Source organism: Neofelis nebulosa, chromosome 16, assembly GCF_028018385.1.
Source record: "Neofelis nebulosa isolate mNeoNeb1 chromosome 16, mNeoNeb1.pri, whole genome shotgun sequence".
Classification (NCBI taxonomy): domain Eukaryota; kingdom Metazoa; phylum Chordata; class Mammalia; order Carnivora; family Felidae; genus Neofelis; species Neofelis nebulosa.
This window is the reverse complement of record NC_080797.1, coordinates 18,155,279-18,277,174: the sequence shown is the minus strand read 5'-3', so window position 1 is coordinate 18,277,174 and position 121,896 is coordinate 18,155,279. Positions and strand designations below refer to the sequence as shown.

Sequence of the window (121,896 nt, the reverse complement as noted above, 5' to 3'; positions counted from 1 at the left end):
TTCTTGACAAGGCCCCCTCCTCCGGACAGCAGCCACCCCACCCCCACCCCACCCCCCCACCCCGGCGGGTCCCCTGTCCCCTCCCCCCGCCCCCCGACGGCGCGCCTGACTGCCGTGGGCTCGGTGGCTGCGCGACCGGGCTGCCGCGCCGGGAAGCCAAAAATAATCCTCCGGGGGAGAACGGGCGCGGCAGCAGAGACGCCCCGGCACAGAGGAGGGGTACCCGGTGGGGTCTGGGCCTCGAATTCCGGGGGGCTGCGGTGGGGCGCACGAAGGGGGAAGATCCCGGGGCGGGAGGTCGCAGCGTCCAGGGGCAGCCGAGGGTCCGCCCGGAGCGCTGAGCCGCGCGCGCCTGGAGCCCCACAGGGGCGGCTCGGACTTCGGGCGGCGCGGCGAGTTCGCGCGGGGCCCGCGCTGCGCGTTCACCCTTGCGCGTCCGGGACTCTGAGCTCGCGGCCGCCGCTCGTGGCCGGACCCCGGGCTCTGCGCCTCGCCGACTCCAGCCGGGCCGCGGCGCCGCCTTCTCGCCGGTCGCCCAGTCTGAGCAGCGGGCGCGCGCGCGCGCGCGGCCGGGCCCCGAGATCCGGCCAAGCGTCAGCGCGGGGCCGAGCCGCGGGCGCCGACAGTGCGGGAGGCCGGGGGCGGGCAGGCCCTGGCCGCGCCAGGCGCCGGTCCCACCCCCGGGAGCGCGGGGGAGCGCGGGGTGTGGCCAGGCCGGGCGCAGAGGCACAGCGCCCTCCCAGCGCGGCGGCGCCTGGCGGCGAAGTTGAGCTAAAAGTTTGAGGCCAGAGGCGGCGGGGCCGTGGAGTCAGCGTTAGTCCGGCGCTCCGGTCGTCGCTCAGACGTGAGGCTGAGCCCGGGACGAGCTGAGTTCCGCCCTCGGCCACTGTAGGGAACGGAGGTGGCTCCTCCCCAGCAAACCGGACCGACTGGGTAGGGCCGCCCGCCCTGCCTTCTCGCCGCTCGTGGCTCCTGGGCGCCCACTCGGCGCTCGGCTGAGGGAGGCGACGGCCGGCCGCGGGGCTCGGGCTCGGCCCTCGCGCGACCCCGGCGCGGCTCCCACGAGCAAGGCGCGCGTCCGGGCAGCGTCGCGGGGCCTCGGGAGGCGCGCGCGGCGACCCCCCGCCGCTCTGGAGCTCGCGGTTGTGGCCCCGGCCCGCCGGGGGTGGCTCGGGGCGGCGATCGCTCGCGCCCAACTTCGCGCCCCGCGATGCCCGCTCACGTTCTGGGATTTTTACGCAACCGGACTCCCCTCCCTCTGGCAGTCCCCGGGGGGTGAGGAGCTGGTGCGACCGACAGAGCCACGGGGCTGTGCCTCATCGTCGGACCGGAACCCGAGGCCCCCAGGGAGGAGAGTCCCCAGGAAGAGAGACCCTTCGCCTCTGAGAGTGGAGGGGCGGGGGGGGGGGGGGACCTCAGTTCTAGGACGGGGGCGCCCTTGGTGGCGCCAGACCTCGGCTCTTTGGACCTCTCGGAGGACTAGGCGATGCCAGAGAGCGCGGCTCCCCGCGCGCGGCCCGAGGATCTAGCTGGGCGCTGCCCATCTCTGGGGGCTGCCAGGGACTCCGCCAGCGCTGTCTCCTCTCCCTCAGATCCCGCAGCCGCAGGGGATGACGCCGGTACCTCCGCGGCCCCGACTCCGGGCGGGAAGGGCGAGCCCCTCAGCCCGCACCGCGTCGCCCGCCTGGGCGGCACCGATAAGGAGCTGAAGGCAGGAGCCGCCGCCGCGGGCAGCCCCCCAACGGCGCTGGGAGCGCCCTGGCAGCTGGAGCCGCGGGACGAGGTTATGGATCCAGGTTTGTGGGGTCCCGGGGGGGGGGGGGGAGGGGCTGAGGGTGGGTGGCCCTTCCGCCCTTGCCAGGAAGAATGGCCAGAGTCAGCTGGGCAAAAAAAGAAGGGGCTGGCTGGGGGACAGTCGAAACACTTTTCCCGACGAGGCCAGAAGCTGGCCGGGTGTGAGCCAAGAGCCGGGGTGGCAAGGGCACGGTGCTCCCTCCCGCTCCTGGAGCTCCCCCCTGGAAGGCCGCTGCCTCTGGCGGGGATCTGTTGGATCAGTTACCGGGGGAGTTCATCAGGCCCCACGTTTCCACCCCAAGTACCCCTTTTGTGATCCGCGGCCCCCTAGTGGCCGGTTGGGGACGCGGCCTTTTGGGGTTTGTTTTTACAGCGGGCGGCGGCGGGAGCCTGCTGCCCGAGCGGTGCCGCGTGCTGGTCCTGTTAAACCCGCGCGGAGGCAAGGGCAAGGCGCTGCAGCTCTTCTGGAGCCACGTGCAGCCCCTGCTGGCCCAGGCCGGCATCTCCTTCACGCTGATGCTCACTGGTGAGTGCCTCCCCGAGGGGTGGCAGGGAGCAATCCCGGCCACTGTCCCCCATACATACCCTCGGGGCCACCCGGTCTCTCCACAGAGCGTCGGAACCACGCTCGGGAGCTGGTGCAGGGGTTGGAGCTGGGGCGCTGGGACGCGCTGGTGGTCATGTCTGGAGACGGGCTGATGTACGAGGTGAGGCCCGCCCCAAGAGACTGGGTGTGGGTGGTGGGGGGCGGGGTGCTCCCCAGGCTGAGGCCACCCGTGCTCCAACAGGTGGTGAACGGGCTCATGGAGCGGCCCGACTGGGAGACTGCCATCCGGAAGCCCCTGTGTAGCCTCCCAGCCGGCTCCGGCAACGCACTGGCAGCTTCTTTGAACCATTATGCCGGGTGAGAGCCCAGGGTCCGAGGGGGCCTCAGTTTCTCCTCCATGCCACCCTCCTGCCAGGTTTTCTTTTCTAAGTCCCCGTATCCCAGGGTAACTTCTGTTCCCTCTTCTCGGGAGCCTCCACGCTGTGTTCTGGGGCCCTCTCTCGGTCACTCCAGCTGGCTGCCTCCACCTACTCCCTCTGTCATTCCTACCGACTAACTCCCTAGGGACCCGGTGTTGCTTTGCCTGCGGCGGAAGGGGAGGATGCGCGAGGGCTCCGGCCTCACTCCCTCCGACCTCTCGCCCCCCCCCGCAGCTACGAGCAGGTGACTAACGAGGACCTCTTGACCAACTGCACCCTGCTGCTGTGCCGCCGGCTGCTGGAGCCCATGAACCTCCTGTCACTGCAGACCGCCTCGGGGCTGCGCGTCTTCTCCGTGCTTAGCCTGTCCTGGGGCTTCATCGCTGATGTGGATCTGGAGAGCGAGAAGTTTCGGCGCCTCGGGGAGCTCCGCTTCACTCTGGGCACCTTCCTGCGCCTGGCGGCGCTGCGCGTGTACCGGGGCCGACTGGCCTACCTCCCCGCAGGAAGGGGGGTCCCCGGGGTGCCCGCCTCCCCTGCAGTGGACCGGCAGGAGCAGCAGGGCCCCACGGACGCGCACCTCGTACCCCTGGAGGAGCCGGTGCCCGCGCACTGGACGGTGGTGCCGGAGCAGGACTTCGTGCTGGTGCTGGCGTTGCTGCACTCGCACCTGGGCAGCGAGATGTTCGCTGCCCCGATGGGCCGCTCTGCCGCCGGCACCATGCACCTGTTCTACGTGCGGGCGGGCGTGTCTCGGGCCACGCTGCTGCGCCTCTTCCTGGCCATGGAGAAGGGGAGGCACTTGGAGCAGGCCTGTCCCTACTTGGTGTACGCGCCCGTGGTCGCCTTCCGCCTGGAGCCCAAGGATGGAAAGGGTGTGTTTGCCGCCGACGGGGAGTTGTTGGTCAGCGAGGCTGTGCAGGGCCAGGTGCACGAGAACTGCATCTGGATGGTCAGTGGCTGCGCGGAGCCCCCACCCGGCCAGAAGCCTCGGCGGGGATCCCCTCCAGAAAAGCCCTTATGACTCCACGGGCCTTGTCGTGCCTTAGCCTGCTTGGTCTACTCCGAGCTCAGGATCCTCTCCCCTTCCCCCAGGACCGGAGGGCCTGTCCCCAGCTCGTGTGGTGGTGGGGAGGAGGAGCAAGCGGACCCCTGGAGAAGGTGGGAAGGCGGAGGACTTGCTTTGGAAGGCCGGGCTCTGCCTCCCAAAGGCCAGAATGAGGCTCTGGACCAGGAGCCCAGCCGGTTGCCCCCCCCCCCCCCCCCCGCCCCTGCCTATGGGAGCCAGTCCCGTTTTGTCCTGGGAGCCCCACCCCATGAATCAAAACACAAATAAAGTGACCCTCCCAGCCTACTGGTATTATTCCAGGTGTTGGGGAGGGAGTGGGGTCTAGAACTTAACGTTAGCGATGCCCAGTGGTGCCTCCTGGATTGGACACGGCAGGATACTGACCCCTGCTAATAGTCATTTTGGTGGTGGGCACGGGACCAGGGCTAGTCCGGGTTTTCCTTTTTTTCTTTTTTTGCGGAGGTTAGGGCCCTGCCCCAATGATCATCCCATCCCGCCTTTGGCCTGGGAGAAGCCAGGGAGCTCAGCCAACCGCCTAACCCCATATGGAAGACAGACACTCAGATCTAGTGTCTTACCCAGGGCCACACAGCCAGTTAGTCTCCGCAAAAAAGGGAAAATGTCTCCGATTTCGGGGGCATTAGGGAAATTGGCAACAAAGTCAAAATGGGAGGTAGTTACTCCCTTTGGAAAGGAGTCTTATCCCTCCAGTGAGGGCTCTAGGGCTCCCCCAGCCTCCTCCACCTCCTCTACCCTACCCTGCCCCTATCCCCCCATGGGCAGGAGTTAAAAGGAAACAGCAGGAGGGGCACAAACCAGGCCCCCAAGCTGGTCACCGTTTTGGCGTAAAGCCCAGGCCAGGTGCTCGGATGTCCGCTCCCCCAGCATCTGGAAGGAGTTGACCCGGCCGGGCCGGTCAATTACAGGCCCCCGGGACCCCAGCCGCTGCTGGCAGACATTGCCCAACACTGGCCCTTGAAGAATGGGACGCGAGCCCTGCCCACGAACGACAGCACTGACCCGCTGAACTAGGTCCCGGGCTCCCGGCCCCCCCGGCCGCCAGTGAGTCCTAGGACTGGACGCGCAGAAGGCTCAGAAGCAGACCGGGTGGGTGCAAGGTGCCGCTGCCGTGAACCTTCCTGGCAACCGGTCTTGCCTTCCCCTGGGGAGGTGTGCGTGAGGTGCCCCAGAGGGGAAGAAAGGCGACAGAGCCCAGATGAATGGCAGAGGCAGGTTTAATGGTGCCACCTTGTCTTTTTTGTACATTGTAATGAGCCAAACGAAAAAAATGCAAGTAAAAAAAAAGTTTAATCACACAGCACTTTATACAGATATCGTAAGCAGTAGGCATTCACATCTCCACATGAACAGCGCACCGGGAAGCACAGCCCCACCACTCTAGATGTTTGTCACACAAGATACCGACTCAGGGCTCCAAATGCCGCGGCCCGGCTCCGTCCTTCCCTGCGGCCGCTGCCCGCCGGGTGGTTACGGCACAGCACAGGTGTGGAGCCAGCGGAAGGCGGACAAGACGCATCATGCTTTGGCTTCTTTTTTTTTTTTTGTCTTTTTTTTTCTAATAAGAGTTAATATCTTTGCTTTTGAGATTTATTTTCTTTCAACCTTAAATATTACATACATACACCAAAAATTACATAGCTGCAATGTGCTCAACAGCATCCTCTTAACCTGGAGCTTCACATTATCAAAAGCTTAGAAAACTTGTAAACCTCTGGGCCTGTCTCTGCGAGGGAGGAGAACCCCTGTCGGCCACCTCTCTCTCCCCAGATTGAGCCTGCAGGGTTTGTAAGCAACAGGAGGCCTCATCCTCAACCGAGAAAGAGAGAGAGAGAGAGAGAGAGAGAGAGAGAGAGAGAGAGAGAAAGAAAGAGCCGGTTCCTTCTATGTCACCTCCCAGGGTTAGCATGTGATGGTGGGAGGGGCAGAGTCTGCGGGAGGGGCCCCAGCACCTGCCCCGGCCTTGTCTGTGCCGCTGCCCTGCCTCCTAGGGCCCCCGGGGCGGGACGGGGCAGGGAGCAGACCGGCTTCGGCCCAAGCGGTGAGGCCGGCATGCCAGCACTGCGGAGCCCCCAGCCACCTGGGACGCAAGAGCAAGGCACCTACAGCTGTCTTCTTTTCCAGCAGCAACCTGGTCCTCATTCCATGTTATGCGCAAGGGCCACCACCACCTCTCCCGGGTGTCACCCTGAACCCAGCCTGGTCCCAACCTCTCTGAGAGAGCAAGTTCAACAGCCTGAGGGTTATCCTGTGAAAGGTCCAGAGCAGAGCCAGGAGTCGGCGAAGGCAGCCACAACTCCCCAGCTGGGGGTGGAGGGGGGTGGGGTGGGGGGGGAGACAAGGGAGGATCTGGTGGCGGTGGCAGCGGGAGGACCCAGGAACGGGGGGAACGCTGTGGGGCACCGAAGAGGTTGAAAGGGACGAGGGGGGAAACGCTGGAGCAACCCACACTTCATGCAAGGCACACCCACTCATCCTGCGGCTGAGCTGCACGGCTCGTGGGGCAGAGCGAGCCCCCGAGCCAGGCCCTAGGAAGACCCCACCTCCGCCTTGAGATGGGGACAGCGAGGGAGCAAGTGCCGGGACGCCCTGCCTGGGTGACAAGTGGAAAATCAGCAACAGGTTTCAGATTCTCTTTGCCACAGGGCACCGGCCTGTTGGAAGATTGCTTCGGAAAAGAAACGGCAGCATCTCATGAAACTTCTTGCACTTCAGCATCAAACTCACCTCGGGGAGAGGGCAGCGAGGGGCTTTCGCGTTGGGGACAGAGGAGAAAACGGGAAGATGGAAGGTTCCGGGGGAGGGAGCGAGCGGGCAGCGGCTGGCCTCTCCCCGCGCGACGCTTCTTCCTCGAGGGCCGGCGGCTACTGGTCCCCCGCGCTCTCAGGCATGCCCGCCTCTAGCAGAGCGGCCCGGAACTGCGTCAGGACACCCCGGATGCTCTTGATGAAACCCTTAGAGAGTGGGAAGAGAGGGAAGCCGATGTCAGGGTAGCCGCTCTTCTCGGGCAAGAAGCTCCGGTAGCTCTTCCTCCGCTTCTTTGGTCTGACACTGGGGGGCACCGGGGCGTCGGGCGCTGCCTCCGAAGTCTGGTCTGTGCGGTCCCTGCTGGCCGAGGCCAGGCCCTGGGCGCCGCCCTCCGAGTCTGAGCCCTGGGAGGCCTCTCCGGGGAACAGCCCTCCGTCCTCGGCTTCCTCTCGGCCGTGGTCTGAGAGCTCGGCCACGGCGGGCGGCTCCGGGGAGCCGCTGTCCTCGGGGATCCCGTTGGGCAGCGCCTGGGCCCTCTCCGGCAGGGCGTGCGTTTCCAGCCAGGACTCGATGCGGTTCACCAGCCGCCAGCCACCGGTGCTGAAGTGTTGCCGGATCTCCTGCTCGAAGACCTCGGGCGGCCGCCGCACCAACTGGGTCATGGACTGCACCACGCGGATGAGCGCCATCTCGTTGTAGCAGCGACTGTTCTCATACCCCTCCTGCAGGCCCCGGTCGCTGTCGAAGCCCGCCTCGTTGTAGTACGGTTCATTCACCAGGATTAGACCTGGGGGTGGGGGTGGGGGGAGGTGAGAAGCCCGTCAGGGCCGGCCCGAGAACTCCAGGGCCGGCCAGAGCTACAGGCGGGACGGGACGGGGAGGACACGGAGGCCAGCAGCACCGCACCCTCCAGCGGCTCTCCCCACCGGTGCCCCGCACCCTGCCCGCCGTACCTTGGATGGAGATGAGCACCTGGAGGAGGCTGGATTTGCTCGTCCACCTCTCTGTGCCCTGGAATGCACACGCGCACAGCCTCGTCAGCTCCGGCCCCGACACCCCGCCCTCCCCCCCCGCCCCCCCCCCCCCCCCCCCCCCCGCCGCCCTCCCCCGTTCCCACCCGGCTCCTGGCACCGTAGTCACCTTTCCGATCCAGGTGCCCAGGAGGCTGACGCACACCTTCCCGTTGTCATACAGGTTGGGATTCAGGCGGCCACTGCACTGGGAGAGGTAGCAGAAGTGGGGGGGCACGGCTGGGTAGATGTTGGGGAGCTGGATGTCAAACAAGTAGAGGCCGTCCTCGTAGGGGGTGCGAGTGGGGCCCTTGATCAGGGCTGAGAAGAGGTCCTAGAGGGAGGGAGGGAGGGCTGAGGTCGGGGGGGTGGGCTGCAGCGCACGTGTCCGCGTGGCTCCAGACACTACCAGCTATGGAGAAGCTAAACGTAAATATCTCTGTGCAGAGCCACGCGGCGTCTTTTAACTCAAGGCGTAAATAGAATTATCCAAAGTTGTGTTTATTTTACCAGGCTTTTTTTTCCCGTTAAGTCATTACTTTTATTTTAAAAAATTTTTTTATTAAAACAAATTTTTTTAATGTTTATTTTTGAGAGAGAGAGAGAGAGAGAGAGAGAGAGAGAGAGAGAGAGAGATGGTGCCTGAGCAGGGGCGGGGGCAGAGAGAGAGGGGGAGACACAGAATCCGAAGCAGGCTCCACGCTCTGAGCTGTCAGCACAGAACCTGATGCGGGGCTCAAACTCATGAACCGCGAGATCATGACCTGAGCCGAAGTCGGCCGCTTAACCAACTGAGCCACCCAGGTGCCCCTTATTTTTAAAAATTGTTTTAAATGGATGCTTTTCTTTCTGCCTTTTAAAAAGTTTTTTTTATTTATCTATTTTGAGAGAGAGCATGAACGAAAGAGGAGCAGAGGGGGAGGGATGGAGGGATGGGGAGAGGGAGAGGGAGAGGGAGAAGGGGAGAGAGAGAGAGAGAGAGAGAGAGAGGAGAGAGAGAGAGAGAGAGAGAGAGAGAGAGAGAGAGAGAGAGAGAGAAAGAGGGAATCCCAAGCAGGCTCTGTGTTGTCAGCGAAGAGCCTGATGGGGCTGGCTCGATCTCACCACTGTGAGATCACGCCCCGAGTCAAAACCAAGAGTCAGACACTTGACCGACTGAGTCACCCAGGAGTCCTTCATTACTTTTATTTTTACTCTTTAAAACACCTGCCCTGACCTCCACCCCCATGAAGACCAACAATAATCACAACCAGTTAGAAAATGAAAGGACATCCTAGGGCGGCAAGGCTCTACCTGCTTTTGGGAACCGGAGGGATAGGGGATCTGGAATTCCAGCAGAAACGGTGGCAGAGTGCCAGAGACTCAGGTCACTAAGTCACCGGGCAGATGCCCCACAGATGCTCAAGATCTGTGTGCGTGCCGGCGGAGTCGCAGCATTGGCAGCCAGACCCGTGCTCGGAACACGGGGTGACAGAATGGCGAGGGCGGAGTGCCGACTGGACCGACAGCACCCTCTCCCGCGCTTTCCCATGCGGCCGCCCTGTGGGCCTCAAGAGAAGGCACTGCTTCCCCGTCCCTCCGAGTGAGACTTGGAAAACATGCTAGTCCCTTCTGTCAGCACAGCTGAGACCAGCCGGGAATTTCACAAGTTTTACTAAAATCCAAGAACAAGCCAAAGTGTCGTTAAGAACCCGGAGCAGCACCGACCCTGTGGAGACCCCAGCCCTGCTCTGTGGTTTCCGGCCTGCGGCAAGAAGGTCTGAACAGCGCCTGTCTTCTGTCCTAGGGCCCCTTTCACCAGGGCTGGGCTGGGGCCCAGGTCAGAGTAGGTTCAGGGTCTCGCACGAGGCCCAGCACACAGCAGGCGCCTGGTAAGCGTGCTGGATAAATGAGGGGCCAGGCGGACCGGGCTGGCCTGCACCTGGAACGAGGAGGTGCTCACACGGCCTCTGGTGGCAGGACTCAACCCTGGGCCTGAGCCATGAAGACAGGAGTGGAAAACGCAATGCGGCATGGCCGCGTGACGGGACGCTATTCTGTAGCTAAAAAAGAACGAACTGGATCGACATCCATCAACATGGGGGGTGGGTCTAAAAAATTCCCCGATTGAGTGAAACAAGCAACCCGCAGGTGACATGTACGAGGACGGGCTGTTCACGTAAAACAAATCACACGAAGTGTCTATGGGGACACATGAGAAGGTAAAGACATGAAAAGAGGGTCTCCTATAAGGAGACCCACAAAACCCAGTCGTGACTCCCGGGGGCGGGGTGAGGATTGCTCAAAGGCAACTTTCGCCTTTTCCACAACGTTGTAATATTTCAAGAGAACAGGACTCAGGTAAAGCTCTGTGCTTCAAAACTGACTTTTAACAGGAGGGAGAAAGGGAGGAGCCATGCGATCCGGACACACGTGCGGGGGTCCTGCCCCGTGAGGGGTGCGGACGGCCTCCCAGGTGCTGCCGGGTCCCGCGGCCCCCTGGGTACCAAGCACCCACACGAGCACGTCTGCAGCTGCCAGGCCCACGCCGGGCTACTTGCCATTCTGTCCTCGAAGGTCTTGACCATGATGCCGTCAGGCAGCGAGGTAGCCAGCAACGCCATCTCCTTCCGTACCGTGCTGAAGAACTTCTTGGCTTCCGGAGGCTGGAACTCAATTTTCTTAAAAGAGTGATTTGCTACAAGGCAAGAAAGAGCGGTCAATCGCTAACGGCAAGCCCCTGAGAGCTCTATCTGGAAACACAGCTGCCGCCCTTGGGAAGCCCGGCCCCGAGGGAGCGGCCGGCTGCTGGGTGTGCGCCCCGGACGGGGGGATAACCCCACGTGCTTCGCACCCGCCAGCCTGGCATCAGCACCAGTGACCACACCGGGGACGTGGCCTCCTCCCCTCAGGCGGCAGCTGGCCACCCGGCCTCCAGATCTGGCAACAAAAACAAGGTGAACTCACAGGGCGCGAACTCCAGCACTGAGAAGACCTCGCCCTTAGCGCTGGTGAAGGTGACTCCGGGCTTGCCGCCGCACTGCTGACAGAGCACCGGGGTCTCGCTGGGCCACTCGGCCTTCACGGGTGACTGCCCTTCCGGCTTCTCCTCCTTGCGCTCCGTGTCTGGCATCGCCTCCATCTTCTCCTCCTCTGCGATGGCCACGTTGTCCAGGGTCTTCTTGAGATTTTCCTGCAGTTTCTTGATGTCATCCAGAAACTTCTTCTCCCGAGTCGGTTTCTCCGGCTCCACTGTGGGGGAGGTGGGGCGAGCCTGTCAGAAGCTGCTCCACAGTCATGTTCTTGAGGCTCTCCAGGATCTTGATGGCCTCTTTCAGCTCCCGGAAGCTCTTCGGGGGCCCCGTCTTTGCCAGCCTTCTCCATCAGCCCAGCCACGGGGGCAGCCATGGCCACGGCCCCCTGAATGGCGGCCGTGGCAGCCTCTTCGCTGATCACTACCCCCTTGTCCTCCTCGGGGGCCGCCGGCTGCTCAGTGGGCGGGATGGGGGGGCTCCTCTATCTTGGGGTGCTCATCCTCCACCAGCCCGTTGTCTGTCTCCCAGCTGTCACTGTCGTCCTCCCACTCATCCGAGGACGCCCCGCTGGTGCTGCCTTCCACCGAGTCATAGTCCGACTCCTCAATCTCAGACTCAATGTTGTACAAGTGCTGGGGGGGGGGGGGGGGGGGGGGCGACGACAGGCAATTCAGAGAGGCTCTGCTGGGCGCTCCGGGGCCCTCACTCTGGGGGCCCGTCCCGACCCTCAGAGCGGATGGTGACTGGGTGCGTCGAGGCCTCGGCAGGCCCCTTCCACCCGTTCCCCCTCTCCTGTTCTCAACTCTGTAGTTGGGTCTCTCTGCACTAGCTGGTCCCCGGGTCTCTAGAAGGCGCCTCTGCCTGTCCCACACCCACTGCGGGGGGGAGGGGGGGCGGAGCTCAAAACCCCAACCAACGGCCAAAGGCTGTTCCAGCCTCCCCTGCCCCTGTGTGCACCCCTTGGCCACCATTTGACCTTGATGGCAAATCCGGCCCCTCCCCTAGAGGATTCAGGTCAGCCACCTCCGCGGGGCTGCATGGGTAGCTGAGAACGTGCGATGGCGGGGGGGAGGTTCAGCAGAGCTGGCCTGTGTCACATCCTGTTCCCGTACCCTGGAATGGCCGCCCGGACGAGGGGGTGAGTGAGTCACTCCCTCCCCTACCCCGTGAAGGTGCCAGGAGAGGGGAGCTGGGGCATGCAGATCAGCTCACACAAGGGGGGAGGGAAACGGTACTGAGAATAGCTTTGCTGCTCAGAGCCCACCAGCAGGGGCTGGGACTAGGGGCCAGCTCTTCTCCTTTCTCTTGCTGACGTGTGAAGAGTTTTCCTAGGACTGTTGGTGGGAAAGGCTCTATCTCCTATAGGAAGTAACCTGTGTTTCTCAGCACAGTGAGATGGGGACACAGGCAGATCTGGAAAGCTTGTGAAAATCTGCACACACCTGGCAACCTGGGGAACCTTCCAGGTGGGACAAGACTACGGGCCAGCTGTGGGCTGCCCCTCTGTTCTCCGGACTGCCCACACCACAGTTTTGCATGGGATAGCTCCTTCCTCTCAGGCGCTCTCTGAGACCCAGACGCCCCAAAGAAGAGACCCTCACCGGGAAGACCCGAGAGCCTGTCTCCCTGCTCCGTGAGCGACAGGAGACGAGCCACGGCTCCCAGCCCAGCTGCCACGGTGACGGTCTGGGCCTCAGCAGGGGCTTACCTGGGGCAGGAATGATGGTCTTTGAGTTGTCAGCCCACACCACCTCCACCTTGCTGCTGATGTCCACACGGGCCACCTGGCCAACTGATGGCTGCAGGGCAACGGGACAGGGTCAAGGGAGCATCTCTCTGAAGGGTGAGGGCCAGATCACCTCCAAAAGGGAGCTCCGGCAATGGGTGACAAGGGCGAGGCCGTGAGAAGGGACACGGGTGCCAGCCCGAGGCCGCATACGGTGAGCAGCTCAAGCGTGGGGCCCTCTGGCTCCGGCACCGGCAGCCAGACACCAAGCCCCTGTTAACTCCCTTCCCGCTCAGCATTCTGCCCTCCCTGGGCTTCCCGACCTTCTCGGGACGGGGTTCCTGCTCTTCCTCGGCTTGACCCCACCTGATGCTCCCACCTGCTCGCCAAGGCACTGCTTGGACGCCCCCTCCCCCAGCCTCTCCAGTGCCCCCACGGCACTCAGGACCAGGAGTCGGACTTCCCCACTAAACAGAACCACTGGGGCTCAGGGAGCAGCTACGTGCAGTCTGATCCTGACAGGCAGGCAAATCCTTGTGGAGGCGCACGCGAGGGCACGCGGAGCCCAGAGGAGACCTGCAGGTCTGGTCTCCTGGAGCCACCCGGTGGCAACTCCGGGGATCGCAGATGCTGCCTGGGGCGGGGAGCCGGCATGGAGGCCATGAACTGGGTGGGGGGGGGGGGGGGCAGGCAGACCTCATCCTCCCTGTGAGGAGCTCCATCCTCAGTATTGCCGATGCGGATGACAATGTCCGTGGTGCGGAACCGGAAGTCAGGGTGGTCAGCAATGTCGTAGACGCTCACGTCCTCCTCTTCTCCAATCAGCTGGAGCACGGGATGGGTTGTCATGAGCCCACGGGCCTTACAGCCAGCCCACCAGAGCCCACCCTGACGGAAGACGCGGGGGCTGCGCATACCTCCACGTCATCACCACTGGGCCGCAGCTTGAACCACTTCACCATGCAGGTGCGGCCCACGTGGTCCCCAGACTGCACCACGCCGTAGACGGCGGGATCTGGACAGGTCTGGACTGGGAAACCGGAGGAGGGAACGTGACTGAGGGCTAAGGAGCCCTGCCGCGCACCCCCCCCCCCGCCCCCACTACATCGCAGGGCACAGGGCACAGGACCCGTGTCCTCTGCCAGGCTGGCAGAGGCCAGAGAAGGCTGCCCCAGTCCTTGAAGAAGTTCTTCAAAGGGGGCGTCTCCTCCCTGAGCCCGAAACCTCCGGCCCCTCCCTCCCAAGCGCTGCCCGGGCCCTCGGCTGGGCGGCCTTCTGGGGCCGGCACTACCTCGCTTGTCCACCACAAAGTCTCCGGGGCAGAATTCGTTGTTGTCCAGGTGGTGCACGGGAAAGAGGTCGTTGGAGCGGATGTTGCACTCCACGGAGCCGTCTTGCCACATCACGTCTGCCGAGGTCATGGTGGTCACCACCTCCACCGCCACCCTGCAGGCGCGGGGCATCCGGTCGGCCGGGCCGCACGCAACAGGCAAGGAAAGAAGGAGGAAAGACAGGTCCGTGAATGCTCCCCCGCACGTCCCGTGCCCCGGGACCTCCTCTGAGGCCTCGTTGGGGAGAGCCCGGTGAACGCGGTCCCGGAGGCCAGGCTCGGGGCCCACACGGTGCCTCCATGCCACCTGCCGGCCCCACTCCCAGAGCTCTCCTCTCCACGCAGGCCAAGGCCAGGCACCTACGCGGCCTCAGCTGGGCCCCCCCCCCCCCCCGAGCCTGCGTGGGGGTCGCAGACCGTGCTTGCGTGTGCGGGAGCCACACGGACAGCCTCAGGCCGGACACTCAGCCAGGAGGGGGAGGGCGCCTCTGGGTTTACCTGTCCCCCGGCTTAAAGTCACGAGTGATTTTATTCTTCTTCCGCTTGTGTTTCCGCTTCAAGTTCTTGATGGACAAGGGGATGCTCTTTTTTCTACTTGTGCCGCTGCCACTCTGGGAGGAGGTGGTGGAGCTGGCGGAGGAGGTCACCGAGCTGGTGTCATCCGTGTCATCGGCGGCCTCGTCGTCCGCGTCCTGCTCTGCCGAGTGCAGCCTGTCGTCGCCACCTTCCTTCAGCAGGAAGGGGGGCAGCTGCTCCCCCGCGTCCTGGGCCTCCTCTGGGCCCTCATCCTGCATCTCCACCGGGCTGGCGGCCCCATCGGGCGTCTCCTCGGGGCTGACGGACCCCGTTTCGCTCTTGGCCTTGGCCCCTCCTTTCTTTCCCGGGTCCTCCATGGAATGGTCTCGGGAGCACTGCGTGTCCGGGGAGCAGGACATGATCCTCACCACCTGCTTCTTCAACAGGCGCTTCACCTGTGAGGGCGGAGCAGGAGGCACGGGGGCTGTGGAGCAGCAGGGCGCCCCTGGCCCCACCCTGGGCGTGTGGGACACCCAGGCAGCTTGGGGGGGAGGGGGGCAGCGATACACATCGAGGTGGCCTGCAAGGTGATCGGGGCTGCCCCCCAAGGCCTAAAGCACAGACCGTCCTTCCCGGCCGTGGAAATAGCTCACGGCCAGTTCCTCAAACGCCCACCTATCCCAACCCCAAGGACGTACCTTCTTGGCCATAGAGCCCTCCCCCTGGGCGCAGTGTTTTTCTGGACATTCACAGGCAATCTTGGCCGGCTCTACCTTGGCTGGGAAGACATACAGACAGCGCTCCCCAAGCTGCCGCTGAGCATGGTCAAAGCATCCGAGACGCTTCACCCTGGGAGGGAGAGAAGTGAGGGCTGGACCAACGGTGATCTCGGCCCCCCCACGGCTCTCACTTGGGTCCAGAGACACGAGCAGGGCACGCTACCGGGGTCGCTGGAGTGGGCATGCTGGAGCCACTCACCTGCCTAGGTTTTCCTGGGTAATGACAGAGGGCGGGGGGCTGACGCTGTCCGTGCCCCCTGGACAGAAACTCTTGGTAATCCATGTGACTTTTAGCTCTACGACCTGCACCTGGGGATGGCGGGTGGGACAGGGCCTTAGTCGGCAGCTTGACGGCTTTCTCAGTTAAGCAGCTGCCCCGGAGCCCACCTGACCTCCGGAGCAGGAAGCCAGATGGATCTTCACGGCCTACGACCAAGTAGGACACCCCCAGAGCAGGCCCCGCCTGTAACAACTACAGCCTCACCCCACGGATCCCCACCCTGTCAGGGCCCGGTGGGTCCACCACTCACCGCTGTGCCACCTTGCTGGGTCAGGCTGGGGGACACCTGCCTAGCAGTTACCCCAAGACCACGCCCTGGCTTCCCTCTATCCTTAAAGCCCTTTCAGATCAAGAGGGCTAAGGGGCCTCTTGGTCCTCCGAGCAGACAGCAAGGGAGTGGTAAGAGCTCAGCGCCAGGGCGCAGAGGCTGAGGCCCCGGCCCCACCCCAGCCTTACCTCTTCCACCACCACACGGAACTTGCTCTTCGTGCTGAGCACAGGCTTGACCCCAGACAGCCACTGGGCGCTAGAGAAGATCTTGGCGGGGCCGATGAGCACCTGGCCCGGGTAGAAGCCATAGGAGTCATCAAAGAAGAGACCCTGCAGGATGTGGGGCCAGAGAGAAAGTCCTTATGAGTGGCACCCGCCCAGGGGACAGTGCTCTCTGCATCTACGCCTGCCTCACCTCACACCTGCATGCTCCCCAGCCCTCTAAGCTGAGACAGACCCTAGGGCTCCGGAGCAGCACGCATCGCATCTAAAATGCACATAAATCACCCAGGGAGCTCACTAGAACGTACACCTGACTCATTCCAACAAGCTCTCAGGCCAGGTCAGTGTTGTTGGTCAAGGGTGACACTTTGAGGGCTCTAGAGGGCAGGAGTCCCCACACCGGCCTGATCATGCGCCCTTCCCATACTTACTTATAAACAGTCACATACTATCGCTCTAAAATATCCGACTGTAACAACACAGTGTACTACTCTAATACCGAAGAGTCGCTATTTGTTAAAGAAAACATACAGTTAACAAAAGGCAAAGAGAAGTTCTAATACTTTCTGTCCAGGTCTAGACTTCTAGACCTTTTTGTACGCACCCACCCCTTTTCTCGGAAACCACTCTGCCTAGAAGCGGCGTCTGCTTAGCCCGGGCTAGCTCGCAGCTCTCTGCTAAGAAGTCCTTCTTCCTGCGCGGCCCAGAGGGCAGAGGAACAAGAGACTCTGTCCCCTCCAAGCCCGCCCCCGGAGAAGCCTGCCTGGGTGGAGCAAACGTACAGAGTCGCTGACGTGGGGACAGACGTCATAGAGCTTGGCGCCGTCTTCTGTGTTCATGGAGCACCTGAAACAGCGAACACGGGTTTGGTCTCCACCAGGGCACAGTGACGGACACACCGGTCCAAGTGGTTCCCCCGAGACAAACAAGGCCCCGACCCCCGAGTACTGACTACCATTAAAAATGATCGAAAATAAAGCACCAACCCCCAACAGATGCTCTAAATTAGGCCAGGGCGACAGGAGACCAGCCCAGGGGCGGGCCCCCAGAGCCAGCAGCGCGCGTCACCGCAGGCCCCACGAGAAGACACCCTCGGCCCTCCCCGGCCCGCGGGTGGCCCCGTATCACGGGTGAGCTGTGTACCTGGCACCGTTGGACAGCTTCAGGATGATCTGGTTCTTTAAGTCGTAGACCTTCCCCAGCCAGCAGTCGTAGGCAATGTAGTCCCCGTACATGAAGGGCTGTGGACCGGGCCGCGGTGTGAGAGGCAGCGGGAGGCACTGGTGTGCAGCCCACCAGCTCCTCTTTGCCCGGAGACGGAGGAGGAGGGATCCGAGGAGCTCGCTGCCTGAGCCGGCCCGCCCCCCCCCTCCCCCGAGTTCTACGCTGCACCCCGGCTCCCCCTCCCAGGTCGGAGGAGGGGGTGGCGGGGGGGGGGCGGTCTGCCTGGCGGCAACGAGAGACCTGTGCCGAGGCCACGGAGCCTCCGAGGACACAGGGCTCCGGGGCAGGACTGGGCTGTGGAGGTGGCAGGTGGAGGGTGGTTACGTGGACAAGTAAGCGATACATAAGCAAGTGTCTCCCTGCTGGGAAAGGTTCTCACTCACACAGAAAAGGGGAAAGGAAAGAACGAACCTGAGCTGCTCAAACGGAACTAGAAGTATTGAGACAAAATCACATATTTTCATGTGTGCGTAGAAGAGGTGCTGACAAATTCAGACGTGCCTCCGGGTACACACACAGGCATCTCCTGGTGTGGTCCTGAGAGGCCCTGCTGGCGATCCGTATACCCTGCACACAGCCAGATTTCTGTTTAAAATGCCATTCCCCTCTGAAAGGAACCAAGGCTCTTGGGAGAAATGGCTGATTCCAGGGCCGGATCAGAAGAGGTAGAAAGTAAGAAGGTGCTTAAAACAAAACAAAACAAAACAAAACAAAAACCAAAAACAAGACCCGGGATGGGAAAGTGTCGAAAGGACACAGATATCAGCTTGAAGGGGCGCTTACTGGCCAAATCTGCAATAATTTAAGCAACAAAACACTGGCAGTAATGGATTGCAACCAACCGAACAGAAGGGGACCTCGGAGTCCATACCGACGTAAAAAGAATTAAACGAACGAGGCTGAAAGTGAAGCTCTTCCGTACAGAATGCCAACTAATAAAAAGGACGAGAAGCCACCGTGCCATCAAATCACCACTCGGCAAGCATTAGAGGGCTAGCCGGCTCAGGTGGGAATTGCTAACGGAGGCTAAGGCTGGCGGATCGGGGTCTCAGCAATTATGAGCACAACCCCGGAGCACCTCCCCGCAAAGCTGGCCGGCTCGGGTGGGAAGTGCTAACCGAGGCTGGGGCTGGTGGGCCAGGGTTTCAAAAGTAACAGGTTATTGACGCAACCCTGAGGCATCTCTCCCCAGAGCAGAATCCCTTGCAAAGGTGGTGTAAATGGTGACCTTGTGGAGAGGCTGGGCAGACGCCAATACTGCCGGGATCACGACGACCACCCCTACTGTGGCCGCTGGATGTCACGGGCCAGGAAGAGCTCTGGGTGTTGCTGGGGCGGTCCTGACAAGGATGCGGGGCCTGAGTCTGGTCAGGAGGCCGATGACACGGCTCCGCGCTCAGGTCAGCCACTGGAAGGTACCAGGGCGTGGACAACAAAGCAAGACTGGGGAGCAGTTCCAGATGAGGAATCAAAGAGCGGACAACCGAATGCAAAGTGTGCTTCTGAATGGAGTCCCGGATCGGAGGGGAAAGGCCGTTGGAACAGCCGGATGGGGTCTCTGGGTCGGACAGATGCGTGCTAATGCCACCTTCCTGAACGGGGGGGCTGAAAGACGGGTTCCGGGTTTGGGGAAGTACGCACCGTAGTGCTTCAGGCCCGTGGGGCGCTGTGTCTGTAGCTTGCTCTCCAGCGTGTCAGAGAAAAGACTAGGGAGACAGAAGGAAATGTGGGGAAGGGAGGAGGAAGGTGATGGGGCAAACGGAGGGAAAGGTTCACCGCCAAGGAGCCCAGTGACACAGGGAGCATGGGAACGTACAGCTTTCCCTAAGTTTGAAATCACTTAAAAAAGAAACTAAGGAAGAAATTTGTTTTTTCAAAACAGAGTGTTAAAGAAGAAAGGGAGCGAGGGAAGGAAAACCCCACCAGCAATGCGTGCCGGAGGCACAGGGAGGTGTCCCGACCTCACGTCTGCACGGCTTCCTCACAAGGAGCGCCACTCAGGCGAGCCCGCCCTGGGAAGGTGCCCGGAAGGTGTGGTGCGCGTGGGGACAACCGGACAGACAGCAGAGGGCGGTCACCGGCGGGCGGGGCCGCTCACCCAGATGTGCTGCAGGTCCTTGCTGTTGACGGGGTAGATGATGCAGTTGGTGCCGATGAGCTTGACGGCACAGTCGATGCTGACGTCGATCACGGTGCCGCACTGGCTGTCCTGGGGAGGAGAAGGCATCCAGGCCCGAGCAGGCGCACGGCACCGGCCGCCAGGGCAGACCCGGCCCAGACACTCCCCAGGCAACCCCCGCGCCAACACTCACGGTGGATCGCATGTGCCGGACCACGTCCCGGGGCACCACAGAGCGGTCCTCTAGCTTCAGCTGAGAAAGAGAACACGGTGTGACAGAATGGCCTCTGATGTCATCACGGGGTGCGTTCCCCCCCCAACTTCTGACTACGCTGTGACACACAGACAGCCAAGCACACAAACCCCAAGTGCCGAGCACGGCTTTGGCCAGCGCCACACGCCCTCTAACGGCAGCCAGACTGACAGACAGAACTCCAGGCGCTACCTCCCGGAGCTCCAAAGGCAAACAGTACGGTGACCGAAGGTCGTTTCGATCATACCGAGAAGCGTGCCTAAATGACAGATCACATAAGGCCTCCTTCAAATGACAGGTTCAACAGCCCGTCACACAGCAAGACCGCTTGGCTAGGAGTGACATCCTTTTCCTACTTTCTGCGAGTGCCTGCCTGCGCCCCCACTGAGCGCTGAGTTACAGGGGGTGGAGGAGCGGCGTGACACCGGGCCACGTGGGTCACCCTGACGCCCGCTATCGCCTGACACGACCTTGTAATCTGGGCTATCCTTTCCGACCAGCCGCAGCCTGCTCCTTATCTACTGCTCCGCAGAGCCGAGCACAGCACCGCGGGGGAGCCCTCGCGACGGCCGGCTCTGGAGCCCCGCCAACTGCTCGGCGAGCACCGGACCCATCCCTTCACAGCCAGCCAGGGCCCCTCGAGGGCTGACCCCCGCCTCTGCCAGGCACGGGGTCCCCCTCCAATGGCCCAGCCGCAAGACGGTGGTCCACCGGGCCCACGTGTTCTTCTTTGCTGGCTCGCCCAACCCGGGGACGCCCCTCGGGAATGCTTCACTGAGTCACGGTACCGGGCGAGTTTCTGACCGCCCGCCTCCTTTGGACGGGCACCTCCGAGACCCCAAACCACAGGGGTGCGAGAGCTATTCTCTCAAACAACACCCAACCTAAGACTCCTCAGGCTCACTCCCCCAGTGCAAGGCCCAGGGCAGGGAAAGGTGAACTCCACGGAAGGAGAACTGAGACACCGGCTCAAGGTCACCGAAATTTTGGCAACGATGGCTGACACAAACTCTGCTATCAGTAGGATGATGTGATTTACAAAAAAGTAAAGGAGGAAGCGACGGGCCCCATTATTGACAAGCGATGGAGATTCTCCTACCTGGGAATATAAGCCCATGATCCAGCTAAGAGTAAGCCCGGGGGTTAAAATCAGGGGTCCCTGAGCCAGACACTTACACGTGCCAGCTGTGAAACCTCAGGGAAGTCACTTACGTTCACACGTGAGAGCAGCCGTCTGGGAGTGGTGGAGGGGATTACAAAGGCAATGAAAGCACAGACGGTCACAGGGCACCGGGCACACAGTAAGTGCTCAGCTAATGCCAGATCTGCCGTCTCCCAGGGCACAGGCTGAAGGCCCTCTGAGGTCAGGCTCTTTCTTCTTCCCTCTGCTCAAAGACCCCAGGAGGCTGTGAGGGGCCACAAGGAGCTCTGCTCAGGGTCTGCCGTGATGATGGTGCCACTTTTCCAACTCAAAGAACTTCTTATCCTGTAACCCTCTGTGCCCAGAGCTCTGGTCTGGGTCATGGTATTTTCAGTGCTGTCCCACCCTATCTCAAACCTCTGCTCCCATTTTAGACTTCAAAAGCCACAATTGCAGATCTTCCCAAGTTGCCATAGAAACCAAAGTGACAGTGCCAGGAAATCCAATGGGAGAGGGGCTGCGCTGTGTGGGACACAGGGGTGCTACCCTTGGTGTGAGCCATGGCCGTGGGCACAGGCCACCTTATCTGCCCGGGGATCCCTGAGGAGAGCCAGCCCCAAGTTGAGTCTGCAGATCACGTCCCCACCGAGGGGTCTGTGTCGGGCCCGACAGAGCTTCAGGGAAGGGACGGGCACAGGCCCAGCTCCCGAATCAGTGTAGTCTGTGATGGCACGCCGCCCGGCCTCGCAGCACCCTGGCCCGAGGGACGCTGCTCCTGAGGGTGGGTGGGTGGGTGGGTGGGACCGAGGCGACCGTCCCGAGGCCAGAGCGGGAACGGCACGTGGGTGAAGGCTGGTGTCACTGCAAGGCCAGAGGCGGGCTTCCTCCATCCTGCCTTCGTGAGCCCGTGCGGAAGGGGGCAGGGCAGCAGTTCACGGTGTTCTTGGGAGAGGGGAGCTGGGGAGCAAACACCGGCCTCTGGATATGGCTCTGCTGACCTCCCCACCTGGTCCTCAGGCCCTTCTAACTCTCTGTGACAAGGAGTGACATTTCTCCAAAGCCCTGACAATGCGGGGAGGGGAGCGGAGTGGGAACGGCAGGGAGGAGAAAGGGGTGTGGCGGCCACGGGTCTGGCTACATAGCCTTCCCTCGGGAATTCCAGACGGTGAGAGAAGGGCGTCTGGAAGGGCTTAGATCAACCTGCAAGGCTCTCGCTGATCTTTCACAACCTTCCTCCCCAGCTCCCTACGTCCCACCCACACGGGGCACCGCCTGTGTCCACACAAGCCAGTCCTCCCCCTCCTAGGCGCCTCTCCACCGCACAGGTCCTTCCAAACGCTCTCCTTTCCTCGCCCCACTCCCGTCACGTGCTACCTGCATCGCGAAGGCTCTCCATAGCCCCACTCTGGGAGGCACCTCAGTGCTCCCGGGGGCTCGGGAGCTCTGGAGTCCTCTGCCCACGGCACCGCCCAAGTGCGACAAGCAGCTTCCTCGGTGCTATGTGTGTTGTAACCTGTGAGGTCCTCCACGGAGCTCCGAAGCACACTACTCCGGCCATTCCCATGTTACAGAGAAGTAAATGGAGACAGAAAGAAAACACAGCTCCACGGAGGTGGACCTTGACTTGAACTCAATCTGGCTCCAGGGGCCATTCTCTTAACCGCACAAAAAGCCCAACCCTCCCTGGAGCCGCAAAAATGAGAAGCGAGTAAAACACGTTCCTGGAAGGTCCATCACAGTGAAAGACAGCAGATCAGCGCTGTATTCATTCCTGGGCCGGGGATGCAGAGATCGGGCACCCAGACGGCGGGCACTGGAGGCCAGCACTAGAGGGCGCTGTGCCCGCTCTAGGAAAACTCCGGGCTCTGGAGCTGAACCAGCCGCGAGGCAAAACCTACCAGTGATTTTCTGGTAGGTACACCCTGACTGCAGTTGCCGAAAACTCGTTACCGGAGTGGGATCTGAGGTGGGGGATGGACAGGTCCCAACTGCCATTACCGGCTCTAAATTGCTGAACAACCTCTGAGGAGGGGACTATCAACATTTTTTGAGAGGGTAGCTGCCAGAGGCTTCTGAACAGGGGGGAGAAAAAAGATACCACACCAAAATGCTGACCTGTCTCCGAATGAGAAGGGACTGTGGATGGCTTTTAAAGGGAGCGTGCACTACTTCAGACGATTTTGGGACACGACTGTGGGACGTCGTTTGCTCCCCCTGCCTGCTCTGGAAACAGCGACGCTGGCGCTGCCCTGCGGGAGGAGAGCCAGGCCTCACAGAGGAGGTGACTCATCTGAACAATGATGACTGAGCACCGGCCATGGGCCAGGCGCTGGGGAGACAAGTGCCTGCTCTCACAAAGCTTAAGCTCTAGCGCAAGGAGGAGACGCACGCGTGTGAGTGCACACACGGGTCAGGCGGTGCTAAGTTCCATACAGAAAAAAAAAGGCAACTCAGGGGCAGGGGTGAGAGACCAGGGAGGGGAGGAAGCAAGAGTGAGTGAGTTATTTTATTTACTTTTTAAAGTAGGCTTCATGCCCATTGCAGAGCCCAACGTGGGGCTTGAAGTCACGACCCTGAGATCAAGACCTGAGCGGAGATCAACAGTTAGATGCTTAACCAACTGAGCCACCCAGGCACCCCAGTGAGTGAGTTCTTTTCAAGGCTGGTCAGGAAAGGTCACGCCAAGGTGCCATCTGACCGGAGATCTGAGTACAAGAAGGCGGTGAGCTTTCCAAGCAGAGAGAAAGGCTGCCGCAAAGACCCTGTGGGCCTGCGTGTTCTATGACCAGCAAGGAGGGCAGTAAGCAGATGAGGCTGGCTCATTCAGGCCTTGGACAAAGACCCATTCCATCCAGTGCGGGCTCGGAGCAGAGCGCGTGCATGACAATAACGTTAAAAGGATCCTCTGGCTGCCGGCTGTAAAGAGGGGTAGGGAGACCAGTTAGCCAAGTGGTTCTCAACTGGGGGCGACTTTGCTCCCCAGAGAACATTTGGAGTGTCTGGAGGCATTTTTCATTTCACTGTCACCACTGGGAAAAGGGGTTTCTGGTACACAGTGGGGAGGGATGCTGCTAAACGTCCAAGGAAGCACAGGACAGCCCCCCACCCTATTATCCCTGATGCCATGACAAAGAATGCGCTGGCCCAAAGCATCAGCTGCATTGAGGCTGAGAAGCCCTGAGGCTGCCCCCAGAATGGTGGCAGGAGGGAGACAAGAGCACTGGGGGAAAGGATCGCCCTCCATACAGTCTCATCAGAAGGCAGAGCTCACTGGGGCGCCTGGGTGACTCAGTCGGTTAAGCGTCCGACTTCAGCTCAGGTCACGATCTCGCGGTCCGTGAGTTCGAGCCCCGCGTCGGGCTCTGTGCTGACAGCCTGGAGCCCGCTTCGGATTCTGTGTCTCCCTCTCTCTCTGCCCCTCCCCTGCTCATGCTCTCTCTGTCTCAAAAATAAGTAAAAACATTAAAAAAAATTTTTTTTTTAAGAAAGAAGGCAGAGCTCATAGTTGGGAAGCAACACAGATCACAGGGAAAAGGCAACACGGCAGGGAGGCTAGGCACTTCCATCACCTCCATTTGAGCCCCACGGAGCTCTGCTCTGACCAGGAGGACTACTCTCCTCTCCCTGCCCCCACCCGAGGTGCACACTGCTTCTGAGCTGGGGTCTCGGGGCCCACCAGTGACAACACGACAGAAACACGAGCTGGTCCTGCAATCCTTGGTCTAGACCCTCACTCATAACATTGCTCTTTATTGACCTGGAGGAGCCCAAATTCACGATCAACTGTTTCAAGAGTAGAAAAAGGCAAACTGAGGCTGATCAACAGGTTGAAAATGCAAGAAGCTGCTTTCAAGCGGACCGAACGTCACATCCGTAGGACTGGGTGGCCGTAAGGGCTGGCCTGCTCAGTGGAGGCCAAGCACTTGCTCTGGGGAAAAAAAGCAGCTTTGTTCCTGGTCAGGAGCCCGAGCACAGGGGCCCCCAGTGTGAGAGGGGAAGCGGCAGAAAGTCCCCCAACAAAAGGCAAAGGAGGGGCCTTAAAGGTACCTGAGCATCTGTGTCAGGGCTGGAACCCGCCCACCAGCCACCGCCATCTCCTGTCAGACTCTGGCGAGGGCCACAACACAAGCAAAGTGGGTAGATCTCCTTAAGTACCACCCGAGAAAAACCAACCTGGTCTTTGCGGGGGGGGGGGGGGGGGGGGGCAGTGATATTCTCACCACCAGACTCTCAACTTACAACCAGAAAGAGCTTCAAACCCAAAAGGTACGGCATCATGCCAAGCACCCACGGGCGCCTAATAAAGTCTCAGATCACAAGGACAAGCTGGCTGCCAGGCCCTCACGGTGCCCTGGTGAGCAAGTGGAAAACTGGGGACAGCCGGCAGCGGGCCCAGCTTGGGTTTGTATTCAGAGTGAGGTTTTACTACACTCCCCTCGACTGAGCCAGGCCCGAGACCCCGGGGAGACCGCTCAGGGGCCTCACGGTGCTCAGCAAGGAAACCAGAATCTTCTGAGCTACGCTGCTGCTTTGCCCGGTGAGGGGAGGTGGAGGGCAGCGTGGCCCAGCAGACGCACGTAGGAATCAGGCTGTTTACCTAGGCCAGGACTCAAAGAACAGAGTCCTGAAAGGAATATGAGGTCAGACGAGCACTGGAAATTTCTAAAGGCTTATTACTTCCCAAGGGGGTTACAACCCCATACAGCCTGAGCCGAGGCTGAGTCCAAGCCGTACCGGAGAAGGATGAAACAGGTCAACAGGGGCTTCCACTTGTGACGAGGACCCCAGGGCCTCCTAAGCAGACCCCCACCCCTTCAGTGTCACACACACTTTTGATGCTGTCCCCGAGCCTGAAGGGCCTAGCCATGCTGCCTGTGGGCCGGGTCCACTGCAAGCACCACGCCGCACTGGGTGGGGGGGTGGGGGGGGAACCCAGCAGTAGAGGGGGCATGCTGGTGAGTGGCACACACACGTGCTCCGCCGGCTTCCGTTTGGGGAGGTGAGAACAGAGGAAATCATTCACCAGGAACTTTGCTGACACCTAGGATGGAGGCCATTCAATTTCTTCAGAGCTTCCTGTAGGTTCAGGGCTAGAGAGAACATCCAAATGTACAAGGAGTGAACACTGCCTTTAAAGAATTTACGAGCACCTGGCACGGAGATGGGTGGGGAGGGGGATGGTCCAGTGGCCTTAACCCTTTCCCCTCCCCGAGGTAACTGCAACTGGGTGGCCAGAGAAGCTAATTATGCCAGACTGGGAAGTTTGTCCTGCAGTGAAGACTTCTAGAAAAGTTTTGGAAATCCCAGAATGAATGGAATGCTCTCTAGAGCAGTGTTTTCCAAACTGTGGGCTGTGACCCATTAGTCAGGAAACCAATTTAGGGGCACCTGGGCAGCTCAGCTGGTTGAGCGTCCAACTGTTGGTTTGGCTCAGGTCATGATCTCCCAGTTCGTGAGTTCGAGCCCCAAGGTGGGCTCTGAGCTGACAGAGCGGAGCCTGCTTGGGATTTCCTCTCTCTGCCTCTCCCCCTGCTCAAGCTCTCTCTCAAAATAAATAAACTTTGAAATCATGATGTAAAATTTAATATTCTACAGTGGGTCGCTTTCAAGAAGCTTGAGAGCCCCCACCCTGCCTACCTATCTGCCCGGTGCCTATGCCCGGCTCTACTGGTTCTCTCTGGCTATGGTTTTGGCCAGTTGCATCCAGGAGAGAGAAACAGCTCATCAGAAGCTGGTCTGGAGCCAAAAACAAGCAAACAAACAAAAAACCCCAGATCTGTATGTTCACACGTAGACACTGTGGGAGTGGGGAACCTCGAACTCTGTGACATTACTTACAAACGTCAGTATGGTGGCTTTCAGAACCGGAAAACCGGAAGTGAGAGGAAATGGCACGTGAGCCCGAATTCCCCGTTCACACTGGGTCTGGGGATGTGACTGGTCAGGGATTCTAGCATATGCCGGGGTAAGGCCTTTCTCAGAGCAGGTGACCATCATGTGGCCAGCCCCGGACAACCCAGCAGTCAGCAAGCTGCCCACCTGAGGACAGAAGGTTTTACCAGCAAAACACAAATGGCCAGAGGGCCTCCCATGCATGGGGAGGAGAGAACAGCTGGAAATGTCTGGGCAGTATGGAAGAAAAGACAAAGGTCAGTGCCCCTAACCAGAAAATCCTATTAATTGTGGAAATCATTCATCGGAAGTTCTGCTAAAGCCAAAGACTGAGGTCAATTAATTCCATAATTTTTTAGTGTTTTCTATAGATTCAGAATGAGATAAGCATAAAAATCTGTAGGAATATGCACATACATTTAGATGGGGAGAAAAAACGAAAATACGTGCAAACATTTATACACAATACATACACATACACTGCTTAGCTGGGTAGGGAGAAGAAAAACTCCTGTTTCTGGATGGTTGGTGGGGGAAGGTGGGAAGGGCCAGGCTGCACAGGAACTAACCATCAGAGATACAGGCAAGGGATGTCCACCACCTCCTCTGCGTCAGATGAAAACTGGCCAGGCCTCTGTGCTCTCAGCCCCCGGGGGCAGCACTGTCCCCAGGGAGCTCCCTCTTTGATCCCACACCCCAGACACCGCAATCTGGGCTGGGCAATGCGGCATGACTGCATCACTGCCTGGAAAGTGCAGCTGCAGCTTGCCAGCCTGCTGGAATGGCCTGGGAGGCACAGCCTGCCCCAGGGGGCAGAGCAAGGGGACCGAGTCCAACTGCCTGCGAAGTGAGGGGGCAGGACTGGGGAGCTGCGCCCGCGGCAGGCCAGCTGGAGCCTGGGCAGCAGGGCTGGGTCTCTACAGATGCCGTGATGTTTGGGGTGCGGTGCGTGCATTCGGTGGCAAGAGGCCGCAGGGACATAGAACAAAACCGCCCATGACTCCTGGATTTGAAGGGAGGGTACAAACAGGAAGCTTTAGGAGGAAACCTCCCTCCTCAAGGAGCACGACTAAAAGGTAGAAAAGGAAACAGTAAACAGGACTTCTTCTTCTGTTCTTGGGGCCAGGCTGCTGTCCTAGGGCTGCTGGGCATCCCTGGCGGTAAGCACGCCGCGGGCCAACTGTCCAGGCGCAGAGAGGGCTCATGGCCTCATCGCTGCCTTCCAGACCTCCACCACCTGATGTCAGGTCGGCTCAGGGAACGACAGACCTTTACTGAGCTTGCACAGTGTAGGGAGGAGTGCCACACGCTCTGCCCCTGGCAGACCTCACAGCCTCTACAAGGGGCACCGCCATTACCGGAGTCCGGGGGGCTTGGACAGGCAGGTGAGCTGCCCAAGACCGCCCTGGCAAGAGCACTCCAGAGCCGGTTTTGCAAACTTGCCCTTCCTCATCTGGCAAGCGTGACCTACGGCGCAGCCCTCGGGCATGGCGCTGGCCAACGAGAACCGTGCTGACGCGGTGTGGCCCCTGACGGCAGCCCCGCCATCTTCCCAGAGCTTACTGAAATGCAGACTCCCAGGTCCCACCCCAGCTCTGCCGCCTGGGAGTCCACATGTTGACGACATCTCTGCTCTCCGGGTGACCCGTGCGCACGGTACGCCGTCTTCACGTAACAGAGGGTCTCGACAGAGAGGGTATCGGGATAGAGGGAGGGACAGCCCTGTCCCAGGTGCACTGCTCAGTCCAAAGCCCCAGGAGGGTATTCTGAGAAGAGGCATTCTGAAAACACTACCCCCAAACCTGGCTACTCTAACTAGCACTTTAAAGGCGGCAAGGGAGGAGGAGAAATAGCTCAAAGGGACTGTCTCCGGGTCCAGTGGGGGGGGGGGGGGGGCAGGCCCACTCTCCAACCGTAAGGGACCCCACGTGGAAGAAACGTACCCTCCCTGGACCCACAACCGACCTCTGCTTGTTTCCCAAACACCTGCGGTTACTACCTCCCGGCAGAGGAGTACCCTACATCCTGGGGTGCTGCGTGCCACTTGGGCACCAGATGGCCCTGCGGCTGGTACGCTAGGGGCTGAGCTTACCTCTGGGTCTGGTCGTTGAGTCTCAAAAACCCTGAGTGCCCAGCACTCGCCCGTGGCAACTTGCGGTAGGATGACACGGCTCACTGGGCTGGGACTTAAGATACTTGCAGACGAAGCGGCAGAGTCGCTGAGACTGGGGTAAGACAGCAATGGTGCTGTCGCATCGAGGTGGCCTGTCTCCCTACCGCACAACCACCAGGCCCGGCAGAGGCTGGTGCTGCCCTGGGGACGTCCTCTCACCTCCCCGGGTGTTAGCCACCTCATCTGGAACAACAGCCCCGGGCCGGGCACGCTCCGGCTCTTCCAGCTTGCGCTCATTCCCCATAACATCGGGGGAGGGGGGGGGCGGGCAGGGGCAGGTTTCTAGCACCTGCCCGCCGCTGTCACCACGGAGGGGCAGTCTGTTTGGAGCGTGCATCCCTACAGACCTCTCAAGTAGGCAGGCTAAACAGAAACATGTCCCTGGTCTGCCCGGTCTAAGAAAGCCCCACGCCAGGAGCACCCGGGCCCAGCCTGAAGCGGGCGCCGCCTCTGAGGTACTTACAGAGCCGCTGGAGAAAGCGAACACACACACACACACACACACGCACGCGCGCGAGGTAACGTCTGCAAAGACTGAAACAAGATGCAACAATTAGCATAAGGGCACATCCGGACCTAGATATCACTAGGAAAAAGCCTTTTACAAACTGAAGGGATTTTAGGTACAACAGGGGAGCTATTCCAAGAAAACCCACAAGAGGGGCGCCTGGGTGGCTCGGTCAGTTAATCATCCGACTTCGGCTCCGGTCATGATCTCACGGTCCGTGAGTTCGAGCCCCGCGTCGGGCTCTGGGCTGATGGCTCAGAGCCTGGAGCCTGCTTTGGATTCTGTGTTTCTCTCTCTCTCTGACCCTCCCCCGTTCATGCTCTGTCTCTCTCTGTCTCAAAAATAAATAAACGTTAAAAACAAAAAAAACCCACAAGAAATCTTATAGTATACAAATAACCATGTTCCCGTTCATAGGGTCAAAATTCTCCCCTCCTTTTAATGAGTGTGGACACACTCACCCACAGGAGATCCGAGCAGGAGTGAACCAGAGAGTGTGGGACAGAGCGCGCTCAGCTGGGTCCGAAGCTACAGTAACACTGGCCGACACTGCTACCCACGCTCCGGGGCGCAGGAGGTGACAGCACTGCCTGGACCGAGGGGGTCCAGCAAGCAGATCATCTCAGCCCTGGGTGAGGGGTGCTCAGGGGGGAGGGGGAGGAGGTACGTCTAGGTGCCTCACAGACCTCCTTCAACCCCCACCGCCGCCTCAGGGGGAAGGTCTTCTCCCCATGTCGGACAGGAAACGTGCAGGACAGTCACAGAGCTGCCCCATCCCAGGACCAGAACAGCGTCTCCACCCCAGGCTGCTCCAGGGCGCGCCTGCGGGGTCAGGGAAGGGTGAAGGGTGACTAGTGAACAGACACCAGCATGCGAGACACAGAACCGCAGCCGTCCAGTGATCTTCTCTGTACAATGAGGCACGGAGCTTCTCTCCTTCTCCTGGGCCCTTCTGGGCTCTTCGCACAAAGGGCCTCTCAGCCAGAATTCACAGTATCACAAACCCGAGGGGAACGCGCTGCCTGAGAGCAAAAGGGCAAAACCGACTTGCACCCGCTTTTGGACACCGGGCCTTACAATCGGCAGCTGCGAGGTGGTGTTTTGGCTGACCACACGCTACCGTGTTGGTCTTTGAAGGGCCACAGGTGGAAGCCGACAAACGGCCCCATAAAAACGGAGCAGAGGAAGTCTAGATATTTAACTTGGCAAGTGCCAAAATCGCGAAAGATTGTGAGGAAAGACGGAGGCAGCCTCAGTAGGGCTCTTGGGAGGAGGACTAGGTTCTAAGGCGGCTACCCATCAGAATCCTCGCGCTCTTTTAAAACGGATGCCTGGGGGCGCCTGGGTGGCTCAGTCGGTTAAGCGTCCGACTTCGGCTCAGGGCATGATCTCGTGGTCCATGAGTTCGAGCCCCACGTTGGGCTCTGTGCTGACAGCTCAGAGCCTGGAGCCTGTTTCGGATTCTGTGTCTCCCTCTCTCTCTGACCCTCCCCCGTTCATGCTCTGTCTCTGTCTCAAAAATAAATAAACGTTAAAAAAAATTAAAAAAAAAAAAAAAAAAGGATGCCTGGGGTGCCTGGGCGGGGAGGGGGGGGGGGGTTCGGTCGGTTGAGCATCTGACTCTTGGTTTGGCTCAGGTCATGATCTCATGGTTTATGGGTTTGAGACCCGCATCGGGCTCTGTGCTGACAGTGTGGAGCCTCCTCGGGTCTCTCCCCTTCCCTCTGCCCCTCCTCCACGTGGGTGCACACTCTCTTTCTCTCAAAATTAGTAATAAATAAACTTGAAAATAAAATAAAACAAAACAGGTTCTTTATTTAGCTTTTACCCCAAACCTACTGAGTCTCTGGGTGAAGCCAGAAATGTGCTTCTTAACATCCCCCAGGCAAGTCTTGACAAAGAGCCTGGTGAAAACAGTTCCGACCCAGTCAGTAAGTTTCCCTTTCTTCTAAAACAAAATAGAACCCCAACTACTTAGGGACATTTGTTTTTAATTTAAAAATATTTCAGGGGTGCCTGGGTGGCTCAGTCGGTTGAGCGTCCGACTTCGGCTCAGGTCATGATCTCACCGTCTGTGAGTTCAAGCCCCACGTCGGGCTCTGTGCTGACAGCTCGGAGCCTGCAGCCTGCTTCGGATTCTGTGACTCCCTCTCTCTCTGACCCTCCCCGTTCATGCTCTGTCTCTCTCTGTCTCAAAGATAAATAAACGTCAAAAATAAAATAAAATTAAAAAAAAAAAAGAAAAAAAAGTAAATAAAGATATTTCAGGGCGCCTTGGCGGCTCAGTCGGTTAAGCATCCGACTCTTGAAGTTGGCTCTGGTTGCGATCTCATGGTCGTGAGACGAGGCCCCGCGTCCAGCTCTGCACCGAGCGCAGAACCTGCTCGGGATTCTCTCTCTGCCCCTCTCTTGCAAGCGTGCTCTCTCTCTCCAACGAGATAAACTTTAAGAAATAAAAAATAACTTTTAAAAATGTTTTAAAGATATTTAAAGATATAAACCTGGAGATCAAGGTACAAAAACAAGATGACTAAAATAACGAACACGGTGAGACCCAACCGATTACCGCCGCTTGCCTCAGTTTTCCCTGATACACTCGTGGTTCAGCCTCTGACGAGATACACGGGCACCAGGTCGTCAAAGTGATGTGGCCCCAACTGTGACCTCTTTTCAGGTGGTCCAGACCCTGATCTAGGCCAGTTACCAGACCGACGCCAACAACGAAGCCTGAGGCCCTGCGACCGCTTTTAGTGCAAAACCTCTATTGACCAGCTGCTACCGAGGTGGCAGAGAGCAGATTCTGCCGAACCAGAAGGCGACACCAGACTGGCATCTGAAGATACCTGGGGGACACGGTTTCGCCACCTTAAAGACTTCCAGGCAGAAAGGCAGCTCCTGGGCCCGTACTGTGACCACGAGAGCCCGATTTTTAGAGCTGGGTTTCAGGACGGGTGTGAGCCAGTAAATGAAATGTGGCTCTGCCCACGGGTAAGTGCTCCAAATCTGAGACAGAACTACCCTGGTATGAAGGGTGTGTCACTGTCTGGCCCAAATCATCCAAGATGGCCACACTTCATCTTTACAGATGCTCCCGCTCCCTTTCTTCACCTTCCCTCCTGGGAGCCCGCAGAAACATGACATCATCTCCAAGATGACATAATCTTCACTCAGCAAAGAGCTGACACCTCATTTCCACAGTGGCTTGTGACATCCAGCCTCACCTCCACCCACAACACCTGCGTCTCCTTCGGGCCACGCTCCCAAACACTGAGAATCAGCTGCTGATCAATAGCCACTCTCTGCAAAATGCATCCTACCTTCCGTGGCAGACTCAGACTGAAAGGGATCCACTCAGCACTGCTATTTTTAAAAATGCAAATATGGTAGGAAAAGGCAGTAAAAATAACACACCAGGGCCCCGATCCAAGGCAGATTCTTTGCCGAGGGGCCAGGATTTCATTGAAGTAGGGGTGGAGTGTGTGGGGCTCAGGGTGGCTGATCTTCCTATGGAGTTTTGTTTTTTATCACACCTGTGTGCACAGAGCTGCGAAGACCGTACAGACTCCCCCTGCCTCCAACCTCTCCCTGGTGAGCCACCCCACAGCAGGTAAGCTGAACCCATCCCAGAGGGGCGGGCAGGCTTCACGGTCCTTCCCGGAATGACTATGCCAAACACTGACGGTTCTCTGCTTCCCTCAATTCTAAAATGACATCCTTCCAAGACAAACCGAGGTGGGTGTTGCAAACATTCCCCCACCCCCCAGGGAAGCGGGGGCTTGGTAAAGGCACAGCGAGCCAAGGAGGAGACACACAAGACCCCGGGATGGGAAGCAAGCTGGGGTCCTGCATCATTCAGTGATGGTCCTGACGGCCAGATGGTCCCAAACTGCGGACAGCCTTCCAAATTGGCCAGTCGACACTGCCGATGCTATGGCCACAGAGAGCCCAACAGACAGGCGGATCCCGCTGCTGCGAGTCAGGAGACGTGGCCTCGCCACTGCGGCGCCAACACGATGGCCATGGTGGCTTCCTTTCCCCAGCTCCCCACGTCACTAGAATCAGGTCAGGACAGGAGCAGGTACCTTGCCTCTGAGCAAAGATTTCAAACTAAATGAAACACAAATATTTAGCAGCCCGTTTCTGGGCAGAGTTCATCGTAATTGGCATGGCTGGGAAAGCGGGAAGGACTCCCCAGCAGCCACCGGAAAAAGAGGTAAGGAGGAAACACCTAATGGTACCGCAGACGGATCTCTAACAGGCCCTCTGGCCCTCTAACAGGGAATGGGAATAATCACGGCTACGACAAGTGCCCCATGGCCGAACCCAAGTGTCGAGAAGGGCCAGAGACTTGCTGGGGTACGGGTTACAGCTTCTATGGAATAAACCTCTCAGCCTTTCTGGGCTGGCCGTCTTCCCTTAATCCCGGGGTCCTGGGAGCCGGCAAACAGGTTGCTGGAGTGGGAGTCTGAAGAAGAACCAGAAGGTGACACCAGACTGGCATCTGAAGAGTCCTTCCACCTCTAGTAGGCTGCACCCAGACCTTCTCAAGGACCACCGATTCTAAGTGGAGGAAGGCGGGGACAGATAAAGACGTCTCAGGGGCTCAGCTATGGTCCTGCGAGGGCCAACCAAGCCACGTGAGGGCAAAGGCAGGCCTGCGGCGATGGTTTTGAGCTCTCTGTGTGTAATAAGCCCTGGAAGGCGCCAGGACACGTGTGGCAAACAGTAAGTAATCAAGAACGATTTCCTTCCCGTGCCCCCTGCCCATGCTCTCCCAACCTTTTCCAAGTTTACTTCACTCATCTGCAATCTGAACTGTCCCGACACAGTAGATGACGTACAGAAACTGTTGAATGAAGTACACGGGGAGAGGTATGATGGAGGTGTCTCCCATTAACCCACTTTTGTCAGGCTGTAGCTCCAGTCCTGTCTCTCCTCTATCAAGGGCTGGACAGGGACAGAGCCTGCCCTGTAGAGAAGTCTGGGCTCCTGACCGGTTGCTTCCTTTGACATTTATGATACGCCTCTCCCTTGATCGACTACAGACCGACAAACCATCCATCCACTGATGCAACCAACTAAACACCTACAGGATGCCAGATGCTGTGTCTGATGCTCACGAAACATGGGGAAACGAGACAGACTCAGCCGGGGCAGAGCCAAGAAGGGTGCGGAAGACGGGTAGTTCCGTAAGCAATTACGAGCTGACGAGTGCGGGGCTGGGGGAAAGCATGAGCGGCCACACGAACAACCACGGCTTTGGTTTGTCCAGATGGCCGCGCTCAGGTCTTTGCTCAGATGTCACCTCCTCAGAAAGGCCTTCTTTGAGCGCCCCATCTGGACCCCTCCCTCCTCATTCTCTACATACTCCCACTTTTCCTCCACAGCACCCGCCATCCCCTGCACCCATCGCCGTTTGTCCCATTCGACGTGACTGCCCCCCACGAGGGCAGGCACCGCTCACCACCGCATCCCCACCACAGTGCCAGGAATCCACAGGGTGGAGGAGGATGTGAACATTCGGGCCTGAGAGGGAACCCACTGGGGCAGTCGGCAGCATGGCACCTACGAAGCCATCTGCATACCGGAGGTACTGCCTACTGTTCGGAAACGCCACTACCTCGAGGAGGCTGGGTTTTCCAAACCGCAAGCCCAGAGTCCATTTCCTGTGACGTCTGCCCTGCCTCCTCTTGGCGGAGGGTGGTGCCGAAGGGCACGCTACCTGTGGTCATAAGCCTGGCCTAGTGGCTCAGCTCCCAACCGCCAACGCCAGCAGCCCATGGGTCTAGTGTGACAGTTCTGATGGGTGTCCGCACAAAAGGAACCGCTTCACAGGTAACCGCGATCTGAACAAGCAGCACTCGTGCCGAACAGGCCAAGAGCCACATGAAAAGAAGCACCGCCTGGAAGGGTGAGGCCGCCTTACCACTCGGTTCTCAGTCCGCCAGCCTTTCAACAGTATTTTAAACCCAGTTTTGATTATTACACCCACAGGGTGTAGAGAATTTGGAGAGGATTCAGAGCAGCGCTAGAAACAGGATCTGCGAGGAAAGAGGGAAACACACTCTAGGACAGAAACGAGAAGCCCGGGATCGCTTCTGTCTTCGAGTCTGGAACTTCCATGAAAACACTCAGCAACTCCAAATGTCTGTGGAGAACTTGGAGTAGGGATGGCCGGGATGGCCGGGCGGCTCGGTCAGTTAAGCGTCATGATCTCACAGCGTGAGTTCGAGCCCCGCATTGTCACTTGCGCTGACAGTGCCGAGCCCGCTTAGGATTCTCTCTCTCTCTCTCTCTCTCTCTCTGGCCCTCCTCCACTCGTGTGCTCTGGCTCACACACACACTCTCTCTCTCAAGATAAACTTAAAACAAACAAACAGACAAATAAAGTAGGGATGCTGGGGCAAAAGGAAGAAACCAGGGTCAGGTAACTCCCCTCCAGAATGGGCTTCTCCAGTGTTCCTGGGTCAGACCTAAACTGTCCAACAGGGAAGCCACTGGCCACATTCGGCCACTGAGCATCTGAAACATGACCAAGTCAGAGAGGAGAAGTGCCGGAGCACAGACAGGGTGGCGACGATGCAGCGTGAAGAATGCAAATCATTACTCTTGTCACCTCTGTTGCATATGCTGAAATGATATCGTGGATCTACACTGGCTTGAATACAACGTTAAATTCACCTGCTCCCTTTTGCTTTTTTTTTATGTGGCCACTAAAAACAACCTGAAACTACCTATGTGACTTAGATGGCCTTTCCACTGAACAGTGTTGGTTTAAACCAGTAAATCCTTAACAACACCAACAACAGAGTATCAGAGGCATAAAACATAAAACAGTGCCCAGTTGTACTGTCTCGATAGTGCTCCCCAGAGGCAACCACTTTCTACTTTCTTAGAGGTTAGAATATTCAGCCACATGTAGAAACCATATGCTTGCATCACTAATTCCTAATTTGTTAACAGCAGACATTACCTACTGTTTCTCCCCTCCCCCTGACAACCCATCCCATGAGCCCATCTTCCCAACAGCTCTACCGCTTCGACTGAAACAACTCGATCGGGTTGTAACGGAGCAAACGGAGCTTAGAGTGAACCAAGGGGCACTCCGTGAACACGTACAACCTGTGCGTCAAAAACCTATCCATAACTTTTCCCAACCTGCTCAAAGAATTCATCAGGTGTTTTCTAGGTTTTGTGTCTGTCGGAGACTGCCGTTCCACCCTGCCTCTCTCACGTGGACTTCCCTTTGCCGCAGGGTAACGAGGGAGCTCTTGTTTCCCAGATCCCAGAAAACTCCCTCGTTTTGGTGAAGCACACCTTCCTTCAGCTTCCGGGGAAAGGGTTCAAGGGCAGCATGCTATTTTTCCAGTCCTTGCACGCCTGAACAGAATTACCTGCTGGGTCACCTGGATGTGGGATGGGGGATGTGGGATTCCCACAGAACGTCGAGGGCTTTGCTCTACTGTCTCCCACCTGTCATAACCGGCACGTTCGCTCTGTTTATATTCACCGTGATCGTGCGGATTTCTTTCTATTACCTTTAGGGCCTCCTATCTTCCAGGCTTTTTCTTTGCTCTCCTTTTTTCTAGGAGAATGACCTAGTTTTTAATAACTCTGAGTATTTTCCCTCTATTGGTTGGAAAGCTTTCAGGCCTATTTCTATTTGACGGTTACCCTTACTTAACACGCTGGTTTGTCTACTGGACTCAGGCTGAATCACAGCAAGGCCCTCCTACCCTTCCCAAACGGGTCAAAGGCCTTAGAACGTGTTCATTACAATCGTCCCCTCGCTCTCATTTCCGCTGTTTGTCGGGATTTTCCCTTTAAGCTCTCCTCAAATTAGTAATGCTCACTGTTTTGTGTTCCCCATGTCCTGGCACGCCGTTCCTTGTTGTCTGTCTCCTTTCTCCTGGGCTTAGTTTCCTTCTCCCCGGAGTATGGAGAAGGTCTGTCGGTGAATAAATTCAGTGTTTTCGTGCTGCGAAAATGTCTTTATTTTGTTCTCACTACTGAGTAGTAATGAGGTGGTTACTGAAAACGAAGGTAGCAACCTATTTTCCCTAGCACCCTGAAGAGTCTCTTCCATTGTGGTCTGGCCTCCATGTGACTACCTGGACCCCTGCTGACTCACACAGTGAACCCTGGGAGTAATCGGGATTTTTTTTTTCCCCCCTCAAGCTTTTTCCCTTTGGGAACTCCCATCAGACACAGGCTGGGCACTCCCGTCCATGCCCCTGGTGTTACTTCTCTCCCTTCCATCCTGTCTCGCTCTCGGCACCGAATCCCTACTCAGCTTCTTCTCAACTTCTTCGAGATCTGTTTTCCAGTTCACGTAATTCTCCCTGGGGGTGTATCCACTGGCTATTTAGCACTTCCACTGGGTTTTACATTCCATTAGAATTTTCATTCTGGAGGTTTTTGGGGTTCTTTTAAAACAAAGCCCGTTTAAATGTACTGTCCTAGGCTTTCCTTTGATTTCTTCTCTTTCCTTTAGTTCTTTAGCCCTTCAATCCCTTCAGACATTTATATTATAATCTCTATTACCTGGAATTTTAAAACGCTGGAAATCCTGTTTGTTCTGACAGCTGATTCTTATCGTTTCTGCATGTTTATCAGTAAACTCCTGGCGTGAGCTCATCATTTTGGTGGAGATGTCAGGGTTCTAGGAGGCCAGCCTTGTGGAAGGGTCATTCAATCCAAGTTATGCTTTTCTTCCTCAAGGGGCTCTGAGGGCATCACCAGCCTGGTGCTGGCATGGGGATTCCTAAAATAGGAGGCTATTATCAATACAGAAATCAAACGTGGATGTTTCAACTGCTTATAAGAGACCTCCCCCAGCATCTCGGAGTGTGGTGCAGTGATAAAACTTCCCAGCCATTTCTCTAGCCCCACATTGGAGATCTTCTCGAATTCCTTTTATTCCTTTTAGCAGGGAAGAGCCCTTTGAAGGGATCTCTATTTCAACTCTATACATGATCATCGAAATCCAAACTTCTGTTACTGTGAGGGACTGTTTTAAGGTCCAATAAACACCCCCTAAAGATGTCACAATTATCAGTAGGCCTTCTCGGCTCTAGTTTTAAATTCCTTCTCGATTTTGGTTTCTTGTGATCCCCTTTCTTTCTTATAAACTTAGTTACATATTTAAAATCTTCATTATATTCTATATGGCATTTTCTTTTTTTTTTTTAATTTTTTTTTTTTTAACATTTATTTTTGAGACAGGGAGAGACAGAGCGTGAACAGGGGAGGGTCAGAGAGAGGGAGACACAGAATCTGAAACAGGCTCCAGGCTCTGAACTGTCAGCACAGAGCCCGACGCGGGGCTCGAACTCACGGACCGCGAGATCATGACCTGAGCCGAAGTCGGCCGCTCAACCAACTGAGCCGCCCAGGCGCCCCCTCTATATGGCATTTTCTAAGTGATTGAGTAGGAGTGGTTCTACATTAGCTCAATCTACCATGTTAGACTAGAAATTCACTCCACTGCCTGCTGGCTTCCCACAAGATTGAAGGTTGAAAAACCGGAGGTATCTTCATTCCCAATCTTTTGCATGTAACCTCTTTTCTCTCTTTGGAAGCTTCATCACCACTGTTCTGGAATTACACAATGTGCCAGTCAGAACCTTTTCCATTCACCATCCTCGAACTTTGTGATCATCAATTCTGGAAACATTTCTGATTTCTCTGATACATTTATGTCCTTAATTTTTCTTTTCTTTATAGATCTCCTAGGTGTTTTCACTCTATTTCCTGGGAGTCTTTGTCAACTCTTTTCTATCCCCTGATACGTTTTTAACACCAAGAACTCTTTATTGTTCTGAGTTTTATACCATTGTTTTATTTCATCAACAAAACATTGGCTCTTATTTCTGAGAAGACATTCACTATGTGTTTTGAGGGTTTCTTTTTTTTTTCACGTTTGTTTATTTTGAGTGGGAGACACACACACACACACACACACACACACACACACACACACACAGAGGGAGAGAGAGAATCCCAAGCTGAAGAAGGGCTTGATCCCACAAACCTTGAGATCATGACCTGAGCCAAAATCAAGAGTCAGATGCTTAACTGCTGAGCCACCCAGGGCCCTTAGGGTTTCTTCTGATTCACCTCTTGGCTTATTCTAGCTTTACCCTTCATGTTGGAAGCTTTTTGAATATGTTCAGTGACCCCTGGATGTCCATTCCTATTTGAGATGCGGCAACAGGAAATCGTGATGGTGATGGAACAGTTCTGTATCTTGACTGCTGCGACAATTACATGAAACTACACCTGATAGAACGGCACCGAACTGCACATACGTTGTGTACCAGTGTTGATTTCCTGGTTCTGATACCGTCCGTAGTCATGTAAGTAACCACTGGGGGAAATTGGATGAAGGGTCCAGGGGACCTCTCTGTACCATTTTGCAACTTCCTGTGAATCTCTAATTATTTCAAGATAAAAAATAAAAAAAAAAGTTGAGAGATAAAAAGACGATGGAAGCTTTGCGAACACAAGCAGGGCTTTGGGCTGGTACGGATCATATTAGCTGGGGTAGAATCTAGCTTCTGCTGAGGGACTGTCAAGCCCCACACACTGCAGGTCTGTCTCTGACGCCATTCTTTTTTTTTTCCAGAGAGGAATCCTCCAACCCCACGCCTCATGCCTGGTTTCGGCACTCGGGGAGCAGGCAGGGAACGCAGCGGAGACTTCCCCTTTTGGTGTAGCGACTTCCTGGAATCCCTATTTCATCTCCGTGTTATGCTGCCCTTCGTTACATGGGAGCTGTGTCAATCCACAGTCTCCCTGGTTCGATTTCTCCAGAGCACGAACCTCTGCTCTCGCACGCGGGGTCTGCAAGGGCGGAGAGGCGAACCTCTCATCTAATCCCTCCGGCTTTGGGCCCAAACCTCGCTTTCACCTTGGGCAACATCAGGGGCGGCCGATCCCTGAGACTTTCTGCAGTGCTTCTCGGTCTCCATAAGCACCCACATTTCAGTTTCCTCTGCCCTGCCCCGCACGGTCTGGGCTCATCTTCCAGAACTTAAAATCTTTTGTTCTCTGTTCTTGCAGGTTTACACATTTAAAAACTTCATTTACTGGGGCATCCGGCGGGCTCGGTCAGGGAGCACAGGACTCCTGATTTCGGGTCATGAGTTCGAGTCCCACGGTGGGGGTAGAGATGACTTAGAAAAATAAACTTTAAAAATTCATTTACTGCCATTTCAGAAGGGCTTCTGGAGGAAGTGGAAATAAAAGTTCAATCTACTGTGTTTACCTAAAGGATGCCAACCACAGATCTCTAACCTTAATTCAGCAAAGTACTTACCTACAACCACGGGACAGATTTGAAGATGGAGAGATGGGAAGAAGTTAGTGAAAACAAGAAATCACAAATTCAAAAATCAGAATGCTTTAGTTTCAACATCCACCCACTTAATTTAGAGACCAGTTCATCATTGAGGGGCTCGCCCAGAACTGCTGTTCTAATATGCGAAATGGTGGTGGCGGGGGAGGCACGACTGTGTCAGAAACTCCCCCAGTAACCTGAGGGGGCACCCATCTGTGCGGACAAATGGCTTGCTTTTTTGTTTTTTTAAATGTTTATTTATTTTGAGAGAGAAAGAGAGAGCGAGCACGCAAGCAGGGGAGGGGCAGAGAGAGAATCCCAAGCAGGCTCCGTACCGTCAGCACAGAGCCCGATGCGGCGGCTCGATCTCCCAAGAACCAAGAAAGAGATCGTGACCCGAGCCGAAATCAAGAGTTGGACGCTAACCAACTGAGCCACCCCAGTGCCCGTGGCTTTCTTTCAAATGTTGAAGAAATTTTGAATTCTACGGATTGCAGGGATTCAATCACGACAGTCAGACCTGATCCCAGACAAAGCTGGGCTCTGGGTGGAAGAGACTCACTCTCTGTGTCTTGCGACAGGCACGGGGAACCGACACTTCACGTGCTCACGAAGTTAAATTAGATTCTTAAATGCTAAACTAAAAACAATCGCCGAGAAAGTCACAAAACATAAATAGCAGCCCATGTGCCCCTCAGCAGACAGCCACTCTGCGTAAGGATGGGGGATCTGGGAAGCAGCGGGAGCCAAGACGCACTCGGCCAGCCTGGGGCCTCCGTTACCAGGCACCGCTTGTCACACGCTCGGCACCCCCCACGCGCCTCGCACAGCCAAAGCCTCAAGCCTGCCAAACGGCCACAGAAACGCCTCGGTCACCAACACACATGCGTGTCTGGCAACAAGCCCTTCATCACCTACTGCGTAAGACGTATCATAACCCGTACTACAGGGGAGCCGGGGGGGGGTGGGGAAGGAGATGGCACCATCTCTGCCTCTGAAAAACTTCAATTGCGACTGCAGGCCGTGCCTAATTCGTGCGACTGGTAAACATCTGCAAGCTTGCCCCTGTGTCAAGGAAGCCCTATTTAGCAACCCCTTTCTTATTCTCGGGGGACTGTGGAGCCCCAGATGCCAAACAATTAAAACTCAGTTCAAGAAGATTTAGAATTTAGAGCCCTTTCGGTTCATAAGGATCTCAACTCCTCTAAAGTACATTTAAATAGGAAAGGAAGTTAAATCCGAATGCAGTGCGAGACGCCTGGCAGAGACCCCAGGGACACACACACACAGCACCTACCGCAGGAAGTGGTCCCCCCGCCAGCCTCTAATGGACAGAGAAGACCCAAAGGCAGGGTCTACTAGGCAAGCCGACAAATGACCCACTTAAAAAGCGCGCAAACGATTCACTGGAAGAGACACTTCTCCAAAGAAGATTTACAAATGGCTACGAAGCGCGTGAAAAGACGCCCTCAAAGCCGTCAGTCACTGGAGATGCACACCGATCGTGACGCAATAACCACTCCACACCCACGGGGGCGGCCATAATCAGATGGCCAATAACAAGCATTGCTGACGACGTGGAGAAACTGGAACCCTCACAGACTACAGTTGCTCAGAAGGACAAACGCCGAGTCACCGCATGACCCAGCAACCCGCTCCTGGGTGTGACACCCCAGAGAACTGAAAATACGTGCCCCACGAAAACGTGTACGTAAACGCTCACAGCAGCATCGCTCAAAATTGCCCCCCAGATGGAGTGTCCATCAACCGATGAACGGACAGAGAAAAGTGACATCCCCATACACCGGACCTGGTCACAGAAGGGGAACGAGGTCCTGATGTGTACTACGACATAAAGGAAACTTGGAAACACGCTCAGTGAAAGAAGCCAGACACAAAAGGCTGCACGGTATGTGTTCTTATAGGACATGTCCAGAAGAGGCAATCCCATAAAGACAAAAACCCAAAGAGACAAACAAAGAAAGGGGTTACCAGGGGCTGAGAAGTATGGGTAGTTCAGGGGGACGGCTTGCTTTCAAGGGTGAAGGAAATGAAAATATTCTAATTCTATATAGTGAGGGTGGGTGCACAAAGCTCTGAATATACGGAGAGCCATTTGAATTGCAGAACTTAAAAGGGTGAATTTTATGGCATGTAAATTAGATCTCAAAAAAGCTGGGTTTTCCTTTTCTTTCTTTTCTTTTTTAAAGGCAAGCCTAAGGTTAAGCTGCAAGTAGTGACTTTGCCTGCATCTACGATCTCGAGTAGGAAGTTTCTTGAACACGTCTCCTGAGTCACAGTTAAATCCTCTGTATTCTACATTTGATTTAAGTCAAACACAGAACCCATCAACTAGAACCAAATCACCAGAAAACTAAAACCGGCACTAACACCCTCAACTTCTACTCCTAGAAATTAGATGGGTGTCCTTCTGTGAACTTTTCTTTTCTGAAGTCTCAGGGTCTTTGTCCTTTGGTGGCTTCCGTCATCCTTAACCTGAACCAGTGAGCCTCCTGGGGCCTCAGTTCCCTGACTATGAAATAAAGGGGTCAGATCAAATCCTTCCTTCCGGTACCACTGCTGTGGGCCCAGACATACCCTAAAACCCAGTATACGGCCAACGTCATTCATCCCAGGGGCTCAGGGAAAGACCCGCTGGCACTAGGCACCCGATAACCGAAAACTCCCTTGTCCTCTGATGTCACCAGCAAAGGAGAGGCAAGCTTGAGGCACAGGGGGCTACAGGAGAGACAGAGAGGACGGAGACAGCATCACTGTACAGGACACAGTCATCGTCCCGCTATGAGCTGGGTCATCTGACAAGTGCCTCGGTGGAGCCGTGTGCAAGAGACGGGGATTCTGAGCGCTGACTGGGGTTAATGCCTCACCCTGGGGAAAGGAAAAAGGCCCACTTTATGCGACCACGATCTGCATTTGGGTCGTGGAGGGCGCTCTGAGAGTTCAGCCTCTGCAAACGCCAGCCCATGTCTGAGCCACCCTAGCTCCCCTGGCTTTCTCACCGTCCCCTAGTCCAGCCCTCTGTTCGGGGAACACGTGCCCTGAGCCAAAGGCACAACAGGCTGGCCTACCAGTCCTGCAGAGCTCGGGGACACCCCCGGCCACAAGAAGGGCTTGTTTCTTGGCGACAGAAGAGTAGTCAGAAAAATGCCTAGTCAACTGACCTGAGTTCTAGTCCCCAGATGCTGCCAGCTAGCTGGGAACCCCCACCTAAGTCACCAAAACCTCTCCCCACCAGCTGGGGAGACAGGCACTACAAGATGGAAGTGTATACCCGCATACCACTTTGGGGGACGACTGTTTGGTAACATGAATCCAAAGTCTTAGCAGTGTACTCCTATCCCTTGACTAGTAATTCTGTTTCAGGAATTTATCCTGAGAAACTGGAAGATTTGTTAAAAAAAAAAAAAAAAAAGTATCAAGTGTAAGACATCAGTTCCATCACTGAAAACTGAAAACCTGGAAACGTTTTAGCTGGTCAAAAGCGGACATGAGTTCAAGAAACTTGGGTTCATCCACCTGATGGAATTATGGGCGGTCATTAAAAAGCATGCTACCGGGGCGCCTGGGTGGCCCAGTCGGTTAAGCGTCCGACTTCAGCTCAGGTCACGATCTCGTGGTCCGTGAGTTCGAGCCCTGCGTCGGGCTCTGGGCTGACGGCTCAGAGCCTGGAGCTTGCTTCTGATTCTGTGTCTCCCTCTCTCTCTGCCCCTCCCCCGTTCATGCTCTGTCTGTCTCTGTCTCAAAAAAACAAAACAAAACAAAAAAAAAGTTAAAAAATAAATAAAATAAAAAGCATGCTACCAAAAACCTGTTTTGAAACGGGAAGAAAATGTTATGACACAGAAACACCTCCACCTACGAACATCTAACTTCTAAATACCGTAGGCAGGACCAGAGCCACGTTCCCGAAAAAGAGCGGTCGTAGTTGGCCTTTCTAACACACTTAGCCCGTGTGTGTTTCACGAACGTTACACCTGCAGGGAACGGAGGCAGTGGCACGCAAGTGCTGTGCAGGGAAGCCGTTTGGCTGCGGAGGTCCCCAGGGCACAGATGACAAATACGATGAAGAGATGAAGGAGAGAACAGGATGAACAATTCAGGAGTGCCCAGGATGCGCTGATTTACAGCAGGAATGACCCTAAGGGCTGAGTAGGTCTCTGTGAGATGCCAGCAGGGCTGCGTCTTCGCCGGGCAGAGAGATGGCCAGGCCGCAAAGGCCTGAGCGCTGCCTGACATCTACTGCTGGTTCGCAGAAGGCTCAGAGTTAAGACCCTGAAGCCAAAGCAAGGTCAAGCGGCAAACAAGTTCTTGTTACTGGTGTTCTCTGTTCTTAAAATGCAATCTAGGGGACCAAAACGTAAGAGACTCTTAAACACAGAGAACAAACTGAGGGCTGCTGGAGGGGTTGAGGGTGGGGAATGGGCTACATGGGCAAGGGGGCATTAAGGAGGACACTTGTTGGGATGAGCACTGGGTGTCATATGTAGGGCATGGATCACTGGATTCTACTCCTGAAATCATTACTGCGCTATATGCTAACTTGGATGTAATTTTTTAAAAAAATAAATTAAGAAAAAAATGCAATCCAAGGGGTGCCTGGGTGGCTCAGTCAGTTGAGCATCTGACTCTTGATTTCGGCTCAGGTCACGATCTCACCACTTGTGAGTTCAAGCCCCACGTTGGGCTCTGTGCTGATAGCTTGGAACCTGCTTAGGATTCTGTCTTCCTCTCTCTCTGCCCCTCCCCTGCTTGTGCGCTCTCTCTCTCTCTCTCTCTCTCTCAAAGATAAACTTAAAAAACAAAATAAAATAAAATGCAATCCAAGAATGATTCTTTAGGTTTGAGCCCATGAGAATCAGTGTTACATCAAAGTGAGAGAAAATGTCAAGTAGCTCCTGAGGAGTTTCCGGGAACACCTGCACAGGTTGTCAAGAAAGGGTCACCTGCACAGCAACAGAGCTGATAACGTGCCCCAGGAAAAACCAACAACTATAAACTTCAGACAAAGAGAATGATCCTACCAATTTGTTTTCAGAGTTGGATCATCAGAGACTGAAAGGGCCCTAAGCCTACTTCCCTGACTTCCTCACTCTGCATTCACCTGTCCAGCCGCCACCCTCCTCTCTGGGTACTGCCCATAGTTACGGGTCACTTCCAGACTGCCTCATTTTCAAGGGCATCTTGCTTGACCCCTCTTCTCTGGCATCAAAAGCTGTTAGCAAAATTCTTCAGAAAAATAACTCTTAAGGCAGAGGATGAACTGAAGATTAGATCAAGAGAAAGATCAGTTAGAAGGTTTTTTCCCCAACGTTCAGAAGGCAATTACGCAGGGGCGCCTGGGTGGCTCAGTCAGTTGAGCATCTGACTCTTGGTTTTGGCTCAGGTCATGATCTCAGGGTCGGGGGATAGAGCCCTGAGTTGGGCTCCGTGAACATGGAGCTTGCTTCTTGAGATTCCCTCTCTTCCCCGCCACCCCCACCGCACCCCCCCCCCCGCTCTGACCCTCCCCCACTCATGCTCATTCATGCTCTCTCTCTCAAAAAAAAAGAAACAATTATGCAAAATGCAACATAGTATTGTGAACTGGATCCTGAAACAGAAAAAGGACTGTGGTGGAAAACTAATCCAAATAAAAGTGTACAGTCTAGTTTATAATGGAAAACCAATGTTAATTTCTTACTTTTGACAAATATACTGTGTTACGTAGGACGTTAACATTAGAGGGAGCTGCTGCAGGATATACTAGGATCCTTATAAATTGTCTATAAATCTAAAAAGTGTTTATTTAAAAAATGCAATTATGGAGGCGCCTGGGTGGCCAGTTGAGCGTCTGACTCTCAATTTCGGTTCAGGTCATGCATGATCTCAAGGTTGGTGGGACCGAGCCCTGAGCCGGACGGCGCAGAGCCTGTTCGGGATTCACTCTCTCCCGCTCTCTGCCCCTCCCCCGCTCACGTGCCTGCTCTCTCAAAATAAATAAACATTTTAAAAACTGCAATTATGAGGGCGTGGAATAGGACAACGATAAGAACCAAAGAAAGACGGGACTCAATACGCATTTCCAAGGTAGGGGTCTCTTCACACGGATGATTCCAAGCATCTCCGACACTCAGCTTCCGAAACTCAACCTCCCTCACGCTTCCGTGTCCACGCTGTTACTGGCGGGACTATCACCTGGGCGCGCACTCCAGAGGCCCGAGTCTCTGCCACGCTTCTTCCCCCGCCTCGCTCCTTGTGTGTCAGGAGACCACATGTCTACAGTGAACGGGTCACTGTTTAATGGGGGCAGAGTCTCAGTCTGGGAAGAGGAAACAGTCCTGGAGATGGGTGGCGGCGATGGCTGCACAATAGCAATGTACTTCACGACACCGAACTGCACACTTAAAAATGGTACATTCGAGGGGCGCCTGGGTGGCTCAGTGGGTTAAGCGTCCGACTTCGGCTCAGGTCATGATCTCTCAGCTTGTGAGTTCGAGCCCCGCGTCGGGCTCTGTGCTGATGAGCCTGGAGCCTGCTTCAGGTTCTACGTCTCTCTCTCTGTCCCCCCACTCGTGCGTGCTCTCTCTCTCTCTCACTCTCTTCTCTCTCAAAAACAAACATGAAAAAAAAAACTTTAAGAAAATGGTACATTTTATTATGTATATTCTACCACAGCAAAAAGCCAACAGGGGCACCTGGCTGGCTCAGATGGTTGAGTGTCAGACTCTTGGTTTCAGCCCAGGTCATGATCTTGCACCTTCATGGGTTCAAGCCCCATGATGGGCTCTGTGCTGGCACCGTGGAGCCTGCTCAGGATTCTCTCTCTCTCCCTCTCTGCCCATCCCCCACTGTCTTGGTCTCTCTCAAAATAAATGAATAAACTTATAAAAAAAAAAAAAGAGGATAGCCGTTAAAAAGAAAGAAAGAAAGAAAGAAAGAAAGAAAGAAAGAAAGAAAGAAAGAAAGAAAGAAAGAAAAAAGAAAGAAAGAAAGAAAGAAAGAAAGAAAGAAAGAAAAAAGAAAGAAAGAAAGAGAAAAAAGAAAGAAAGAAAGAAAGAAAGAAAGAAAGAAAGAAAGAAAGAAAGAAAGAAAGAAAAAAGAAAGAAAGAAAGAAAGAAAGAAAGAAAGAAAGAAAGAAAGAAAGAAAGAAAGACAGACGTACATAATGGCTCCCCAACTCCCTTCTGATCATCTGAGGCCCCGGGCACGTGGACACCCACTGCTCCAGCCCAGTTGTGTTACACCTGCTTTCCCTGCCACTCCCAAATGCCCTTAATGGCTCGTGCCTGCCACCATCTGAGAAATCCGTCCCTGGGGCGCCTGGGTGGCTCAGTCAGATAAGCATCTGACTCTTGATTTCAGCTCAGGTCACAATCTCATGGTTCATAGGTTCAAGCCCTGAGTTAGGCTCCACAGATCCTCCTCGGGATCCTCTCTCTCAGCCCCTCCCTGCTCACTCGTGCTCGCACTCTCTCTCAAAATAAATAAACTTCAAAAAAAGAAAGAAAGAAAGAGCAACCTTCCCCAACCTCCCTCTACCTCTCTATCCCTACTGCTCTAACTCAAAGTGCCCTGGCTGCTCTCCGATTCAATAGTCCTCATTGTACTTGGGAGTCAGGTCCCAAGGTCAAACTGAGCATCATCGAAATTATCCTTAAAAAGCTCCTTAAAGCTATCAGAAAGTCCTCCAACATACCAACTTTCCCTCTGGCACTGGAATAGGTTGCTGCTTTGTTCACTGAATACTGGATGAAGTTATTGGTTCACACGTAGGGGCCATTTTGTATGAAAGCCGTCACTTTCAAAACTCTGCCGTGTGTGTGTGTGTGAGAGAGAGAGAGAGAGAGACAGAGAGACAGAGAGACAGAGAGAGAGAGAAATGCCACGCAAATTAAATGCACAAAAGACAGAACTCGCCAGCACTGCAAAAGCTCCTAACCGGTCCCCAGGCTTCCCAGATCCCACCCCCCTCCCCCGATTCCATCTTAGGAAATGCTGCCACGCGATTCACCGCAAACTTTGAAGTGGCTCTTCATCACGTGGAAAAACAGCAACAACACAAAGCCAAACTCCAGAGGCTGTCACCAAAGACCCTTACCCCACAGAAGCCGTGTGCTGCGCAGTCCCGGAGGGGCAGCAGACCTTGTGGCTGTGGGGGCCCCGCCTGCCTGGGCTTCACCCAAACTCTTCTTCGCTACACATAAAAGAGGAACACCCACGCCACAGGGTTCTCCCGGAGGGGCCTAAGGAGCCCCCCATGTGAAGTGATCGCAACACACCGAGAGCACAACAGGACACGAGAAATGCTGTCACCACCACCGGCGACCGGAGCCAGCCCGGCTAACCGGGGCTCCCTCTCGCCCGCCTCCTCCTTCCACCCCACCGCCAGTTCCGCAGTCAGTCCTGGGCGCATGCTCCGGGGGTCCTGAGACCCCTTCGGGAGGTCCCAAGTCAAAACCTTTCCGTGGTCCCATTAAGATGGAATCTGCCTTTGGAACTCTCGTCCTCTCCCGAGTCCACGGTGGAACTTGCCAGAGGCCATGCGGCGTAATGATGTCCCTGCTCTGATGGCCAGAACGAGTGCCTGGGTATTCTTAGGGCTTAAGTTTTGCTTTCACTTTGCACGTGTAAATACTGATACAACCCATATGAATAAAAGCTCCTTGGGATCGTCAATAATTTTTAAGTGTCAAGGAGTTCCAAGGGCCTGAGTGAACTATTTCTCCCAAATGTGCGAACTCGTCCTGAGCCTGTCTTTCTTCACATTGATCTTCCCGCTCAGGATGCGCTTCCCTCCCACCACTGTTGTTCCAAATTCTTCTCACCTTCCAAGGCCTAGCTCAAAAGCTGCCTGCATGAAAGTTTTTCCTAACGTTCTCCCACCAGTCTCCGCTTCCCCCACTTCCCCTCCCCGCCCCCACCCCCACCCCGCAATGTTGTCTGTGCCTCCAGACGGGACTCAGCAGCCTCTACCTTCCACGTACCCCATTCACCCATTAAACAAGGACCACCGGGCACCGGCTCTGGGCCGGTCTCTGTTCAGGCACGGAGAGCAGGGAACGGTTCGCTTCTGCCCTCTGCCCTCTGCCCTTCTGGCTGGGGAGACAGTAAACAAAGAAACGAGGCAATGAAATCTCAAATAACGCTAGATGCTCTGAAGAAAACAAAGCTGAGCAAGGGACAGGAAGGTTCTCTCTCCCACCAGAGCACCAGCCAACGCGTGAGCCACTGCAGACAGGAGAATGTAAAATGTTTCCTAAGAATTTTTATGCTGATTGCGTATCGATATGGTGTCTTGGTAGAACAGGTCACATAAAATTTATTAAATGTCATGTCACCTGTTTCTGTTTACTTTTTCTTTTCTTTTTTTTTAAGTAGGCTTCACGCCCAGCACGGAGCCCAATGTAGGGCTTAAAGTCACAACCCTGAGATCAAGAGCTGAGCCGAAATCAAGAGCTGGATGCTTAACCAACTGAGCCACCCAGGCGCCCCTCTATTTACTCTTTCAAACGTGGCTCCTGTCGAGTTTAAAATTACAGACGTGGCTCACACTGTATTTCCATCAGTCAGGTCTCTTCTAGAGCAGAGATCGGCAAACTATGGCCTCTAGGCCAAATCCAGCCTGCTGCCTGTTTGAAATAAGATTTTACTGGAACACAGCCATGCCCACTCGCTCCCTTATTGTCTCTGGATGTTTTCACGCTACAATGGCAAAGTTGACCGGTCGTCAAGGAGACAGTATAGCCCGCTAAGCCTAAAATATTTACTATCTGGCCCTTTACAGAAAGAACGCTGGTCCCTGATCTAGAGTGCAGGGCCTGTGTAGGGGTGTTCTCTGTACTCCCACAGCACCCAGCCGGCAAAAAGGGCCTGTGCTCTGGCAGCATAGACACCCAGGCTCTGCCCCTCGCTAGCTATGTGGCTTTGGGCGAGTTACAGGCATTCTCTAGGTTTTAGGCTCTCCCTCTCTAACATGGGGACACTGGTCACTTTAGGGAAGATGATGATACGTGTAAAGCATTTGTTACACCGCCTGGCACACGGCAGGAATCCACTGCTACTGGATGGATATATATATTTTTTTTTTTTTAATTTTTTTTTTTTCAACGTTTTTTATTTATTTTTTTGGGACAGAGAGAGACAGAGCATGAACGGGAGAGGGGCAGAGAGAGAGGGAGACACAGAATCGGAAACAGGCTCCAGGCTCCGAGCCATCAGCCCAGAGCCTGACGCGGGGCTCGAACTCACGGACCGCGAGATCGTGACCTGGCTGAAGTCGGACGCTTAACCGACTGCGCCACCCAGGCGCCCAGGATATATATATATATTAAAAAAAAGCAAGTTTCAATCATTTTCCTCTTGGACTGGTTGCATTCTTCTCGTAACAACAATCATATGTGCATCCTAAGAAGAAATGAAATCCAGCAAAACCCTTAGCGGCAACTGTGCATTAATACCGGTCAGTAGGCAATGGGGGGGAGGGGGAGGGAGAAGCAGGTGTTTCCAACAGGAACACTAGGCTCTGAAAGCACTGCCTGGTTATTAGACGCACTTAATGTCTCTTCCCTCCCGCCGCCCCCCTTTCGATAATTTCTGGCATTACCACTGCTACCAGAAGACTAAGGCAGAGGGGAGACAAAAACCTCAAACCAGTTACACGCATACAGTTTGAGGGCGGGGTGACGGGGGTCACACCTGAACCTACAGACATCAACAGGGTTTCTGAAGGACCTACACTGTCAGTTCAATTCCGAGGACAGTCCCAACCAGCAAAATCAGCGTCCCGGGGGCAGGTTAGACGTGCACACTCTCAGGTGCACCCCGGGCCATTTCAGAAGACTGCATTAACAAGAGCCCCAGGCAAGGCCACACACATTAGCCTTCCGGAAGTGCTGCTCTGGATTCCATGGATCCGCGCTCTCCCCATACTCCCGGCACCCCTGGTGAGCCGTGTTAATAGATGGGGCCTGATTCCTTCAGAGTAACAGGCCGGGCACAGGCACGCCGACTCCAGGCTGCGCTCTCTAGGATGCCCCAGAGCACCGAGGCGGGCAGAGCACAGAGCCCAAGCTGCGCTCCCAGGCAATGCACGCCGGGGCCCTGTCCTGTTTCCAGCAAAAGCAGGCTCACACTAAAGACCCAAAACCATCTCCTAAGGTGAGGGCTGCTGGGCTGCTCTCCGTTCATGACCTCACACGTGTGAACGTAGGTCTCGCAAGTGTCTTCTTCGGCTGGGTTGTTACAGCTGCCCCTCGCGACAGCCTTGAGACGGGCATCGTCCCCATTTCGTAAGCTGAGAAACTGAGGCTCAGAGACGGTGAAGGCTTCCACCAAAGTCTTGAAGTTACTGTGGGCGCTAGAACTTGGGCGGCTTCTAAATGTTGAACTGGTGCTCTTTCCAGATCGTTCAGAGCTTGCACGAGGACCTAAAGGAGACCCAGAATGGCACCAACCAGGGAGAGTCTCTACTGGCTTCGTGAGGCACAGCCTCTGAGTTCTCATCCCAGGCCATGCTCCTAGGGAGCCTGTGGCCAGGAGAGTGTCTCAATTCCTGCTAGGTTTTAATCCCAGACACAGCTGCATTTCGGCCATAGCTGACACCAGCTCTGGCTAGCTTTATCCTAGCCCACTGGGCTCATGCTCTGCCTGGGGAGCTTCTGATGGAAGTTGCTGAAACAGTCAACTACAACACGGTGTATTTTTGATTAATCTGCTCTTCCTGGTGTTAGGATACCCACATGTCTCAGTCTGGAGCAATTATTCATAGTGCTCTCGAAAGAGCCCAGCTTGGACGATAAATTACATGGGCAACCTACCTAGTACCCTAAGGGGACGTGTCAGCTGGCGAGGTGCCCGCGTAGCTCCAGCACAGATCATGAAGCGTCTGGAAAAAGGCTAAGAATACTCTTTGTAGGTGAATGGCAAGGATCTGGTCATTAACTCAAACAAACTCCTCCCACGAAACCAGACGTGAGCCATTCAAAATATAAGCTTTCACAGCATATCAGGAGTCACTGTCTTTGTCTCTCACGAAGCTTCCAATCCAGGGAGAGAGACCTCAAGTGTGTCACGTTAAGTGCCATGGGGCATCAGTGAAAGAGAACGACACAAGTGAACTGGGGAAACAGATTAGATGCAGTCTACTGAAGGGGCAGAAGATTAAGCCCGAAATGCAGGCGAGGAGCCTTGAGTGACAAGCTAAGGCGTGTCAGGAGGCCGGGTCCCGACACAATCCAACAGTCATTCAGAAGGTCAGCCTGTGGCACTGCGCACTGGGCTGCAGAGGGCTAGAGGCAGGGAGACCAGGCGAGATCAGTCCAGGCGCGACACGGTCAGAGTGAGCTCGTGTTGCAGAAAGGAAATGCAGAGGAGGCAAGAGGCATTTCGAACAAAGATTTGATGACAAATTGGAATGGGAGGCTGACACCAGAGGCACGGGCAATGAAAGAACAGACGAACTGGATTCATGAAAATTAAAAAAAAAACATAACACATTAAAAGACAGTATCAACTGAATAAAAAAGGCAACCCACAGAATGGGAAAAAATATTCGCAAGTCCTATATCTGATAAGGGATTAATATCCAGAATATATACAGAACTCCTACAACCCAACAACAAAAAACCGCCAAATAACCCCATTCAAAAACGGGCAAACGATTTGAATAAACGCTTCCTCAAAGATATTTAAGTGACCGAGAAGCATGTGAAAGGATGCCCAACATCACCCATCCGTAGGGAAACGCAAATCAAAAGTACAGTGAGACACTACCTTCCACCCATTACGACGGCCGAAATAAAACAGAGAGAGAGAGAGAGAGAGAGAGAGAGAGAGAGAGAAAGGAGAGAGCGCGCACAAGTGACAAACGCTGGCCAGAGCGTAGAGAAGCCGGGATCCTTGCGCACAGCTGGGGGGAACGTGAGAGGAGGCAGCTGCTGCGGAGCACAGTGGGCCAGTTCTTCAAAAAAGTGCACATAAAACTACCGCACGGCCCAGCAACCCCACCTCTGGGGCTACACCCAAAAGAAGCGCAAGTGGGATCTCGAAGAGGTATTTGCACGCCTGTGTTCGTGAGCGGCGTTACTCGGGACGGCTACAGCAGGAAAGCAACCCGAGTGTCCGCCGACAGATGAAGAGCCAGGCTGAAAGCTGTGATACATACAGTGGACTCTCATTCAGCCTTTAGAACGAAGGAAATTCTGCCGTCTGCTACAGCATGGATGAACCTTAGGGACATTATTCTAAGTGAAGTGACAGTTCACAGCAGAAAGTAGAACGAGGGTAGCCAGGGGCTGGCGTGGGGAGAAACGGGGTTATTGTTCGGTGGGCACCAAGTTTCAGTCTTACAGAATGAAAAGAGGTCTGGAGATGGATGACGGGGGTGGCTGCACGTTAGGAATGCATTCAATACCACTGAATTGCACACTTAAATTAGAATGGGCGCCCAAGAAGGTAAGTTTCAAATGATCCCAAACGTCTGAATTTTAGAAGACGCAAGCTTAAGTATTCAGAGCTGTCCGCTGTCATGTCTGCTTCTGACTTATCACATGACTCAGGAGAACATATATTTACATACACAGGTAAAGCACAGAGAACAGAATGTTAACTGCTAACTCATGATCATTGGTAATTAATACTCTTTGGCCTAGTCTTTCGGCTCCTCTGTATATTTGAAGATTTTTCATGATCAAAAGTTGGAACTGGGGGTGGGAAGGGCAGTTACACTTATAAAACTTTACACGCACAAAGTCTGAAGTTCTAGATGACAGGAGGGAGCCGTCAGGTCCACGGCGGGGACCGCGGAGCGGGTGTGGAAGCTGAGTGCGAGAGCCAGCTGCAGCCACAAGAGTGAACAAAAGTACCGAAGATAGGAAGGTGGTGAGGGGAGAACGTGGTATGTGGAGAAGTCTCACTGAGATAAGAGGAAAAAGCTAAAGGGGCACCTGGGAGGCTCAGTCGGTTAAGCATCCAAGTCTTGATCTTGGCTCAGGTCATGATCTCACAGTTCGGGAGATCGAGGCCCGTGTCGGGCTCCACTGACAGTGTGGAGCCTGCTTGGGTTTCTCTCTCTCCCTCTCTCTTTCTCAAAATAAATAAATAACCCTTAAAACAAAACAAAACAAAACAAAACAAAAACCACAAAGGCTAAAGGGAAAAATTCAGTATGGTTGGGTATATGGAACCCAACGAAAGTAAGTTTCCAGTAAGAGGGCAGGACCGACCACAATCAACAAGGCTGATGGACCAAAAGGACAAGGACTAGGGAGAAGTCAGCAAATACAGTGACCAGGAATCCGTTAGTCCTTTGTGACCTTCAGAAGAGCCATTCACATCCAGTGGTGAGAGGCCAGAGGAAGGCTAAGAGGTCGTGAGGAAATGGAGGCAGATACCTCTTGCAGCATACTGGAGGTAAGGAGAGCAGCTTTCTTCTTTGGCTTGAAGATGATATCATCAACCTTCAGGGCCCTCAAACTCCCTTAAGTAATTGAACAGTCAGAGCAGACAAATAAGGGGATGCTTTCAGCACAGACTCTGTTCCTGATCCTCCTGGAAGCCACACAAGACACAGATGCGTGTGTGTGTCCCTTCCTACCTGCACTTAAGGGGCTAGCAAGAAGTGCCGTGGACATGCCTGTCACAACAGCTTCACCGAGCGTCATCACAGCAGCGTCTCCCACAAAAAAAAAGATCAAAATGAAAACAAGACGAAGCACCTCATCAGAGCTGCTGAGTGTCAAAGACCAGCTCTCACTTGCAGGATGTAAATGAAGAACATGTTCTTTTTTAATTTTATTTTAATGTTTATTTTTGAGAGAGACAGAGACACAGTGCGAGCTGGGGAGGGGCAGAGAGAGAGGGGGACACAGAATCCAAAGCAGGCTCCGGGCTCTGAGCTGTCATATCAGCCCAGGGCCCAGCGCGGGACTTGAACTCACCAACTGCAACCTGAGCCGAAGTCAGCAGCTTAACCACTGAGTGTCATCACCCAGGCACCCCAGAACACTCTTTTTAAGACTGCAGAAAATCCCTCCTGCTTGCTGGGGGTTTTAATTTTATTGTTGGATAGAATCAAATATGTTTTCCTTTCTATTTTTTTTTAAGCAATATACAGTATCTTAAAATCAAAAAAATTTTAAATTATCATAGCTGGAATGAATCCTCACCGGACATAGCTAGGTTAGTTTGATCTTTTCTTTTTTTAGATTTTTATTTATTTATTTTTTTTAACTAATGGCTACATCCAACTGGGGCTCGAACTTAAAGCTCCAAGATCAAGACTGCATGCTCGGGAGGCCTGGGTTTCTCAGTCGGTTAAGCGTCCGACTTCGGCTCAGGTCACGAGCTTACAGTTCGTGGGTTCAAGCCCCGCGTCAGGCTCCGTGCTGACAGCTAGGAGCCTGGAGCCTGCTTCCCTCTCTCCCTCCCCAGTACGTGCTCTGTCTCTCTCTCTCTCTCTCTCTCTCTCTCTCTCTCTCTCTCTCTCAAATAAATATAAACATTAAAAAAAATTTTTTTAATAAAAAAAATTAAAAAAAAAAAAAGAGTTGCATGAGCCAGCTGGGCACCCCTATGCTATTGATTTAAACCCAAAGTGATCTGATAAGTGTCGTATTCCTTCGACCCAGCTACAAAAAATTGTTTCAGTCTCAAAATAGGCAAATCCCTCGGCCAACCAATCAACCAGATTTAACCCCAAAAGGCCATTTGTTCCAGTACATGCTGCCTAGCTGAATACTTCTGAACAGTGTATCATCTGCCTCAAAGTTTAAGTCAAAAACTTGTTTTTCACAATCTTGCTTCAGAAGAACACAGTATATCTGCAGGCAAAACTGACCAAAAGATCCATTCAACAAGGTCGGCCCTGGGTTGAAGGCTCAACCTCAGAGTGCAACTCAAGAGCAAAACGAGGGCGAACAACCCCGGAGTAGACAGACTTCAGAGGGCCATCCGTGAACATGACTCAATTTGATTCCGAAGTACAAAAATTCCCAGTAGGCGTTTTGCTCTTCCCTGTCTGTGACCACACACGAGCCCCCTGAGGCCAGCAGAAATGTCAGCAACGGAAGCAATTCGGAAGGTGCACCCCGCTCACTAGAGCCGTGAGTGTTGGGGACCCAACAGCCTTGAAAGCACCACCTTCTCAGTGGCACCCAGCCACCGGGCAGGTGGAGTCTCAGAAGGAGCTACAGTTAAAAACACCCAAATCCTAGTAAGTGTAAGCGAGAGCATCTTGTAAATGAAAAAGCACGTTTCCCTCTTTCGATTATCCATGTGAATCAGCACCTTCCCATCCAGAAGCAGGCTAAGCTCTGGGCAGGGAAACTCCGAAAGCTTCCATCAATTGGAATAGGAGCACAGATCACGTCCTCCTCCCAGTTAAAACTGCAGAATGGCTCTTTAAAAAGACATCACCCATGGGGCGCCTGGGTGGCGCAGTCGGTTAAGCGTCCGACTTCAGCCAGGTCACGATCTCGCGGTCCGTGAGTTCGAGCCCCGCGTCAGGCTCTGGGCCGATGGCTCGGAGCCTGGAGCCTGTTTCCGATTCTGTGTCTCCCTCTCTCTGCCCCTCCCCCGTTCATGCTCTGTCTCTCTCTGTCCCAAAAATAAATAAATATTAAAAAAAAAATAAAATAAAAAAAATAAAAAATAAAATAAAAAGACATCACCCTAAATCCAGCTGTGAGGGGACCACCGGGGGCAGCTGACACTGATCATGGGCCCAGCGCTGTTGTGATGCTGATTCATGTTACGCACGATAACCGATAACCGCATCCCTTTTGTAAAGTACTGGCCCCACAGAGGTTCCACTGGGTTCCATGAGGCCCCTGGGTAAAACGGTAAAACAGAGAGCAAGATTTCTCTTGATGGAGCAGGAAAACGAAAAGAAAAAAAAAAAAAAAAAAAAACAAGAGCAGGGATAACAGTGAAGTGGGAACGGGAAGGGCGCAACAGAACCTTTAATGTCCTAAAACAAGAAGGCCGAGAGCACAGTCAGGTTCAGGGCGACTGAAGAAGGAACTCAGCCTCTCTCCAAGGAGCCCTTCTGAACCCGTCTCATGACTCAGCATTCCCAGCGGGAGGGTGACAACAGCAGCAAGAGGGCGGACAGGTCTTTGGGGGCAGGAGGTCAAGCTGGATTTCCTAAGGCTGACTGACCATTTCTAAGGCAACACAGAAACGCCCGTTCCCCGGACTTCTGGTCCAGGAGGTGCGGAGGGGACTAAACCAGGACTGGAATGAATCACACAGAGCTTGCTTTCATTCAACATCTAGGGGCACTCACAGGTTCTCCAGAAATAAAATGTATGTTTTGACAATTATTTCGAGAATGACGGCGGGGCCAGGGAATGAAACATGCAGAACAGGAGCACAGCACAAGGGCCAACCTGGCGCCTCCTCCCATCCCGTCCCCGGAGTGATCTCGCTCTCCCCTGGCCACTGGTACACCTTCCACCCATCCCAACACCCTGCTCCTTCCTCTCTCCTTACCTGGGGTTACCTCCTCTCCACTAAGACTTTCAAGTGTTTAATGACTGGATGATTAATACCAACCACAGGGTCTGTGACTCATGTTTAACCAGGGCACTTGATGCAGTAGTGATCTATGAATGCTGAACTTAAACATTCTCAGGTGAGAACTACATTTACTTCAATTTGTATTCAAATTGTTCCTCCACTTATTAGCAGTGTGACATCGGACAAGTTACTTAACCTCTCTGCCCCTCAGTTTCCTCCTCTGAAACGTGCAGATAATAGCAGGACCTAATTCACAGGGTTGTTGGGAGCACGGAGCGATATGCAGAAAGCACCGAGAGTGCCTGGCACATAGTAACACTACATAATGCTTATCCATATTATTTTAAAATACACAAGCAATAATCTAGCATCTTTGTAATTCATTCTTTTGGAAATTTCAAAAGATATCCTCCAGATTCTGGAAAATACGCACACATGTATGTTCATTCCATCCCTCTCCTGGAGGTTGGTGGACTTTTGGGCAGGTGTTACTTTAATTTTTTTTATTCTTTATTTTGGAGACAGTAGGGAGGGACAGAGGGAGGGACGGAGAGAGAGAGAGGGAGAGGGGGAGATAGAGGAGGGAAAGGGGAGAGGGGGGAGAGAGGGGGAGGAGTGGGAGAGGAAGGGGCAGTGAGGGAGAGGGAGGAGGGGGGGAGAGGGAGGGAAAGAGAGAGAGAGAGAGAGAGAGAGAGAGAGAGAGAGAGAGAATATCTTAAGTAGGCTCCACGCTCAGCACAGAGCATGATGTAGGGCTTGATCCCATGAGCCTGGGATCGTGACCCGGGCAGAAATCAAGAGTCAGATGCTCAACGCACCGAGCCACCCAGGCGCCTCAAGCAGGTGTTACTTTAAAGGCGCATAAAGTTCATGAGCATCTATAGAAGAGTCTTAAAAAGAAGTCCAATCTCTAACCCACCAGGTCAAGAGCAGCAACATGATCAACGAGGAACTCCTACACCACCGAAACAAACCCCTGTGGCGCACACTTTGCCTCCCAAGGTGCCTCCTGGGTGCAGCGCCTCTGTGATGCATGGAAGTGATCTCCTGAAGGGACGGGGCAGGGGTGGCTGGCTCTGTCCGACGGACATCAGGATGGTGTCTGCTAACAGCCAAGTGGCCACACCACTCAGCTACGCTTCCGGTTCAGGCTCGTTTCAGGGGCTAGGAAGACAGATCTTGTATTTTACTGCAGAGAGAAAACGAGGCAGTGACTAGGCCAAGGTCATTCAGAGTAGGTGACAGCCGGGAAGAGCACCCAAGGGTTTTGACTTCCAATCACAGGACACAAACACACACCCTTCTTCTGGTGAAAGCGCCCTTGAGCAAGGCGGCAAGTCGGACAGAGGCACCATCACGGCACCGAGTCCCAGAAGTCAGAAGGGGGGAAACCAAAGGACAAAGAACAAAAGCACGGGGTCGCTGAGCGAGTCTACAAGTGCTGTGATCCCCTCTGAGTCAAGTGCAACGAGATGCACTCAGTCCTGCATCTTGGTTAACCTTCCATAACTCCTTCCTATCACATCACTAAGAACAATGACTTTTAATGGGTCCAGCACCCGGACGAGTGAAGCAAAGCCAGCTTCACATGCCATGATGCTACACCTAAACAGTTTTCCCAGTGGAAATGCTGGCCTGAGTAGAAGCCAAAAATAAACCGAAAAGCCAATTCCTGAGGGACGTGTCATGAGGGATGCTACACACACACACGGCCTTCGAAAAGCAGCGTGATCACAGAGACCGCTTAATTTTGAGACATCCAATCTCAAACCAGGAGAGACTCTGAACGTTGCGGTCACTCAAAGCAAGGGACAGCGCACAAGAGATGGGAAAGCCAAAGCCTAAACAGGAAGCCCCCAAACTTGGACTGACAGACAGCAGTCTGTTCTCTTCCTCACAGGGGCCATTGTGTCCAACCATAACCGCTGGAGACCAGAAAGACCCGCCGGGTCTAGCCAGTGCTCGAGAAGGCAAAGAGACTAGCGGCATTTGGCTTTATTCCAAAAGTTTACTCAAGGATGGTCGCTGATGGGGAAGGGGTCAGTCACAAAGGAGACCCATGGCCAAACGGGGAAGTCTCAAGGAGTACCATGCTGAAGGGGTCAGAAGATTGAGGGAAGAAAAGGAGCACAAACTTCATGTTTAAGTCCTAAAGAAGCTCAGCGTTGGCTGCTGGAAGCCTCAGGAACTGGACCATAAATTCTGCAGTTTCCAAGGAAGAGCTACTTATTTGATTTCTGTTGATAATTTTCACTGAAGGGGCCAGGAGGGGGCAGAACTTGTCGGCCAGCCTCTTCATGTCTCGTCATGAATTTGTTCCTTTCAAGCTTGCATCAAGAGACTAATATTACCCCTTTACTCATTGCCCAACAAATTAACCCAAAAACGACAGAAATACTCCACAGCCTGCTGAACGCTCCACATTAAAAGGGTACTATTTTAAAAGATGCCAAGAGGTGGCAGCTTTAAAAAGAAATACGTTTCTCCACACCGTCAACCACGTTATTCTATCAGTAAGTGGGTTCTCAGCTCTCATAACCAAATCGGATGGAGTAGGCAGCAGAACCTAAATGTTCAGCCTTGGTCTGAGAGTCTTTCCTTTCCAGCCTCTACGGATTTCCAAGGAGAAGTGAGAAGAAGAGAAAAAAACAAAACTCTTCCTAAACCACTTCCAAAAAGTGCAAGGTCCCAGGACCCACCCTACCGCCCCAGTCGGGGTCATCTGTGCCTAGGGTTCCTGGGACCCTAGAGCTACTTATCGGGTATACAACTCCCCCCACCCCCCCCCAACAAACCTACTCTCAAAGAACCTGGGTCTTGCCATCCACAAATGGATGGTACGTGCCACCATTTCCTAAGGTTCCCAGGCCCCTAAGCTCAGAAGCCACAGACGCTCCGGTGGCAATGGACTTCAACAAATTCAAACAAATCACCAGAGGCCACCTTCAAGACATATCCAAGCCGGTGCCTTACCTTACGGTTATTTTCTGCTTAATTCCTAAATAGGTATTTTAAGTCCAACTCTGTAGATAATTACACATGGTGGCAGGAGGCGGGCAGAACATAACTGTAAACAAAGTTAACCACCAAAGTCAAGATGAACGGGAACCGACAACTGATAAACATGGCCCGGTAGTGAGCTTGGCCGGGCAGCCTGAGTCCCGGGGCAGGAGGCCATGACACAGTGAAACGAGCTGCCTTCCGAAAGTCACAAACCTCTGGAGAAGATGGTCAGGGAAAAACATTTTTTGTTTAAAGGACAAAAAAAAAAAAAAAAAAAAAAAAACCACAGAAAGACATTAGCAACCATGTGCTAGTAAGACAATGCAGAAACACGGCATAAAGACCGAAAAAAAAATCATCTTCCCGACGTAACAACACCGATGGGAATTGGTAACGAGCATTCCGCTATAGAAAGTAGTATTTCCCACATACTTTTGTGTTTGTTTGTTTGTTTGTTTTTGCACACGAACTTGTCATTTTCTTTCAGTCGGGGCGGCCACTGCCTGATTGGCATTTCTCCGAGGGGAAGCCAGGGGACCCGCGTGCGTGCGGACTTCGGGGTCTTGGGGAGGCATGCGCACCGGCCAGCAGAAAGACTCTGCTGGTACCAAGGGTCACTTCTGCCCCGGGGAAGTGGTTCGCAGGCTCTTCCTGGGAGAGGGGCCTTTTCCCCTGCCAGAGCTGTTATCGCAGACCCCCTTGGTAGGGTGGCCTTTGTCTCCCAGCGTGTGAGAAACCCAGATGAACTTCTCAAGCGCCCTCCCTTGAAATCACACCTGTCAACAGCACAGGCCTGATTCCTGCTTAGAAATGTTTTCTGGCAGGGGAGGAAGAGGACGAGATGAAGAAGGGGTGAAAGATACAGGGGTGTGTGCCTGGGTGGGAATCGCGGATAGGAGTTCACACTCAGGAAAACAAGACACAGGAAGCCACCAGGCCAACCTGGGTTCAAGGTTTCGGGTTTAAGATGATACACCCCTTCGCTGGTAAAGACTGCGATATTCACCAGCCTCACCCCAATACCGTATGGGAGTCTGAGGTGTGCCTCCAGCCTCAGGTCAGGAGAAACCCTTCGGGCTTCCGAACGGGTGGCTCTTTTCCATCCGTGGTTCTGTAGTATTTTTTTCAAGAAGTCCAACTGCACTTGGGAGTCATCAATTCCAGTCGCAGCTGTCACATCCCCCCCTTCCCGTACTATTAATATCACGGCTCTGATTGTTAATGATTTTACTCACAAAGTTCCCCGCAGCAATTACAATGAGCCAACAAGGTTGGGGGTTTTTTGTTTTTGTTTTAAAAAGAGGGGTTGGGGTTTCTTTACCCATAATAACGCATTCTATCATTTGGGGAACTTCCCGGGCTTATCCGTCGCCCGAGATTTTCACCTCTACCTTTGTTTTGGACCGCCCACAACCCTTCCCTGCACGGACCCGGCACGGCCTTCCTTTCGGGATGCACAATGCAGTATGTAGCTCCTTGGGGGTCAGCAAAACGCCGCACTGGTGTCATGCCGAGCGTGCCTCAGAGTCTGAGAAGTTCCCCCACGGTAGTGGGTCCACATAATCTTGAGGCCGACACCACAGCACGGCCAGGCGTGGAAGCCCCTTCGCGGGCGGAGGGGGCGGGGGGGGGGGGTGGAAGCGCGGCGCCCGGTGGCCCGGGGCTGGTGCAATGACTTTGCACCGGAGCGTCCCCTCCGCGGAGGCTTGTCCTCCCACCTCGGCCCACTGCGGTTGCACCACGCCGGCCAGCGCCTCTCGCGCCTCCCCTCCCCTCCCCGGCCTAGGGCTCCTGCAGCAACTCCCGTCCCCGCGTCGGCCCCGGCCCCCGGCCCCCCGGCCCGCCCGCCGCACCTTGGTCTCCTTCACGTGCTGCTTGACGCCCTCCGGGTACCACTGGACGCGCACGTAGCCGCGGCGCAGCGGGCTGGCCCGGCCCTCCTCGTGGCCCGCGCCCCCCGCCTCGGAGCAGCCCGAGCTCCCGCGGCCCTCCTCCTCGCCCTCCGAGTCCGAGTCCTCTCCGTGGATGAGGCGCACCAGCCCGAAGTGCACCGAGCCGCGGTAACGGCCCGACACCAGGTCGTGAGAGAAGAGCAGCCGCTGCGAGCCGGCTTCGGGGCCGGAGTCCGAGGACGGCCCTGAGGCCGAGTCCGGGGCGGGCGCCGGCGCCGGGGCCGGGGCGGGGGCCGCGTCCGGGGTCGGCGCCGCGGCCGGGGCCGCGGCCGGGGCCTGGGCGGGAGCCGGAGCTGCGGGCGCGGGCGCTGCGGGATCCGCCATAACTGCTCTGCGCGAGTCTCGGGCGGCGGCGGCGGCGGCGGCGGCGGCGGCGGCGGCGGCAGCGGCGGCGGCGGCGGCGGCGAACGCGGCACGGGGAGGCGGGGCCAGCCGGCGCGGGGGCGGGGCCACGGCGCGCTGACGTGGCCCTACGTGCCGCCGTCGTCTGGGAATCGAGATGCGGTTGCTAGGAGCTCCTGCCTCGTCGCTAGGGGACGCTGGAGATGCTGCCCGGGGCGGGGGGAAGGGGGTGGATTTCCCGGAGGGAGGGGCGGGGCCAGAGCGGGGGAAAGTAATGGGAGCGGGACTGGGTGGGGACCCCGGAGGAGGAAGTGGAGTGGTCAACGAGGAAAAGGGGAGTGGCCGAGGTGGGGCGGGGAGGATGGTCCCGAGACTGTCAACAACATTTGAGGAGCCTCCTTGGCGTCCCCAGTCCTACGCCCTGGGAGGGGTGGGAAAGAGCTAGATACCGTCCCTGTCCTCTAGGCGTTTACAATCTGGTTGGAGAGACAAAACATACACATATTAAATAGCTACAAAAGCAACTCCAAGGTAGCTTGTAAGCAAGGCTATAAAAGATATGTATAGAGTGTATCTAGGGTGAAATTCCACACGAAGCTTGGAAGGTCATGACTCCTCAGGGATCGGTCAAGGGGTTGGTGAAGGAGGTCCAGAGAAAGATCAGAAAGATAATCAAGCGTTAGTAGCCCCTATGGTTTGGCTTTACACCCATCAAGAGGGGCTCAAAGCTCCATGAGGAGCAAGGCAGGAGGTAGGACAGTGAGGCAGTTAGGAGTGGGATGGAGCCATGGATTCCAGTATTTGGCACGGCCACTTACTAATCTTGCACAGGTAGGTAAACTGATAAACTGTTTTTCGCCTTAATTTTCTCATCAGTAAAATAGGGGTGATGGCGGCAGTACGTGTCTCATCGGGCAGTTGGGAGGATTGAAGGAAATAGAATAGTGCCTGACGTACACTTCCGTCAGTAAAGCTCAACCATTACTACAATATTTCACCTCTCCCTTCCTAGACTAAAATTCTAGCCAGGTAGAACTGTTATACTTATGGTTTGCTCCATGTTGCCATTTTAAAATATAAAAAGTAGTGGGACGCCTGGGTGGCTCAGTCAGCTGAGCGTCCGACTCTTGGTTTCAGCTCAGGTCATGATCCCTCAGTGTGTGAGTTAGAGCCCCACGTGGGGCTCTTTGCTGACAGTGCAAAGCCTGCTTGGGATTCTCCTCCCTCTCTCTTCCACTCCCCTATTCTAGTTCTCTCTCTCTCTCTCTCTCTCTGTCTCTCTCAAAATAAACTTTAAAAATAAAGAAATCAAATATAAAAAGTAGTTATACTAACGTGTCCTGTAAGTAAGTTCCAGAAGATTTAGATACATCCGGGGGCGCCTGAGTGGCTCAGTCGGTTGAACATCTGACTTCAGCTCAGGTCATGATCTCATGGGTTGTAGGTTCGAGCCCTGCTTTGGGCTCTGTGATGTCAGCACCGGGCCCACTTCGGATCCTCTGTACCCCTCTCTCTCTGCCCCTCCCCCACTGGTTCTCTTTCTCCCTCTCTATTTAGTTGTAAATAAATAAACTTAAAAAAAAAGATTTAGATACATTCTCGGAGGACAGATTCCAAATGGGTTCTTAGAAGGAAATTAAGAATCCTCAGAATATGGCCCTACCCTTTCCCAGTCAAAATGATTTTTTCCTCGTTTTACTGCAAGACCATCAATGACAGATTAGTAAAATGGTTCCATATTACAGTACTTGGGTTCTGTTACAAAGGCAGGATCCCTGTTCCTTGAGCAGTTTTCAGACCGCCAAGGATACAGAATGACACGCGTGGAAAAGCCCTAAGAACATGTGGCAGCCTGAGTACATAATGTGTCCTGAGCCAAGAGCTTCGAGAATATTGATGTAATATTGGGGTTGGGGTCGTTGTCAATGGACCCAAATCTTAGAAAACTTGCATACTAAGATATAGAGGGAAAAAAAAACTGTGGCCAAATGAGCTGAAGGGGAACTACAATACAATTTAGGGGCACAGCTGGACTCACAAAGCCTGGCCTTTCCATTGCAGACCACAGTGTATGAATGGCCATCTGGAATCCCTGCTGGAAAGACTCCGTTCCCCACCCCCTCCCCCGTAAAGACCTGGCAGGCTTAACAGCAGTAAGTGGCTTCTGTCTCACCTACCATGTCCCTTTAGCCCTTTCCCCTTACCCCCTGATAGCCTAACACTTATTGAGTATCTGTTATTGACCAGGTACCATGCCAGGCACATTCACATACATTGTCTTGTTATCACAGCCCTGGATATAGGTGTCCTTAACCCCATTTTATCAAGGAGGAAACAGGACCCGAGGAATTCAGTGCCTAGGGTTACAACGTAGTCACCTGCAGAGCCAAGGTGGAACCCGGGTTTCCTGACTCCCAAGACCAAGGGCTTTTCTAGTTCCTATGTCTATCAAGGGATCGGGGGAGGGAGCAAGCTAGTAGGCTGACAGGGCAGGGCAACGATGAGCTCGATGATATCTTTGGTGTCAAAAACCCAAGTGACGGGCCACCTGGGTGGCTCAGTCGGTTAAGTGGCCGACTCTTGTTCGGGGCTCAGGTCACGATCTCACGGTTCCCGGGTTCGAGCCCCGCATTGGGCTCTGGGCTGACGGCACAGAGAACCACTTGGGATGGTCTCTCTCCCTCTCTCTCTGCCCCTCCCCTGCTTGTGCACTCTCTCATTCACTCTCCCTCAAGGTAAATAAATAAACTTAAAATTTTTTTTTTAAATCCAAGTGAGTCTTGCCCTCTACTCTAGCTTATGCCTGTGTTTGTTTTAATATAAAAAGAATGTCCTTCCTCCCTAATCACTGAGCAAAATTGGCACTCCAGGAAGATGGACCATGTTTATTCTGTGGCTTCTTGTAATAACGGCTAATAATAGCTACCAGTTACTGAGCTGTAACTTAATACCAAGTACTGTACTAAGTCCTGTACGTAGATTATGCACCTTTACGTAGATTAGCCCTCTGTGAGAGAGGATGTATGAGCCCCCCTTTTGTGAAGCGTCATGCCAACCCTGTGCCGTCCCCCTCCCCCAGGAAGCTGCTAGGTTATAGGTAAGAGCCTTGATTTCAAACGCTGATCTCTCCCTTGTTAACAAAACCGCTTTGGAGCATGTGGATCATGTCCTGCGTATGCCTGTAACCCCAGTACCTAGTACCGTGCCTGGCACAGTCTTGGTGCCCAATGATGTACCATATCAGGGGGTGTCAAAGGCCTGAGATTCCTGGTCCTCTGCTTGGTCAGTTTCCCATCCTTGTCCCATACATCCAAGTAGCTGCCTGTGCGTTCTCTCAGCCTTTTTTTGTCGCCCCCAGGTTGAGCTGCATCAGAGTCCTTTTAGAGGAAGAGGCTCAGGACATCCCTCCCAACCTCACTCACACCTGAGATGCTCCAGCCAAGGTCTGAAGCTTGACTCCTTCCTGGTCCCCGAGCCCCCAGCCACAGTCTGCACACCCAAGCTGGCGAGCGGGGTGAGCTGGGATGGGAACACTGGCTTAGTTTTTATTTCCATAATCGTTGAATGAAAAAAAAAAACAAAAACCCTTCACTCCCCAGTGGAGAAACCCCTCCTCTCATGGCCCTAATACCCAGCCCTTCTTGGGGAAGAGAGAGTCTTCTCAGGAGAATTTTGCTTATTTACAAATATGCCTGCAAGAAACTGAACCAGTCTGGCCACTCCCCTTGCTGAGGGGCTGGCAGGCACAGGAGGCATCAGAGCTGGAGGCAGCCTGAACTGATCTCTGGGAAGCAGGCTCTGTCTTATCCCTATCTTACGCGGCCACTGGGCTAAGAAGTGTGCACGGGCCTCAGGGCCTCTCACTGCTCCACGGGGAGCCCCAGCCTGCTTGGCCTTTCCAGGCCTCCCTGTAGGAGTGAATCCAGACGGGCCCAGAGAACTCCTTCTATTCTGGAGTACATGTCTGGAGGCTCCAGGGTGCCTGCAGCACTGGGGTCCTCAGCTAGGAAGGTGGAGTGGGAGGGGAGCTACCCTGGGGGGCCCTCCCACACCCCAGACGCCGGCTAGAGAAATGCCCTTGCTTGAGGCTCCAGCTGTGGGTTACTCCCCAGTCATGGGCTTTGGGAATTAAAGGAGTCCTTCTTGCCCTTGGAGCCTTACCGTTTTTTTGGTATCGATGCCCCGGGAGAACCATGGGATTTGTCCAAGATCACCCTTGCAGGGCCGTCAGGATCAGGACCCAGATGGGTGGGCCCTTGGCCATTCTCACTCCTGACTCTGAGCAATGGTTACAACCCACAGAGCAAAACGCTCTGGGCCGGGGGCAACGGGGAAAGGGCGAAGTGATTCGTGAGAGCCCAGGGTTGGCAGAGTCACCCCGTTTCTCTCCTTCCTGCAGATACAGGGGCCGAGGACAGCAAATCCACCAGACCAGCTTGAAGAACAGTAGGGCAGCTGTCTCTCAGTAATGCCACTCTCCTCACCACCACGTCCCAGATCGCCAGGCCAAGGCCTTGTCCTCAGCACTCGTGGGTACTTCCTGGATGACCAGCCAAATGTCACAAAGTGACATCTTCCCCCAAACCCATTTCTTCTCCCAGACTCCTCACCCAGGTTGATGGCAACATCACCTACCTGGGAACCAAACTGGCCGCCTGAGGGTTAACCGTTGATCTTAAGCTCCACATGCAATCAAAGCCCAGGTCATGGCCCCTCTACCCCCTTTCCACACCCCCCAGCTCCAGAGGGGCTCCCCCGGGGGCCACTTCATGGGGAGGTGGAGTGGTGCCGTGGCACCATGGCTAGGGGTAGGGTCCCAGAATCAGACGGACCCGGGTTTGAAGCCTGCGCTGCCACTGACTCACCGTGTGGCCTTGGGCAAGCCATTTCACTTCAGTGAGCCTCAGTTTCCTTTTTGTGAAATAGGAATAACAATAGTACGTACTTCTTAGGGCTATTGAGAATCTAACTGACATGGTGAATATATTGCATAGGGCCTGTCCAGTGTTCCAGCCTGATAGACGGTTACCTGCTGGTGTTAGTTCATCCCCATCGCTTGCCCACGCTGTTGCTGTAGCCTCCGTCCCATGCCCCTCCCCCGGCCCGTACTCCGCCCCCATACACCCCTTCACCGTGCTGCCTAAACTATCTGCCACCTTGTCCCCGGGGAGCTGGAAAACGCAGACACGATCATCCGACTTCTCGGCTTAACATCTCTCTGTGGCTCTCCTGGCCCACCAGGTAACCCTTCTAGAATCGATTCCCTCTACCTACCTCTAACTCTGTCTTCCAGCTGTCCGCCCCACACACATGCTCCATGCTCCAGCCTGGGCTGCCTCCTCCAGGACCCCAAGTGTCGGTCCCTGGTGCCTTTTCGCTTGTTCACCATCTGCCTGGAAGTTTTTATGCCTCGACTTCAACTCCTGTTTTTACCTAAAGAACTCCTTTCCATCTCACAAAACCCAGATTGTGCCTTCTTATCTAAGAAGCCCTCGAAGCGCCCATTCCCCTGCCATTCCCCCCCCCCCCCACTTTCCTGGTGACACCTGTGTGATTGCGTTTATTCACCTCTCTTGTGCCCTTCTTCATCTTTGTACGCCAGTATCCAGCACGGGTCTGACGCATAGAAGGTGCTCCTCGGGGCGCCTGGGTGGCTCAGTCGGTTGAGCGGCCGACTTCGGCTCAGGTCATGATCTCACGGTCCGTGAGTTCGAGCCCCGCATTGGGCTCTGTGCTGACAGTTCAGAGCCTGGAGCCTGTTTCGGATTCTGTGTCTCCCTCTCTCTGACCCTCCCCTGTTCATGCTCTGTCTCTCCCTGTCTCAAAAATAAATAAAATATTAAAAAAAAAAAAGAAGGTCTCCAAAGGTGTTTTTTTTTTTTTTTTAAGTTTATTTATTTATTTTGAGATTGAGATTGAGAGAGAAAGCAGGGCAGGGGCAGAAAGACAGACAGAATCCCATCACCCGCACCATCAGCGTGGAGTCTGACAGTGGGGCTCGAACCCACGAACCGCGAGACCATCACCTGAGCCGAAACCCAGAGTCGGACGCTCAACCAACTGAGCCACCCAGGCACCCGGTGCTCCAAAGATTTTTGTTGAGTGATTGAACAGAACAAGCCAACCTCCTCCAACGGCCCTAAATGTGTCATCGGGTCTCTGGGACCTGACCCCTGTTTTTCTTCAAGTGCCCTGCTCTCGTTTCCTATATATGGAGAGGAACATTCACATATACAACCACACAAACACACACATACTCTTGTTCTCTCCTCGGACTTCAGCCTCTAGATCTGTGCTGGCTTTTGTGGTAACCCCTAACCACGTGTAGGTCTGGAGCCCTTGAAATGAGGCTAGTCTGAACTGGCATGTGCGGTAAGTGTAAAATATACACTGAATTTTGAAGACTTGGTTGCAAAAAAAAAAAAAAAAAAAAAAAATCCAAAATATCTCAAACATTTTATATCGATTACTTGTTGAAATGACAATATTGTATCTGTATTGAGTCAAATAAAATATATTATTAAAATCCAGCTCACCTGTCTCTTGTGGCTGCTTCATGCGGCTAGGACAAAATGAAAGTCACCTATGAGGCTCACATGACCTTTCTGTTGGACAAGCAGGGCTCCAGATGTTCAGGGAGCCGTAAGTCCCTTCTTTCTCCAGGAGATGGCGATCCCTCCCTGCCTTTGACACCTCCGTTCCAGAAAGGTCTGGAAGGTTCCTGAGGAAACTGCCCTGTGTACTATGTCAGATAGTGAACCCCCAATAAGGATGGGGCTCCACTCAGCCCTGCAGTGAAACCAGCCTATCTATGCAAATGAGGCTTCAAAATAAATCCACAGGAAGTCAAGAAGCTAAACGCCATCCTCCTCAACGGAAGAATCAACACCTGTTGATAGACACCTACTCTGGGGGACACACTTCCACTTTCACCCCGGGCTCTGTTTTCCAGGGGTTCATAAAGCCTGTTGGGGAGATGGGCGTCAGCGGATACAGTGGTGTGTAGCCCGAATCCACCTTCAGATCCCAAGAAACCCTTCCCCCACTGCCAGGCACTGGTCGCTGAGGATCACGGCTGGGGTACCTTTCCAAGGGTTGCCCTCGGCCAGAAGAGGGTGCCTCAGCCATCCGACGACTGTCCTTAAGGAGGAACAAAGCGTGGCCTTTCACCTCCATTCAGGACACCTGGGAAGGGCCACCCCGACTTCGGAGCTTCTCCTGGGCTCAGCTGAGGTCTCTGCTAGAACTTCCTCATCAAAGTTAAACTTCTCCGTCTGCCCACTTCTGCTGCCCTTGCTCCCTGAGGACACTCCCAGTAAACATCCTCAGAGTCTTTAAGTCTGTTTCCTGGGCAATCTGACCCGTAACTGGTGCCAAGTGTGGTCCTAGGGAACAGACCCTGAAAGGGATTCTAGAGGGGCTCCTGGGTGGCTCAGTCAGTCCAGCGTCCGACTCTTGGTTTCGGCTCAGGTCATGATCTCATGAAATCATGATCTGTGAGTTCGAGCCCCACCTTGGGCTTCTCAGCTGACAGTGTGGAGTAGCTTGGGATTCTCTCTCTCTCCCTCTCTCTCTCTGCCCCTTCTCCTCTTGCCCTCTCTGTCTCTCTCAAAAACAAATAAATAGGAGCGCCTGGGTGGCTCAGTCGGTTAAGCGTCTGACTTTGGCTCAGGTCGTGATCTCGCAGTTCATGAGTTCGGGCCCCGCGTCGGGCTCTGTGCTGGCAGCTCAGAGCCTGGAGCCTGCTTCGGATTCTGTGTCTCCCTCTCCCCCTGCCCCCCCCCCCCCCATGATCCGTCTCTGAAAAACAAACATTAAATCTTTTTAAAAATAAAGAAATAATAAGCAAATAAATAAAAAATTTAAAAAATGAATGGGATTCTACAGCTGGATCATCCACCTACTAACGAGGAGCTACAGCCGTGCAGTGGTTAAAACTTTTGTGGGCAACAAACTGGGTTGGGTACCAGCAGAAGGAAATGCGGTTAAAAAAAAAAATAAAAAAAAAAAGGAAAATCTCAGGCATTTGCAAGGCACGGGAGAGCGGTCATTTGTAAGGACTACGGCATCTCATGACTATTGCTGGGGGCAGTCGCACTAGAGACAGTGAAAAGCTACGGGTGATGGGTCACCAGTTCAAAGCTCAGTATATAAGCCAGAGAGCCTCCTGGGTAGAAACGCACCGCCCGAAGTTAGGGAACAGAGAAAAGTAAGGGATCAGGTTCTGGACTTAATCAGGCCAGCAGAACCCCAGAGGAGGTTGAATTCCCAAACCTGGTGAGTCAGCTATGCCAAGGAGGACCCTAATTGGGAAGAAGGGGGGCTCTGAGACACCTGGGGATACCTGGATTGCTGTGCTCGAAAATCTCAAAGCCTTGAGAACATCTCCTTGAGCCTTCTGGACCCTCACAGGTGTGGCCCCCCTCCCGCCTGTGACAGATTATTGCTTTCTCTTTGCCGGAAGACAAGACTCTTCCTTGTAAGACAAGCGCCAACCCTCCCCCATCCCCAGAACCCAAGGGTCTACTCTATCTCCTCTGTTTGGACCAGATCAATAGCTGGGTCTCAGTCACGGCATAACCCAGCTGGTGACGTGCTGGGCCACCTAAGGGAGGAGAAAGGCTGTACCTGGAAGGGCCTGCCTGCACGTGCCAGCCACTGGTACCGACAGGAGCGGGGAGAACGTGCGACTGGAGTCAAGGACACGGGGCCAAGAGGGGCAGAACATCAAGCTGGATAAGGTGAATGCGTAGTTCTGGGAACACTTCTCCCCACAACAGGATTTATCACCCTGGCAAGGACCCCGGAATTTGGTGCTAACACACCGCCAGGGCGGCTCTTGGCAGCTTGGAGAGAATGATCCAAGAGCACCCGCCCCCTGGCTGGCAGGGCTGCTCTCAGCTCAGGAAGCTGCCTCAACCAAGGTCAATGCAGGGCAAAGAGGCCTGCCCCCTGCTTCATTCAACCTGGGTGTCTCTGAAGGGCTTCCTGGCTCCTGAGCTCCCACGAGATGGGCCGAGGCCTCTGTGGCAATGACAGCAACAGGACGGACCTCTCCCTCCACCCAGGGCTGCTTCCCCTGCTCCCTGACAGGGTCGGCCCCCGAGAGCTCTCCCCAGCGAGACTTGCTGCGTGCAATCCTCTATCTCGGTTTCTGTTTCCCGGGGAGCCTGCACGTAACAGACTAAGTTTGAAAAGGTAAACTAGGCCAAGTGTGCTCAGCGCGAGGCGTGCAGGGCGGATCCGAAGTCCAGGGAAGGAGTTAAGAGAAACAAGCCGCCCTCAAAACCACCAAAAATCGCAACCAGTGGGGCATCTGGGTGGCTCAGTCGGTTAAGCGTCCAACTCTTGGTTTTGGCTCAGGTCATGATCTCGTGGTTCGTGAGTTCGAGCCCCACGTCGGGCTCTGCGCGGACGGCACGGAGGCTGCTTGGGATCCTCTGTCTGTCCCTCTCTCTCTGCCTCTCCCCCACTCGCTGTCTCTCTCTCAAAAATAAATAACCTAACAGGGCTGCCTTCCCTGCCCCTTAGGGCCTTTCCGTTGCTTTGCATGGAAAATTGGGGTCTCAGAGACATCATCAGAGTGTCTCTGGGCCCTGTGTCTCAAGGTGCCCACTTCTCAGTCTCCCCCAGGTGGACTCCCCCGGGCCCTGTAGTGGGAACCGGGCCATTATCACATTGAGGAGAGGAGGGAGGAGCAGGTGCAGCCCCGTGTGGGAAGTTCCCAGAGGTCCTGGGACCAGGGCGTCACTCACCTGGGCCCAGGTGGATGCTCGCTGCCACACTGTGCCAGGCTCTGTGGGTGGGTCAGAGTCGTTGCAGGTGATGGTGCTGGTGAGGGGAGAGGGGGATGGAGGGATAAGATAGGGGGTGGGGGAAGTCTTGCCAATGGGTCCGTGTGTCTTTAATTTTTATTTATTTTATTTATTTTTTAATTAAAATTTTTTTTAATGTTTATTTTATTTTTGAGAGAGAGAGAGAGAGAGAGAGAGAGAGAGCACAAGCAGGGGAGGGGCAGAGAGAGAGAGAGAGAGAGGGAGAGAGAGAATCCCAAGCAGGCTCTGCACTATCAGCACAGAGACTAATTCTGGGCTTGAACTCACGAACCATGAGATCATAACCTGAGCCAAAATCAAGAGTCAGACGCTTAACCAACTGAGTCACCAGGCGCCCCGGGTCAGTGTATCTTTAACAGGTGGCCTCTGCCCTGCTGTGACCTCTGCTTTGCCACCATGAGGCCGCTCCCCTGCCTCTGCCCTCACACCTCCCCACCCCTCTCTTCTGAAAGACTTCAAGGCCCCCAGGGGCCTCCGTGTTAAGAGCATCTGAGCTCTCTTCTCCATTCTGGCTGTACTTGACATTGCTGACTGCCCCATGGCTGGGACTCTGGGAAATGTCTTTATCCTTTTCCTTTCTTCCTGCTAATGTCTCCTCCCTCGCAAAGAGTGGACGTTCCTTAGCTTTCCTGAGCCAACACGCAGCCCCTCAGAACACTCTTTCAGGGGCATCTGGGTGGCTCAGTCGGTTAAGCATCCGACTTCGGCTCAGGTCATGATCTCGCAGTTCATGAGTTCAAGCCCCGCGTCGGGGTCTGTGCTGACAGCTCAGAGCCTGGAGCCTGTTTCGGATTCTGTGTCTCCCTCTCTCTCTCTGACCCTCCCCCGTTCATGCTCTGTCTCTCTCTGTCTCAAAAATAAAAAATAAACGTTAAAAAAAATTTTTTTTAAAAAAAGAACACTCTTGGGGCGCCTGGGTGGCTCAGTCGGTTAAGCGGCCGACTTCAGCTCAGGTCACGATCTCGTGGTCCGTGAGTTTGAGCCCCGCGTCAGGCTCTGGGCTGATGGCTCAGAGCCTGGAGCCTGCTTCCAATTCTGTGTCTCCCTCTCTCTCTGCCCCTCCCCCGTTCATGCTCTGTCTCAAAAATAAATAAAACGTTAAAAAAAAAAATTAAAAAAAAAAACACTCTTTCAGTACCCAGACCTCCGTCGTCTACTCCATCACGAGTATGGCCACATCTGTACCCATCATCCTTGCCGCTTCAGATCGTTAGTGGGATAGGGGCTCAGCTGGGTCAGCGGTGAGGCTGACACAGGTGAGGAGTTAGGCAACATGACCCTTGTGTGGGGGTGGGGGGGTGGGGGGTGTCTCTATGGGCCCTGAACAGCCTTGCTCCAAACTATCATAGAATGTTCTGGAACCCTAACGCAGGAAGCCAAGCCATCGCCCATGGTTTGCTTGGGACCAAAGAACCGTGTGGGAGAGAACCAGAGCCCAGCCCATAACTGCCATTCACATGTACATAGACTCGTCTGGTGGACTGGGAGACCAGACCGGAGGGAGTGAGGGCGACACCCCTAAGGGGGAGACATCCAGTGAGAAGGAGTGTGGTTTGGAGGCCAACGGGCAGAGTCAGAACTGGGGAGCAGTGGTTACAGGACCCTTTCAAGGGAGCTGGTGCTTCTCAATGCGAGAAGACTGGCAAAGAGCAAAATTATACCAGGGCGCCTGGGTGGTCCAGTCAGTCAAGCGTCCGACTTCGGCTCAGGTCATGAGCTCCTGGTTCGTGGGTTCAAGCCCTGTGTTGGGTTCTGTCCTGACAGCTCAGAGCCTGGCGTCTGCTTCAGATTCTGTGTCTCCTTCTCTCTCTCTGTCCCTCCCCCCCCCCTCAAAAATAAACATTAAAAAAAAAAAGAGCAAAATTATATCAATAGGGGATGTAAAAAGAAGCACCCTGAGCCAGTGGTCCCCACACAGGACACTGGGTCACACTGACTCCATCAGACACGCAGCTCACCTCTGGTTCTGCTGTTGGAGAGCCTGTGATGTCCTCTGTGATGCCTGTCACATAGATGGCCCTCTTCTCTTGCCCCCTGAGCCTGGACAGAGCCTCAGAACATGCAGGGGGGGTGGGCGGTGTTCCAGGGGCCATTCAGGGCAGAGGGCACTCTAAGGTGAGTCTGAGCTTCTGAAGGGAGTCCATTTCTCTTAGCGGGTCCCTACTGGGACCAGTCTCATCTTGGCAGGGCCCTCATGGAGTTCACAGCAGTTCCGGCCTGCTGCGGGAGGGTCGGGGGGGGGGGGGGACTCTTGATCTGTTTTACACACTTGACCTCTGCCCAAGACTCCACTTGCAAAGGGGTGCAAAAGTTTGAACCCCTGCTCTGGGCACATGGCTAGGTAGGCACACTCTCTCTCCCCACAAGGCAGACAAACAGGATGCCAACCTACAGCTCGGAGAACATGTACCTTTTTTTTTTTTTTTTTTTTTTTTTTTTAAGTAAACTCACCACATGCGGGGCCCGAACTCATGACCCACAGACCCACAGTCACATGCTCTGCTGACGGAGCCAGCCGGGCGCCCCTTGGGGAATGTGTACTTTGAACAGTGGTTCTCAGCCCCGGCTGCGCAGAGGAAGCCCCTGGGGGAGGAGCTATGCTCCCGAGGCCCTACCCCAGAACTTAAAATGAGAATCTCTGGGGAGGTGACACAGTGCTTGGAATTTTTTTAAGCTCCCAGATGATTTCAAGGTGCAGCCAGGCACGGGAGCCCTGCTTTGAAGCCGGGGGAGTTGGATCAGTCACAGTAATGGCTAGCGACATCACACCATGATGTACACAAGGACTTCAGCCCTGCCCGAGGCTCGGACACCTTCTTCCCTGTGCCCCGGTGCAGGCACGCAATTCTTCCTGGTTCCCTCACTGCCCCTTCCCCGGCCTGTGCTGACCACTCCCTTTCTCAGACCTCACAGACAGAGTAGCCAGATAAAACACAGGATGCCCAATAAAATCAGAATTTTTAAAAAAAATCTATTTTTAACTTTGAATAGAGTTGACCTAAATGTCACATGAGTTTCAGGTGGAAATCAGAATTTTGGATCAACAATTTTTTAGTGTAGGTGTGTCCCAAATATTGCAGGGGACAGACTTACACTTAAGAAAATTTGTCGTGGGGATGGGGCGCCTGGGGGGGCTCAGCTGGTTAAGTGTCCGACTTTGGCTCAGGTCATGATCTCCCAGTTTGTGAGTTCGGCCCTGTGGGGGGCTCTCTGCTGTCGCACAGAGCCTGCTTTGGATCCTCTGCCTCCCCTCTCTCTGCCCCTCCCCTGCTGGTCCTTTCTCTCTCTCTCTCTCTCTCTCTCTCTCTCAAAATAAATAAATAAACTTAAAAATAAGTTATTTGTGGGGCACCTGGCTGTCTCAGTCAGTGGAATGCGCGACTCTTAATCTCAGGGTTGTGAGTTCGAGCCCTAGGTTTGGGTGTAGAGATTACCTAAAAGTAACATCTTTAGGCAGCTCTTTCTGCCCACGGGGTCCTGTCCCCATGCTGTGACAAAATCACCTTTGTGCACTGAAAAAAAGTAAAAATAAAAACAAAAATAAAATCCTAAAAAAAAAAAAAAGTTGTTTACCTGAAATTTGAGTCTTACAGGGCTTCCTGCATTTTTATTTGCTAAATCTGGCACCCTTATTCACAAGGTACATCCCTTGAGGCCACTCTGTTGGTCAGATGAATTTGATGACAGCTCCTCGTGGGGAAGGGCACCCCGAGGTCCGGAAGCGGTTGGTGTTCCGACAGGCCTCCAGAGATCATCACTCAGCAAGGCTGGGACTAGAGACAAATGCAGTCACTCTTGACCTTTCTCTTAATTTCACTACAGAGGCGTCCTTCTCTGTCTCTGTCACGGCCGTGTGTCCGTCACCCATCTCTTTCCCTCTCATCGCTGATGGCATACTCTCAGGTTCTTCAGTTGATGGGGCCAGCTCACCCTCCCTTTCCCTCCCCTGCCCCCTTGGGGGATCGGGTCCCCCAGCTCAGCCATGTTTTGTATAATGTCCTGTCTTCGTCTCTGAGGTTCCATGTGTCTAGAGGTGTTTTCCAGAAAGAATAGGGCCATACAGTGGTCAATCAAAAGAGAGGCAGATTCGATAGCCTGCTCTTCTCTGGTGGCTCTGGGCGGTGGCGATGGGCATGAGGGGGCGCGGTGGAGCCACAGGGTCTAAGAAGGACAGAGAAGACCTTTCCTGAGACCTTGAGGTTGGAGGTAGAGGTGCCCAGCCCCGGTCCTGGACCTGTCTTCCCAACCAGGCCCGAAAGCCAAGCGTGAGGAGGTCTTCCGGGCGGTCCCGAGAGGTCTGTCGTGGGCCCCCAGGAGGGGAAAGACAGGAAGTGCCTGGTAGCCGTGGGGGTGGGGGGCACGTTAAGCTCTGGGGGTTCTGCTGGGCCTCACACAGCAGAGAGGCCCTGGGAGGAAGGGATCCCACAGATAGGAGCGTGGGTGCGGGGGGCATCTGGGCTGGTCTGGGGACCCCGATGTCAGAGCCACGTAGGCAGAGCTCCGGGACCATGGCAAGAGCGGGCCCTCCTTCTGCGGCGGGTAGACAGGGCATCGCCAGGGTGATGGCAGGGGGGCACGAGTCACTAAGGACCTCTTGCTTGTTGAGGCTGGTTTTTGTGACAGGTGATGAGCGAGCGGTGAGCGTGGGGCTTTGACTCTTACTTCTGGACCTGGGCCTTTTCCTCAGAGTGCTCTGGAAAGAGGTAGGCTGGTTATATACATGGAGGGGGTAATTTATGAGGGCAGGACGTAGAGGCGTGTGTCTGGTGATCGGTGGCTTGTCTCCGTCTACCCGGCAAGGTCTGAATACGGCTGCCTCCAGCCCTGCCTGCCTCTCCAGGCTCCCTGAGATCGGGGCATTTCCTCCCAAGGCCAATGGGACACCCACTGGCTCCCCTCGCTTTGGGAGACCCTGATCTGAGGACACAGTCTGACTGACGGTCAGTAGGAGTGTGAAGGCGCAGATCTGTCATGTGGAAAATCAACACACACCCTGTAATTGCGTGACACAGGGAGACAGCCTGGGGTTGCCTTTCTGGCCTCCACGACTTGCTGGGAGGCTCTAAGCAGGTTCTCCAACCTCTCTGAGCCTCTGTTCCCTTCTCTATAAAATGGGGTTAATACGGGGCAGGCCTGTCATGTGGATTAAAGGACACTCGTACCTGAGGCCCAGCCCACCTCAAATGGTAGCACTCCCAGCCTGCAAAAGCTGAAAGGATCCTCGGGGGTGGGCTTGCCCAAGCCTCCAGAGCACAAAGGGTGAGTGCCTGTCCCAGCCAGGCAGAGCCAGGGCGGGGATTAGAGCTGGACCCCTGAGGTTTTAGCCCTGGGCTCTCCCCGCCCCTCCCCCCCCGCCCCTCTCTGGGGCCTTCATCAATCACTGTAATCCCTTGTGCATCCAATATGTCACGCTGATGTCTGACAGGCAGAGACAGGGCACGGAGCCGCACAGCCCTGCTGGCTTTGTCCTGCTGGTGTGACAAGGAGGCGGGGCAGGGATTATAAATCGGTGAGAACATCCCATGTTCCCCAGTGACGCCTGCTGCAACAGGCGAGCTGCGCACCGAGGGGGAGTCCCAGATTCCCCCCCCCCCACCCCCCGCCCCACCGCCCCGGCTCCTGTGCCTGCGGACTACCTCCGGAGTGATCGGCTCTGTGGTGGGAACACTGGGCCCCTCCTGAGGGTGCTGGTAGGTGGGACCCCTGCTCCTGGCTCCCAGCCTTCAGGAACAGGAGCTACCCTGGCTGGGGCTTCTGGATGTAGGGAGAAAAAGTAGCAGGGGGCGGGGGGGGGGGGCGGGGGGGCAAGGCACGTATGGAAGCCATGGGCTTTTTAAGGGAAGGATGGCCTCCTCTAAGAATCCCCAGGGTATTTTGGGAGAGACACGGCGCCACAGGGGCACAGCGGCTGAGCCAGGGGCAGGGCGGGAGGGGTCTCGCTGCTCCCCACGCCGGCTCCCTTCTCCCTCAGACTACCGCTGCACTCCTGATGCCTTCCGCATGCGTGCACGGTCCAGTCTGAGGCCATCTGAGTAAATGTGAAGGTTCCCTGAGAACCCGCTTTGGTTAAGGGCCTTTTGCTCCAGGGCCAAGGGCCGAACCCGCCTAGAAAGCTGGAGCCACGGTATCTTTTCACCCAAAGGACCAGAAAGTCTCCTTCTGGGCAGATTAGACCAACTGTGTCAGAAGTGGTCGGTGGCCGCCCATCCCCAGGCTCCACAGAGCCCTGCCCACCCTTCCCACCGCCTCCTGAGACCTGGGTGTCCCTGGAGGGCAGTGAGGCCAGATCTGGAGGTGTGGAAGGGCTGTTCCGCGGGTACTTCTGTCTGAGACGGAAAGGGGGGGGAGAGGGCACCAATGTTTACGGCCCCCAGGGTCTGCTTTGGGACTCACCTGACCCCAGGTCCGGCCACAAGAGGCAAGACGCGCCGTCACCCTGGCCCGCCCCCATCGGAGAGGAGGACCGTACCCCTGACCCTCGCTCCTCCCCGATAGGTGCCGCAGGACGCTTTCCGGCCACGAAGGCCACTTCTGAAGCTGGGGCACCCGGGGAGGCACCAGCATCCAGGATGTCCACACAGAACACGTACCCGCTAGAGCCCGAGGCCTTGCAGCTGCAGCCGGAGACCCCAAAGGCCCCAGGCCGCCAGCGGCGTCATACGCTTCCCGCCAACGAGTTCCGCTGCCTCACCCCGGAGGATGCTGCCAGCGTGTTTGAGATTGAGCGTGAAGGTGAGTGGGCCCCGCACAGGGTCTGGATGCTGATGCGTCTGTCCATGGGGAGGAGCCCCTGTCCTTGGTGGCTGGGCCCCCAGAGTATCAGATCGAGTGTGTGTGTGTGTGTGTGTGTGTGTGTGCGCGTGTGCGCGTGGGGATGGGAAGGGCCCCGAATCCCACTTTCCTATGGGGGAGGGGTGGGGAGTGGGAAAGCACACCTGGGCTTCTGAGCAGATGCTCGGTGGCCAGTGGCATGTGGCATGGTGACCGCTGAGTCACACGCCGTACCTCCCCTTGCAGCCTTCATCTCTGTCCTGGGCATCTGCCCCTTGTATCTGGAGGAGATCAAGCACTTCCTGACCCTGTGTCCAGAGCTGTCCATGGGCTGGTTCCAGGAGGGCCGCCTTGTGGCTTTCATCATCGGCTCGCTTTGGGACCAGGAGAGACTCACTCAGGTGAGGGCAGGAGCCCCTGGGCTGTGATTTCTTCCTCTGGGCCTCTCCCCGGTCAAAAGGACCCACCTCTTTGGAGGGTACCGCTCCCAGTTTGGGGCCCTCCTTGGGTAGGAATGGAGCCCCGATTGGAGGCACTCGAGAGACACTTGCTCGGCCAGCGGGGCTAGCTGGGGAGGCAGGGATCGACGGAGATGCCCTGGACTCACATCCCTTGCCCGTTCCCAGGAGTCGATGACGCTGCACCGGCCCGGGGGCCACACAGCCCACCTACGCGCCCTGGCCGTGCACCACACTTTCCGGGGACAAGGCAAGGGCTCCATCCTGATGTGGCGGTTCCTGCACCACCTGGGGAGGCAGCCAGCAGTGCGCCGGGCCGTGCTCATGTGTGAGGATGCGCTGGTGCCCTTCTACCAGACATTCGGCTTCCGCCTCGTGGGCCCATGCGCCATCACCCTGGGCTCGCTCACCTTCAAGGAGCTGCAGCGCTCCATGTGGGACCATGCCTCCCGGCGTAGGAACAGCGGCTCCTGAAGTCACTGCTCCCCGCACCCCCCGCCCCCAACCTGGGGGCTCCTACCCGGCCCCAATTTCCCGTTCTCTCCCCAACCCAGCTGCCCAGCAAGCTTGGATGATACACTTCCCAGCCTATCCTTGTGAGGCTGTCTGGACCACCCCTCCCCCCGCCCCACATTCCAAATTGTGCCAGAGGTGGGGAGTGGTTGATAACCGGGGACAGCAGGAGGTGTCCCGCGACCCACCTCAGCGACTCCTTCATTTTCGGGAATCAATGGGGGGCCCTCTGGGCAGGCAGCATCATTGTCCCCGTGGGTTGGGCCTGGTGCTCCGAAAGCCCTTACCCTCCCCAGCCTCACGGAGCCCCTTTCTCATCCTCTGCCCCGGAATGAGGGGTAGCTGGGATGAGGAAAGAGCAGAGGCTACCTCCTAGCTCAGCCCCTGGGCCCCCCACCCCTGGCCTCGGACCCCCTGGGTCCTCTCATCACTTCCCACGTGGCTCCTTGATGTGGGGTCAGGGCTGTGGGTGGGGCCCAGTGAACGGACGAGGGCTGTGCCTTCCCCCCACCGTCTCTGCCAGGGCCAGCCAGACCCTCACCGCCCCTGGGCTCCAGGCATTTAACCCGGCCCTCTCAAGGGACCCCCCTGGGACCCCAAACCTGGTTTCTGGCCCAACCAATTCCCCCCACAAGTTTTCCGCCATCCCTTTAGGCCGAGGCCCCGCCCCTGAGCTCGTGGCTAGCCCCGCACCCCAAAATAAAGTTCCAGCTTTCACTCTGCTAGAGCCCCTCGGGTCAAAAGATGTTACTTCTAAAGAGTATCATTTAATACATTTGAGACATCATCCATATAAAGTTAGCGTTACTTTTAAAAATTAGAACCTTAATATAAACCAGTAAAAAATGGGTCTGACCGAGCCTTGGGCAACCCCTGGGGAACCCACCCCAACTCGGGCAGGAGTGAGTAGCCCAGTCCCCGCCCCAACTCGGACAGGAGTGAGGCAGAGTGGAGTAGGGCCGGCCTTCTCGAAGCCAGCCCCATGAGGCAGAACACTGACTCCAAGGGAGGGCCCAGAGGGACACAGAGGGGACAGCCTCTGTCTGCTCGGAACAAGCTCTCAGCTTCCCAGCCCAGCTGTGCCTCGTTGCTCTTTTCGGCCCCAGACCGTGGCAAAGCCCTTCCCCCAAGTCTGCTCCAGGAGCGTTAAGGGCAGGCTCACCAGGCTACCGATGAACGAGGGGCCTGGGAAGGAGGGCTGGCATGTTGAGGCAGGAGTGGGAACCCTGGCCACGTCCCAGTAAGGGCACGCTCACAGCAATGTGGGGTGTGTGTGTGTGTGTGTGTGTGTGTGTGGCCGGGGGGCACCAGCAGAGGCTGAGGGGGGTGACGGGCGAAGCCTGAGGACCTTGGGAAAGAAAGAAGCCCACCCCTAGGCAGTGGTCCCGCCAGCAGGGGAGCGACGGGCGGGCATGGCCCTGAGCCCCTGAGCTGCAGAGAAGCCCGTGCGCGGAGTGTCCCCAGCCTGAGGAAGGGGGCGCCTCGCTGCCCCGGGGGAACCCGCCTTTGTGACCGTCTCGCCTGGTGGAGGGAGGGCCCGGGCCCCTGGCAGTGGGTCTCCGGAGCGCGGGGGAGGGGGCGCTCTGCAGCCTGGCCTGGGCCCCGGGCCCCGGGCCCTCAGCGCCCCGTGAGCAGCAGCGATGCCCCGCCCGGTGGGGCAGGGGGTCAGTGCAGCACCTGGTCCAGCTCGTACTTCTCGCAGAAGCGGCTGGTGAAGGGGAAGCAGGTGAGGTACTCGATCCAGGGCCAGTGCACGGGGTGGACGTAGAGCCAGATGACCAGAGAGGCGAAGAGGCCGGCGAAGACCAGCAGCGAGACCAGGATGAGGGCCCTCTTGCGGTACTTGTCGCTGGTGCCGAAGGTGATGTAGGGCAGGAAGGCGAAGGCCAGCAGCAGGCCGCTGAGGAAGCCGAAGATGTGGGCGATGTTGTCGATCCAGGGCAGGAGGCCGCAGACGAACAGGAAGAGTACGATGGCCGACAGGTTGAGGAAGGCCTTCCAGGGCCGCTCCAGCAGCTGCCAGCTCTGAAAGAGCTCCACGAAGAGGCAGGCGAGGAGGCCGAACTGCGACCCGGCCGGGCCCACCTGGGGCGGGAGGGGGAGGGGAGAAGGGTCATTTCCAGGCGCCCCAGGGGGAAGCCTGGAGCCCCCGGGGACCCGGGTCAGCCTATGGGTGGGCTCCTCCCAGGCGCGGGGACCCTGAACCTGGGGTGGGGGCGGGGATGGGGTCAGGGAGCAGCCGCAGCAGCTGGGCCACAGCTGGGCTTGCGGCACCCACGTTTTCTGCAAACTCTGAGGACCTACTACGGGCCCAGTGGGCGGTCAGTGCAATCAACGCGACAGACAAGCCCACTCCAGGCAGCGAACGGCGGGACAGACAGACCCTGAGCGAGCCAACAGCGTTAGACTGAACCGATCAAAAAACTCGCCGTTTCTGTGAGTCTAGAGTGGCTGGGCGTTGGCGATTCCATACAGCTCAACCCACAGTTATGTGACAGGCAGGTAGGCAGGCAGGGTCGCGGTCACAAAGAGAAACGAAGCAGAGGCGAACAAAAAGAGGGACAAGATCTGGGAAAGTCGGAAGGGATGCCTGAGCATGACCCGGGGGCAGTGCTGTTCCCCTGCACCCGGGGATTAGGGGATCGGCCAATAAGCCCACAGCTTAGCTGTCCATCTGCTGTTGAACCTGGCGTGGGAGGGCGCCGTGTGTCCCTGTGGCAGAGCCAGTGGGGGGGGGGGGGCAGCAGAGCCGGCCCCGCCCCCTGCCCTGCCCCTCCGAGTGCCTACCTCCGCCCGGTAGGGGAGGAAGAGGGCACTGGCGAGGTTGCCGGTGATGCCGCTGAGGATAAAGATGATGGCGATGCGGTGCCAGCCGGCCAGCTTCTCCAGGTCCCGCAGGATGGTCATTTGGAAGACCACAGACACGAAGCAGTGCACCACGCTGGGGAGGGGGGCGCACCAGGCATCAGCCGTCCCTCCTCGCCTCTGCCTGCGGCTGCCAGCCAGGCACTGCAGGGGCAGCGGGGTCTGGGGGGCGGGGGCGGGCAGACATCACAGGGGCCTGGCGGGGAGGGGCGGGCAGCGAGGGGCCTTTTACCCAGCGTGGAGGAACAGAGACAGCCAGAGCCTGTAGAACTGATCTGGGACCTCGGGGTTGAGGAAGGGCAGCAGCCCACACACCTTGTCCAAGCAGTGCACCTGGGGGCAAGCGCGTGGAGGTCAGTGCCCTCGACCCAGCTGGCCCTGACGTGGGGGGGGGGGGCAGAGCCGGGTACCTGCTGCGGGAGGGTACCAGCTCCAGCAGCCTGCGGCGCTCACCTCCTTACGCTCAGGGCCCCGCCAGGCCCTGCCTCACCTGGGAACAGAGTGTTGCCTCTTCGTGGAAATAGCCGTGCATGAATTCACAGTATTCCCGGGTGGTGATCTCACAGCTGGGGGGACAAGGAGGCCAGGGGATGCGTCAGGGCCCTGAGGACTCCTGCCCATTCACCTGCTGCTCAAGGCCTGGCCACAGCAGGCATCGCTGGCAGGAAGGGGGTGCCGCTCTGCGGGGACCACAGCTCCGGGGAAAGCTCCCTTTCATTCTACTCACGCCACGGGTGACCCCAGAGCCACCAGGTAGGGAGGACACTGGCCCGGGGTGGTGGGTGGTGCCAGAGGATAAGAGGAAGCTCTGGGCGGGGTGCCCGGGGCAGAGTGCCCGGGCTGGCTCACCTGCCCTTGGTGCCGATGCAGCACGGGCGGCCCTTGATCTGGCAGTCCATGTGCAGGAAGCCCGTGCGGTTACTCTTGGCCTGCTCCGTGCAGATCTGCCGGGACGGACACCGGGTTGGACCCGGGCAGCGGCAGGCACCCCCTCCCTGCCCTTGCTAGACCATGCTCCACCCCGGACACTCACTGGCCACTTGGTGATGTCGTCGGGCCAGATGTGGGCGCCGCTAGAGGCTGGCTCCTCACAGGTTCTGGAGGCAGGGGTGAGAGGGGGCAAAATGAGGAGCTGTGCCCCGCCCCCCAGCCTGCCACACTCCCCTCCAACATCCCTGCAGGAGCCAGGGGCAGGATACGCAAGGCCGTCTTCTCATGGGTGGCCCAGCGGTGGGCCACCCTGGGACCGTACCTGGGGTCCTGATGGCATACTGCCCCCGATGTCCGCCTCTGGCCCAGATCAGACTTGTCCATGGGGGGGCCTGTGTCATCCTGCCACTTGACAAAAGTGGCCAAAGTCTCCTGGAGGGCGGAGGAGGGTTGGTTACGACTAGGCGAATGTCCCCGTGAGAGTGGGCAAGGGAGCCTCCAGGACAGGGGCTCTTCCCATCTCCCAGACCTCTACCTGCGGCTGACGTTCCCAAGACCTGGCTTCCGCTCCTCTGGGGAGGTCGGCACCCTCCCCGTGCTGGCCCGTGTACAGGGGTGTGTGGGGCCGGGAAGGAGGGAGGGGATGGTCCTCCAGGGGCCCTCCCCAAGGCTAGGGCAAGCGGAGGGCCGGCCCTACCGAGCAGTCTTTCCGCTGGGTCTGGATGCAGCCCGAGTGGTCGTTCTGGACACAGCAGCCCGAGTCCCGCTCAAGGTCTCGCTCCCGAAGCACCAGCTGGTCGATCTGCTGGTCCTTCCGGATGCAGGGTGAGAACTTGGCTCCCAGGTGGATCAAATCGATCTGGGGGAGGGCAGAGAGTAAGCGTGGGCCCCGACCTGGCCACTCTGTTGAGTCTCCCCTGAGGGCCCCCTGACGAGGCGGGGGTCCCCTGGGCAAGCCGACCCCCTGCCCAGCTGGGGGTGACGGGGCCCAGGGCCTTCCTGCTGTGGTGCTGTCCCACCCGCTGGGACCCTCACCGAGCTGGGGCCGATCCAGAAGTTCTCCTGCTGGATGTACTTCACGCTCTCATACACACCTTTGTTCCTGAGCACCTGGGGCAGGGGCAGGGGCAGGGGCAGGGGCAGAGGGAGGGTGGTCAGGGGGTTCCCCATGCCAGGGTAGGGCTGAGGGGTGAAGCTGTGGTGAGCCCAGAGCACCCTCCTGCACGGGCCAGGTTGTGGCCACGGGAGGGATTCGGTGGCCGACGACGCTTGATGCCTCTCGGGCGGGTGGGACCCCTAACTTAGCCTGGCTCACCAGCTGGGTGGTGACGTGCTGGGCAAAGCCCACGGGTGCAATGCCATACGTGCAGATCACCAGCAGCGTGATGATGATGTGGACGAAGGTCAGCCAGTAGGTGAAGTAGGGCCTGGGGACACAAGCCTGGGGTCAGCGGAGCCGAACCCACATCCCATCCCTCAGCCTGTCGAGCCCACCCCCCATCAGCTCCCCTTCTATTCCCCTCCAACTCATCCTTCGTCACAGTGACATCACAGCCCCTACAGGGGGCGCCTGGGTGGGTCAGTTGGTTAAGCGTCTGACTTCAGCTCAGGTCACGATCTCACGGTTCGTGAGTTCGAGCCCCGCATCGGGCTCTCTGCTATCAGCACGGGTCCTCTGTATCCCTCTGCCCCTCCCCCACTTGCTCGCGCGCGCTCTCTCTCTCTCTCTCTCTCTCTCTCAAAAATAAATACGCGTTAAAAAAAAATGCACTCCAACATGTCTCTCCCTGCCTAAAACCCTTAGATGGCTTCCTGCCACCTTGGAATTAAGTCCAACATCGCCCCCTCCTGCTGGCTGCAAGGCCTTACTGTGCCCACCCACATTCTTCTCTTACAGTCCCTGGAACAAACCACAATCCTCGCGGCCCCAGGGCCTTTGCACACGGTGCCTCTTTTGTCAGAAATGCTCTTCACATCTCTCCTTACCCGTCTAACTCCTGCTCACGCCGGCTGCACCCCTCCTCACCAGTTCACTCTCATTCTCCGTCCTCCTTGGGACGCTTGCTATCCTTGTTATTACTTATTTATAATCGGGGTTTAATGTCTGTCAGGTCACTGCCCATCGCACACTGGGAGGACTGCCCTCCTCCAATCCTCTAATTTCCCCCAAGGTCTCTGTGCACATCCTGCCCCACGCTCCCCTCACTCATAGTCCAAGGTTCTGACCGTCCCTCTGGCCCACCGGGCCCTCCCGGTCTCTCCTGTCGGAGCTGTTCTGGGGCCAGTGGGGGATAGCACTCAACGAACGCTTGTCGACTCACTGCTTTCGGGAGCCAGGCTGAGGATCCAGGCCGAGGAAGCAGGGAGGGGGAGGAGGCAGCAAAGCGCCCGGGGACCCCTCCCCGGTGACGCACAAGCTGGCAGGGCAACCCCCAGGGACTCGTCCCTGCTTTCCTCGCCCGCAGGGGGTGCTCGCCAAATGCCGGCTCGGTGAGTAAGGGGGCTGCTGCAGGCGAGGGTCCTGGGGAAGCCGGAAGCTCCCAGGCCTCCCGGGGTGGCCCTCGGCCCTCCTGCCCTCTGCCTGCACCTGAGAGCGGGGACGCCGCCCACAACGCCCGGAGCCGGCCACCTCGCGGCTCACCGGTGGCTGTCGAAGCTCTCCAGCTGGCGCTGCACGGTGCTGCTGATGCTGCGGCGGTAGCTGCGGTTCAGCCAGTTGCCCACCACGCCCAGGCCGTAGTGCCGCCTCTTGCGGTCAAAGGCAAAGTGCTTCACCTTGGAGGCGATGCGCCTGCTGCGCCTGGCCCCGGGCGCCGGGGCTCGGCCCGAGTCCTTCCTGGTGGGGGAGGGCTCTCAGCCTGCTGCCCCTTCCCGCACATCCCAGAAGGGGGCCCGGGAGGGACCTGCTCTGGGCTGGGGGAGCCCTTCCCCACTGCACCACTTCCCTCCGCTTGGAGGAAGGCTGCCCAGAACTCACAGAGGGACCTGCACGCCATCGGGGGAGACCGGGGAGGCCGAGCGTGGGATCCCCCGGAAGTAGCTGGCAGAGAGCGGGGGAGACTCAAACACATCGTCGGGCATGGAGCTCATTTCTTCCTGGGGTGGGGTGGAGCGGGGGACACAGAGAAAGACAGTGTGAGGAGTCCCTGTCCCAAATACTGCTCCCAACAGCTCAATCCAAGGACAGAACAAAGCGGGACAGGCTCTTGGGGAGGGAGGTGCAGGGCATGTGCCTGGGAGCCCTCACAATGATTTCCCCGTTGGCACCTGCCCCGCCAGGTCCCTGACGGAGAGACAGGGGCCCAGGAGCTCCGCAAGGCAGCATATCCCTCCAACCAGGGGGCCCTTGGATCTGTCAGGGGCTCCTGGCAGCGCATGATCAAGGCCAGGTCACCAGTCCTAACTCCCAGGCCACCCCGTACCCTATTCCCGAGGCCCACGCCCCATGCTTGCCTTACTAAAAAATGAGGAGTCAAATGTGTCTGCCCCATCGACCACGTCCTCCTCCAGGAAGCTGGGGTAGGCAAAGCTGCGTTTGATCACCCGGCACCGCTGTCCCGTGGCATCCAGCACGGAGCGCCCCTGTGACAGGGCAGAGGCACGGGCATCAGGCCCCCCCTCCAAAGGGACTGTCAAGCCCATCCTCCCTGGGCAGAGCGTGGCCGGAGACAGGGCACCATCTTCCATAGCCCTGAACGTAGCGCTCTCTCCGCAGTTGGCCGTTTTCCTCTCCCTGCTGACGTCCTGCCCTCTGGCTTGGGCAGCTAGCTCGCCAACACTCGTTCCGCACCCTGACTCCCCAAAACTCGGGCCATCTCCCCCAGCCCCAGCTCCGCGGCACGGCACACCGTGCCCCTGCCACCCCCCCCTCTGACCCCCACGTGCCATGCCCCCTCCTACCTCCGGGCCTCTGCGTGGGCCCTTCCCTCTGCTGAGAAAGCTATTCCTCTTTTGGGGAACTTCTCCTTATTTTTCTGGGCTCAGCTCAAGTGGCTTCCCTGACACGAGCCCCTCTCCCGCACCGACCCTGGCACTTATCACACTGACTAGTGACAACTGCCCCCTCGGGACTGGGGGCTCTCCCAGGGCAGGGACACTGGCTCCTGTCACTCTGCAGCCCCCGTGCCCAGCACATCATAGGGGCCGAGTAAACTCGGGTGAACTGACTGCACATTTCACCTCTGACTTGCCCAGCCCGTGTCGGTGCAGAACCCGGCTTCCCAGACCCTGGAGCGCTGGGGCTGGAAGGCCATGGGCCAGGCCCCGGGCCTCTCTGCCGGGTAACCTCATGCATCCGCTGCCCTTGGCACAGAGGGATGCGCCCAGGTGAGCTCTTGGGGAAACAGAGAGGGAGGGAGGGGCGGCAGGGGCCGGGCAGAGGTATCTTCACCTTGAGGAGGGCGGCGGCAGCCTGAAAGCTCATGTGGGCCACAGACATCCTCTTGCGGCGGGGCAGGTGGGAGTAGCCAGAGCGGACGCTGGTGAAGGATGTGAGGGACAGGACCCCAGGGGTCAGGGGCGGGTGTGGGGCGTGGGGCCTGTCCACCTCGTCCGGGTGGCGGAACGCCCGTCCTCGGGCCAGTGGATCCACGATCTGGAAGAGAGGGAGGGAGGGAGGGAGGGAGGGAGCAGGTCGGGCCCCTGGGGTGTCCCCTGCCACTGCCACCGCCCCTCCCTCCCCCCCCCCCAAACCCACCTTGGGCATCTTGCAGGGTTTTGGAGACTCGGTGCCCTGGAAGGATGGCACCTCCTGGCTGGGGAGCTCCAGGTCCCGCTGGCACGAGGCCTTGAGGCGGCCGTAGCGGACGCTGCAGTGGTGCAGGCTCCTGCGTTGCCAATGCTGCCGCTTCACCTCCCAGTCGCCGCTGACCCCGAACCACTGGGCCGTGCCCCTGCGGGAGCCGAGAGTGCCACGGGGGTGGGCACACCGCGGGGACGAAGACCAACGCGGGCCAGGGCACGTGCAGGGGGGACGCAGGGTGGCAGGGTGCCATGCGCTTGGGTGCAGGGGAGGGGACGTGGGAGGTGACAGCATGTGTGGGCAGGGGACGACAGGCGACAAGGCACGTGTGTGTGCAGTGGAGGGGGACAGATCGGCTCCCCGCTTTTGCCCCTGGGTTGGTACCCAATGACCAGCTAAAAGGGGTGGGCAGGCCTCCGGGAGCCACTCTGTGGGCCGGTGCCTCCCCCCTACCCCACTCCTTGACCCACCCCCACAGGCTCCACCCTGTGACTTTCTACAAGGCACACATTGCCCTTGGGCCTCAGTTTCCCCCCCCGGAACACGGTGTTAACGGATTCTCACGTTCCAGCCCTGCAGGGAGGGCCGCTCATTAAGGCCTTCCCGCTCCTTCTAGGAAGGGGACCCAGGGGCCAGGCCCGGAGAAGGTCCGTAGGGCTGCCGGGGACGGGGGGAGGGGGGGGCGGGCGGGAAGGGTGCTCACTTTCGAATGCTCTGGGACAGGGAGGCCTGGCGGCGGAAGCCTGGGCGCTTCTCTGAGCTGCCCTCCTGCCATCGTCCCCGTGGCTCCTGGAGGCTGACACTCTTCACGTAGGCTGGGTTCCTGGGCCTCTGTGGGAGGACAGGCTGGGACTTGGTGGAGCCCAGAGCCCGGGCCGGCTCTTTTTTGGCTCTCTACGTGAGAGCATGGAGAACAAGCCTCACCCCCAATTTACACGCCCTGAGCTGCTTTCCTTCCAAATGTAAAGTCACCATCTTTTAACTCTTCAGTGACCCCCAGCGTGATTTCCTAGCTCCTGGTTCCCTGTAGGAGGAAGAGCCCCCCGGGGTGAGTGGGTGGCACCAACACAGCACCCCTTTATGCCCCAGGACACTGTTTCAAGCCTGCTCTCAATGAGCCCTTTATGGAGCGCTGGTCCAGCCTGTTGGAAACGTTGCTCATTTCCATTCTCCATGGGAGCCAGGCGCCGCGGGGTCAGGCTGCTGATGCCCAGCGCGGGGGCCCCTTCCCCCAAGCGTGACAGCCCTCGCCCCTGGGCGAGGGAAACAGCCAGTCCTGGGTGGAACCGGGAGGCTTTCTCAGGACCACACATCCCACAGGGAGACCCACAGCGATCACCGGGAGACCGGGCACCTGCGCTCGGGGCCCGCTCACTGTGACATCTGGAAAGGCAGGAGGGGGCACAGGCCTAAGTCAGGGGCTACACAGGCAGCTGGGGCTCAGGCAGAAGGGGCCTCCTCCACCCGAACAGTGCTGTGTGGGCACGGCTGTTGTCTGGGGCAGGGCGGCGAGCCTCCAGGCTGCCCCCTCACCTGTCCCTTTACCTGGGGCAGCATGCTGGCCTGCTCGCCAGGGGCCGCGGTCTCGGGTGGAGGGATGGTGATGGACAGATTGGGCGGCTTCCGGCTCTGCAGGCGGCTGCTGGACACGGAGGAGACGCTCTCGCCATTCTTGTCAGCGGAGGCCATGGCGGGCAGGGGGGCAGCGCGGCTGGAATAGAAACAGGGAGGGGGGCACGAGTGTGTCGAGAGGTGGCAAGACAGGAGGGGACCGGGGGACCTTGGTGCCAGGGCAGGTGGCCCAGGTCAGGCCTAACTAACTCTGGGGTCTAAACCTCGCCACAAGAGACCGAATCTGACCTGGGTGGGGTATTATTGCAAGAAGGTCTATTTCCGCCCTTCGTCCTTCGTTTGCATTCCAGGCCGGCAGGGGCCTGAGAAATCCCCACCTTTCCACCTCCTCCCACTGCAGGACCACACCCAGAAAGGAGCCTGAGGGCAAAGGACTGAGCTGCCAGGTGACCTTGGCCGCCTTGTCAGCCTGGTCAAAGTAGGCCAGGGGCCAGAGGGCATCTTCTTGGGACCCAGAGCCCTGCCTTTGATCTCGGGGCAGGGCCTGGGGGAGGATCAGGAGAAGGCTCCGGGGCCACCCAGTGCGCTGGCCACAAAGAAGAGGTCCACAGCTGTGCGGGGAGCAGGTGCTTTCTGGGTTTCTAGCAAGGAAGTGGCTGCGCAGCCTGATTGCAGATAGAGAGAAAGCCACCGTGCTGGTTCCTGTCCCCTGGGCTGCCTGGTTCCTTTTTCAAAGGTAACTGAAATTGCCACCTGTCTGGTACTTCTCTCTTTTCATGGAGGAAAAACGCTATATCCTAACCATAAAAGTGACATGTGCTCAGACCCAGAAGACCTATAAAGCAGACAGTGAGCTCATGGCCTGCCTGTCACCCCATCTGCCACCAAACAGCCCCTTTGCAGCTGGAAAAGGACACACATACTTGGGTTCTACACACGCTCCTGCCACAACTTTTCTTCCATAGTGTGTGCGTCTTGTCCCATCAATGCACACAGAGCTACCCTATTTTTCTTGTTTTTAACGTGTATTTATTCTTGAGACACAGAGACAGTGTGAGTGGGGGAGGGGCAGGCAGAGAGGGAGACACAGAATCTGAAGCAGGCTCCAGGCTCTGAGCCGTCAGCCCAGAGCCCGACACGGGGCTCGAACTCACGGACCTCGAGATCGTGACCTGAGCTGAAGTTGGACGCCTAACCGACTGAGCCACCCAGGTGTCCCTTATTTTTCTTTTCTTAAAAAATGTTTATCTATTTGAAAGACAGTGGGGGGTGGGGTGGGGCACAGAGACAGGGAGATAGAGAATCCCCGAGCAGGATCAGCGCAGAGCCCGACATGGGGCTTGAACTCACGAACCGTGAGATCACGACCGAGCCGAAATCAAGAGCCGGTCACACTTAACCCACTGAGCCACACCAGCGCCCCTAGATTTCATTGAGTGACTACCAAGATTTCATTGAGTGGAACATACCAAGATTAAACCAATTCCAGACTGATGGCTGCTGAGGGTGTTTTCGGCATTTTGGACTTGTGCCTGGTGCTCACCGACACCCCTGCCTAGACCCAGACCGGGTCCTTGTCCCAGCACTAACCCAAGACAAACTTCCAGAAGTGGAGTTGCTGGGTTGAAGAGTAAGTTCATCTTGAATATCAATGGATCTTGGGAAATGGCCTTGCCAGAAGGAGGTGGCAATTTACTGACTCCGCCCCCATCTGGGGCTTTTCTACTCTCACTTCGGTCACCAGCCCCCACTTCCCCTTTGACTCCGCCAGAATCAAGGCCCTCTGCCTGTTCTCTTCTCTCCCTTTCATCCCTCACTCTGCCCTTTTCCTGGCTAAAATCTGCGGCTGCTTTCTCTCCCCACTTCCCGAAGCTGCTGGAGCGGCTTTGGCTTCTCCTCCCCTCCTGTAAGGCCAGGGGCGCCACATCCACCTGCTGATACAGCGGGGCTGACCCCGGCTGTGCACGGACGCGGGGAGTCACGCGGGAGCCCTCCGGGTAAGGGCATGTGGGGCCGACGGGTGACAGAGGGTGACAGCAGCCACGTTTGTCCCGAGTCTGTCCGTCCCCTCCATCTCCACCTCTCACCCGAAGGACCACAGGCAGCCTCCCAAACACTCCACCCGCCGCCCCTCGAGCCCCCACCCTCATGACCGTCCTCTACGTAACAACAAAAGTCACCTTTTAAAAGCACCAATCACACCACATCACTCTCTGCTCAACAGTGTCCCACGATTTCCCATTCTCCCTTAAAACGGACTCCAAGCTTCTCACTGGGGCCTTTGAGCCCTGAGTGGCTGTGTCTCCTCCTTGCCCCTGACCCGGCCACTCTAGGCCCCCGACTGTCTCACACCTGCTAAGCTCGGCTAGGGGCGCCGAGGGGTCACGGTCAAAAGCACGCTGCAGGTGGGTGGTTCTGGGCTTGACCTGCACAGAGGCCCGCACTTGACCACAGGTCACCCAAGCCCTCACCTTATAATGGGGGAAAGACCTCCCCCCCAACCAAGAGAGGCGCCCTGGGCATCAGATGACAGAATGCACGACACACGTCCAGGCTGTATGCGCACACAGAAACGTGGGCGGAAATGTTCACGGCAGCATGATCAGCAGGGCCCAAAGGTGAAAACGACCCCGATGCCCATCAACAGACAAACGGACCAACAGAAGGTCCCACATACACACAATGGAATGATTAGTCACAAACAGGAGGGCAGCGCTGACATGGTCCAGCAGGGATGAACTTTAAGGATGTTTATGCTAACCGAAAGAAGCCAGACACAAGGGACGCCTGGGTGGCGCAGTTGGTTAAGTGGTCGACTTGATTTCCGCTGAGGTCGTGATCTCATGGCTCTCATGGCTCTGTGCTGAATTAAATGTGAATTACAGCTCAATGAAGCTGTTAAAAAAGTCTCAGGCAGGTGCTCCCCAAACGTCAGGCCTCTGCCTGCGCTGGTCCCTCCATCCCCACGTCAGATCATCACAGGGTGGGACAGGTAGCTCCTTCCTCTCACTCTGGTTCCAGCCGGAGCGCTGCCTCCTCCGAGGAGCCCCCCTTGACTGCCTGAAGCAGCCCCCTGGCCCTCCCCTCCCTTCAAGTCTCTCCGTCACTCTACCCGGGTTGCCTCCCTCTCTCTCTGCCTTGTTCACTGCTGCGCCTCCACCTCCAGAGGAGTCCCGGGCCGCAGACAGCATCAGTTCGTACGTGTCGAAAAGCAAACAAATAAGCAAACACTTGCTGCCCCTCCCCCCACCCCCTGCTAACCGGGTTCCTACCTTCGGATCTGGGCTGAGCTCACAGCTTCCTGGGTCTTGTCGCAGGGGTCTTTAGAGCATGATCTAGTATGTTCTAGTCCTTCCCTCACTCTCTGCAGATGCTCTGGGGTCAAGTTTCAGCTGTGTGGGCAGGTGCATAGACGCAAAGGCAGCTGGTTCCAGGCCGAGCAGGGCAGCTCCTTAGGCGCGTGCAGTCTCTAAGGAAGGAAGGGCAGACTCAAGCAGGCGCGTTGGGACCAAAGGACCTTTTAATCTTCCTGACCTCAGTCTCTGCATCTGTAAAACGGGGTAATCCCACCGGCCTCGTGGGTGAGGGGTTAAAGGCTATGTTCTTGCCACCTGGAGTAAGAACCCCTCTTGGCGGTGAGCTGGGTGCTCAGACGGCCGGGCAGCCAGGGGGGGTCCAGCCTCAGAGGGTTTGCCTAAAAAGCCACCTGCAAGCCCCCACCCCCTCTCTGGGCTAGGAACCCCAAATCAGGGTGGCCTCTACTTTATTTTTCCTGTTTCAACATAACTTCACTACACACGTTTAACTTAAAGTGCTGGCTGGCTGTCTTCTGATCAACATTTCCTTTCTTCAAAAAAAATTGTTTTTGGGGGGAGCGCCTGGGTGGCTCAGTCAGTTGAGCGTCCGACTTCGGCGCAGGTCGTGATCTCACGGTTTGTGGGTTCGAGCCCCGCGTCGGGCTCCGTGCTGACAGCTCCGAGCCTGGAGCCTGTTTCGGATTGTGTCCCCCGCCTTTCTCTATGCCGCTCCCCCGCTCACGCTCTGTCTCTCTCTCAAAAGTGAATAAACATTAAAAAAACTTAAAAAAAATTTTTTTTAACGTTTATTTATTTTTGAGAGAGAGACAGAGCGTGAGCGGGGGAGGGACAGAGACAGAGAGGGCGACGCAGAATCAGGAGCTGGCTCCAGGCCCTGAGCTGTCAGCACGGAGCCCGACACGGGGCTCGAACCCACAAACCGCGAGATCACGACCCGAGCCGAAGTCGGACGCTCAACTGACTGAACCACCCAGGCTCCCTTCAACATTTCCTCTCGATTAGAGTAAGGCAGGTATTTCAGACAGTGTTCAAATGATTCAGAAGTCATATTCGTGTGTTTTTTTTTTTAGAACGTTTTTTAAAATGTTTATTGAGAGAGAGAAAGAAAAAGAGGGAGACAGACCAAGCAGGTGCCACACTCAGCAGAGAGCCCAACGTGGGACTTGATCCCATGAACCGTGAGATCACGACCTGAGCTGAAATCAAGAGTCAGACGCTCAACCGACTGAGCCACCCAGATGCCCCACAAGTTGTGTTCATTCTTTAAATGATTTATCCAGGTCACATCCACACAACATAAGATCAAGCATCTGAAGGTAAAGAACTCTGTGATATTTCGCTCTAGGAGCTCCTGCACAGGGCACACTTGGCAGCAGACCCTCGGGGAGCAGAACCCTGACAGCTACCAGAGGCGGGACAGGTCAAGTATTCCTGTGCAACCAGGCCTGGCTTGGCCCTTCACATGCATTACCCCATTTTGTCCTCAAGACACCTTTCAAAACAGACATCTGCCATCGCTCCCCTTTTGTGGCTGGGAAGGGAGGAGGCTCAGAGGGGTTAAGTAACTTGCCCAAGCTCACACAGCCAGGAAGGGAACAGCTGGGTCTCTTTAAGAAACAGGAGCCACCCCCCCACCCAGCCCAAAGCTAGAGCACACTGGGGGCTGGACGGCCCCCTATCAGGGTGACAGTGGAGTCCAGCCCAGAGGGAAATTATACTCAAAAGCACTTAGACTCTGTTCCTCAGAGGCCCGGGGTTACCAAGAGGGGCCCAAGGGGCTACCGTGGGGCCCACCAGAGGCTGGGGGCAGGTCTGCGCCCTCCCTCTGACTTCACGGGGCAACAAAGGCTTCCAACCACAGGAGGAACTTTGCGGGGGGGGGGGGGGGTAGTGGGCGCCAGAGGGGGTCCTGAGGAAGAGCTGGGGGCCCGGGATGTTTCTGCTTTGGGTTTGACCAACAGACTCAAGCATCCTTCTTTCTACTGCAAAGTGCTGGGAGACCTGACCCCACACCTCAGGGCAGACTGGCCATGGACGATGAGGCCGCCCAGAGATCACGGGCAGATGGGCCTTAGCGTTGGGCCAGCCGGCTCCTCAGATCCCACTTCGCGTCTGCTCTGGGAACAGCTCCCAGACAACAGCCTCACCTGGGGCCCCTGCACGGAAAGTTCTCCAATTTAGTCTCCTTTGGGACCAGGGTGCAGTGAGAGGGCACCAGGCAGGCACTGTCCTGGGAAACTGGCACCAAGGAGGGAGGGAGGCAGGCGGTGGAGGAAGGCTGGGAGAATAGGGCTGCCGAGTCCAAGCTTGGGTGAGCTCATCAAGAAGGTAGGATCCTTCTGGAACTCAGGGCTGGTCACACTTGCCTGGAGTAGATACCCAGGGCCCTTCAGAACCTGCCCCGACCCCCACCTGATACACCAGTGTCCCTGCAGATTCCCAAACCCTCACTTTCTTGTCTGAGGCCCTGCACCTCCCCTGGCCGCACTAGGCTCCACCTTGTCTGCCTGGGCGACGCCAGGTGAAATGTCACCTCCTCCAGGAAGTCTGCCCTGTCACCAGACAGAACCAACCACTTTCTCACTTGCCTCTCCTGGCATTCTGCAGAGATCTGCCTCTGCGTAGGCCTGGGCCCTGGGCAGAGGCAGGTCTGGAATAATCAGGCCCCTGCTAAGGGCTGATGGGATGGGAGGCAGGTGGGGGGGGAGGGGAATGCATGCATGGCTGCAGACTGTCAGTCCACATGGACCCTGGACCAAAACTACCTCCCCCCATCCTGCACCCAGCCCACTCTGGAAAGCTCCACGAAGTGCCCACTGCCCTGCTGTGGCTCTGTGACCAGATGCTGTCCCAGGATGAGCCCCCACTGGGTCCCCCGTTCCCCCCTCCCCAGCACAGCCCAGACTCCCCAGCCTAGGACCCGCTGTGTTGCAGACCATCTGTGCCACTGTCTTGACAGAAATGAGGGCAGACACAACCTTAGGCGGTAGGACTGGGGAGACTGGACCGGCCCCAGGGCACTTCTGGGGGTCACGGGGAGAAGCGGCCTGGCCCTGGAGAACAGACGCAGGGCTGCGCGCATGCCTTCCTGGGGCGCAGCATGGTACCCAAGACCGTTTTCACCATCTTCGTGGCCAAGGCCACGTCCTGGCCTGTAAAGAAACTTCACCCTCCCCCCTTTCCTTCACTGCTAAGCCAGGGAGTTGGACGAGGTGATGGCCCAGCATCGATGCCCACGAGGCCCACACATTTAGTACAAAACACCACTTTCCCACAGCCCCTCTCCACCATGGAGGGGTGAGCCTGCTCCTGAGACTGACCCCACACTTGTGCAGAAGCACCAGAATCCCAGTTCCTTCCGAGAGCGGCAGGGGGCAGAGGGTAGGGCCGGTAGTGTGGTGGGGTCATGGAGGAGCCCAGACAGAAAGTGCTGGAGTTTTGGGAGCACCCCGCCCCACACATGTCTCCCACGCCCCAGAAATGCTCGCTCACTGCAGAGGAAATTGTGACATCCTGGGACCGGGCTTCCTCCTGGCCCACAGTCACATCCGCTGCTCCAAGACCCCCTGGGTTGGTGCAGCAGCCAGCCTCCGGGTCGGGGTGGGGGGGAGCGTGGAGAGTCTGAGAGCCTGTCCCACCCAGCGAGGCCAATGCCACCTGCCCAAGCTGGATCCTGGCCTCGCTGGGGCCCTCCCCCAGAAGGACCTTCAGCCCCTGCCCAGGGTAGTTGGAAGACTTCGAAGGGGCCTGGGTAGGGAGAGGGGACTGAGGGTGGAGCCCGTCCGTCGTGGGGTGGGGTGGGGCAGATCCAAAGAAAAAGTGAAGCGCACAGTTCAAATGACCCAGAGGGACCCAGGGGCTGACACTGTCACCCCTGCACCACGCCCACGACCCGTGGTGTGACCCAGCCGCCGGCAGCCAGGGGCACATGACAGAAACGGAGACTCAGAAACCACTCAGTGATGCCCACAGAAAACCCGGTTTCCTCACAAAGGGTGGGGCTGGACACTACCAGCCAAGCCCTATCCCGACAGTCGCAGCCGGGCCTCGGCCGGAGAGGTCCCCTGCCCCCGATCTACCAGCGCACGTCCAGAGGGGGCGCTGGAGGGGCCCCCAATCCCCTCCCCACCTGCCTGTCACCGATGCACCCTAGCAGGTGTCTGAATGCTCCCCTGGTCTTGACGGGGTCTCCGGAATCCCCAGCCTCTGAGGACTTCACGACCCAGGACAGGGAGTGAGCCGCAGCAGTTGACATCGGCGTGTAGCCTGCGTGTGGCCAGAACTGGGGACCAAGGGGAGGGAGGGAGGGAGGGAGGGGCTCGGGCAAGGGGCGAGCATGCCCTCCAGTAGAGGACAGAGGGAGACCACTAGGAGCCACCAGATCGGATCAGGAAGTTCAGGGGACCTCCTCCGGCGGGGGGGGGGGGGGGGGGGCGGCGCAGGTCCCCTGAACCGAGGAAATAAAGACACCGCCACTTGGCCGTGGGTGAGTGGGCCACGGGAGGTCCAGAGGGAAGGGAGGCGGCTCGGGGCTGCGGGGAACCTGTCTGTCCCCTGATGAATCACAGGATGACAGGATGACAGGATGACGGCCTGGGGCAAGGAAGTGGCCTCTCTCCCCTGTTTCCCTGTCATAGAAACTGAAACCGGCCTGTCCCTCCGCCACAGCCCTTCTGGGAACCAGGTCGTTTTTAGAAAGCTGCGAAGAGGAAGCTGGCCCTCACCCACTGTGCAACCCCCAGGCAAACCCTGGCTTCTGCTGACCTCGGGAAGTTGCTCTAGCTCGAGGCCCAGGCGCTTATGTAAAGGCGGTCGTATGTCTAACCCGTCTCCCTACGGGCTTCCTGATGGCCAGTGACTCACCCGCGCACCTCCCTGCCCTGCTGAGTGGGGCCGGGAGCAAAGGCCGGGAAAGTGCAGAGGCGACTCTGAGGGCCGGGGATCAGGACTTAGGAAGGCAAAGGACGCGGGGGGACGGGAAGGGAAGGGACCACCACGTCCCCCTTGGAGGCTTTGAACTCCAAGTCACTCCCCGGTCAGAGTTAGAGAAGCCAGCAGGAAGTGTCCGCGGGCCTCTCCGTCCCTTCCGGCCAGCACCCACTTCCCTACTACACTGGCACCTGTGCTCAGCCCAGCCTCACCCTGCCCTGCACAGGGAGAGGCCGCACCCACAGAGGACCCCGGCCCAGAGAGCCCCCATGTCTTCACCCCGACACCTTTAAGGGCTTTGCTCACACTCAGTTCAGAAGGCAAAGAATGGAGAGGAGGGGGCACAGTCAGGGGCTCGAGGACCTGCTGGCTTGTCCCCACTGTCCCCACCAGACCCCAGGTTCTGGATTCCCCTTGACCCAGTTAGAGTGGCTTAGGTAGCAGGGCCGACCACAGACCCAGGAAGCGGGCCCCGGGCTCCAGGCTGAGGCTATGAGCCTGTGGGAGTCCGGGGTGGGGAGGCCAAGTTCTTAGAGGGCCGCAGACCCCGACGCCCCTTTGTAGTACGCATCAGCTTTCTCAGGACCGCACGCCAGCAGGGCGGGCGGAGATGTGAAGGCCCCGTCCTCTGTGGGGGCCCTGGGCCCAGGAAACTGGCTGAGCTGGATGCAGCAGCCGCTGGCAACATGCAGGGGCAGGCAGGCGGCACTCAATGCCGCCACGTGTCCCCAGCTGGACACAGTGCTGGGCCCTGCCCTCCCAGGTGCCCTCTGGGACTTTCTGGACTCCAGAAGCTGCTCGTAGAAGCACACGAGGGGACAGCAGCTGAGCAGGGATGCACGTGCCCTTCCACACCCCAGGAAAGCAGCAGCTCCCAGAGCCTAGGGGCCAAGTGCAGCTTGGGGACCATAGAAGAAAGGGAGCACAGGGGCCCGTCCTGGGGTGCTCTGCCCAACGGCCCAGCCTCCTCTGGGAAGGTGACACGTTCTGTCCCAGTTCTGTTACTCCCTGAGCATCACAGTGAAGAAGGGAGGAGGCAGGGGGGCTAGGCAGCTGGGTGGCTCAGTTGGCTGAGTGTCGGTTGAGCTCAGGTCGTGCAGTTTGAGCCCCGCATCGGGCTCACTGTATTGAAGCTGAGGTCGGCACACGTGGAGCCCACGTCAGGTCCTCTGCCCCTCTCTCTCTGCCCCTGTCCCGCTTGCTCTCTCTCTCTCTCTCTCTCTCAAACATAAACTTTGTCTATCTAAAAAAAAATTTTTTTGTAATGTTCATTTTTGAGAGAGAGGGAGACACAGAATTCAAACCAGGCTCCAGGCTCTGAGTTGTCAGCACAGAGCCCGACGTGGGGATCGAACCCACAAACTGTGAGAACCTGAGCCAAAGTTGGACGCTTAACAGACTGAGCCACTCAGGTGCCACCAAAATAAATAAACTTAAAAAAAAAAAAAAAAAGGAAGTGGCATCGGGGGTCCAGAGGCCCTGACTCTTTCTGGGCCAGATACCGGGGCAGAAGAGGCTCCTAGAAAAGGAGGTGGTGTCGGGTCAACATGGCGTCCAGACATCAAAATCCAGGAGGCACAGAGGACCCCCATTAGATTCAATAAAAACCTACCATCAACAAGGCATACCATAGTCAAATTCACAAAATACTCAGGCAAGGAGAGAATCATGAAAGCAGCAAGGGAAAAAAAATTCCCTAACATGCAAGGGAAGACAGATCAGGTTTGCAGCAGACCTATCCACAGAAGCTTGGCAGGCCAGAAAGGAGTGGCAGGATATATACAGTGTGCTGAATCAGAAAAATAGGCAGCCAATAATTCTTTATCCAGCCAACACCGCTGGACGCCATGTTGACCCGAGCTTGGTGCGGACTTGGGCTTTGCTCCAAACAGGCAAGAGGATCTGTCTCTCTTAGGATCCTGCCGTGCTGGGAATTGGTTTTTGTTGTGTTTTCAAGTTTATAATTATTATAATTTCATAATCTCTGCATCCAACGTGTGCTGGAACTCACAACCTCGAGATCAAGAGCCAACCCTTGAACCAACCCAGCCGGGTGCCCCTGGCAGTTGGGTTTTCACTGGCTGAGGCCCAGCCCATGCTCAGTGGTTGGGGGAAGGATGGGGTCCAACATCGGTTGGGGAGCGGGGCGGGCCTACTTCACCCCTGCTGGAAGCTCCCTGACACCGAGGGGTGACCAGACTGTTTCCAGACAGGACCACACTCAGTACCCAGAGCAGGGCTCTGTCTTGAGTTTGCAAGGGTGGGGTCCGCCTACTTTCCACCCACCTCTTTGTGGCCTGGCTCCAGACGGTCCAACTGGGGCACCTGGGAGGCTCCGTCGGTTAAGTGACTCTTGACCTTGGCGTAGGTCGTGATGTCACGATTCATAGGTTCAAGCCCCAGCTCAGAGCCTACCTGGGACTCTGTCTCTCCCTCTGCCCCTTCCCCCCTTTCTCTCTCGTATGCTCTCTCTCAAAAGAAAAACACACTGTCCAACTGGGGGAGACTGGTGCCCAGCCCTAAATGCTGTGTGCTGCAGGCAAGCCACTTCACATCTCTGACCCTAGTCTGTTTATGCATAGCCTCCCGGGAGTCTGAAATCTAGGTGGCTTTGTCACCATTAGCCAGGGCTCACTTGGGTGGACATTCAGCAGAGGGACAAAGGCTTACCATAGTTTATGGAGAGGTAAGCACCTTGCCCACGACCACTCAGCCGGAAGTCAGGCCCTGGGCTGTCCTGGGTCCCCCTCACTTCTGGAGGCCCAGGCCGGCCCCCACGGCTGGGAGGGAGCATGCCAGGCAAACAGTTTTCAGCTTGTAAACACTCATTAAGGAGCTAATAAACCTGACTTTCCAGAACCCTGCCCTGGAGCTTGCTGCTTCCCTCCAAGGGGCTGGTCCCAGCCCCAGTGGCTGCTAGACCTTCGGGGCCCTTGGACCTGGGCTCATCCAGGCCATTCAGACAGGGGAATGTGGGGATTTGTAAACCTTACTCACCGAAGTCCCTGCGTCCCTTTGGGGCAGCATGGATTCTCCTGTTGAGGAATGAGGAGGGCTGCGGGGAGGACAGAGACAGGACTCAAACCCTGGCCTGGCCACCTACTTGCTGGGAGACTCTGAGCAATTTGCCAGAGGAAACTGAGCCTCGGTTTCCTCTGCTGTGAAATGGGGGGATGCCTCCCCCATCCAACAGAGAGGACATGAGATTATGAATGCACAGAGCCTAGGCCGCTATCGCTGGCCAGTGATCGGTAGCTTCTTTTATTCCTGGTTGACCACGGCGCACTTGGGTCCCTACATCTGAGCCAAGAGCCCCAGTGGTGACAGATCTCTATTTGACAGGTGGGGAAACTGAGGCTCAGAGAAGTCAAGTCACCTGTCCAAGGCCCCAGAGTTAGGGGGTAGTGATGCCTCTTGCCACCTTGGCACTGGTGAGGCAAAGCGGCCACAAAATGGGCCTGGGGTGGTGACCGAGTGGTCCGTGGGCTGCGGGCAAGTGTAGGTGTGGGCCTCTGAGACTCAGGAGTCCCTCCCAGCAGCCCCTAGGCAGAAATGACATCACCTGGCACTTAGGTAGTGCTTCTCAGCTTATCACAGGGTTTTCTCAAACATTCTCTCACACTGCCCTTATCTCATCATCACCAGTGAGATCAAGGGCTCAGGCCAGATTTTAGTGCCAAGTCCTGCTCTGGCCCCATCCCACAGCGGGTCCCCCACCTCCTGTCTCAGGCCTTCTGGGGGCCACCCTGGAGGCCTGACCTGGGGAGGGCCATCCGGAGAGGACAAAGATGCTTCCTGCCGTCCGGCAGGGGCGGGACCCCCCCGAGGATGCTCTTGGCACAGGCTGTGGGGCCGCACGTGGGAGGGAGAGGAGGCAACCAAGGCTCTGAATGGCTTACCCCGTTCCTGGCCCCAAGAGCCCGGCCGGAGGGAGCAGAGCTGAGGGTCACCACCGCCATGACCCCCTTGCCCCCCCATCACAAAAGTTGGGGGGGGGGGGAGCAGGGAAAAGCCCCGGTTGGGAGAAGCCAACAGTTCCTGGTCTGAGACTCCACTCCCACTTGGAAACCCACCCTCCCGTTCCCTCTTCCCTCCGCCTCTCGGAGCTGAGGTTCCCCACCCCGGATCAGCCCCCCTACAGAGTAATTCTAGCACTGTTCCCCAGCATGTTCTTATCGAGTCCTCCCCAGAGCCCACGAGGCAAGGCCCCTGTCGTCCCCACGGGCCTGTGCCAAGGGCCACAGACACACTCCTAACAGCAGGCGTGATGCCACTATCGTGGCAGCTCCTACCTCAGGCTCCCGGCCCCCCAAGACTTCACGTGTGACACCACTGGAATCCTCCCGGCAACTCGTCCCGAGGCTCTGTTACCCCACTGTATAGCTGAAGAAACTGAGGCACGGGCTCTAAGTGACCCTCATCCTACCGACCACTATCTCGTAGGACACTGTGCCCGCCAGCTTCTGGGCCTTGCTTCTTGGCTCCCCACGCTGGGAATCCCCCTCCTACCGCCCTCCCACCCTCCTGGCCGGCATCCCTGATTGGCATTGCCCACTTAGCTCCGACCATTTTCCTAGCACCCCGCCCCCACAACATGCCTTCTGGCAGCGTCTGAACGGCAGACAAATGACTTGTGTCTGGGTTCCCCGGGTAAGCGCACACAGTGACGGAATGTGGACGCAGTGCTCCTACTTCCCTGCAGACGAGGTGATGAATTCTTATTTACACACCTCCAACTCCCATTAGGGAAGCAACACTAACTTTATGGGCTGTGTGGGAAAAGCCCTTGCTTTCCCCCCAGTGACGGGACAGGTGGGGCCACGTGCCCTGGCCTGTATCCTCGGAGCTGGCTTCGCCCGGTCGCCTTCCCAGCCCAGCCACCACGGGTGAGTCTGGCCTGCACTCCCAGTGGCCACTGACGTCCCCGCCAGTCCTCCCCCCAGCCTGGCTCAGCTGGATGGGAACCCGGGAGCAAACGGGTGAGCTCACTCCGGAAATCCCCGAGGGTGGCCAGCGTAACACTGCTCCAAAGTGGGTGGTACAGGCCGGAGGGGATGTACAGAGATGGGCGGGGGGGCGGGGGGAGGCAGCCCAGAGAGCACATCTCCCCAGATGCCGCACCGCGAGGCAGGCGGGAGGCTGGGGCCACCCCGATGCTGCTACCACTCGTCCTGAACCAAAAAGAAGTGGCAGGTGGCTCGCTGAAGTCACCCGGACAGGAGCAGGTACGGGCATGCACAGACACACCCCCTCGGCGTCTTCCTGCTCTTATCTGCCGTCTCATCGGGCACAGTCTGTCGTAGGTTGACGGGAACCCTCTGAAGGGCTCCAGCCACCGGTAAAAACACCACCACCGACGAAGAGCCTGGCTCAGACCCCGGCGGCCTCTACAAGGTATTTGTGCCGCGATTAATTCGTCCTCTGAGAAGAACAGAAGTGCCCTCCTGGGCAGTGTGGGTCTGTGCGTGTGTGGGATACCACGGAGACCTACAGCTCACAAATGAGCGAAGCAGATAGGAGTCAGCTGGCCGTTTACCAGCAGGTGGCACAAGGTTTTGGGGCTGGGCCTGGGAACCGCAGCCCAGGTTCAATATCAGGCTCTACTGCTTAATTCCTGAGCAGCTTTGCACAAGTCTTGAATGCTGCTTTGTGCCACGAGAGACACTAAAGACAGAGGCCCCTGTTTCGGGGTTTTCGATCAACAAAACGATGGCAGTGCCATTCCAGCCCTTTTGAAGTTTAAAAGCAAAACAGCCGACAACAACGAAAAACAAAACCCACCAAAAAAACCCCCCCCCAGAAACTGCCACCTGCCCTCTTGCCCTGCCAGAGTTCTGGGTGGGTCCAGGAGGCCAGGGTCCAGAAGTGAACAGAACGTGGACAATGGACACTGTCAGGAAATGGGAAGGGAGGGCAGTGGAGTGGCCCGGGCTCCTGGGCAGGGACCGTGTCTTCATTCCATCCCATCCTTCGAGGACAGCCCCCCGCCCCCCCCCCGCCCCAGCCCCCGAGAACTGAGCCAACATTTCTGAGCTCCATTCAAAGGACTCGTCCCTACTGGGGTCCCCCTGGCCTGCCCCCTTGGCTAACATCAGGAGCAGGGGCTGCCTCGCTCTGCCAGCAGGGGGGGCCCACCCTGGGGCCTCTTGTCTAACCCAGGGTTCCCACAAGCCACAGAGGACCTTTTTATTGCCGGAGGGAAGCAGATTGGAGAGCCACAAGGAACTAGAAGCCTGTCAGTCCTTGGATGTTATTTTCCTGGTGTAAATAACCAGAAGAGTTAGGTGTCAGGTCAGAAGGGAAAATTCCAGCAGGTCACATGGCATTAGGCGTCCATGCCTGTCTCAGCAATCCAGCTTTGGGAAAATCTATGAGAACAGAGTTGTCCCCATTCCCTCCCCCCCAACCAGGCGGATATTTGAGCTGGAGGGCTGTCCTGGCTCACCCTGCATGGGAGGCTGCCTTAGGGGTGAAGCACTCCAGGACTGAGCCTTGAGAGGGCCCTGTGCCCAGCCCCTGGGACTCAGCTCCTTCCCCACAGCACCCAGACCTGCTTCCTGTAGGGCCCCCCCTTTGAGCAGGGAAGAGGCAGGCTGATGGCACCAAAGGAAGTCCTAATGCTGGGGGGAATAACTGCCCTCACAACTTAAGTTTACTCTGTTCTTCTCCTGACCCCTGGGGAAACTGAGGCAAGCAGGGGCAGTCCAGAAGTAACTTGACAGGCCAGGTGCGGCTCCGGGGTCTTTCAACCTCAGCGCAGCAGTGACATTTTGAGCTGGTTAATTCTCTGTGGTGGGAAGCTGCCCTGTGCACCGTAAGACGTTTTTAGCAGCATCCCTGGCCTGTACCCACCAGATGCCAGTGGGAACACTCCCCTCCTTCTCCTGAGTTGTGACAACCAAAATGTCTCCAGACATGATCAAGTATCTCCTGGCACCAAAAATCAGTCCCCTGCTTGCCCCTCTGCCCTCCCTACGAAGTGGCAGGAACACAGAGGCTGGGCTCATCCTTTTACCAGCAAATGTCACGAACGCGGGGTCCTAAATTATTTGGGAACCAGAAGCCAGTTCACGTGTGGGGTCATCTGGCAAGTCTCCCCCCCCCCCCCGCCCCCTTTAGCCTTTCACCCAGTTAGGCAGGGGCTGAGACCTCAGCTCCCCCTCTGCCCTGGGATGGGAGAGTATGTCTAGCAGACATAATCCTTTCTAACCCGCACCTAACCCAAGGCCCTTGCAGCAACAGAGGGGACTGCTGGGTCCAATTTCTGAGCTCCGACCTAAACTTGCTGTGAGTCCACTCTCCCGCACCTGTTTCCACCCTGGCGAGGCTGAAAGCGGCCAGGCGGCGGCCCGCTGCTCGTCCAGGAAGAGAAAGGGGAGGGAAGGGTCTGAGTTCCAGGAGCTTCTGAAACCAAGGCGAGACTGCGCGGTCCCGTACCCAGACAGTCCCCTCTCTTCCTCCCGGGGGCTTTACACTTCTGCTCAATCGTCGTGCCCCCTACATCTGGTGACCCGTGGCCAAGGGACCTCTTAGGCGTCTCGCCCCGGCCGAACCCCAGGGACCGGCAGCCCGGGTCCAGCAGCCCCGTCCGAGCCCAGCCCCGGCCTCTAGCCTCGGGCGCGGCCCACGTGGGGCCCGAGCGCTCCGCAGGTCGGGCGCCCTCGCGGGCCCCGCATAGTAGCCCCAGGCCGGGCTCGCGCCGGACCCCGCGGACCCCTCTGAAGCCTGCGGCCCGGCCGCCGCGTGCCGAGCTCCGCCCTTCACCCCGCGCTCACCTCCCTGCGGCCCCACGTCCCCGGGACGCAGCTCCGAGCGGCGCCGGCCAGCGGCTGGGCGGTGGCTCCTGGGGGCGGGGCCCCGGCGCTCCGCCTCTTCCCTACCTGCGCGCGGGCGGAGGGGGCGTGGCCTGGCGGTCCGGGGCGGGACCGGGCGGCCCCGGCGACCTGGGGCGGGGCCTGGCGGCCTGGGGGCGGGGCTCCGGGCGGCGCGGGACTAGGCAGCCCGCCCCGGGGCGCCGGGGGGCGGGGGGGGGGGGGCTCACGCCCCTAGCCCTGCGCTCGGATCCCTGGTTTGGGGGCGGGCCTCCCCGCCTGGGGAGAGCCCTGTTTTCTACGGGAGCCGGTCTCTTCCAGGCGTCGTCCTCTCCTCCCGGGACAAAGCGCATGATCTAGGTCTGAGCTGCCATCACGTCACCCCTCCCCCCCAAGGAATAGTTACTCCAGTGACCACCACCCCCCCCCCCCCATCCCGCTTCTGCCAGCGCTCTCATTCTAAGGCCAAGTGGACCTGTCCCTCGAACCTTTAGCCGCTCACTTTCCCTAAGACGCATTTGGAGCATCTCGATTGCTCCTCGTCCTACTGCAGCTCCCGCCTCCAGCAAGCCTCTGATCTCTGCCCTCCTCTGCATCCTCCCGGGGCGGACGCGCCCTCCTAGGCCGAGTCTTGCTCCACTTCCTCCGCCCCCGTCCGACCCCCACACGAAGCCGCGGGTAGGAGTGTTTGCCGCTGAGCGAAGCACGCGCTCGGTGCCTGCGGGGTGGGGGGGGGGGGGAAGAGGGGGGAGGGTGTCTCTGGAGGAGTCCCGGGAATCTTCTTTAGGGCCGACCCAGTGAAAACTTACGTTGTCTCTGGCCCTGGCCCGACGACACACGACCTTCCTGATGGGGCAAAACCTTGGTTCACACGGGTGCCTGCAGCAGAAGAGGAAAGCGTTCAGGATCTGGAGATTCGGTGAGGCCAGCCTCGGGGACAGGGTGGCCTCAACCCAGGCCCTAGCCCCTCTGAGCCTGTTCTTAATTTGCAAAGTAGTAAAGCCTGCCTGGCCTTCTCACGTGGTTGGCAGTGGGGATGCTGTGAAGCTGGCATAGCAGTGTTAACTAGGTGGTTATTACAGGCGGTGGAGGCTGAGAGCCAGAGATCCTAAGTTCAGATCCCGGCCCTGCCTCTTCCTCTCTCTCTGTGTGGCCTTGGATAACCTACAACCTCCGGGAGCCTCTGCTTCCTACCCTGTAAATGGGGGTGATAATAGGCCCTGCCTCTTAGAAGCCCCTTTGAAGGCACCTGGCATTGCAGCTGCTATTGTTAGTATTAGCTATTATTGTTACTATTATCACAATGGGACCCCATGTCTCATCAATTTTGAGTCAATTTCTCCTCCCTCTCAGCCCAGAGAAGCTGGCCTTTGATTCCTGATCTCCCTGGGCCCGGCTTCTCCACAGCTCTGCCGCTCCCCTGGGGTGCGGGACCTGGCATTGCTCTCTCCCTTTCCCCCAGGCACCCATAGTTGGGGGGGTGGAGGGGGTCCCACCTGCATCGCCCTGTGGCCAGGGCCAAAAGTCATGAACCTACCCCCTCCTGAAGGCATTGACAGGACTCAGCCAATTCCATCTGCAGACTGGGTGTGGGCTGGGTGGGTTCTGGGTGTGGTGTGCCCACAACCCCCCCCCCCCCCCCCCGGCACTGGGCCACTCCGTCCTTCTGCCCTCTCGGCCCTTTGGCCTGGGTCTGGCTACCCAGATGGACCCTTCTTCCTCCTCGGCATAAGGAGGACTTGATGGACCTAGCCTCCACACTTCGGCCTAGACAAAACTGTGGCGAGGGGAGCGAGGAAAAACTCCAAGGTCCTGGTGCCCCTTTCTCAGCCCTGGTGGCTCTTATCTCGCCCTTCCACCTTGGGGAGGCCTGGCCTGCCAGGGCGAGCACAGTTTGAAGGGAGACTCTACTTGGGGGAGGGGGAGGGGCCCGGACCTGTGGGGACCAGACTAGAGCAGTCCTGTTGGTCTCAGGGGACAGCCAAGACCCTGGCCCTTTACAGAGTTCCTGCGGATGGGGGTGGGAAGTTAAGAAGTGGAAAGAGGAGGAGGGGCTCCTGGCTGCTGGGGATTATGCAGAGGAAGGCATCCCTCCTCCTCCCCATCCCCCAGGACTTGGGGGTGGGGAGTGGGCCAAAGCTGGAGGGTCGCTCCCCAGTAGCAGATGCAGGGACCATTTACCCACCACATCCCTGGGGGCTGTAGGCAGCGCAAAGAGGAAAGAGATCAGGGCCTGTGTGCAAAGGGCTGGCGCTCAGTAGGGATGTGGAAACACACAGGGACTATAACAGGAAGGTTAGGGGCGCCTGGGTGGCTCAGTCCGCTGTGTCCAGACTCAGGTGATGGTCTCGCAGTTCATGAGTTCGAGCCTTGCATCAAGCTTGCTGCTGTGAGCATGCCCCCCTCTCTCCTTTCCCCGCTTGTGCTCCCTCTCTCTCTCAAAAAGACAACAACAACAACAACAAAAACCTTTTTAAAAAACCCAACAGGAAGGGTAAAGGCAGCTGGCCATTTGGGGTCCTTTCCCTTTGACGCAGTTTTGGGGTGATGGTGGAGTTCGAAGCTGATGGCCAAGAAAGAACTCTTGAAGACCTCTTTGGTGCAAAAAGGTGGTTTTATTAAAGCACAGGGACAGGACCCGTGGGCAGGAAGGGCTGCACGGTAAGTGTAGGGGGTGACCGTTTTTATGGAATCGGGGGAGACAAAGTCAAGAGGGAGTTTCCAGAGACTTTCACATGGAGGCCTAGCTACTGTCAAGCTAAGGTTGTTTTTCCCCTCTAACAAAGCATTAATGTTAAGACAGTCGGGAGTTCCTGGACTTTAGGCTATTGATGGGATTGCCTTTTTCTGGCAAACTGGTGGAAACTCTTATCAATTTAACCGTTTGTGGGTTTTTTGGTTTGTTTGGTCCTTTCCTGTTTTGGGGTAGCCTGGGGAGTCCAGGGAATATCACACATGTCCTAGGTGGGGGGTCGGTGCTGTTAGCCTGTACTCTGCCCTCAGAGCTCCCTTATCACCCTGATCTAAGGGCTGTACTGTGTTATCTCCCCTCTTGTTGACGTGGTTTGAAGTGGGGTTCATGAGCAAACCGTCAAGAAAGAATTCTTGGGGCGGGGGCCGCCTGGGGGGCTTAGTCGGTTGGGCGTCCAACTTCCGCTCAGGTCATGATCCCACTGTTCGTGAGTTTGCGCCCCGCGTCGGGCTCTGTGCTGACGGCTCAGAGCCTGGAGCCTGTTTCAGATTCTGTGTCTTCCTCTCTCTCTCTCTGCCCTTCCCCTGGTCACACTCTGTCTCTCTCAAAAATAAATAAATGTTAAAAAAGACATTAAAAATTTTTTTTGAAAAAAGGAAGAATTATTGAGACATTTTTGGTGCAAAAAGGTAATTTTATTAAGGCACGAGACCAGGACTCCTGGGGTTGAGAGAGCTGTACTGGGGTTGTGGGGATCAATTGATTAGATACTTTGGAGTTGGAAGAGGCAAAGATTGGGGAAGACTTACAGGATCCTGGAGGCCTGGCTATTGTCAGGCTAAGGGATTTTCCCCCCCTGCAGCAAGGTATTAACATTAAGACAATTGGGAGTTCCTGGAGAAGAGTTATCCTTTGCCTGCCTCAAGTATTTGTCAATGGGCTGCAGGTTATAGGGAAATTTAATTTCATCTACATTTCTTTTTGCCTTTGTTCTCACATCGTTGTGACAACTCCAGGAGAGGTACCATTATGATCGTGGGGCTCTAACTCACGACCCTGAGATTAAGAGTCACCGTGTTCTATGGACTGAGCCAGCCAGCCGCCCCTGGTACAACTTCATTTACCTACGTTTAAAGAGAACATGCATGTGTTTGCTGGTAGGTGCGTTTGTGGAGTGACCTTGCGTGGGAGGGTAGTGGAGGGGTGGGGGACAGAGACCGGCTTTTCATTTTATACCACGTGCGCGTATTACTTTTCATCGCTTACAGAAAATACAGTCTAAGCTTTTTCTAAAATGAGCCTCAAGGCATCGGGAGGGTCTTGATAGGTAGGGATCAGGAAAGGAGTTCCTGGTGGAAAGAACACGAAAAAGGACATAGGAGTGAGGAAACCCCGGTTATAGGAGGGGAGTTTCTGGCCCCTGTTTTGGCTGCATCCCAGGACACGCGGGAAGAATGATGGGCAACGGGTGTGGGGAGGCAGGCAGTGTCCGCTGAAGGCTCTGATGGGTCAGGATAGGTGTTTTTATTCCATTCGGCAAACAGCAGGGAGTTTTTAAACTGGAAAATTGGCGTCTAATAGTTTACTCTTTGTAAATTACTTTCGTAGATATGATAGCATTTTTAATCTTGACAGAAATCCCGTAGGGTAGGCAAGACAAGCCTTGTAGATGATGAGGGACCATAAGGCGAGCTGAAGGCCATGCACCAGCTAGCAATACCCCCCCCCCCCCCAGGTGGGATATGTGTGATATTCCTCAGGCACTCGGGCTGCCCAGGAACAAAGGAAAGGAAAGAAAATGGTTACCTGATAGAGATCACACTCCTGCAGGACACGAGTCTGTACTAGTTTACAAAGGCAATCTCATCAATAGCCTGCTCTCCAGAAACCTATAGACTCAGTTTCCTGGAGCCCCCACATCGCCCTCCCCTCCATAGTGATGCGGGGAACAAAGGCCAGAAGGAAATGGCAGGTAAAATTCAATTTCCTTTTAACCTGCAGCCCACTGGTAAATACTTGAGGCGAAGTATAACATTTCTACGGGAACCCCCTACTGTCAGTGCCTTATTGACTTTATCTCCCCCCAACTCCATAGTATATAAATGGTCACCCCTCGCACTTATAAGGCAGCTCATCCTGCCCAAGGGTCCTACCCCCGTGCCTTAATGAAATCACCTTTTTGCACCGAAGACGTCTCAAAAATTCTTTCTTGGCCGTTGGCTCTGAACCCCCATCTCTCCAAAACCCCATCACTTAACGACATTCAGATCACGAAGATGAGACAGTGTGACCCTCAGAAGAAAAGGGCAAAGTGACCCTGAAGTCATGAGTTAGCAAAGCCAAAAAGGTTCTGATAACATACCTTGGAAGGATGTCTTTGTATTTGTCCAGGGGCGTAAAATATTAGGGGCTCTCTTTGTTAGCTGAGATTAAAGGAAACCTAGAATACATAATGAGGTTCTATTGAATGAAGAAATGCTGATTTTCTTGTCAAGGTTCAGAGAGGTTTAGGGCTGTGCCCAAGGCCACACAGCTGGTGGAGTATAGAACTGGGTACTGTCCCCAAGGCCCATGCTCTTTCCAGCCATCGTGGACCGTAGCCATATGTCAGAAGGGTCGTTCTGGCTGTGTTTAGGATACGCAGGTTTGGCAAAGGTAGCAAGGCTCGTGAAGAGGCTACTGTAATGGTCCAGGTCAAAGGTATAGGGAAAGGGGGCCAGGGGACCTGAGTGGAGAAGAGGGATGAGAAAACATCCCCTCTGTCCAGAATTTGGCTAGCCCAGGACCCCAGTTGTCCTCTCCATTTATGCTGAGGGATGTACCCCCACCCCCACCCCCTCTAGGGGGCAAAGTCAAGAAAGAGTCAGCTCAGGTGGGGTATCCTGCCCTGGCAGCTGGTATTGATGGTGCAGAGTCGCCACCTAGTGGTGACCGGGGGTGCTGCGCCAAGGAGCCCCACCTGGTCCAGGAGGAAACCCAGGGAAGCCATGATTCATCCGTGCTCCCTTCTACCTGCTTTCTCATCAGAAAACCTGGCAGCCGCACCTAAATTCTACAGGCGTTAAGTCCACAGGCTAAGATGCCAAAGCCTCTATAACTCCTCTCTGCCGTCCTGCCCTCCTTTCAGAACGTCCTGCCCAGAAAGGGGCACCAGTGACCCTCTCTCTCTCTGGGTGTTCCTGACCTACAAGATCCCAGGTACCCTAAGAGCTGCCTGCCACCCACGTGAAACGCTGGGGCGTCCAGTGTCCAGAGGCCGATGTGGTTAGACTCCTGGGCCCCAGAGACGCTTTCCAGCTCTGCCTCTTCCTGGTGCCATCTCCTCCCCCACAGTGACCTTGAAATCTCTACCTCCCTCCCAGCAGCCTGCTCCCTGCACGTGCTGTCTTCAACCCTTTATCAGCCCTCCTCTGGGGCATCCTAATCTCAGCCAAAGCTTGGTCATTCTGACTGGCCTTTGGGAATGGACTTGGAATGTTATTGCAGAATCCACATTACCTCCCACATCCTGGCTGGGCTCACCCTGCAGACCCCAGATCACTGCCGTATCTTTTCTTCCCTCACCTTGGAGGCTGCAGTCACCCTGGGAGGGCAGTGGGGATGGGGTGGGGGTGGGGGGACGCTGGCTTTGGTGGCAAATACTCCAGTCTACCCAACTCACCACTCACTAGCTGTTTGATGTGTTACATTAGGCAGTTTAGCTAACCTTGAGGTGCTGAGGCCTCCCTAGGAAGACACACTACCCTAGAGACTCCACCTAGAAGCCATAAGCAAAAAGATCGACAGATCTGATAACACAAAAGCTGTAGACTTTTGTGCCATAAAAGATGCCCTCGACAAGGTTGAAAGCCAAGCAAATGGGAGAAAGTACTTCCGGTGAATGTAACTGATCAAGGATCAATATCTAGAAGCTAAAAAAGAGGGCCCACAAATCAATTTTAAAATTACAAGATAAGAGAGGCACCTGGCCAGCCTGGCTGTCTGTCTGGGGAGCATGTGACTCTTGACCTTGGGGTTGTGAGTTTGAGCCCCACGTTAGGAGTAGAGATTACTTAAAAATAAATTTTTTTTTTTTTTTCAGAGAGAATGAGAGAAAGAGAGAGAGAGAGAGCATGCACATGAGCGGGAAGGGGGAGGGGAAAGGGCAGAGGGAGAGAGAGAGAGAATCCCAAGGAGGCTCCCATTTGGGGAGAGCGAGGCGGGGCTTGATCCCATGGCCCTGGGATCATGATCTGAGCCAAAATCAAGAGTCGGATGCCCAACCGACTGAGCCACCCAGGCACCTGTTAAAAATAAAACCTTAAGGGGCGTCTGGGTGGCTCAGTGGGTTAAGTGTCCGACTTCGGCTCAGGTCATGATCTCACGGTTTGTGAGTTCGAGCCCCGCATCAGGCTCTGTGCTGACAGCTCAGAGCCTGGAGCCTGCTTGGGATTCTGTGTCTCCCCCTCTCTCTGCCCCTCCCCTGCTCATGCTCTGTCTCTCTCTCTCTCTCTCTCTCAAAAATAAACATCAAAAAAATAAAATAAAATAAAATTATAAAAAGTAAAATGAAATCTTAAAAAAACAAAACAAGAGGAAAATTGGATAAAAGATATGAACAGATAATTCAAAGAAGAATATGTAAAAACAGCCAGTGAATATACCCGATGCCCAAGCCCACTAGTAACTGGGGGGAAATGCCAATTAAAACTACAGAGACTCGGGGCGCCTGGGTGGCTCAGTCGGTTAAGCGTCCGACTTCAGCTCAGGTCACGATCTCACGGTCCGTGAGTTCGAGCCCCGCGTCGGGCTCTGGGCTGATGATGGCCCAGAGCCTGGAGCCTGCTTCCGATTCTGTGTCTCCCTCTCTCTCTGACCCTCCCCCGTTCATGCTCTGCCTCTCTCTGTCTCAAAAATAAATAAACGTTAAAAAATATATATTAAAAAAAAAAAAAAAAAACTACAGAGACTCATAGCATCCGGATCTCAGTACCTAAATGGAAGGCACCACTGAAGGAACCAGGGCTCCCTGGAAAAATGGCTGGCTCCGGGTCTGGGGCAGGGAAAGTGCATGGGGAGCTCAAGACATCTTGTTTGTGACAGAAAGCAAGGAAGCTTTCAGAGATTAATGGCATCATGTCAAAAGGACATACTAACCCGCTGGAAGGGACTCCCACTGGCCAAACTGACACAATCTGAGCATCAAAACGAAAAATGAGTACGGGTGATGGAAATACACTAGAATCACAAAAAGTCAGTGTTCTTGAGAAATGTGAACAGGAGAAATCCAGAGAAGCTCTTAGGATCCCCCGGAGAGGCATTTATTAAACCAATACCTTACTCTGAAAGCTGATGGGGGGCAGGGGGCATCTGGCTGGCTCAGTCAGGGAAGAGCATGTGACTCTTGACCATGGGGTTATGAGTTCGAGCCCCATGTTGGATGTAGAGCTTACTTTAAAAAAAAAAAGGTCAGAGGCGCCTGGGTGGCTCAGTCGGTTGAGCGTCTGACTTCCGCTCAGGTCATGATCTCGCGGTCCGTGAGTTCAAGCCCCGTGTCGGGCTCAGTGCTGACAGCTCAGAGCCTGGAGCCTGCTTCAGATTCTGTGTGTCTCTCTCTCTCTCTGACCCTCCCCTCGTTCATGCTCTGTCTCTCTCTGTCTCAAAAATAAATAAACGTTAAAAAAAACCTTTTTTTTTCTAAAAAAAGGTCAATAAGGGGAAAATCTCAAGCATCTCTCCTGCCTTTTCAGCAGGAATTGTGTTTTAAAGTAACCAAATAGCTCTACTTTGGAGGAAGGAAAGATCCACTTTTCAGAAGAATGCCAGGGGTATTCCTTAGTTATGGCTGCACTAACGAGTTACCCGCTTAAAACAACACACACTATTCTCTCACAGTTTCTGTGGCCCAGGAATCCAGGGTATCTTGAGAGACTATAATTGAAGTGTTAGCTGGGCCTGTGGACAGCTCAACGCCTGGCTAAGGGAGGATCCATTTCCAAGTCCATTGGCAATGGCTGTTGTCCAGAGAGGCAGGGCCAGCTTCATGGGCATGTGACCTGGACAGCAGCACAGGGCCCTGTGCTCAAAAGGGCTCTGTGCTAGCTTTAATGCCCTGTAGTCTGTCGCTACTTTTGTCTTTGAACTTGTGTTTTGTAAGTGAACCAATGGGACGATGTGCTGTGTACGTGAGCAGAGGAGACATGCCATATATGTGTCCCCCATCGTTCCTTGTGGCCCCATTTACATAAATTATTCAAGATGCCCCATGAGCACCAGGCACGGTGCAAATGCTTTCTGTATATGGGTGAATTCATTCCATCCTCCAACAGCCCATTATACAGATGAGTAACTGAGACACCATAAATTCAAGTCGCCTGCTCAAGGCTTTGCAGCTGGCAAGTGGGGGCTGTTCTCGGGCAGCTTATACTCTATAGAGTCCCTGGAGAGAGACTGTTATATTTTACTTTAAATTCACAGACTTGATTTCAGCTCGGGTCATGATCCCATGGTCGTGGGATGGAACCCCCCATCAGGCCCTGCATTGGGCTCTGTGTTGAGCATGGAATCTGCTTAAGATTCTCTCTCTCTCTCTCTCTCTCTCTCTCTCTCTCTCTTTCTCCCCCTCTCCTTCTCCCCCACTTTCATGCACACAAGGGCATGCTTTCTCTCTAAAATAAAATTTGGGGGCGCCTGGGTGGCTCAGTCCAATGAGTTTCCGACTTTGGCTCAAGTCATGATCTCACGGTTCATGGGTTCGAGCCCCACATCAGGCTCTGTGCTGACAGCTCAGAGACTGGAGCCTGCTTCGGATTCTGTGTCTCCCTCTCTCTGGCCATCCCCCCCCCCCCCCCATCCCACTCACACTCTATCTCTCTGTCTCTCTCAGAAATAAATAAAGACATTTAAAAATTTTTTTAATAAAATTTCAAAAATGCATAGGTATTTCTAGACTCTTTTACAATGAGAATATATAAATGTGTATTTATGTAATTGAAAAAGAAAAATAGTTAGAGAAGGAGGAAGAAAAAAAGAAAAGAAATCCTTGTTCTGCATTCTTCTTCCTCCTGGGGCCTGGTCCTTGCCTTCCCGGAACCCTCACTGTGGCCCGGTGCCCAGACCCTCTCTGTTCTCAGAGGGGCTACTAGTCACCTCTACGGCTTTCAGTTCCCTGGGGCCCCCTGAAGTAACTCTCAGGGGAGACTCTGGGCTCAGCAGAAAAGGGAAGAGTTCAAGAGCCCGTGGACTGCAGTGGTCACCTCGCCCTTCGTCTGGGGCTGCCATCACTGGGGCTTAGCACAGGAGAGATTTGCCCACGGTTGCACAGTAAGGCAGGGCAAATCTGGACCGGTGCGTATCTCTTGACGCCCGTCCGAAATGGTGCTACCCACACTCTGTCCTGAGAAACACGAAAGCTGTTCTGAAAAGCTTTGGTCCCTCAGGCTCCCAAAGTCTTTACCAGAGTCTGGGTCCCACCACTCCTCCCGAGCTGGGAACATGGGGACTCCTACCATCAGCCCAGATCTCAGTTCGGGAAAGAGAAACTCAGAACCTCAGGTCTGTGAACGCTCACTGTCACTTCTCTCCCTGAAGCTCTGTGGGGCCTTTTCGCTTCTCCCCAAAGTCTCAGACCCCAGCTCCTTTATCGACTTCCATAACCTCCCCCATTATTAGCTGTTGCTTCTATAGGGCCTTCTAGACCCCAGAGGGCTGCCCAGGACCTGGAGGCCTTTGGTAGGTCTGAGCTGGGGCCAAAAAGATTCGAGAAAGCATTGCCCAGCTGCTAGGTGGAGACAGACTATGAAAGCAGCAGAGTGGTGAGCAGGCCAGGCCACGGGTTCAGGCCAGGATTCCAGGCGAGGGGGGACGGCTTCTTGCTCTGTTCCGTGTGCTTCACTCTGCTTCTCTCTGCTGAGTTGTTGAGGGGCTCGGACTTTGGGGTCAGTCTGGAGTTCCTGCTCTGTGACTGTGGGCAAGCTGTTAACTGAACCCAGTCCTTGGGCCTTAAAATAGGATCATGAGGAGTATCTCTGAGGCCGTTGCAGGAGAACAGATGAGGCCCGTCTATAGGTGCTCCCTCCTACCCCCAAGACTATTGTCCTCGCTGGTCTGAAATTATTTCGGGGTTCACACTTTCCCAGGCGCCCCTAGTCTGCTTTTTTTTAATAGAGCATTTAACTTTTACCGCTTGGTTCAAACTATGGGAGGATATTTTCATATATAGGTGGGAGGGCTCACATTTTTCCTTTTTGCCTCAGATTATGTCCGTTAAAGCGAGGGAGGAAGGCGGGCCCACAGAGAAAGGGAAGTAGGAAAGGGAAGGTCGCCGGCCCACAGTGCTCGGCCTCTGGTGAAGGTCTCACCAATCGGCCAGCAGGGGGCGCTGTGGGGCCGCGCGGCCAGGACTGGTTGGCGGGGAAGGAGCCGGAGCCTGGGCACCCCCGTTCCTGACACCCCATCACTCACAGCCCGAGAGCGCCAGGGGGAGCTGGCCCAGTTGCTTAGCTCTTCAGCGACAAGGCTATCCCTGAGTGTAGAGCACAAAAGCCCAGACATTGCTCCCCTACCCTGGGGACAGCCCACCGGGGACACCTGGGCTCTGCCCAGTTGGCGGTAAGTTGGACTTGTCCCTCTCCCACCCCACTCCCCACTTCCCACCCCTCTCCAGCAGCATCTCTAGCCCAGGTCTGGGGGGAGTCGCTCACTGCCTGCGCCCCCTCTCTAGGTGGTGGGGAGCCGAGATAAACTTTCTCAAGGGCCACATTCCAGAATGATTCCAGTTTTGCTGGGTTCGGAGGCCCCTTCACTAAGTGAAGTGAAGGAAGGGGTGTCTTTCCTCCCAGAGGCTCTCCCCCGCCCCGCCCGCAGATGCCCCTTCTCCTCTCGCAGCCCTGCAGCCCCCAACCCTGGCTCTGGCTCAGCCTGAGCTCCTTAGGGTCCTTCAGGCCACCTCGCTGTCCTTTGTCCTGCTTCCTGAGAGTTTCCTCCTTCATTCACTGCCTTCCTCTTTCCATCTCCGCCCCTCCTCTCTCAAGACCCATCTTGGCCAGTCCGCCCTCTCGCCTCCTTCCATTTGCTGCCTCCCATGGCCTGACAGTCAGGTCACCCTGCCCCGAGCAGCTCTTACATCCCCAGTGCCGTGGCTGGCTTCTGTCCTCTTCCTCCTGGTACCTACCTTGTTCACTTATTTTATTTTTTATTTATTCATTTTGAGAGAGAGAGAGAACATGAGCAGGGGAAGGGCAGAGAGGGAGAGAGAGGGGATCCCAAGCCGGCTCTGCACTGTCAGCGCGGAGCCCAACGTGGGGCTCGAACTCACGAACCATGAGATCATGACCCGAGCCGAAATCAAGAGTCAGACGCTCAACCGACGGAGCCACCCAGGCTCCCCTCACTCCTATCTTAAGTTAGAGGTGACCACGCAGCTCAGAAAGGCGAAACGGCTTGCCCAAAGTCACACAGCATTAGGAAACAGGCTGGCCCAGGGAGTCCAGCGCTCCATCCCGGGGACACAGCCTCCCTGGAAAGGCCTTGCCCCGTTGACGTCCTCTCCACCCCGCACTTACGTCTCATGCACACAGCTCACTCTTGGCCCCGTGTACGGGTCTTGCTTTCTATGAGTGGAATTCATTTAGTCTCTGGATTTCTACTGAGCACTTCTGCTGTCCCAGGCCCAAGAGATTGAAGGCATAGCCTGCATTCAAGGAGTTCATGGTCTGGGAGATAAGACTTTTCCTGTCAGCTGAATCTTCCCAGGCAGCCAGGCGTCCTCCCAAGGGGCGGAGGCTGCTTCATGCTTCTCCTGCAGCCCACCCAGGGGTGGTGACCTCCCCGCCCCTCCTTGGGGAGCTGATGCTCTGGCTGTTGCTTCCATTGTGTGTGGGGGCTGGGCAGGTCAGCCTGAGGCTGTGGGATGCAGGATACAAAGCTTGGTGGGGGGGTATGGAGAGCGCAGGGAAAGGGCTAGGGGTGTCAGGTTGGTACTAACAGACTTCCTTTCTCAAACTCCGGAGGGTTGGCCTTCTGCAGGGAACTGGAGAACACTTTGCTCTCCCCTTGTGGGATGCTGGGTGCTCGGGTCTGACAAGTGGGGGCCCGATCCTTGGCTCTCTCACTGGCCCATGAGACCAGCAGGGGCCCGTCTTCCTGAAAGTCTCTCCCCGATTCCTCCCTCACTCATTCTATCCTCCTTAGAGAGGAGAGTTCCAGAACCAAAGATTAAAAGCCCCTTGACTTTTGAAAACAAGCACAGGGGCACCTGGGTGGCCCCGTCAGTTGAGCATCCGACTTTGGCTCAGGTCATCACATCATGGCTCGTGGGTTTGAGCCCCGCGTCGGGCTCCGTGCTGACAGCTCGGAGCCTGGAGCCTGCTTCGGATTCCGTCTCCCTGTCTCTCTGCCCCTCCCCCGCTCACACTCTGTCTCTCAAAAATAGACAAACGTTACAAAAAAATTAAAACAAGCACAAACACCCTTGCTGGCTCCCTCACCACCCCCGCCCCCGACACAAGCCCCAAAGGCCAGCTTCCAGTCTCCAGCTCTGTGCTCCTGATGAAACGGGTCGGGGCGTCCACTCCCGTGGTGAGCCCCAACTCAGAGGAACCCCGGCCAGCCTAGGCTGAGGTACAGGAGAGCGGGCCCTTGGGTAGCTCCCAAGAAAAGCCCTGAGCCCTGAACTGAGGAGGGGAGGCAGAGGCCAGGGACAGCTGGCAGGAAAAGACAGAATGAGCAGCACAGACGCGGGAAGAGCGAGTCTGTTTAATGACACGGCTGGGACTGGTTACAAACATCAGAAACTACAAAAGGGCAGACAGTTGACGCATGGCTGCAGGAGGAGGGACGGGAGGGGACACAGGCACAGCAGCCACAGCAGCCAGACACCCTTGAGGATGGTACACGACCAAGGGACACACATGGGGGGGGGGTCCCCCGCATCTCTGACCCAGATGGGTGGGCAGGACCAACTGCCAGTCAGCAGCCAGGGTGGGGGGAGGTGGGGAGGGAAGGCCCGAGGCCCGCAGAGCCCCGGGATGGGGACATCTGGCCTGTCATCTCTGACAGTAGCATAGAGCCCCTGCTTCTGCTGAGATCCTAAGCAGCAAAGGCAGATGGGGCTGGCATTCGAGGCTTCTTTACCACGCCCCCTCCCCCAGGGCAGGCATCCTGTCCCACACGCTGGCCCCTCTGCTGGCCCTTGCCCATATGGGCTGGAGCAAGTCAGGGAGCCACATCCTTTGGGGGTGGGGGGGGCAGGGGGAAGCCAAATCTTTTTAACCTAGAAGTGGAAAGCAGGAATGTGGGGAGCTGGTCAGAGAATGGGCTGGACTTGGCTGGCAAAGCTGGGTCACCCCAACCCTGCCCACCCAGGCCCTCGGGTCACCCCAACCGTGCCCACAGACCTAGATTCTCTCCGACACGGGACCCCCCATCTCTGCCACAACCACTCTGTCCTCTGCCCAGAAGCATGACAAGGACCCCTCCCTGCCCCACACGCAGATGGGCAGAACCCAAGCTTCCCAAGTGCCTCTGGGCCCCTGGGCCCCGCAGATACACAGTATAGATATGTATGTATATATATATATATATATATATATTTTTTTTTTTTTTATATATAGATCGTATATAGAATATATCTGTATATATTGTAAATGTGTGTGTGTGATGCTCTAGATAGGTGACACGGGACCTGCATGCTGGCCGGGCAGACAGAAACGGGGCTGGTTTATTCCCGGAGAGACTCGGACCTGCCCCGGACTCCTGCCAGCTGCTCAGCTGGGTCTCTGACAGAGAGTAGAAAAGCTAAGAAGGGTGGGCCCAACTCTTCGAGGAGGAAGGGTACCCCATCCCCACAGGCCACTGAGCTGGGGTCAGCATCCAGGCAGCCAGCGCCACCTCCTGGCGGCTCCGGTGGGGACCGTGGCCACAGCAGAGGCTGCCTCTTTCTGGGAAGACGAGTCAGGGATTCCTCCAGCTTCCTTGGCACCCAAGGAGGGTCTTCAGAACTCGGCCTTCGGCTCAGGGTGCTGCCTGGGAGGGGGGAGGAGAGAGGGGGGGGTCCTATGGCCCCGAAGAGGGCAGCGTGGCCGGAGGGCTGTGAATGAGATAGCAGATGAAGTGAGAGGTTATGGGGGGAGGGGCATGGAGTGGGACCAAGGGACGCCGGGAGGGGGGCAGCCGGGAGGGATCAGGGGATGGCAAGGCAGGACAGTATCTTCCAAGAGACCCATCACACTGCAGCTTGGAGGCAACCCACTAGACCCCAGTTCTGCTAGGAACCT

The 121,896-nt window shown here is 56.3% G+C and overlaps 5 protein-coding genes across 11 annotated transcripts in view; 2 read left to right on the top strand and 3 right to left on the bottom strand.

The window, feature by feature from the left end:
* The first annotated feature begins 774 nt into the window (after positions 1-774).
* SPHK1 (sphingosine kinase 1) lies at positions 775-4,114 on the top strand. 3 transcript variants are annotated; one of them, XM_058705224.1, is made up of 6 exons: positions 775-933; positions 1,593-1,796; positions 2,168-2,320; positions 2,407-2,501; positions 2,583-2,698; positions 2,995-4,114. In XM_058705224.1, the coding sequence occupies exons 2-6, from the start codon at positions 1,787-1,789 to the stop codon at positions 3,782-3,784; spliced, it is 1,164 nt and encodes a 387-aa protein (XP_058561207.1). In that variant the 5' UTR covers positions 775-933; positions 1,593-1,786; the 3' UTR covers positions 3,785-4,114. The 3 variants fall into 3 exon arrangements, with proteins under 3 accessions (XP_058561207.1, XP_058561209.1, XP_058561206.1); XM_058705226.1 differs by lacking the exon at positions 775-933 and adding an exon at positions 964-1,275; XM_058705223.1 differs by lacking the exon at positions 775-933 and having other exon boundaries at positions 1,318-1,796.
* Positions 4,115-5,046: 932 nt separating this feature from the next.
* Positions 5,047-63,265, bottom strand: UBE2O (ubiquitin conjugating enzyme E2 O). Its single transcript, XM_058705227.1, is given in 21 exon segments — positions 5,047-7,382; positions 7,549-7,606; positions 7,736-7,939; positions 10,146-10,282; positions 10,552-10,852; positions 10,854-10,946; positions 10,948-11,094; positions 11,096-11,261; positions 12,339-12,418; positions 13,042-13,170; positions 13,263-13,375; positions 13,637-13,791; positions 14,174-14,646; positions 14,890-15,040; positions 15,170-15,279; positions 15,707-15,850; positions 16,525-16,588; positions 16,886-16,983; positions 19,065-19,175; positions 19,279-19,338; positions 62,767-63,265. Coding segments are annotated over 21 exon segments (3,888 nt in total). The 5' UTR covers positions 63,190-63,265; the 3' UTR covers positions 5,047-6,711.
* A 15,382-nt stretch (positions 63,266-78,647) lies between these two features.
* Positions 78,648-81,507, top strand: AANAT (aralkylamine N-acetyltransferase). The gene is made up of 4 exons (XM_058702607.1): positions 78,648-78,733; positions 79,539-79,775; positions 80,061-80,215; positions 80,441-81,507. Exons 2-4 carry the CDS (start codon positions 79,613-79,615, stop codon positions 80,744-80,746), a joined length of 624 nt encoding a protein of 207 aa, XP_058558590.1. The 5' UTR covers positions 78,648-78,733; positions 79,539-79,612; the 3' UTR covers positions 80,747-81,507.
* Positions 81,508-81,978: 471 nt separating this feature from the next.
* Positions 81,979-107,042, bottom strand: RHBDF2 (rhomboid 5 homolog 2). Of its 4 annotated transcripts, XM_058702604.1 has the most exons (20): positions 106,915-107,028; positions 102,137-102,194; positions 94,166-94,362; positions 90,867-91,032; positions 90,025-90,152; positions 89,277-89,472; positions 88,971-89,174; positions 88,034-88,162; positions 87,558-87,676; positions 87,222-87,416; positions 85,896-86,007; positions 85,616-85,690; positions 85,278-85,439; positions 84,903-85,012; positions 84,684-84,747; positions 84,500-84,594; positions 84,141-84,216; positions 83,883-83,983; positions 83,573-83,726; positions 81,979-82,870 (listed from the first exon to the last, which is right to left on the bottom strand). In XM_058702604.1, the coding sequence occupies exons 4-20, from the start codon at positions 91,008-91,010 to the stop codon at positions 82,451-82,453; spliced, it is 2,484 nt and encodes an 827-aa protein (XP_058558587.1). In that variant the 5' UTR covers positions 91,011-91,032; positions 94,166-94,362; positions 102,137-102,194; positions 106,915-107,028; the 3' UTR covers positions 81,979-82,450. The 4 variants fall into 4 exon arrangements, with proteins under 4 accessions (XP_058558587.1, XP_058558586.1, XP_058558589.1 ...); XM_058702603.1 differs by lacking the exon at positions 102,137-102,194 and having other exon boundaries at positions 106,915-107,042; XM_058702606.1 differs by lacking the exons at positions 102,137-102,194; positions 106,915-107,028 and adding an exon at positions 98,359-98,511.
* Positions 107,043-121,561: 14,519 nt separating this feature from the next.
* CYGB (cytoglobin) overlaps positions 121,562-121,896 on the bottom strand; it is an 8,679-nt gene continuing 8,344 nt past the window's right edge. Inside the window, exon 4 of one of the 2 annotated variants that reach the window (XM_058703001.1) lies at positions 121,562-121,709. In XM_058703001.1, coding sequence (XP_058558984.1) covers positions 121,676-121,709 — 34 coding nt within the window. In that variant the 3' untranslated portion in view covers positions 121,562-121,675. The remainder of the gene's footprint in view (positions 121,710-121,896) is intronic. The other variant, XM_058703002.1, reaches the window with a different exon arrangement.

Coding starts and splice junctions, on each gene's coding strand:
- AANAT (XM_058702607.1), top strand. CDS start 79,613: ATGTCCACACAGAACACGTACCCGCTAGAGCCCGAGGCCTTGCAGCTG. Junction 79,776..80,060: donor GTTTGAGATTGAGCGTGAAG/GTGAGTGGGCCC, acceptor CTCCCCTTGCAG/CCTTCATCTCTGTCCTGGGC. Junction 80,216..80,440: donor ACCAGGAGAGACTCACTCAG/GTGAGGGCAGGA, acceptor GCCCGTTCCCAG/GAGTCGATGACGCTGCACCG.
- RHBDF2 (XM_058702603.1), bottom strand. CDS start 91,010: ATGGCCTCCGCTGACAAGAATGGCGAGAGCGTCTCCTCCGTGTCCAGC. Junction 88,163..88,970: donor CTGCCGCCGCCCTCCTCAAG/GTGAAGATACCT, acceptor GCCCTGTCACAG/GGGCGCTCCGTGCTGGATGC. Junction 84,748..84,902: donor GTATGCCATCAGGACCCCAG/GTACGGTCCCAG, acceptor CCCTGCCTCCAG/AACCTGTGAGGAGCCAGCCT.
- SPHK1 (XM_058705223.1), top strand. CDS start 1,487: ATGCCAGAGAGCGCGGCTCCCCGCGCGCGGCCCGAGGATCTAGCTGGG. Junction 1,797..2,167: donor GGACGAGGTTATGGATCCAG/GTTTGTGGGGTC, acceptor TTGTTTTTACAG/CGGGCGGCGGCGGGAGCCTG. Junction 2,502..2,582: donor GAGACGGGCTGATGTACGAG/GTGAGGCCCGCC, acceptor GTGCTCCAACAG/GTGGTGAACGGGCTCATGGA.